The sequence below is a fragment of the Poromitra crassiceps genome, assembly GCF_964638095.1.
Source record: "Poromitra crassiceps genome assembly, chromosome: 30".
NCBI classification, from domain to species: domain Eukaryota; kingdom Metazoa; phylum Chordata; class Actinopteri; order Beryciformes; family Melamphaidae; genus Poromitra; species Poromitra crassiceps.
Window position 1 is genome coordinate 6745066 of NC_139652.1, and position 128995 is coordinate 6874060.

The window sequence follows — 128995 nt, forward strand, 5'->3', positions numbered from 1 at the left end:
GATGAGCCCGAGGGCGTGCGTGACCTTTGCCTGAACCCACAGGTGCAGAGTGTTTTTTAACAGTCCACCCGTGCTGCGTTCCATAAAACACAAGCAGAGCTCTGAGACGAGTTCAGAGTGAGAATGAGCTGCTTTGCTTCAGGGGGCCTTTTTCATCATGTCTCGACACCACAGGTTTGATCCTCTGTCGCGTACGTTCCTCCGCCGTCAATTTGAAATCATCACGCTGATTCCTTTGAAAAACGTCACGTCAGTTCATTTTAAAATGTTGCTGCGTTGGTTAAGTTGAGGCAACTAAAACAACTTAGTTGGTTTTAGGCAACTCATTTATAACAACTTGGTGAATGTTAGGCTTATGGTTTGGGTTGGGCTTACATAACAAACACGTGAAATGTGACTTTGAACACGCTGGGACGCAACCCGGTGTCCGGCGTGAAAGACGAGTGTTTCACTCCTCCACCTTCCCCGACCGTTACACGCCATGCCCGCCTTCTCTGAATGTCGCACTGCAGTGGTGTCGATTTCAGACACGAGTTCTTTTTTATTGAACACATGACAGATACAAACAAACAAGGCACTTATTTGATACATCTCAATGTTCAGTTCCAGGTTGAGCCTCAGTATAGTGACACAGAGGGACTTGACAACATAGGACACTTTGGCAATGACAACAGCTGTTCATAAGTGCTGTGATGGGCCCAACCTCACCAACTTTACCAGACAGAGGAGAGAGAGAGAGAGAGAGAGAGAGATACAAGGAGAGAGGAGAGAAGGAAACGTCTGCTGGATAAGACTGTTAGCTGAATGCTGAACACATCTAACACTCATTTGTATATTGCTTTATTTTGTTCTTATTAATTTTATTACTTATTACTTACTATCTACTTACTTATCATGTTATACACTGTAAACATCTTATGTAACTTCAACTTTATATTTTCACGTTGGAGATTTTGCTTGAATGAAAAGTTTGCATGGTCTGATCTTGATGAGCTCAGACCGCCAACTTTTCGACTTTCTACTGCTGAAAAATGAGCTTTTAAAGAAAACAGTGTTAGGGGGTGTGTCCACAGAAAATCCCCATCCCCCCCATAGTGGAGCACTTTGGATATCAAAATATGAATGCCCATAGGCACTTCTAAAGTGCCTGGAGCTGACTCTGACAGTTAGTAGCTAACATTAGCTAGCAAAAGAAGCTGACATCAACCCAACAAGATAATAGAATTGATAATTCTCACCCGGCCGGAACCCCCCCCAAAAAGCGGATATCACTCATCCACCATGTTTGAAAAAGCAGATATCACTCCTCCACCATGTTTCTGGTTGGTCGGAAAAACTGACATTAGAAGCTGAATTGCAGAAAGGCACTGGCAGCTCAAAAAATGCTTTCTGTGGACACGGCCCCTTAGGCAGCTGATTGTATATTTTCTCTGTTTTGATTTTAATTCTTTGTAAACCCCCCAAAACACTGAATAAAGAGAAAAAGTGTTTGAGGCAAAAGAAGTGTCCATCCTTCTGAGTGTGTCCCAGCCTTTCTGCAGCAGAGGAAGTCAGTCTGTGTGTCTGTACAGCTCTGCCTTCTGATTCACATTGATTTAACTTGAGCACAGCAACCATGTTTTTACAGTGTGGTGATTCACATTGGTTTCAATTCAGCACGACAGCCATGTTTTTACAGTGTGGTGATTCTCATTGGTTTCAATTCAGCACGACAGCCATGTTTTTACAGTGTGGTGATTCTCATTGGTTTCAATGCAGCACGACAGCCATGTTTTTACAGTGTGGTGATTCTCATTGGTTTAAATTCAGCACAGCAGCCATGTTTTTACAGTGTGGTGATTCTCATTGGTTTAAATTCAGCACAGCAGCCATGTTTTTACAGTGTGGTGATTCTCATTGGTTTAAATTCAGCACAGCAACCATGTTTCTACAGTGTGGTGATTCTCATTGGTTTAAATTCAGCACAGCAACCATGTTTTTACAGTGTGGTGATTCTCATTGGTTTCAATGCAGCACGACAGCCATGTTTTTACAGTGTGGTGATTCTCATTGCTTTAAATTCAGCACAGCAACCATGTTTTTACAGTGTGGTGATTCTCATTGGTTTCAATTCAGCACGACAACCATGTTTTTACAGTGTGGTGATTCTCATTGGTTTCAATGCAGCACGACAGCCATGTTTTTACAGTGTGGTGATTCTCATTGGTTTCAATGCAGCACGGCAGCCATGTTTTTACAGTGTGGTGATTCTCATTGGTTTCAATGCAGCACGACAGCCATGTTTTTACAGTGTGGTGATTCTCATTGGTTTAAATTCAGCACAGCAGCCATGTTTTTACAGTGTGGTGATTCTCATTGGTTTCAATGCAGCACGACAGCCATGTTTTTACAGTGTGGTGATTCTCATTGGTTTAAATTCAGCACAGCAGCCATGTTTTTACAGTGTGGTGATTCTCATTGGTTTCAGTGCAGCACAGCAGCCATTTTTACAGTTTGGTGAGCCACACTCTGAAAGTTAAAGATAGAACTTTATCAAAAGAGCTCATCTGCACTTCGAACAGGCCGTCAGCAATCTTCTACAAACAGCAGGAGGCGCTATGCTTATAACAGCATCTGTTGAGACCTAATGCTCTTTCTATTCTATTATTATTCTATTGACCTGCCGAATGCTGCTATGAAAATGGAGGGAACGTAGCAGTCAAACTTCATGTTTTATAGTCAAACTGACAGAAATGTTTTTGCCATAATTTCACCAAAGACTTATGTTATCTTCACCATAGTGTTTACCCTGCCATCACTGCTGACAGCCAGGTAACCATAGTGTTTACCCTGCCATCACTGCTGACAGCCAGGTAACCATAGTGTTTACCCTGCCTTCACTGCTGACAGCCAGGTAACCATAGTGTTTACCCTGCTGTCACTGCTGACAGCCAGCCAGGTAACCATAGTGTTTACCCTGCTGTCACTGCTGACAGCCAGGTAACCATAGTGTTTACCCTGCCTTCACTGCTGACAGCCAGGTAACCATAGTGTTTACCCTGCTGTCACTGCTGACAGCCAGGTAACCATAGTGTTTACCCTGCCTTCACTGCTGACAGCCAGGTAACCATAGTGTTTACCCTGCCATCACTGCTGACAGCCAGGTAACCATAGTGTTTACCCTGCCGTCACTGCTGACAGCCAGGTAACCATAGTGTTTACCCTGCCGTCACTGCTGACAGCCAGGTAACCATAGTGTTTACCCTGCCTTCACTGCTGACAGCCAGGTAACCATAGTGTTTACCCTGCTGTCACTGCTGACAGCCAGGTAACCATAGTGTTTACCCTGCCATCACTGCTGACAGCCAGGTAACCATAGTGTTTACCCTGCCGTCACTGCTGACAGCCAGGTAACCATAGTGTTTACCCTGCCGTCACTGCTGACAGCCAGGTAACCATAGTGTTTACCCTGCCATCACTGCTGACAGCCAGGTAACCATAGTGTTTACCCTGCTGTCACTGCTGACAGCCAGGTAACCATAGTGTTTACCCTGCCTTCACTGCTGACAGCCAGGTAACCATAGTGTTTACCCTGCCATCACTGCTGACAGCCAGGTAACCATAGTGTTTACCCTGCCGTCACTGCTGACAGCCAGGTAACCATAGTGTTTACCCTGCCATCACTGCTGACAGCCAGGTAACCATAGTGTTTACCCTGCCATCACTGCTGACAGCCAGGTAACCATAGTGTTTACCCTGCCTTCACTGCTGACAGCCAGGTAACCATAGTGTTTACCCTGCCATCACTGCTGACAGCCAGGTAACCATAGTGTTTACCCTGCCGTCACTGCTGACAGCCAGGTAACCATAGTGTTTACCCTGCCATCACTGCTGACAGCCAGGTAACCATAGTGTTTACCCTGCTGTCACTGCTGACAGCCAGGTAACCATAGTGTTTACCCTGCCATCACTGCTGACAGCCAGGTAACCATAGTGTTTACGCTGCTGTCACTGCTGACAGCCAGGTAACCATAGTGTTTATGTCGCGAGTGGAACTGTGGCTTATGACTTTGAGATTGGGCTCCTGCAGCCAGAAACATTTTTTGGTGTGTGGTGTATATTATTGTCCAGGGGGGCACTGTATTCTCTCACTGACTTGGTTCTCAGGTGATCCGCCCTTTGCCCCGGGAAGCGAGTGATCAGCCTGCCCTTATAAGGAGGACGCCGACCGTCCACGGGGCAAGACAAAACCCAGGAAGAAGGAGACGACGGGGAGAGCAGACTGGAGGAGCTGGCCATATCGAGATGAAACCCACACACAACGCTCGCTAAGCCCGCCACAAAGGGACGGTCTGACCTATTCTCACTCAGTGAGTGTGTGGCGTGTCTTGGACGCGACTATGTCATTGAGTATTCCTGCTTCTGTGTCTCTTAAGTGAACGTGAGGAGCCGGCCGGACCAGATCGACGCCGATCTACTGCTGTGCTGAGACTGCTGGGCTGTTCTGCAGGATGACCAGACACCCATACACAACGCTCGCTAATCCCGCCACAAAGGGACGGTCTGACCTATACCTCAGTGAGTGTGTGGCGTGTCATGGGCGCAACTTGTTGCTGAGTGTTCCTGCTCTGTGTTTTTAAAGTGACTCCAATCTACGCTGGTGTTGCCGACGGTCCCCCGCCAGAGTGCCGGATCCCTGCCTGCTTGCTGTCCTCCGTCTGCCCGCTGCCTGTGGCCGTGTGGACGTCCTCCGCCTCGACCCTCGCCGCCATCGCGCCCGGGCCTGCTCGTCTGCCCGCTGCCTGCTTGATGTTCTCCGCCCGCCTGTTACCTGTGGCCGTGTGGACGTTCTCTGCCTCGACCCCCGCCGCCATCGCGCCCGGGCCTGCTCGTCTGCCCGCCGTTGCTCCAGCCTGCTGAGCTGAGATCCATTGTTGGGGGCTATACCCAGCCTGCCTACTATGCTCTGATAAGTACTCTTACCACTTATATTATCCCAACTCACCGAAGGAACTGGGCGAATGTCTAATGTGAGTTGGGACGGACATTTTAAACTCTTTTCTCTTTTTGTTGTTCGTTTTATTTTCTCCTTCTGCTTAACGCTGCTAATGTAGCTCGCGCTTATTATAGGTCACGTGACACTGCAACTCAACATCTATGGGATTGCCCGTCCTAAGATCGCCCCCCTGTTAACGTTGTGTCCCGTTTGCTGTGCTGTTTGAAGTGGTCTTTTGCAGTTGCCTGCCATAATATAACAGGGTGAAATAATATTCTTATGCAGTGTGTCTGCCGTAATATATTGGTGTGCAGTGGTATTCAGATGAAATGTCTGTCTTTGCAGTGGAGTGTGCAATGTTAATTCCGGTTGCTGGGAATCTGTGTGCTGTGCTGTGTTAGATCTGTTCATGACGCACGTCCTCAGAGGGCCTAAATCGACCAGGAAAGCAAACCTAGATATTTGAAACTGCAAGTGTCCATGTGATTTGATAAATGGCTGCGATATATTATTTTTGTATTTTAACTGTTGAATAAAACATTGTATATTTTTGTACCTTAACTACAGTTTTACTTCGTTTCGAACTCAAGCTCTCACTAGTGCCTTAAACGCTGCAACGCAGCCCTATGGAAGACTGTTATTTTGCTCCAAAATTACTTTTCATTAAAACCTGACCACCCACCCCTAGGTGGCGTGGTACCCCCTGGGACTGACACGGATCCACGTGACTACGTCACGTCCTACCAGTCCAGGGAATAATCACTTTCGCTTTCTTCCACCCGCTGCGAAGACGTGTTTTGTGAAAGCTCCGAACGGTTAACAAGGAGTTATATTATATAGCTTTAGATAACTAGGCTCGTTCCGGCTGACTGGCCCACCTCAAGAGGGTCGCGTGGACGGGATAAAGCAGGCTTCGGAGACCGACCCTGTACCCTTCACCCTGCGGCGTCGGAACAAGTCATCTAAAGCTAAGAGTATCTTCCTTAGTTAACTGTTGTTACTGTAGCTGCCGCCGTGTAGCTCTACTGCTATCGCCGTATAGTGGTTATTGCTGCCGCTGTGTAGCTTTGCTTCGCTTCCCTGGCTGGGGCAGCGTTTTCGTTTGAGGGGGGGTTACTTCGGTACAACAGCGCGTCAGTAGGCGGAGCTTGCGTAAGAAGTTCTCCCCCAGCATGCACAGCTTCTACGGAACTGTCCATGCGGCGGGGGGGCGTAGCCTCTCACGTCCCGCCCCCCCATCAGGGCACCGGATCGAAAGGTCCCGGGGCCCAGCAATATGCTCATGACTATATTTCAGGGATCATTTCTATAGTTTCTAAACTTGAGAAATGTGTTTCTAAAAATGTTCAGTCTCGCTATCCACGATGATGAGACGGTGATACTTTTTTCTGAGCGCGAAGCGGGCAGAGAGACTTGATTCAGTTCATATGCTCTCTGCTTTTGATGACCGTTCACTGTCTCCTATGGGGACATTGAGGGAGAGAGTATGATCCGAGTGGTGGAACGGGTTCCGCTCCGTTGGCCACAAGAGACCATCTTGTCCAACAGGCTCGATGCCTGGGAGCATCTATGTTCCCCCGTCCCCATTACGGCGCACCCTCCAGAGGGGATACGCGCTACAGTTTGCCCACCCACGTTCGACGGGACCCCCGATCTGGCCGTGGAGGAGGAGGCCATGGACGGCTCCAGGAAGGTGCGGTCTTCCATGTCCACATGGTCAGGAGACACAGGAAATACCTGAGGTTCTCCTTCCTGGCGAAGGCTTACGAGTTCTGTGGCTTGCCATTCGGCATGTCTTTGAGCCCGCGAACCCTCACGGTGTGCGTGGAGGCAGCCGTGGCTCCCCTCCGCGCGAGGGGGATCCGCGTCTTCCTATATCTCAACGTCGTTCTCTTAGCGGCCGACTCGAGGGTCGGTGCCGCGAAACATACCAAGGTGGTGACCGATCACCGGCAAACCTTAGGGTTTTTTGGTGAACCGGCAGAAGAGTTGCCTCGTCCCAGCGCAGGCGGCGACCTTCCTGGGGCTCGAGCTATACTTCCTGCGAGCCTTTCGCCAGAGCGACAGGCTCGCACGGTTCGGACAGCAAGCCAAGGACGTTAGGTCTGTGCCCTCGGTGTCAGTGCATCAGTGCACAGTGATGTTGGGCCTGATGGCCTCAGCACTGCATGTGCTCCCGCTAGGGAGGCTACACATGCCCTCGTGGTCCAAATATGGTTCTCAGGCTTCGCCTGGACTCGGCCGGGGACCGTCATCGCAGGGTTCCTCTGACAGGTCAGGCCTGGCGGGCGATGGCTATATGGGCGGACCCCCGTTACCTCTCGAGAGGTACTTGGTGGGGCCCTGTCCCGCTCAGGATGGTGATTCGCACAGACGCCTCCCTCTGGGGAGGGGGTGCGATTTGCGGGCATTTTCCGGCGAACGGCCGGTGGGAGGCTCAGGAGCTTCGCCACATAAACGTGCTAGAGCTGAAGGCGATTCGCCGGGCTCTGCCTCAGGACAAGCCCACCATCAATGGCGCCATGGCCCCATCGTTGGTTGGGAGCTCTCTTGGGGACCGCACTGCCGGACAAGTCCGCGTGCGGCCAGACTCGAAAGAGAACGTTGCCTCCGCAGTCCCCCCGGCATGCGGAGGTAACACTTCCAGCGGCTCACACATGGGCACCATGTGCTGATTCGCTCGGACAATAGGGCAGCGATCACCCACCTGAACAAACAGGGCGGTGTGCGGTCGGGGGCGCTGAACCATAGCGGGGATTCACCTGTGGGTGTATCCCCGTCTCCTTTCAGTGTCAGCGGTCTATCTGCCGGGACGGCGGAGTTACGACCGGCCTGCTGTCTCGAGGCAATCCCCGTTATACGGAGTGGTGCCTCCACCCTCGGGTGATGGAACAGGTTTGGGCCAGGGTTGGTCGCGCCTGCGTCGATCTCTCGCATCGCGGCGCGCGACACACTGCCCACTGTGGTTCTCGATCCAGGAGGACAGCCCCAGGGAGGGGCTCTATGCGTTTCCCCCGACCCCCCCTGATCCGTCAGGTGTTGGACAGGGTGAGGGAACAGCGCCTCCGGCTCGTTTTAGTCTGTTTGGCACAGGCAGACATGGTTTGCGGACCTGGTCTCCCTGGCGCAAGATCCGCCCTGGGCATTGCCGGTACGGGCCGATCTCCTATCCCAGGCGGAGGGGGAGGTGTTCCACCCCTCCCCAGGCAGGTGGAAGCTAGCGGTCTGGCTCCTGAACCGGACCAGTTGCTAGCCCATGGCTTGCCTGATAATGTGGGATGCACTATGCAGCAAGTAAGGGCGTGGATCCAGTGAACTGCAGTGTGCGACCAGTTCTCAGTTTCCTTCAGAGCCTGCTTGACGCGGGTCAGTCCCCGCAGTCGTTTAAGGTGTACGTAGCCGCGATTCTGCTTGCCATAGGGGAATTGAAGGGAGCCCCGTGGGGGCGTACCCTTTGGTCTTGCACCTCATGAAGGGGGCGCGTAAACTGCGCCCGCCGTCGCGGTGCGTTTTTCCCCCCAAACCGGACCTGGTTTACGGTGCTGGACGGGCTAACGGGTCATCCGTTTGAGCCCTTGGACTCCGCCGATTTAAGGGTTCTGTCTTTAAAGACCGCGCTGCTGCTGGCCTTGTCGTCAAAGAGAGTTGGTGACCTGATTGCCCTCTCGGTGCAGCAGGCCTGTGTGGTAATGATGGGCGCAGGGTTACGTTGCGACCTAACCCGGCTTACCAACCTAAGATTATTGATGTCAGCTTTAGGTCTATGGTCATAGACTTATCAGCATTCTGTCCCCCGCCGTTCAGTTAGAGACGGGCGAGGAGAGACGTTTGCTCATGCTGTGCCCCGTAAGGGCGCTCTCGGCCTATGTGGCCAGGACGCGTTCTTTACGCATTACAGTTCAGCTGTTGGTTTGCTTTGGGCAAAGGGCCCAGGGCGGGCCCCTTTCCAAGGATCGCTTATCACACTGGATAGTGGAGGCGATCGCGTTGGCATACTCTGCCGTGGGCAAGGTTCCCCAGGAGGGTATCAAGGCGCTTTCTACGCGAGGTGTTGCGACATCCTCTGCGTTGTTGCGCGGTGTGTCGGTGGAGGACATGTGTGCCGCGGCCTCATGGTCCTCTCATCACACTTTTGTCAGGTACTACAGTCTCGACGTGTCCGGTGCGCAGTTCGCGCACGCGGTGCTGTCGGTGGCAAGAAAGTAGTATTGTTGCCACTCTAATATGTCAGACGGTTAGGCATAAACGTTGCCATATGGCCGTGGTTCACCGGTGCCTTTCGGGTCGCCCTGTGGGGTGCTCCCGGCAGCAGGTCGGTTGAATGGAGGCACTAGTGAGAGCTTGAGTTCGAAACGAAGTAAAACGTTAGGGTTGTGCTACAACCCAGGTTTTACGAGTGAGAACGAGAGCTCTCACTACCCAGCCTTGCTGTGTCGATGCGTCACGGGGTGCGTCGGATCTCAGCGGGCTGGAAGAAATTAGAGTGATTATTCCCTGGACTGGCAGGACGTGACGTAGTCACGTGGATCCGTGTCAGTCCCAGGGGGTACCACGCCACCTAGGGGTGGGTGGTCAGGTTTGAATGAAAAGTAATTTTGGAGCAAAATAACAGTCTTCCATAGGGCTGCGTTGCAGCGTTTAAGGCACTAGTGAGAGCTCTCGTTCTCACTCGTAAAACCTGGGTTGTAGCACAACCCTAACGTTTTATAGTTGCAATTGGTGACATTTACCCTGCTGTCACTGCTGACAGCCAGGTAACCATAGTGTTTACCCTGCCATCACTGCTGACAGCCAGGTAACCATAGTGTTTACCCTGCTGTCACTGCTGACAGCCAGGTTACCATAGTGTTTACCCTGCCTTCACTGCTGACAGCCAGGTAACCATAGTGTTTACCCTGCCTTCACTGCTGACAGCCAGGTAACCATAGTGTTTACCCTGCTGTCACTGCTGACAGCCAGGTAACCATAGTGTTTACCCTGCTGTCACTGCTGACAGCCAGGTAACCATAGTGTTTACCCTGCCTTCACTGCTGACAGCCAGGTAACCATAGTGTTTACCCTGCCTTCACTGCTGACAGCCAGGTAACCATAGTGTTTACCCTGCCTTCACTGCTGACAGCCAGGTAACCATAGTGTTTACAATAATTAGTAATAATTAGTATTCAATAATACTTTTTTTGTGTGTGCTGGCGTTTCCTACTGTGACTTGATATTGTTTGTGCCCTGCACCGAAGTTATATATATATTTTTTGGAGTGTGCTCACTGTTCACTTTTTCACCAATTAGTGCACTCTATTTTCAATTTTCTTTACTTGTACCTCGTCCAGCACAGAGAATTTATCATTTTTTATGTGCGTAGCTACTTTTGTCTACTTTCTTGTAGGCTATTATCTGGACTGGTGAACATTCACACCTCACACAACACGACTAAACACGAGCAATGCCAAGCCAGCATCTAAAAGCTGGTTTTGAATTTTGGAACTGAAATATCGGTAGCCTATCTCAGCTTTCAAAAGGTCCCTCAATGAATTTCCCTAAACATACTTTCAAACAAGGAAATATAATTCTAACTATAATCCTCTTCTTTTCACGGCATATTGCCCATCTCAAATCCCTGGGCCTTTCTAGTGTTCAGATGAATTTTGAATTCATTGAAAACTTCCACATACTGAAAATCCCCCAGGCTATTTAAGTTCAAGTGTTTGCTGATGAGCCAAACTTACCAGATAGGTGTCTGTTTCCATAGCATCACCACCGCAACCCTACTTTTATCAGAGTAATTTGACTGTTGCCAGGTAATCTCTGATCTTCACACTGTACTATCATCACACGATCATCACAGGAAAGCACCGTTCAGTTTTCCCAACTCTGCATTCGATCTTATCGTTTTTCTATTTAATCTTGTAGTTCGTGTGTGTGTGTGTGGGTGGGGGGGGGGGGGGGACGTATTTTCCATTTTCTTGATGACTGGGCTGAGGTATAATTTGACCAGAGAAAATATGCAGCATACCAGTTGGTGTTGATGACACACTCTGCACCCCCTACTTAAAAACAGTTCCAGCGTCCCTGGTGGTGGTGACTGGTCAGCCATTCATTTTTCAATAGACCATCCCATTTATTTTTTTAACCTGGTTTTCCCCCTTCTTGTGTCCGAGTGTAAAGTTCGGAAGGAAGGGGGTTGGGGGAAGGTAGGTGTGGCTGCTATTTAAGAACCATCTTAGTTTCGTTTATTTTTTTCAATGATGTACTGTTACTGTAGTGTTCGTACACAGCTCTGGGAATGTCTGGAAAATGAATTAAAACCTATGACAAGAATGCAAAGTCTCTGTGGAATTGTGTTGGGCCACAGCTATGCTATTTGATGTGTGATGGCGCTGAATCTTTCAGGAAGTGTAAAGACACACTTGCTGCTGACCGAACAGAGCAGGATTTTTTAATGAGGTAATAGAGTACCGCAGGGATGACGTATTTTTGTAGTTGGAAGGCGAAAGTCCCGGACATGTTGGATCTTCAGGGGAAAAGTGAATGGGGTTTTAGAATGGGGATTTGGCTTAAATGCATAAAATAAGGTCTGTGGTTAACACAAGTTTATGGGAGTGGTCATTTGTGTTCAGCAGGATAATCTTCACAAACGTGAATCACTGACAAATCTAGAGTCTCACCTTTTTTGAAGCGGTAACTCCATCCACCCTTGCATGGTGGGGCAGTGTTAGCGCTGTTGCCTCACAGCAAGGTCCTGGATTCGATTCCCACCTGGGACGCTGGGGGTATATCTCCCCATGCCTTCGTTACTGGTACCCAGGTGGGCTATCTCGTGAAAAGGGCCTTTCTGTGTGGAGTTTCCACACTGTTGTGTCCTAAAGTCCTTCTTGCCAAATATTGGAACCTTTTGTTGTGGAATACGACCATTGTAAAACATGTTTGTATGTAACTAGTTTGAAGATAAAGTGATACAAAAGAAGTATGAAACAAAGTTTTTATTATGCCCCCCCCCCCTTCCTCTGTATAATAGGAAAATATTGTTTTGCTGACACATAACCTGTCCCCATCTGACCTCGCTGTTCTTTGCTGATGTCGCAATACCTTTTCCCTGAAGTGATATGGACGTTCATCTCAGGCAGGTGTGGTCAAGGTGTTGCGTCTTCTTTCTTCAGTGAAGACGGTGCGGTTTTAGGTGTTGCGTCTGTGGTTCCAGTAAAGAGACGCGAGTTTAACTTCAACAGCGAGTCACACCCTGACTTTGTTTTTGTCTGTGGTCACGGGTATAGCACTTGGCTAGAACAGTTATTTTCCACTAGACACTTCCTCTTAATGTAATGATGCCCCCCACCTTTATGTTTTACTATAAAGATACATGTCCTATGCACATTATGTTAGTTCTTCATAAGAGCACACTGTTACGTGACTTGTGAATTACTCAATCAGCTGATTTATTAAAAGCTCACTTTCAAAAGACATTCACGTGTTTCTACGCTTCCATCTTGTCTGGCACATTCAACAGGGTTTTTCCACTACACCTCCCCCCAAAAAGTGTGTTTCTTTCTACTTTCTCGTCTATTCTAGGGTCCTCTGTTCCTTACTGATAATGCAAGCTTTTTATTATTATGCTTTGGGCGTATTAATGCAAGTACAGTATTGAGCTTCTCTCTAATGGGAAATACCATTGCCTTAGCCTTGACTTTACTACCACCTGCTGGTCAAGAACAGTTCATGCAGGGCAGCGGTTCGAAGGTCTGGAGCCAGGCTAGGCTTTTACTATACCCCTATCATGTTTGTCAGTCAAAACCTTTATTGTAATGGTCTCACTCACATTAATATCCACTTGTCTCTTCTCTGGTGCTATTCTTATGTATTAAGTAAGTATTCATAAACTACTGAGTATGATGCACCACTTTACAATAGGGTACACAAAAAGTAACTAATGGACAGGTAATTAAGTAATGAGTAACTAACAATTAACTATATACTCACAAACTGACCATTGACTAATCATTAACTAATGAGTAATTAATCTACTAAGGAACTAACAACTAATCATGAACTAATGATTAACTACTATACTCACAATGTGACCTGAACTAATGATTAACTAATGTATTCACGCACTGACATTTATTAATCATTAACGAACGATTAACTACTCTACTCATGGAACTGACCGACTAATCAGTAACTAATGATTAACTACTATATTCACGAGCTGACATTTAGTAATCATTAAGTATTGATTAACTACTCTACTCAGGAACTTAGATACTAATCATTAACTAATGACTACCTACTCATTAACTATGATTAACTAGTGATTGACTAATGACAAATTATTCCTTAGCTACTCATTAACTAACTATTAGTTAATGATTAGTTTACTAGTAACTACTACAGTATTTGTGTACGTTATTGTAAAGTGTTACCGCATAGCCTATGTATGGAATTATAGTGAAAATAAATAATAGCTCTTTTTCCTGGAGACCCCCTGGTACCCCCTCAAAGAGGGTCCCCGAACCCCACTTTTGGAACCATTTGCTGATATAATCTGTTCCACAACAGTGACAGAGATATGACAGGTGAGCGTCCAGTATTATGGTCAAAAAGGGTATTCATTACTCTATTACTTTCTGATTGGTGTGTGATGCTCATCTCCGTGTTGCCATCACTGCCAAGGGGTTAATTCTCTGCCTGAAGCCACGACCCTGCATGGCTGTGGGTCTATCAGGAAGACATTAGACTGATGGAATTATGCTCATGTTTAGTTTATTTGTAAAGCGGTTAGTCATTTTTCTATCACAGGTTCAGAACAAAGCTGCAAATATGTGAACTCAAGTTGAGTTTTTAAAACTCAGAGGAAGCTTTCAGGAGATCGTCAACTATGCAACCTCTTCCCAACTGCAACATGCTACTTCAGATTTACACTGTTGTGGAACGGCTTCACAGAGTCATGTGGTAAATACCTCCTTGGACAACAATTCATTTCTTAAAAATTCTATGCAACTGAAACTGAACTTTCAGTTCTACCTCCAGACAGGAAGGGGGCACTGCTTAACAAAAATTAGGAATCAAAATAACAAAAGTTAGGCTATGTAGTTTACTTTACGATTTTAGCACACCTAGTGTTTTGACACAAACATTAGGCCTATATATATATTTTTTTTTTACAATATTATGCGCTGGACGTGATTTGTGCCAGAGCAGGACAGACATTCCTCTGTGTTGATTTTAAGCAAAGGGGAGTGTTTAATGTTCAGGCACAGCAGAGCCCCTAAACTAACACAGAGGACAGGAGGACTGGACAGACAGCAGAAAGATTATGTAGAAGAAGGGAGATGGGACAGGACGTAAAGAGAGAGAGAGCGAGTGAGAGAGAGAGAGAGAGAGAGAGAGAGCAAGCGAGAGAGAGAGAGAGAGAGAGAGAGAGCAAGCGAGAGAGAGAGAGAGAGAGAGAGAGAGAGAGAGAGAGAGAGCGAGCGAGCGAGAGAGAGAGGCCAACCAACAATGTGTAGAGGAAGTGCCCTCTCTGACAGGCCGGTCAGACCAACATGCCTCTGGAAGAGAGATGCTGGCAAAGCAGAAAAACACCAAGGCACTGAAGACCCTTAACACAACATATTTCAGCAATCACTCCTTTACTTTCATTTTCATGTGAAGTAAACTGCTTGTATTATTGGCTCATTAATAACAATGCCAGGCAGAAGGATCATCGTGCATTATAGTATTTCTTTTAAACAATGTTTATTTCAACCTCAATCTGCAAAAGGAAAATCTACTCGTCTTGCTTCCTGGAAATCCCCAAACTTTTGTTTTTTTAATACAAAGTTGAATGCTGAACATGTTGAACTTGGCAGGTTTCCGTGACATTATTAGCAAACAAGAGAGTTTTCAGGGAAGGGAAGCATGCTGTTGAGGTGTGTGTTCTCTGATAGAGGGGCAACACGCAGATTTGACCTCTGCTTCCTGCTTCCTGTCCACATCACATGCGTTGTTGCACGAGTCACCATGTACATTTGCTTTATTTTCTTCTTCACTCCTGACCACTTCGCTCATCATTTTAGGCTAGCAAGAAAAACCATGGCGAGGGTTTGGCTCTTGGCTCACGTTCTGTTTGTGTCTTTTGCAGGCTTTGCCCTGGCCTTTGACTCCAGTCAAATTAAAGGTATGTTGTTTGTCATTTGTCATTGAGAACGTCTCTAAAAAAAAATATGATTTTGAATTCTTAGTTTTGATTTGTATTATATTTGACTTTGATCGTTTTGTTCATGTTGCTTAATGTTAATGTCATAGTATACATCTATGCATTTATGCATAAACCAATCCCTTATGCCTCTCTCCTTATGTCTTTTTTATTTGTAGATCTCTCTTACATGATATCTCTTATTGGTTAAAAGCTTCAGGCCTCTCAGGCTATAACTTTGACTTTTGATTGGTTGTAATATTTCATGGTATGTTTTAAGCTCATTGTATAAGTCACCCTGAACAAGAGCGTCAGCTAGAGATACCTCAAATGTAGCCTAAGATGTAAAGTTAAACGTGTCAAATATTATGATGCGGTAGCTAAATGTGGAAAATGGATTACATTTCTGGGCAAAAGTATAGTCGACCTGTGTAAAGCTATAACCAAGTGCTATTCACATTTACAATGGACTTTGTGGCTGTGCACATTAGCTGTGCCTGTGTGTGTGTGTGTGTGTGTGTGTGTGTGTGTGTGCGTGCGTGCGTGCGTGCGTGCGTGCGTGCGTGGCTGTGCACATTAGCTGTGCCTGAAGAGTTTTGATTGTAAAAAAAAAATCCCTCCGCCATTCCAGAAATATTACACCTACCCTACAAAATGATAGGTGCCCAAAACTCAAACAAATCATGATGCTTTTTAAAGCACAGCAGGGAAGCTAAGTCCTGTGTTGACAAAATGACACTTTTATTAGACATACAACATTATAGACTAAGAATCTTGCACGCTATGTGCGCTCGATTCCTAGGGTGGAGACTGGAGATGATGCACCATGGTTGCAGTTATGGAAATCTACATGACAAGTGTTCAAGTGACATCACTGATGACATCACTGATGACATCACAATCACGACTGACACACCGCCGCCAATCACACCACCCACTTAGCCAATTTGAACTAAAGAGATACTGAACAATAAGCTAAACGTATTATTCCAAAATGTATTATAGCAGTTTAGAGCAGATTTAGTTTGTGTATGATGTAACTGTTCTCTGTCATGTCCTTGAATGTGTGTGTGGTATATATTTTTGTAATTTGCAGCAGTCCCTAAAAGTGGCAGAATCGCTGGGGTCTTCATTATTCCTGAGGACAACGTTAACATCTTCAGCTTGTCTGAAGCCAGAGCTGCCTGCTTGTTTCTGAACGTCACCATAGCAACCAAAGCCCAGATGGAGAAAGCTCTAGAGCACGGACTGCAGACATGCAGGTAGGCGGATGGCTGATCATAGCGGGTTTATGGCATCAAGGCCCCCTGGGCCTGGACGCATAAGCACCCCCCCCCCCCCTTCCCCACACAGCGCATAATACACACAATTAAGGCCAGAATATTAACTAATAATAATAATAATAACTAACTTCCAACGCTGAGGAAGGCCTTTGTCTGAAAGGTTCGTTGCTGCTGCCCGGTTTGAGGAACTATTAAAACTTGTGAAAGGACAAGGAGTGCTGGTTGCTACCGTTTCTATCAGAATAATAACTAAGACACACATTCACCTGCGTCACCCGAACACTCAAAGCCAACAAACAGCACAATAAAAAATCAATTCAACTGTATCTAAATAACAGGATTTACAGACTCAATTAGCCAGAAGCACTCTAATTGTCCATAAACGTATGGAACATTTTGTCAAAAATAAAGGCTTGTCCCGGTCGGCCCAGTCAGTAATACACTGAGGCTGACGAGCGTGTGGCGTCTGTTTAGGCCCAGTCAGTAATACTGAGGCTGACCAGCGTGTGGCGTCTGTTTAGGCCTGAAAGCCTCTGTTGAACTTCCACAAGGTCCTAGTTTAGAGTCCAACTGATGTTTGGAAGATGCTGATAGCTGATCATTTGTAGTTGCAGTGATGTTCAATATCATGACATTTGACCTCTTTCATGTCAAAATAAAAATTAAATAAATAAATATTCCCCTGAATTATTAGTTAATTATTAGTATTCTTGGCAATGTGGAAAAGCCTCAGAAAAACTGAGAGGAAACCAGGACCACGTGCGTCATGTAGCAACCGGGGCGACCTCGTGCAACTCAAGCCCATTCGAGGAAACTACATCTTTCAACAGCCCAGGTTTGGCAGGTATAAAGATGTTTTCCATATCTTCAGTCTCTGGCAGATGACTGGAACAGAACCATCACACACACACACACACACACACACACACACACACACACACACACACACACACACACACACACACACACACACACAACTGCCCGACTCACATCACTTCCATCACAAATTGTGACTAAGATAAGATCACAGTTGCTAGAGTGACATCACAGTTGGGCAATTGCAAATGCATTCAACATTTGCTCGAGTGACATCACTGATGACATCACAACCGCCTGATGACATCACACTCGAGCAATTGCGTGACATCACTTCCAGTTGAGTGACATCACTCGCACGAGATGGATTCGCCCAGGTCAACTGCCTAACCCCTTCTAGATGACTACATCTCAGGTGAACTCTCATGCTCATACTGACAAAGTCACGCATAGAAGCAGTTGCACCGCTTAAAAATAGTGTCCTGTGTATACGGAGGAAAAGCAGTTAGGGCATCTTATTCTGCCAATGGAAAATATTCCTAATTTGAAAAATGTCTTGAAATTTGATGCTTCAAACTTACCATCCATCACTACACAAATCATACAGTATAATAGCCACCAAGCAGTATTTTAATTCATTGCTCTTGTTTGACCATTCTAACAGATACGGCTGGATAGATGAACGTATCGCGGTCATCCCTCGCCTTACAGCCCACCCAAGATGTGGACAAAACAAAACTGCCTTGGTGTCCTGGAATGCAAATGTAGACAAAAGATTTGGTGCGTTCTGCTTCAATGCAGCAGGTACATCTTCATATTAATTTCTCCCTCTCTTACCTGCTCATTAGTAGTAGTTTATTTGACACAATGTAAAATCCAGATAAAAAAGCTTCAGTTGAAGACAGTTGACATGCATTACATACGTACATTACATACACAAATGCAAAATTCATTCTACAGTCATAAGAATATTGTCTGGGCATTTTAGCTGTAGGGGTCAATTAATGAATGAACGCATCAATTAAGAGGAATTTGAATTTGAAAAGCAAAAACAAAAAACAGAATTGGAATCTGATTACTGAATGTCAAAATGTTGAAGTGACCCTTCAGCTGGTATTTGCTGCATGACATGTAATTATCCATACATTATGAGCGAGTGTATTTGATTTGTCTTTTATTTGATGAATAATGATTGCTTTATTATGTTATATAAACTATAGATTTGCAATTTCATCTAATGTTATGGAACTTAATCCTGTTTATGTCATTCCAATTCAATTCCAATTCTGTCTCCTTAAAGCTGGGTGCAAATCCAACTCCTCAAACTCCAGGAACCCAATTGGAATTGACCATGCATTCTCAATTCAATTCAATTGATTGGATGAAAAACCTGTGCCCAAAGTTGCTCTGGATATGAGCATCAGGCAGCTAAATGTGAATGCAAACCTTTTCCTCTCCTCTCCGGCAGATTTAGAGAAAACTCCCAAAACAGCAGCAGGCGATCCGGGAACGTCAACGTATTCCACTGCACCGACACAAGCTCCGCCCACTGTCTCCTCCCCAGTCAGAAGAGATCCGCCCACTGTCTCCTCCCCGGTCAGAAGAGATCCGCCCACTGTCTCCTCCTCGGTAAGAAGAGATCCGCCCACCTCCTCGGTCAGAAGAGATCCGCCCACTGTCTCCTCCTCGGTCAGATCAAAAGCAAACGCTTCAAGAAAGTTAACAACAAAAGACCCGAAGCCGCCGGCTCCTCGCACATCAACTTTTACTCTCCTGGTCAAGCCGACACGTTCAATTAGGCTTTCCTCCACCTCTCCTCCCCTGACATCCACCACCTCCTCTCCTGCTCCTCCCTCTCACTCTGTCACCTGGTGGACCTCCGCTGCCCGCTTCACCTCCTCGCCCTCTGTCCACACCTCCACCTCGCTCGACACCACCAACACAGCAGGCTCTGTGCTCCTGCAGTCTGTGGGCTCTGCCAGCCCATCTCTAGGAGGTAGGCTACTGGACCTCCTTGTGTTCTTTGTTTTCAGTTGTTATCTTATCATCTCATCTAAATCAGGGGTCTTCAACCTTTTTCAGCCTAACGACCCCTTGGTTGATAGAGAAACCGATCAGGGACCCCCTACAATAAAAAAGGTGTTGCACTTTAATAATAACCTGATCCCCTTGAAATATGGTGGCCTATAATGAATTGATACTAATATGTTCACAATATAGAGAAATGAACATTTGAAAGTGTAAAAGTACAGGCTGGGAATTTAGTTTGTTAGTTTTATCCAGCGCCCACCAGGATATCAGGATTGACCCTTCTCTTTATTAATAGATTAGGCTACATCAAAAAGCAAGAAGGAGCGAACAACGTGTTTTGCATATTGCTTCGTCAGATTAGCTTTGTAAATCATTTTTGTCAAAAGTAGCTTATACTTGGAGTTTACTCAATATTATTTTTTTTATTTTTTTTCCCACCAACCACTTTGACCAAAATTGGCAGACCCCCTGCAGTACCTCTGCAGACCCCCTTGAAGGGGGTTGAAGACACCTGTTGAAGACCACTGATCTAAATGGTTTTCTGGCCAAGCTACAAATCTGGAATTGTCCCAAGAAAAGGCAGTTATCAACCATAGCCAAGGGACAATAACAAAGATTTTTTTTTATTGCACCATAATGCCATGAAATGTCCATAATAAAATATTTAAAGCAGCTATGAGCAAGATTTTCGATTGTTATTAAACAGTCTAAATTTAATATTGATGCCTCACATCTTACCTCTAATAGTAGAGGAGACCAACGTCGAGTAGTCTCGCTTGAAAGCCGAGTGAATCGGCGAGTGCTGTCTTGATGATTAGTCTGTCTGCGGGCCGACGACACCGGGGCGGATCAGGAAGTGAAATGAAACGGTTTGCGGCAGCCACTTCGGCCATAACCACAAAATTACTAAATTACTTTCAAACAAACTGTTAGAATATAACGAGAGATGTTCGCGAGAGTAGAAAGCCCTTTTATGTAGCAAGGAAAGCCGTCCTTCTAGTTTTGGGTCTGTTGCTAGGCAGAGCGAAACAGTTTACGGCAGCTGTAAACAGTTGCTAGACAGAGCGAAACGGTTTACAGCCGTAGCAACAGACCCAAAACAGCTGTCCTCGCTACTTTCTGCTCTTACACAAATGTTCATTTCTCTATATTGTGAACATATGACCCCATGGTTAGTATCAGTTCATTATAGGCCACCATATTTCAAGGGGATCAGGGGGGATGGAACCAACAGAGGTTTATAGAAACCATATATCAGGGTGTTCTCATATAGCCTGGGTAAACCCAGCCCCCAGTGACCTGCTCTCAGGCTTACCCTGCTTGTGACTCAGAGCAGGTCTGAGAGCAGGTCACGTGGCGGCTGGGTTTACCCAGGCTAGTTCTCATATAGTTTTCAGTGGAGGTTTTTCTTATTTAACCATGACCAAAACCTTAAACAAAGGTTTTAGCTACCTTAACCTCAGTGTTATGGCTACTCACTGAGCATGTGTAAGTATAATAGTAGGCTAGGTATCAATAGTCCATAACTTGTTGTAAGATATTATATGAATGTTGTATGAGAACACATGCTTAGAGCAGTGATTCAATCTTTTTCATATCAAGGGCCCCTGATTCAGTCCACATTAGGACCATACAGTCTACAGACCCACATTTTTGATTTGATGTCACCCCCAAATCGGAGAATAGTTGCATTGTTAGATAGGATTTTGTCCAGAATTCCATGAATGAGTGATGCAACAGCATGTTTCCAGAGGAGAATCCATCATTTGGTGTATGCTAATGCCAAACTTCTTATCTGGAGCAACTCTGGAATTTCCAATAAGTGCTCTGCTGGGCTGAGACCTGGTGACAAATATTGAATAGAATGTGTGCTAATCATGAATCCATGTTTTGCTTGTTCTCCTCAGCTGGACCAACAGCGCTCATCGTTCTTGGCATCCTCCTCCTGGTCTTAACAGCAGCAGGTGTTGTGTGGTACTACAGACTGTGAGTCACATTTACACACGTCGTATATCGCTTAAAACAGTGTTTCTCAACTGGTCGGTCGGGACCCAAAAGTGGGTCGTATATATATATATATATATATATATATATATATATATATATATATCATATCTAACCTCATCAAGGTAGTTCAAACTTTTTTAAGTCGGTTGGTTCTCAGGGATCTGAGTCTCTCCATCCTTATAACAGAGATCATGTCCATCAACCACAATTGGAAAGAAGGTGGAGAGGGGGACTTCCATTCTTTCAGAATGATTTTTTTTTTTGCAAAAGTTGTCCCCAGTGCACAGCTGTAGGGAAGCCCAGAGAGGTCTCCGAGCAGCCGAAGATGGCGAGTTCTGCCTCTGGCTGAAGGGTTATTTTCTAGGCCTTAAGAGTACCAGCAAAAAAAAAATTGGCACAGAATTCCGTCAGTGAAGGGCAGAACCAGAAGGCATGAGATAGAGTGCCCTACCACAAAATACATAATTTCCTCCCACGATGGCCACGGGTTTTGATTTGCAGGAGGACACAGTTCAAGAAAGTGACAGGAGAAGCAAAAAAAACAACAACAACTTCCAACTGCAGTGATTTAGATTTTTAATGTGTGTCTAACATGGTGTGTTTTTCCTCCCCTTTGTTTTTGAAAAGGAGTATTTTCCCACTATGGTCCCGGCAGCAGAAAGACGACATTGAGACGGAGATGTGGAAACACAGCGACAGTGAGCTGGACCTGCACAGCCGGCATGAAGGAGAAGAAGCAGCAGACAGGAGGTCCTCCAGTGATATCACCCTTTATGTGAACCCAGACATCAAAACAAACTCTTCCGAGTAGCTTCATGTTATTCCACAGTAGCCTAGGTAAACCCAGCCACCACGTGACCTGCTCTCTCAGTTCCCAGTCACTATCGTACATAGTGACTGAGAACAGGTCTGAGAGCAGGTCACGTGGGGGATGGGTTTACCCAGGCTAATTCCACAGGACTGGGATGTATCGACACCACATAGTGTTACCTACTATCAAATGACTGTCGGAAAATACATCTATTGCAGATGGTTTACTGTAGAAATGCTTTGACCTGCTTTTTCTGTCTGTCAGAGTGATTGTAATTATGGACATACAGCAGCCATATGTGTTCTGTCTGTCAGAGTGATTGAAATTATGGACAGACAGCAGCCATATTGTCTGAACCCATTTTGTCAACTATTGCACTTCAAATGCTACATTAATCAGTTGGTGCGTGTGCATGTGTGTGTGTGTGTGTGTGTGTGTGTGTGTGTGTGTGTGTGCACGCGTGCATGTCTGTGTTTGAAAATATTTTTTATACACTTTGAATTCATTGTAGGCTACTAAATTCTCAATTAAAATATCAAGGTAATTTTTTATTCTTGGTTAGTCAAAGATGTATTTGTTAAAGTAGGAGTGACAATGTTTGTTTAACAAGATCCTGAAAGGGAGAATTTAAAGTTTCAGATTTAACATTTTTAAACTTTAAAGTAAAAATCAGTGACTTGTTCATATGCTACTATCCATTGAGTGATGTAACACAATAATGATTCCATAAAGCTTTTACATTTGCCCCACCAACAGAAACTCAAGCTCTGGATTTTTTTCTCCAAAACCTTATTGTCACTCATTCATATACAGGAGGACAATACAATACAAAACACGACAATTATACAAGATTTCTTCAGTTTCTCCCTAATAAAAATCTGTTTTATGTTGAACTTCACTCATTTTATGAATCTATTTGTAAAGTCTTTAGGAACAAAAAAAAAAGCGTTACAGACATCCCTTCTCATGAGAAAAGTCATTGAATGATTACATTGCCAGTTAAGGTGTCTTAATTTTATTTCTTTGCACCTTTATGTTATAAAGTGTTTGTTTTGTATATCTGCTCCAACACTCCCTGTAGGCCTACTGTTTTTATAGATACATGATGAACACTGTAAATAGATTGCACACTCCCTGTAGCCTACTGTTTTTATGGATACATGATGAACCAGTGGCGTGCCGTCCATTAGGCGAACTAGGCAAATGCTAGGGGCGCTTGAGCCGTTAGGGGCGCCAGAGAGGGTAAAAAAAAAAAAAAAAAAAAAAAAAATTACAAATACTTTTTCATGATAATAAGGCCTACTATTATTTTACAATAGTAGACAAAAAATAAGCACAACAACGTCTTAAGTCTTTAAATAATAGTGAAATATTTTTTCTAATTCTGGCTGCCTGGGCTGCAGCACTTTCACCATGGTCCCTAATCCATACCACCCCACCCCCTGCGCGGCCGCGCCCCCTTCTACCTGCTTGGAGCTTTTTCCCAGAGTGGGGGAAGGGCAAGGGAGCTGGAAGGTGGGTGCTGAGGGTGCTGCAGCACCCCCTGGTGGGATTTTCGAAATTGTTGGATTTGGCTGTCTTGTGTTTATACCACCAACAAAATGCATTAAAAAACAGTTTGTGCTTCCCAGCTCTAATCTTATTTCATATGCTCTCTCTTCAAAAGTGTTTGATTTTCATCATCTGGTTTTCCATAATAATAATAACAAGTTCAGTGTTTATGCCTGTGTTGCTGTCTGTTGTAGTGTAAAACGACTAAAGGGAGAGCAGGACATGAAAGTGAGTGAGAAAAGGAGAAGATACTGAATAATGACATCACAACAGTATAATCCTAATGTTAATTTAAAATTAAATATTCTTCTAAATATGGATGAAAGTCCAAAAAATGTCAAATTTTCTTCGGCGCTGCCCTTGCGGGCACCACCGAGAATCCCTTCCTTACAGCACCCCCTACCTAAAAGTACTTCCAGCACCACTGGGGAAGAGCGATTCTGAGCCTGCACTGCAGTGGTGGAATTAGCTGCGATATCATTTTTATTATATTTTCTTTGGGGGGGGGGGGGGTGGGGGCACCAGCAAAAATCTTGCCTAGGGCACCAACTTGGTCAGGCACGCCACTGTGATGAACACTGTAAATAGATTGCACCATGAAGAAGACATAAACTCCAGTAGGTGGCTGTAATGCACAAAAATATATTTGCCAACCGCCATAAAACTCAAAAGCAGAGTGAACGCAGTCCTTGAATGCATCGCCACCACAGGATACTGTGGAATTATAAACACCATAAACAGTAATATTTCCGACCAGTGAGAGGCAGCAATACCAATTGTCAGGCATGTAGTCTGCCGGAAAGCTATCAGAAGAAGAAGAAGACTCAAAAGAAGAAGTTGCGTGGCCTCGTTTGTTTACAGCATAGATCTTCCATTACTGTCTATACTAGATGAAATCCCATCGTCTTTGTTTAACAGTCAGGCCAGGGCAAAGAACTTTTATGGACCCGCGCTACCGGGGCCCGCGCTACCGCAGCTGACCACTGCGAGGCGCATTCTGTTTCCAAAAATGGCCGGAGTGTCCTCTCTTTCCTTCCATGCTCTTTGCTACTAGAGAGCCTTCTTCTTCTTCTTCTGATAGCTTTCCGGCAGACTAGATGCCTTACGGCACATTGCTGCCTCTCACTGGTCAGAAATATTACTGTTTATGGTGTTTCTAATTCCACAGGAGTACTCCTGTAGCGGCGATGAATTCAAGGACTGCTTTCACAGTCCTTGCCTGATTCTCAGTGGGATTCAGCAGGCTCTTCATGGATACAGTCTTTGTGCCCAGGCTTAATACAGCAGCATACATCCTTTCTCTTTCTTGTGTGTAACAGTTACATTCCATGAGTACATGTTTCACAGTTTGTTGTTTTTTACATGTCGCACACAATCCATCTTCATGTTTTCCCATCTTTGCCAAGTCCCATGCCAGTCCACAGTGCCCCAGTCTCAATCTAGTCATCACAACTGTGTGTCTTCTCTCACTCCCTAAATAACACTGCTCTTTTCTTACACTATTTTGTATATTGAAGTAGTGCCGCCCCTTCTTTTCATTTTCCCACTCTTTCTGCCACACAGCTGTTATCCTTCTTTTGATAATGGATCTACACTCATACGTCCCAATGGGCACTCTCAGATCGACAGCTCTCTTCAGGGACTTTTTAGCTGCCATGTCAGCTACCTCATTCCCTTCCACTCCCACATGGGCTGGCACCCACAGAAACCCCACTGAACCTCCAGCATGCTCAATCCTATACAACAGAACCAACAGCTCCACTACAAGATCTGAGCGGGCTCCCAGGCTTCCTCCCCTCAAAGTCATCAGAACTGAGACCGAATCCGAGCATATGACTGCCTGGCTCGGCCTCACCTCCTCCACCCACTGCAATGCCCATATTATAGCAATTAGCTCTGTTGTATACACTGAAACCCCCTCAGACAGTCGTCTAGATTTCACAATTTCTAAATCTGGAACGTAAAATGCAAATCCAGATTTTCCAGTTTTGGGATCTTGGGATCTGTATAAATTTGGAGATGATGTTCCCAGTTGTTTTTTAGCCTTCCCCCCACTGCTTTACTATAATCTGTATTCTCATGTTCTCTTATTGTTTCTAAAACAGTGAAATCTATTTCTGGTGTAGGCAAAAGCCATGGTGGTACAACTGGCCAGTGAATTATAGGGGCCACCCCTACCTGTCCCAACTCCAGCTCTTCCATCTCTTTATTAACTTTGAATATGAAACACTCCTTCGCTCCTACTCTGCCCCATTCCCATGCATCTTCCAAAACTAATTTTACTGGGTTCTCCCCTTGGTGTCCCCTTAGTTTACTTATATATTGCATTGCTAGTTTTGTTCTTCGTATTCCCAATGGAGTTTCCTCCATTTCTACAAGTAGAGCTGGAATTGGAGAGGTACGGAAGGCCCCACAGCAAACTCTCAGTGCCTTTGGCTGCACTACCTCCAACTTCTTGAGAGATGATTTGGCTGCTGTTCCATAACATAAACATCCATAGTCTATTCTTGATCTTATCATTGCTCTGTAAATCATTAATTGTGTGTCCTGACCTGCATCCCATGTACTTCCTGAGAGGGACCGCATTACATTGACTACCTTTTCACACTTTGTGACAAAAATGCTACATCTATTCCCAACATCTGAATTCAAAAGAAATTTCAAACAAAGGATCTTCCATGATTGAGTCCTTAAACTTCAAAGTAGGCCAACTGCTGCAGAGTCGATATACAGCATCACCCTGTCTGCTCTCACTTCTTCTTCCACCCACTGAAGACCAATAATCACTGCCATCATCTCAGCTGTAACTGATCATTTCTCTGAAAGTATCTGAAATTGTGGGATGTATCTTGTTCCTATATGGTCATGACTCATTTTGATCTTTTGATGCGTCCATAAATATCTGTGAATAATTGTACACATGACTGCTTATAGACTACTGGTTTGCACAGTGTCTTATTTCGCTTTCCTCCCAGTCTTTCTTTAGTTCCATTATACTGAGATCAACTTTAGCCTTAGTAGGAAATATCCATGGAGGAACATTATCAGAGTGGGGGAATTAAACCTACATTTTCTTTAATGTCATATTCTTCTGATGTATCTTTTATCATCCATCAAAAACGATGACCCAAACAACTACAGTATATTCCCCACGTCCTCTAAGATGAATCCAGTAGGCCAGAGGTTTTCAAACTGGGAGGCGGGCCTCTCCAGGGGGGCTCCAAGCAGTTTCAGGGGAGGCTCAGTGAATGGAAGTGAAAACATTAGTTATCAAAAGCAGATAACATAGAATAGCCTAAATGTTGTGTGATTTGGTTAAAGAGTTCAGAAATACAGTCGATTTGGGGGTTTTCCCACTTTCCCAGAGTCAGAAGCAAATAAAGGCCTTTAGAAAGACCTTTTTCATGCATTTGGTGTAGAAGGATGTCAAACAGCGATATCAGACTATCTTGGCTCAATTGATGAGTGTCTTATCTATGCCATATAGGAACAAATAACATCAAGATCCCATCCAGGAATTGAGCGAGGGGGGGCACCTTTTCCCAAGCTTTGTCTGGGGGGAGGCCCACAGTCTCAGACTTTGAAAACCCCTGTCTGCAGTTTGTCCCTTCTGAGCTCTAATGGTATTTCTCCTGCTTCTACCAACACAGCATTGATGGAGTTACTTAGTTACTTGTACATACTTAGTTACTTATTACTTGGAGTTGTTCTCACAACACAATGCTAATCCTCAAGGCTTTATTCTGCATTCTGTCAATTTTGGACAAGTGAGATTTTGGCTGCTGCCTCATAAACAAAACATCTATAATCAATGACTGATCTAATCAAAGCCTTATATAAATCTATTAATGCCTGCTTATCTGCTCCCCAGATGTACCCCGATATAGCTCTTATTAGATTAATTACTATTTTTACATTTTGTTTCTACTTTTTTCAACATGGATCTTCCATGTAGGCTACATAATTTTAATCAAGCCAAATTCCCAAGTATTTAAATTCCTTCACTCTTTCCATTGGTTGACCATATAAATGTATCTATTCGTCTATCTCTTTTTAGTGCAATACATATAACAAGACTTACTGATTGAGATTTTAAACCCCCAATTATATGACCTCTACGTTCATCACACTTGCATCATCTCTCCCCCTGATCCATATCCATCATCTGCGTAGAATGATGAATATATCCTTCTGTCTGGATTCATACAAATATCATTAATCATAACATTAAATAATACTGGACTCGTGACACTTCCGGTAGCTGATAAATCTGGCCCCATTTTATCTCTAAACTTTGGTTCAGATATAGTACCCAGTTATAAAAACCTTCTACCAATACCCAATCTACTAATTTGAATGAACAGACTCCATAGAATCATATGTTTTGTTTTGTTTTTTATTATTTTTGGGGCATTTGCCTTTATTAGAGAGGACAGTAGGCAGACAGGAAAGGTGGGGGGAGAGAGAGAGAGGATGACATGTGGCAAAGGACCTCGGGTCAGATTCGAACCTGCGTCGGCCACGCAAAGGACCGAGCCTCCGTGGTATGCGTGCTACCAGGCGAGCCACCAGGCGAGCCACCAGGAGGACGCACAGAATCATATGCTTTTTTAATATCAAAGAAAACAATCACCATCAATTATTTATTTTCTTCTACGCTTTCTCTATGACATGTCAACAGCATCCATTGTAGACATTACAGCGCACCTTTTCTGAATCCGTTCTGGTAAGATACTATCAGTCCTCTGTTCTAAAAAAAAAAGTCTTCGGTCCAAAACCTTTTGCATCCATTTACACAGATGAGAAGTTACTGCTATGGGTCTATAATTCCGTGCATTACTTGGGTCTTTCCTGGGTTTACTAAAAGGTAGAATGAGTGCACTCTTCCAACTTCTTCACATCTGTCCTTCTCTCCAAATCTTATTCAATAGCTCCAGAATGATAACCAGTACTTGTTCAGGTAACAGAACATAGCATAACTTTAGTTGATCCTGGCCAGTTGCTGTGTTTCCAGTGCCATGTAACACTATTTCTAACTCACTCAAATTCAGCTCAGCATCCAGAGTTGTGTGTCTACATGATCTTTTTTCTTATACATCCAGATTTTCACTTAACACTTCCTCTTTTTATGCAACTCGTCTCAATGATTTCCACTATGAACACTGGCAAAGTTTCTCTTACCCAATATATTATTTCTCCATCCTCTTTAACACTGGATTTTACAATACTTCCTTTTCCCACTCATTTCCTTTAGCATTTGCCATACATCCGCTAATTGCACTTCTCTACTATAGAAAAACAATATTCCCTCCATGCATTCTTTTTACTGAATTTGATAACGAGTCAGAGCTTTTTTCCTTTGGTAATCAATCACATTGTCTTGATTAAAGTTACTCCATAATATACATAATGCTTTATTTCGTTCACTAACAGTTTTAGTACATTCTTCATTCCACCATGGCACCACTTTCCTTTTTCCATATTGTACTCGCTCTTTGAAGCAAACGCTTGTTTTCCACCAGCCTGAAAATATAATGCACAACCCAAATATTTAAATATTGTGTAATAATAATTTACAGTGTGTGATTAATTGATGTCATAATTAAATGTAGTAATCTATACCAGGGGTGGTGGAGCGTGATGTGGCTGCTATGTTTCACTCAAGTGCATAATTGCCCTCTCTATCCTGAATTTCAATTTGAATGGGGTTGGAGAACAGAGCAATGCATTCAACAAACATTTTTAACAAACTATCTCCATTTGGGTCATAAGAATACAATATACCAGATCATATTCATTTGCAAAGAGGGATTTATTTATAGTATACAAAATACATACATAAAGTGGTGATGGTGATCAAATCTGCAATGAACACCTGGTCAATCTCATTCAGATAATCACATAATGAACTTTATAACAGCACAGTCAGCAAAAGTGCATTTCCAGTAGAAAATATATAACGCATCAGGAAATGTTTGCTTCAGCATGTTCTCATGTTGACCACCAGATCCACTCTTTGCTCGTTCAAAAAATCAATAACTATTAAAGATCTTAAAAAGTATAAAGAAATCTGTTAAACAGTGTCACAAGATTCAATACTTTCACATATCTTCTGAAATCTCTAGCTGAAAGTGTGTTCATCCACCAACTAGTACTGATATTTACTACATTGCCAATGCAGACTAAACAGCCTGTTAAATCAGTTGCAACTGGGGGTGAAATCTGAAAGGGGACATGTCATGGAATGTCATTGGCAGCATAACAACATACAGATTAAAGATAATAGAAAAAGATACATCTATATATGAAAAGATGTAACAGGACATCTGACTACTTTATGTTGATATTGACATATTCACAATGATATATTATAATGGATCCACAGAGTTATAATGATCCTTGCGATTTTTTTCCAGTTCCAGGACAATCTCCCCAACTACTACATTAACATACATTAGCCTTTTTTTCCTCAAGTCTTGCACAACTGAGACAGAAAGGCTCAATTGTGGGAGCAGATTGGCTAGACACTTAATATTTCTGGTGAGTGTTGAGCTAAATCACTGTGTGTGTTGTTAGCTAATGTTAGCTGTCAGCTATCAAGCTAGCTACCGCACTGAGATAAAGTTACTTTCAGACTGCTTCTTTGCATATTGTGCGCTGCATGAACCAGCTCTTCTCAGTGTACTTCGTCAAAGGAAAAAATAAACTCATATAAGTTGGGGCTTAGACAGAAGAGTCTGTCTAGCATCCATGAACACTCATCCTCCCCCTTTGTCATTACTATGAAGACGACCGTACTTGCCTTGTCTTCTGTACTTTGCATGTCTAACAGTTTCAGTTTCACCACCATGTCGTACATTTCCGCCTCCCACATACCTGGGACTGCTCTCTGATAAAGCTCTGTAACCAGATTGTCGAGCACGTCGTCTGATACCCTTTCTGGGAATTTGACCCTTATGATGGACAGCATGTCGACTGAAGTGACAACCTGCATAAAGAAAAAATCAATGTGGCCTTGCCATACACACTGGGAATCCTCACTGTGTTTTAGATGCAGTGTAATACATCTCATCTCTGGATTTAAAAACACTTGAAATGTGGGACACTGGTCATCGTAGGATTCACCGGTGAAATATACCTCATGTGGTTCTATTCGTATTGAGTCATCTTCAGGAGAACAGTGTGTGGACAGTGTGTACTTCTGCTTTGGATGTAGTGGACAGTTTGTTGTGGGTATGCTCTCTGTGATGTAGTACCGCGGTTCGTCGTTTTCTGTATGTATATATATAGGGTCCGCATTTATATTTTTTTCCTTCCTATTGCGGTATCACGTCTTGGACCTGAATGTTTGGAACCACCACCACATCGAGCACAGTGGTGGTACCACCAGCCCTAACTGAGCGGTTGTAAAAGAGTAACACGGATGCCGGGATCGGGGTCAGTGCTTGATGTATTTGGGCTTGTTTGAAGGACATCAGCTGTGGCTTGTGGTGACATTTCCTCTGGAGCATTCTGGTTGCCTGCTGGCCCCATTTCTGACTTAGCCTTCTTGCATCCTGGGCTTTCTTCAGTGGTGGTGGAGGAGTCCTGGAGCACACCTCCAACTCTGGTTACTTCACTTTGATCAGTGCTGGAAAGCTTCTCTAATTCTTCCCTACTCCTCTTACTGGTTCCTGGCCTTTCCTTAGCATTTGATGCAGGGTTATGTGTCACATCAGTGGTGATGTCTTCTTTGTTGGACATTTTTGTCAACCATTCTGAATGCCAGGATGGTTTTTTGTTTTTGGCATACTTGTAAACACATATAAAGAGATCAGGAAATTTCGCCATCAGATCCTTTGTGAGCACATCCTTAGCACTGCAAACAGAGAAATAAAATATTATTCCCAAATTATGAAAGGTCCCATATCGTGCTATTTTTTAACAGTATAAAACAGGTCTCATGCGTCTTTAAAACAAGGTTATGAATTCTGTTGCACACAAAAAACACTCAAAGCCTCTGTGGGACTTCTCTATGTGCTCTGTCTCTCCTCATTAACTATGTGATCCCATTCTACACAGCAATGTGACAGAGCACAAGGTTTGGTCTTCAACATGTTCTACACAGCAATGTGACAGAGCACAAGGTTTGGTCTTCAACATGCATGTTGTGACAGAGCACAAGGTTTGGTCTTCAACATGCATGTTGTGGCGGCGGGGGGGAAGGGGGCAAAATAAATAGAAGTCAAAATGTCAAATTTGGAGGCACTTTTTCCTTACATGGCTGCTGTGACTTTATCTGAGAACCTTGTGTTTTGAGACTTCCATTATGTTTATATAGCACACCCAAGTTTTTTTTATAATCAAAGAAGTAAGGAAATCTTGTTTACACAAGTTGGGACCTTTAACATTCAATTCACTAATCTCTGACAGTGGTCTACTTTGTGGATGTGATGGTTACCTTGTGTCTTGTCTCTGTTCTGACTCATGTTTGTGCTGTAATTTATCTGTCAACTATTGCCAAACCAATGGATGATGATAATAACAACAACAACAACAACAACAACAATATGCTACATTTCCTAACGGACATTTTATTGTGCTTGCTGTCCTCGCCTTGCCCCATCCCCTTGCAACGCGGCAACGCCCCTGCCCATGCAGCCCCAATCGGCAATGTGTAGCTAGGACGTCTCTAGGCGGTTGCAAGGGTGTAGTAACTGGTTGCTAGGGTGTTTCCGGCTAGTCGCTATGGCATTTGTCAATGGTTGCTAGGGTGGACTAATACCGCATTCAAGACAATTCGGACCGCCAGAAAAAATGGGTTCCGATCTGTGTAAAAAGTGAATTGAACGGTCGTCCAGGCCGGAGTTACAGCTTGGAAATTCGGGTATCATTCAGAGCTCCGCTTTGTCCGAGTTGACGTCACAGCCACATCAAAATGGCGACTTGTATCGTTATTGGTAATCACAGAATTATTATAAAGACGTTTGTTGACTTAATTATGTAATGTTAACATTTAATATGTGTTTGTGTCATCTGTGTTTCGCTCTGTGTGAAATTCAGCATTCAGCATGTTCGGTTAGCATTGTGTAGGCTTCAGAAATGGCACGGCTCCACTACCGCTCGAGCTGGCCCTTTAGCTCGAGCAGTTATGGTGTTGAGCAGTGCATGATCTGTCTGCCAGAGGTCCCGAGTTCGTAGCCGGCCTGACGCTACAATTGTTAGCTAGTAGGAAGCTACAATGCTAACACAGGTTGCTATAGCAACTGTTTGGTCGGGAGGTGCAGCGTGAATGCAAATCTGCCCGGGGCGGAGGTTCTGTGTTGAAGCTTACGAGTTGTCTTGAATGCGGTATACGTAGTTATGGGCGGGCCTATGTAAGTAGAAGCGGGAGGAGCCAGCCAAGAAATCCAGGGGCGATTTCTTGACTGCAGACGGTACAGTTAAAAAGTTATGGACCAAAACGTACAGAGGGCTGTTAGCGCCACCGTTTTAAACCGATGGGTTCCCAGATTGGGTTTGAACAAGTAAAACTATTTCTATAAGCATTTTACAAAATGTCTATGGGAAAATAAATGGCGGATGAAAATCTCTGTTAGTGCTGAAGCAGGAAGTGACGTTCACTTTGACTCTCTATTCCACCAGATGTGCCGCAGCGTGTTTCAGAAGTCTGCTTATTTTTCTAAGCACACCGTAGTTTTGACGATAACAACTTTACCTCGAATTATGTAACTCTAGCAGCTGAGAGATGATCATAAGTCATTTTTTGCAAGTCCAAGTCAAGTTTCAAGTCTTTGAGGACGAGTCTAACGGTGGGTTCACACCGACGACCCAAGCCTTGCCTATGCCTTGCCTTTACCCACGCTTTTTAATAGGCGTCCGTTTTAGTCAACGAGGCTGTGTACACCGTGCGCCTGAGCGTGAACCCTGCGTGTACCCACGCCTTGCCTGTGCCTTGCCGATTTTATCGAATAGGTGTGAGTTCTATTTTGAAGCCGACAAGGCGCGTGCAGGCAGGCTTTTCTGTCAAGCCATGAAAGAAAAACGCGACAATATCCGTGGGAAATGGCAAAGTCAACTGAATTTCAAAATAAAATGGAGTTACTACAACAGTGTTGAGCAGAGAGAGAGAGAGATTGACGGGTGGCTATCACGTGGGGCTTTCTCCCTGTCTGCAAACAAATCTTCATGAGAGAGAATAGCGACCGAAGAAGCAAGATGGACAATGTTGTTGTGCCAGCACATATTCTTGCAAGATCACCTCTCTAAAATGTCTGACTATAGTCAGACCTGGTTATACATATCCAGCATCAATAGAACATTAAATATATCAGATTTATTTTACCTAGAGGCTACCCATGACAATTCTGGACAACACGTGAAAAAATACAGTCGGGAGAGAGGAGAGGCGCTTGTGACTCGGCTCCAGGTTCGGCGTCCAAAAGGCGTGCGGTGTGATCGCAAAAGCGTGTAACAGGTTCACGCCCAGCTCGGCGTAGGCGTGGGTTGAGGCAAGGCAAGGCGTAGCTTGTCTGTGTGAACTAAGCGTTAGTCAAGTCTCAAGTCACTGTGAGTGAGACTTAAGTGCGACTCAAGTCCAAGTCCCAAGTCCAAGTCCCCATCTCTGAGCTGAGCACAGTCAGTGCCGGTTAATTTTGGCAGGTTAAAAAAGGCAAAGCATTTAGGTCATTTTGCTAACAAGGGCGTTGACATCCCCCTAGAAATCACCTACTTGTCCATGGGAATGAACTTAGGAGCATACAAACTGCAGAGCAGAAGCACAGGTGGAGGCTGGGGTGGAGGAGGCTCTTGCAAATAGCAGCAGCCATAACAGTGGGTGCAGGGAAATACTGCTATTTCTTCAAAAAAGGAAAAAAGTAGCCTATAACTTACCGGTGCTCACGGAGGTTGCGTATGAAGCGCAGTAATGCCAGTATGTTGTTAGTGTACTTCCTGTGTTTTTCCATCTCCGTAACCAACTCTTCTGGGAACTGGGAAACCAACAAAATTACTGATCAGGTTGTTTCCAGGGAAATGGAAGTGCAGCAACAGTTACAGTATGTTGCACTTACCTTGCGTTTCCACTGCGTGAAGACTCTCTTTGGGTCCAGTTCATAGAGTAGTTTCTGGTCAGCTTCATGTGGCTGATTACCAAAGTGTTTCAAGTATTCTACTTTCCTGCAACAGAGTTGTACTTTAGGCTACATGATTTACAGAAAGTATACAGCTTAAAATAAACTTTTAGTCAAATCATATTGATAAAAAAAATAAGTAATGGAAATAAGTAGATAACAATGTCAGTGTATGAAGACAGAACAGCCAAAAACATGATTTTCATTGACATGTCTCATTACAGAGCAAACAATCAATCTTTTCCTCATTTGATATCATTTGAGAAGCCATGTTTTGGGTAGTGTTGGAGTTAAAGGAACACTCCGCCAATTTTCAACCAGCTTTGTAGAACTACAAAATCAGGCGAAAACTGTAAACAGGCATTCATTTAATTTGACAGTTAAAGATTGATTGATTTTGATTTGAGTTGTGGACTAGTGATGTGGATAATGCCTCCCCCAGACCTGACCAGAATTTGCCTGATTGTGGCCAAGATTCCCCCCTCCTGACTATCTCGGGGGTGCTCGCGATTTGAGCCTCGTCGGGACTGATAATCTGCGTAAATGATTCAAGATTCAAGATCCTGTAGTGTGTGGGGTTCAAAGACTGCTGTTGACGTGTCGGGCTCTTCCCGTTATGAAACATGTTTGATATTTACAACTCGACAGGCGATTGAGCAGAGAGCCCCTCCTCTATCATGTTGGTTGTTCTGTCATTCAGTGTGCCAAAACTCATAATGACCCAGAAGAAAAGTTTTGTACACACGGGTTGAGCTTCAATTAGCCTAATGCAATTAACTCTTCTATACTAAAGAATCTAGTGTGTTAACATGGCCATGCTGAGCAGAACGACATTGTGCGCATAACGCATTGATAGCCTACTGCAATGTGCATACCGCTCCATTTAGCCTACAAATACAGCATACAAATTGCATCATAAAAGTGGGACATCACCCTCACAGTCTATAGAGACAGTCCGCATGTCTGGGAACGCCCAAACAGGCTCTAGGAACGCCCACAATAGACGCTGGTTAGCTGGCTCAGCCTGGCTGGGGGCGTGGTCAGGGTGGGGTAAAAACCCCCGTTCTATCCATTCAGCAAAGTTAGAATTTAGCTGATAGCCCAGCCCAGGCAGACACGATCGGGGATTTAACCACCGCAGTAAACGCACATCTGAGCAGACGTCTGCTCTAGAACCCCCAAACCTGTAGTTTTGGTGAGTCAGCCCATGAGATATATCGGCGGTTTTACCCCGCTCGCGCGCCATATTTCCTTGCAAGGAACCCAAATATAACACTGAGTCGACTACGGCTATTGTTGCCCACTGACAGTTAAAGCTGTTTAAGAAAGGGGGGGTACGGTGGTGCAGTGGTAAGCGCTGTCGCCTCACAGCTCGAAGGTCCTGGGTTCGATTCCCACCTGGGACGCTGTGAACGCTGAAGGAATGCGTGCCCGTCCGCATGTCCTCGAGTGCCCACCGCCCGGGTGGGGTCGTCAAAAGGGCCTTTCTGTGTGGAGTTTGCATGTTCTCCCCGTGCCTCCCGGGGGCTTCCTTCATATAGGAACCCCCTTCACCAAAACATGCAATATCCTGGTTGCTAGGGGGGGGGAAGCTGTTTAAGAAGAGCGAGGTGAAGCTTTTGATGAAACGTGTCTTGCTGCAGGTTCAAGGAAGTTTGGAGACGGGCAGAGGAGAGGAAAACAGGAGGAAAGCCTGCATGATTGAAGGGATCTCTGGGCTCTCAGATCAAAGGGTTGTTCGGTTAGGTTACTCATTGTCTTTTACTCTCTCTCTTTTGAGAAAGGTTAGTTGTTTTGCTCTGAAGTCACGTTTAATCACACGAGTTTCTGCGAGATCCCAAGTCCTCGAGGTGACAATCTTCAGCGTAATCGTCAAGTGTGTGGGGTTGCGTCTAAACGGTAGCGATTGTGTGTGCGTTCCAAGATTGAAATGTTAAATCGGTTATCTGCCGTGAGGTGTGTGGACTCGATAATCTTCAAGGATTTGATCATCTTTAGGTGTGGGGGAGACATAAGATCGCAGCATACAAAAAAATATCAGTCACAGTAAAATGTAGACGAGGATAGAATAGAGAAGCAATTGACAGGATTTTGGTCAATCAGGTTGTGTGATGGAGAAGATGCCTCACCCGTCATTGGTCCAGAAGAAGGGATGAGCCAAACATTCCTGGACTGTAGGTCTCTTCTCTGGGTCTTCATTGATCATGTCCTGAATGAGATCCTTTGCAACCTCATCTTCAACATGTTCCAGATTGTACTTCCCTTTGAAAATGTTGAGCTCACATTCATAGCCGTCACCAAATGGATGGTGGCGTCCAGAGAGGATGTAATAGATCAACATCCCTGCCACCTTAATAAGAATTGGCACAACAATTTAGTAACTACAGAATGACTTTTCACAGTCATTAAATAAATGGCTATAACAGAAAAAAAACTCACCTGTATATCACTGCTCTTCTTGTACCGTATCTTAACAGCATCATTCCAAGTCTCTTTGGCCATCAAATCATATTTGGCCTTCAAAATCTCTGTGGCCATCCAGCATTTCAGGCTTGTGTGGCAAGTTGATTGTGCTTCAGGTATCTGTCTGCTTATGCCAAAATCAGATAATCTTATCTTCTTGAGAAGATCTGGAGGACAAAAGTGTGTAGACCAAATCAAAAAACACTGTTATATATTCATCAAAATAGATTTCAAATTTTATTTTATGTATAACTTTTTACATTTTAGAATGTTAATTCCATGTTTCCTCATTTCTTACTTGTCTTACCTATCAAGACATTCTCGGGTTTGAGATCCCGGTGGAGAATATTATGACCATGAAGCACACTCAAACTATGGAGAAGCTGACGCACAAGTTCTCTCCTCTCTTCCTCTGATAATGATTCCTTTTCGAGATGTTCTGTCAGGGTGGATTCACATAGCTGAAGAACAAGGTAACCAAAGTTGTCATCCTCTGCAAAGTAAATGTATCGTACAATGGACGGATGATCAAGCTCTGGAAGCCGTAAAAATCCTTCCTCATTCTTCAGCAGCTTATAGTTGTCATCAGACACTCTCTTAACTGCGACTTCAGTGCCGTCATCGCTCAGCCCCAAGAAGACTTGAGTTCCGTCACTTCCCTTTGCTATGCGGAATTCTTTCGCATATATGATGTGCTTTCCAACTGGGATTACTTTACTTTTATCTAAATTAAAAAGCTTGTCCAAATCTTTCCTCCATTTCACGCTGTATTGCCATTCCCGTTGCTTTGATGATGCACCCGTTTTGGGGAGTACTGGCTCAACATTTGAACTTTGAACAGAATCTGAATCACAAACTGCTGCTGTTGGTACAAATGTAGCAGAAGAAACTTCATCATCTGGCTCCTCAGGCTTTTGCAAATCCATTTCGTCACTTCAGAAGAACTGTGGGGTGACAAAAGTATGAAGTTAGTGTAACATTTGGTGCATTTTGAAACTTAGCCCAGTTGCATCTACAGTACTGACAGAAATAGTTTTGCCACTGTGATCTCTATTGATAGATTATTTTTCTTCTTAATATTCATTTGCTTATCACTGTTCAGTATATGGTGCAATATCATTTGGTGAATGTGCATAATTAGTAGTTGTACAGCAGGTCACCCAAAAAACTATTCAGAGTGAATAATGGTCCTAAATATATCCTTTCCTGGTGTAATTTTTCTTTTTTAACATGGCTTCCAAATAAATTCTAGCAATTTCAACTTGCTTTTTGCTCGATATTGTAATTTAAAAAACTAGAAGGTCAAATTTGGATACAACTGAAGTAAGGAACTAAGATAGAAGATAAGATCTACGTTATTGTGGGAGGAGGGAAAATTTGTGTGTGCAAGTGCCACACCTTATTGTCCCTCACCTCAGACCGGAGGAAGTTTGATGGTATTCGACCAATCACGACAAATGTAAACAAAACCGATGCAGGTGATTAGAGACATTAGCGGATGTCCCGCCTTATTTCCGTTTTGACCAACTTTCTCGTCTATGAAGTACAGATGGGTAGGCGGTATTCTCGCAGATGATATCTACTGTATGTCTGGAACACAACTCTCAAAAGTGGTTAACGCCCGCCCCCCCATCGCTGGAAGCTTGCTGCCGCCGATGGTGGGTCTGACCACATGATACTATGTAGGTGGAAGTATTTTCAAATTGTGGGAGCCAACACCTCTGTTGTAAGACTTTTAACTTCCTCATTCACTTGAAAGAAGAGCCGATGCACACCCTCACAAACTTATGGATAGGTGCGTCGGAGGATAGAGTCCATAAGCAGAAGAAAGAATTCCCGCACACCATCCAGTTACTGGCTAACTTTATTACTTATTAAAGTAATAAAGTTTGCCAGTAACTGGCTTAACTTCCTCATTCAGACTCTCAACACAAATTCAACTTTCAATCATAGTCATGAAATAATATTATTTGATCTACAATGATAATAATAATATTGTGGGGGATATCTTATAGCCTATTCATAAAGTGGTTTTGAAGATATCCCTAAGGCCAAATTGTTAGGATAATTATGTTATTTTCAACCTAGGTCTGATTTTCCAAATTTTTGCCACAGTTCAAAACTTTCTCAGTGACATGTAGTACAGAAGCCGGTTGCAGCCTTCCAACAATTATTGCTGTTTGATCATGATAACCACTTATTATATCATTATCTCGATTTAACAAAGTCTGTTGTCTTCAGCACCATTTGGAGCATTGTTATTTAGACTACTTTGATGAGGGCAATAGAGTTCAATAGTCACATGACGTTCCATGGCGTCAATGTTTCTCATTGATATTCTCATTGATATTTTGATTATTAGCCATAATGTCGCAACCACTCAATGTAGAAAGTCCACGGGACTTCCAGTGGTGAATGGTATATCTAACTGTAGAGACACCACAAAGCTGTAGAATATCATCATTGTTTATTAAAAATATATATATATTCAAAGTCATGGAGAAGTACCGTACTACAATACCCCCAATTCAACAATGTAAAATCGACGATTGGTGGAACTCACTGTACGGCCGTCTGTGATTGGTGGCCTGCATTCATTTCTTTATGTGGCTGTTCTCCCTCTGGCTAGGCTACTACCAATGTAAGTCATAACTTGCTGAGTAAAGGGCTAAAACCGCCACTGAGTGACTGAAACTATTAACCACTACAAGTCACGCCGATCAGCATTTTGGTAAACAAACTGTGTCACTGGAACGGCAATGGGAACCTATGGAGCCAGCCTTGAGTGTTTCACTCTAGCGCCGGCTGTGCTGTTTAAATTTATAAAAATTGCGACAGTTCACACAACTTTAACACGACATGCATATATTATACATCAAACTCTTGAGCTACTTCTGCTCTCACTCAGAATGTCAAAATATAAGCAATGTGATGTATAGTTTTTGAGATATTCACTTTTGTTTGGCACAACTCATACTAGTTAACACATTGACTGCCAGCCGTTTTTTTCTTGCTGTAGGTAGCTTCTGCCAAGCCGTTTTTTGAGGATTGTGGCTCATTTTACAAGCGCCGAGGATTATTTTCTGCTTGGAGTTTGTGAACATACAATATCTCAAAAGTACTAATAGAATGTGTACTTTCTCTGTCTAAAAGAGTTAGTTTGTAGAGTTAGTAGTTATGTAAGCATTATCAGTTGAATACAGCATGGTTTTAGCATGAGAAAAAATATTCAGAGATAAACGGCTTTTTGTGAAATTCGATAGAGCTGTCACTTTAACCATTCATTTTTGGCTCTCTCTCTCTCTCCCTCCCCCTCTCGCTCTCTCTCTCTCTCTCTCTCTCTCCCTTCCCCTCGCTCTCCCTCCCTCTCTCTCTCTCTCTCTCTCTCTCTCCCTCCCTCTCGCTCTCCCTCCCTCTCTCTCTCTCTCCCTCCCTCTCGGGAGGGAGACGCACTAGGTTTAATCCTAGTGAGAGGGGGAGAGGGAGAGAGAGAGAGAGAGAGAGAGAGAGAGGGAGGGAGGGAGAGAGAGAGAGCGAGAGAGAGAGAGAGAGAGGGAGAGAGCGAGAGGCAGGTTGCTTCAACTCCTCCCTCTTCTTGGCTGCCGCGGCCGTCACAGTCTCAGTGCTTTTGCTGCTCTCCTGTGCCTGTCTGCAGGCTGCTGTTTGAGGAAGTCGGCATGGACTCGCTCGCTTCTTGGGAGTTTTGGTTGAGAGAAGCTTTTGCGATTCTGGTCATATTTATGCTGCGTGTTTCAAAGTGTGTTCCACCTGTAATGTATTATGTAAATTTGCAATCCCGCATCGCCAGCAATCAGTGCGAAAACGAGAGCGTTTTCCCCCAACCATTTTCATGAGAATGTAATACTGTAAAATCGCCTTGCCATTTCCTTGAATGGCTTGCTCCCTTTTTCTTTGATTTCGCTCGTCTGGGGGAGCACTGTCAACACTTAGTGGGTCGGTAAAATAGATTATACACATTCAATACCTCCAATAATTGTACAGGAGACGTAAAAGGGATTGATCAACGCCCCACCGTCAAAAAAAAAAAAAACGTTTTTTTTTTACGTATCCATACGTCGCTGGCAGTCAAGCGCTGGATTTTTTTTGACGTATGCATACGTCGCTGGCAGTTAACGTGTTAACTGCTGCGGAGTTCCGCATTTCTGGGAGGCTCTGACGTCACGCTGATTCATCCTATGTATCGGCCTGAGATCGGTTTCGTTCACATTAATGCATAGGAATGCGTCTACCTACGATAGCGTTAGCCATGGAGCTAATACCTGTAATGGTCCCGCCCACTGCCGCTCAGAGTGTTCTCCCATTGGCTTAAACGCTCCGTCGCTCAATCATCTGCTAATTTGATTGGCCAGAAATGCCGGGATGGATTATGGGAGGAATAGATTTGTCACTCTTAAGAGCAGTTTATCCCAGAATATGTACACACTTGTACTTTTTCCTGTTTTTTGATGTTCTTTCAACTCTGAATCAAATGTTCTATGGTCACGATTCTCTCGAAGACCAGTTGGCTTGGTTCCAGGCTTAAAACTTTTTAGATAAGGATTTTTCTAAATGTGATTGAGAAAAATGAATGAGAAATACTCTGGAACACAAGGTGACGTCACAATGTCACGAGACTGTTGAGCTCTATAACAGATGTTGGTTGGTCACCAACTACTAGTGTTAATATGAGTGTTCTTCAGGACTCTTAAGCTCTAACACGCACTGATTGTTTTTTTTATCTAAAACCATATAGGCTAATTAATTCATAATTTCTTATTCATTATTCTCATTCCCCCAACATGCAGTACACCTCGTAGTGTAGGTGGCAGCAGTGAGCACAAGATAGTGGCTCAAATTTGTGGACAGATGCTTTGAACTGCAAAAAAGTGGATTTTATACAAATGTGTGTCTACCCCCCCCCCCCCCCCAAAAGTGGATTTTATACAAATGTGTGTCTACCCCCCCCCCCCCCAAAAGCGGATTTTATACAAATGTGTGTCCCCCCCCTCCCCTCAGTGTTCAAACTTTTTCACATCAAGGGCCCCTTTTATGCATTAAAGTTTACATTTTCTTAGTATAAGTTGGCTCTTTATCTAAACTATAACCCTGTTGTCTGTTCAGTCTCATGAATAATACAGTGATTGATAAGGTTATAAGGTTACAATGTACATAGTATTCTGATTACCACAACAAATATTACCCCAATTATAAAAAATAAATAAAAGAAAGGGCATTATATCTGACCATGAGCCCGGTTCTAGCTGCCATGGTGCTACGTGGGTGCTCCCCCTCCATTATCCACACAAGACGGTAACGTTATTAGTGGGGCTGGTGGTAATTTCTATAAATGTAAATTAATATTAGTTAGCAGCGATTAGCATCAAGCTAACGTTACTAGTATGTGCAGTCCCACTGCAGCCAACTGCAGTCAGAGCCTGCTGGCTGCGGGAAGTGGATACTCATGTTAGCACAAGCCAGGAAATAGCCTGCTCCCCCTGTATGTACAGTCAAACAATGTACCGTAAACATAACAGACAGTAGGCTAACGTTAGCCATATTTCCGACTGTTAGATTCATTATCAACACAAGACAGTAACGTTATTAGTGGGGCTGGTGGTTAGCCGCGTATAGCATCAAGCTAACGTTACTATGGTTCTAATAGGCAGACTCACAACCGCAGCTAACTACAGTCAAACAATAATGTTCCATGACCATAAGCATAACGGTAGTAACGTTAGGGTTGCATTACTTCACACAAGACGGTAATGTTAGCAGAGTTTCTGACCAGGTGGTCAGATACTTGTACCAAAGAGCATGGAAGGAAAGAGACGAAACTCCGGCCATTTTTGGAAACAGAATGCGCCTCGCAGTGGTCAGCTGCGGTAGCGCGGGCCCCTATAATCAGCCTCTCTAAACAGTAACTCAACGGGAGAACACTCTAAATTTCGTGGATTCACATCTTTTCTGGGCGTACTGCAAATCTTGATTGAAGTGGTGTAGTGCAGGGATGTAAAACAACAACCATATTGTGGAAACTAAGCAAAATTTTTCGTTTTTTTCTTTTAGTTTTTTCAAGATAAATAGTAAATGCAAAGGACCCGAGGTTAAAACCACGGCAACACACTTCTGACGGAGTGGACGACAGCCGCATTAGCTATTTATCTTGAAAAAACTAAACAAAGAAAACGAAACATTTTGCTTAGTTTCCACAATATGGTTGTTGTTTTACATCCCTGCACTACACCACTTCAGTCAAGATTTGCAGTACGCCCAGAAAAGATGTGAATCCACGAAATTTAGAGTGTTCTCCCGTTGAGTTACTGTTTAGAGAGGCTGATTATAGGGGCCCGCGCTACCGCAGCTGACCACTGCGAGCCTGTGCGAGGTTCTTTTGGCGCTGTCACGCTTCCAAAAATAAAAAATGGCGGAGGCTGCTGGGCGCTGATGTTGCAATGGGGCAATATGGAGCTTTCAGTTCTTTCCATAAAAGTTCTTTGCTTGTACTACGGAGTGACAGTAAAAATCTTGAATCTTGAAAATCCATTAGCAAGCAGCTAACGTTATCTGGTGAAAACCACATTACAGTAGTTAGCTACAAGCAGCAAGTTTCCTTCATGAACCGAAAACACAGTCCTGACTCTAGTTTCCCCCCGATGTCGGTCACATTGCTGCTGTCTGGCCAGACGGGCTTCATTAGATAAATATTTATTTAGTCTGGACTTTTTCTGGAGTCTGTGTTGTTGTTTCCTTTAGCTAGCAGCTAGCGACGACCGTAATGTTAAAAGCTACTTCAGCCATTCTTCTTCTTCTTCTTCTTCTTCTTCTTCTTTTTGATTTCCGGCAGTGTAGACGCTACTCGGCGTATTACTGCCCTCCACAGTTCAAATGGAATTTGATGTCTTCTTTATAGTTCTTCTTCCCAAAATGCTCCCATTCATAAATATTGTCCATACTAACACTCAGACGTTAATTGTCTGAGTTTGCGCAAATGCGTCCCTCAGTATTTTATCGATATCTGTTCCCGATACGTCCACCACATCCAGGAACCTCTTTGCAGCATCCACCACCATTTCAGTCCTCTCAGTCTTCCCAGTTATACTTGCAGCACAGTTCAACACCATAGCAATAAAGGCCAAGAATCGCTTCTTATCCATGCAGATAACATTACTCTGAATCGATCTGTCCATTTCCTTTCTCGGTTCCTTTTGTACACCCACGCTATCCTCATTTCTTTCCACCCTCTCACGTTTCCTCTCCACACTTTTGACAGCCTCAGCATATGACAACCCTTTCTTTTCTCTGACTTTACTCACTATTCCTTCTCGGATTCTTTTTGGGCACTGTGCTGATCCTGTATAGTGTTTTCCCTCACAATGCAGGCATTTCACCTGCTGTTCACACTCATTGCCATACCTCATATCACAATCTTCCTTCCCACACCGACCACACCTTTTATCTCCTCTACACACCGCAGCTACATGCCCATACTCTTGACAACTGAAACATCTGAGCGGCGCCCTTTCATAGGGCCTCACCCTGTAGCTCACACTGTCCAGGAACACTCTTTCCGGAATCCCTTCACTAAAAGACAGACACACAGATAAACTATCCTCTTTCCTACCTTCTACAAACCTAGACATCCTTCTGGCCTCATACACACTCTCTACCTGTTCCTCAAATAACTCCACCTCCACCTCAAGCGGCACACCACTGACTACTCCTTTCTTCATCGGCTCTTTGCTTAGTTTAAAGCACTCAACCATACACTGCTTATACTTACCTATCTCAATTACTTTCATTCCCTGATCCTGTGACACACACTCTATTACTACCAACCCACTTCTAGTTACCCTTATCGCTTTTACTACACCAACTTTCCTTTCCATAAACTTTCCCAACTCATGCAGGTTACTGAAAATTCCATCCACTTTTGACTTCGCTCTCATTCCTACACTATACGAACCCTCACTCCCTTGCCTCACCTTCTTCACTTCCTGATAGCCACCGTCACTTGAGTTACTACTTGATACACGATTACGTTTATTTTCAAGATCCCTTGTATCCTCATCACTTTCTGATTCATTCTCACTCGCAAACGCCATTGCCGCCATTCTTTTTTGCCACGCCGTCTTCCCATACAGCTCCATCGGTTGCTCCGCCATCTCAACTCCTACTTCAGCCATTTCCTGTTAGCGTCTAGGACAAGAGACAAGCTCGACGTGAACGCGCGAGACGTCACATCCTCAAGCTGTGGCGGGAGATGCTATCCACTTCGAAACTGCGGTTTTTCAATGTATCTTCTGAACGGCTGGTCTGAGAGAAACGCCCCTGGTCGCCATTTTTAAGTTACGTCAAGGCGCATTCACTCAGTGCCAATAATAAACACTTTGTGCACATTTATTTCTCGCCAAAACCAACGGAATGGGCCTTTAAATATCCTGGACTAGTACTTGTACTTGAGTTAATTTTCACTAAAGTAACAATACTTGTAGGCCTACTTGAGTAGGATTTGTCATTACCCCGCTAGCTGGGCGCTTCTGGCTCATTCGAGCGCATTAGCGCCCGGCGAACGTCACGCATTTTCCCATTTTACACTGTGACATTTTCACGTCTAGGTCTAAATGCCGGCTCCTACCTGAGTCTTCACGTGAAGTGAAGCTAATGCGCTCGTATGAGCCAGAAGCGCCCGGCTAGCGGGGTAAAATTTGTCAGTACAAACCGAGGCACTTCCTCTTTTTTTAACAAACAGTTAAAACTCGACAGTAACATCACCAACAACACTTAAAAGTTACTCTCTTGTGATGACAACATACACAAAGAGTCTCTGACTTTTTTTAAACATAATTAGAACCAACACATACCTTAGAAACACGGAGAAATGAGTGTGACTCGATACAGTACGGTCTTCGTCACAGGCTGCACAGTAGGAGAGGCAGTGTTGCCAGATGGCAAATGTTGAATTATCGTACCAGAGGGTCAAAATTATCGTTTTTGGAGTGAAATTATCGTACGCCCCCTCCCCAGCGCGGCATGTCGGGGGGGCTGCGGCTGATCACAAGCTACTTTTTGGACTCGGCATGATTTTTCAACACTGTGATCTCAGCCTGCGTTGCAACAACAACAAAACACCCTGCACGTATTGGCTGCAAATATGTTGTTTGAAGAGATGATTGTATAAACAGATAGAGTGATAAACGTAGGATTCTTCTAAGTGTCACAAAATGATGAAATTATCGTACATTTCGGGGATTTTGGGATTATCGATCGTACACCATCGATCGCCACCTTCTCCACGCTCCTCAACCCTCCCTCCCCTCCCCCTCCCTCCTCCCTCTCTGCTGATGATTTTGTAACCTTCTTTACAAAAAAGGTGGACGACATCAGCTCCTCCTTCCATCCTCCAGCCACCCTCACTAACACTCCCGACCCCAATCCTGCTCCTCAGCCCCCTGCCCCTGGATTTGCTTCCTTCTCTCCTCTCTCTCCTGATGAAGTGCTTAAACTCATCAGCTCAAACCAAGCCACTTATGGCCCAATTCCACAGCAGCTAGTAGCGCGGTCCCGCTCCGCTCGACTCGACTTTTGGTCTCATCCCACCGTCAAAAACCGGCCCAGCTCGGTTAGATTTGAGGCCGAGTCGTGCTACTTTTGGTCCCTGCCTCGTCGGGGTACTTCGGGCTGGCGAGTAGGTCCCAAATGGTGACGTAAAACTCTGATGGCTACTGATTGGTCAGAGAGAATCGTGTTTACTCTGTCTACTGACTGTCAATGCAATGCTGGCGGCTGCATACCAGTTTAGTGGTCTTACCTTATCTTCTGTTATGTATATTTCCATCAGTATTTTGTGTCGCTGCCTTCACCTCCGGTGAAATAAAATCGTGGCGGGTGTTCAATTGTCTGAGAAAAAAGTCCGCTGCTCGCTCAGGGAGCTCTGTAGCTGAGTGGAGGCTGCAGCGCTCCGCTAGGCCGCAGCGGGTGTTTGGAAGCCCCGGTCTTGCCTGGTGAGAGGCTGCGGGGTAGAGGCTTCACTCTGTTGCGCCTCTCCCGTCCCCGCACAGCGCAAGGCATGCCTGTGATATCATTCTCTTGGCCGATTGTCACATTTGCCCATGTACACTGTAGGTCATTTAGAGGCACCAGTATTTCATAAACAGTTTAAAAGTTCTGTGGATGGATTTAATTGTAACGTTATGTTATAGCCGAAGGACAGATATGCGGTCGCTATTTTTAGACGACCAGCTGTGGGCGGGGGTGGGTGGGGGCAGATCGAGCGCTGGTCGAAGCAAAACATCCATCGAGTAGAGACGAGTGGAGCCGAGTGGGGACGAGCTGTGCAGGGCTGTTAAGTGTGGTGGGATTGAGCCATTACTGCCCCCTCGATCCTATCCCTTCCTCTCTCCTCCAAACCATCTCACCTAACATATCTCCCTTCCTCACTACCTTCATTAACTCCTCTCTGTCCTCTGGTCTTGTCCCCCCTGCTCTAAAGACTGCAAGAGTCAAGCCTCTGCTTAAGAAACCCTCCCTTGACCCTACTGCTATTCACAACTACAGACCTGTCTCTCTTCTCTCATTCCTTTCCAAAACCCTCGAACGAGCAGCGTCCGAACAACTTTCTCTCTATCTCTCCCAAAATGACCTCCTGGACCCTCTGCAGTCCGGTTTCAAGGCCTCTCACTCCACTGAGACAGCTCTTCTTGCTGTCACAGAGGCCCTTCACACTGCTAAGGCCTCATCCCTCTCTTCTGTTCTTGTCCTCCTTGACCTGTCTGCTGCCTTCGATACAGTCAACCACCAAATCCTTCTTTCCACTCTGTCTGACCTCGGCATTTCAGGCTCTGCACTCTCCTGGTTTGCTTCTTACCTCTCTAACCGCTCTTACCAGGTCTCATGGAGAGGGTCCCTCTCCAGATCCTGTCCTCTTACCACCGGTGTCCCCCAGGGCTCAGTCCTGGGCCCCTTACTTTTCCTTCTCTATGTCAGATCTCTTGCCTATGTGATCTCTTCTCATGGCTTTTCTTATCACTGCTATGCTGATGACACCCAGCTTTTCCTTTCTTTCCCCCCCTCTGACACTCAAATCGAGGCTCGCATCTCTGCATGCCTCAAAGACATTGGCGACTGGATGTCTGCCCACCACCTCAAGCTCAACCTTGGTAAGACCGAGCTACTCTTCCTCCCAGGAAAAGACTGCCCTCTTGCAGATCTCTCCATCTCCATTGACAACACCACTGTACTCCCCTCCCAAACAGCCAAGAACCTCGGGGTGATCCTTGACAACCAGCTGTCTTGCTCTGCCAACATAGCTGCTACAGCTCGCTCCTGTAGGTTCTCTCTCTACAACATCCGCAAAATCCGTCCCTTTCTCACAAGAGAAGCGACTCAACTCCTGGTCCAGTCTCTTGTCTCCTCCCGCCTGGACTACTGCAACGTGCTTCTGGCCGGCCTACCTGCCACCGACATCCGACCGCTTCAGCTCATTCAGAACGCTGCAGCCCGTCTGATATTCAACCAACCCAAATTCTCTCACGTCACTCCCCTCTTCCAGGAGCTCCACTGGCTTCCCATCTCGGCCCGCATCAAATTCAAGACACTGGTACTGGCCTACAGGGCAGTACACCAGACAGCTCCCCGGTACCTGCAATCCATGGTCAGGTTTCAAACCTCTCACCGCTCCCTTCGCTCCTCCACCAGTGCAGGTCGCCTCGCCCCTCCTTCGCTACGGGGGCTCAAAAGTCGCTCATCCCGATCTCGACTCTTCTCGTCCCTGGCACCTCAATGGTGGAACGAGCTTCCACCTTCGGTCAGGACTGCTGAATCACTGCCGATCTTTCGGAAAAGACTAAAGACACACCTTTTCAGGCTCCATCTGGGCCCTTCTTGATCTAACTTCGTCTCTCTCTTTCCTTATATATAAAAAAAAAAAAAAAAAAAAAAAAACTAACCAACCTTGTACCACTAACCTAAACTTGTACCACTGTTCCTTCAGAAGCTGTAGTTGTCATAGACTGTGCTCCATAGTTGATTGTTCTATTGCAGACAAAAATGTGTTATTGTAAGTCGCTTTGGATAAAAGCGTCTGCCAAATGACGTAATGTAATGTAATGTAATGTACAGAGGTCGAAATTATCGTACAAATACGATAATTATCGTACGTCTGGCAACGCTGAGGAGAGGGCAGTGCTCTGACGTCAAAGTGTAGGAGGAGCTCTACTAGCAAAGAACTTTTATGGAAAGAAATGACAGCTCCATATTGCCCCATTGCAACATCAGCGCCCAGCAGCCTCCGCCATTTTTTATTTTTGGAAGCGTGACAGCGCCAAAAGAACCTCGCACAGGCCTTCCATGCTCTTTGCTACTAGCAAAGAACTTTTATGGAAAGAACTGACAGCTCCATATTGCCCCATTGCAACATCAGCGCCCAGCAGCCTCCGCCAATTTTTTATTTTTGGAAGCGTGACAGCGCCAAAAGAACCTCGCACAGGCTCGCAGTGGTCAGCTGCGGTAGCGCGGGCCCCTATAATCAGCCTCTCTAAACAGTAACTCAACGGGAGAACACTCTAAATTTCGTGGATTCACATCTTTTCTGGGCGTACTGCAAATCTTGATTGAAGTGGTGTAGTGCAGGGATGTAAAACAACAACCATATTGTGGAAACTAAGCAAAATTTTTCGTTTTCTTTGTTTAGTTTGTTCAAGATAAATAGCTAATGCGGCTGTCGTCCACTCCGTCAGAAGTGCGTTGCCGTGGTTTTAACCTCGGGTCCTTTGCATTTACTATTTATCTTGAAAAAACTAAAAGAAAAAAACGAAAAATTTTGCTTAGTTTCCACAATATGGTTGTTGTTTTACATCCCTGCACTACACCACTTCAATCAAGATTTACAGTACGCCCAGAAAAGATGTGAATCCACGAAATTTAGAGTGTTCTCCCGTTGAGTTACTGTTTAGAGAGGCTGATTATAGGGGCCCGCGCTACCGCAGCTGACCACTGCGAGGCGCATTCTGTTTCCAAAAATGGCCGGAGTGTCCTCTCTTTCCTTCCATGCTCTTTGGCCAGGGTCAGGACAGGAGTGAATTTGAGACTTGCTTTGCACCAAAAGTTGTTTGCCAACCGCCATAAAACACTAGAAGAAGAAGATACTTGCTTTAAAGGGACGGACGGTAGTTCGCTGGGAAACATTAGCGAGTGCGTTTGACAGCTAGCGTTAGCTAACTTAGCTGATGCTACCTAGCTTTAGCACTGTAACACTACAGTGCTCAAGTGCTAAGGTTACTCGTGACTCTGAGTTTCCTCCGCTACAGTGTAGTCTGGTCGTCATGCCACTGTCATTTAGGCTGTTTTTGGAGGTCGTTTGAAGACGTTGAGGTGTATCGTCATCTCGCTCACATCCGTGTTGGGAGACGCTAACGGAAGCTAACCGCTAACGGGCACCATGGGAGCCGAACAAAGTGGCGATTCGGAACACAAACACTCCGATTACAGCTCATCAGGTGAAATTAGCTACATCCCTTGACATTCATTATAGCTTTTTTCTCCTTGTCGTTCTTTGTTTTCCTACCAGATTAACACAGACAACTGATTGTTGGTCACAAAGCAGGCGTTTCATTTGAGCACTGTGTTTTGCTAAAGGTAAAGTGAAACATTCTCAAACGTATGACTCACGAGTGATCCCGCAACCTGTGTGACTGTGCAAGGCCACACTGTGGCGTCTTAACGTCAAGTCCTCTATGATATATGATAACGGGGGTGTTGTCATTGCAGTGGTGCCCTCCCCAGCCAAGCAGAAGGCGAAGATGGATGATATTGTGGTTGTGGCTCAAGGGACGCAGTCACTGCGTAATATCCACAACGACCCAGATGTCATCAAGCTTCAGGAGATCCCCACCTTTCAGCCGCTTTTGAAAGGTAACCTGAAGTCTCCCAAATGCTGATGATGATGATATGGATGTTTTCTGTGACCCCAGCATGCAGACAGAGCCAATATCTAAAGACAGCCAAAACATTGACTTTTAGGAAACACACTGGTCAACAAGCTCTCCCTCAACTAGGACTATGTAACTCCTAGCCCCATAACGTGACGCCACTTACTGTACAGCAGTCGGCGCCACACAGCGTTAGAATCCTCAATAGGTGGGCAAGGCTGTTCAAAAAGCTCTCCTACCCGTATCCGATCTCCGATTGCAGATCCGAAGATATGATCGTCCGCCTAGTGAAGCCAGTAAGTTCGCCGGGGCGGTTAAATGATACTGTGCTGCGTGAAACAACCGTTTAGAAGCAGTCTTTGCCCAGCCTGTGCCGTATTGAGGACAGGAGAAGCTTCCTAGTGCCGACAGGAACCTTGGGAGTTTGAGTATTTCATCACATGTTTTGCTTCCCAGGTGCGCTGGATTTGCGTTGATCACTGACAGTCGCATGTGTTGTTTGCTCGCCGCGTGCAAGCGGTGCACCATGATAGTGAGATCAAACACACCCTGCTGTAAATTCAGTGCAGGCTGTGCAAAGACTGCTTCTAAACGGTTGTTTCACGCAGCAGTATCATTTAACCGCCCCGGCGAACTTACTGGCGTCACTAGGCGGACGATCATATCTTCGGATCTGCAATCGGAGATCGGATACGGGTAGGAGAGCTTTTTAGAACAGCCTTGCCCACCTATTGAGGATTCTAACGCTGCGTGGCGCCGACTGCTGTACAGTAAGTACCGTAAGCGGCGTCACGTTATGGGGCTATGTTACTCCCAGTGCCAAACAATGTGCAATTAGCTTCATATCCGAGTTAAAATGATCTTTATATCAAAATTAAAAACAATTATACAGGTTTATGAAGCCCATAAATATTATAGGAAAAATCAAAATGCCTTAATTTTTGTTGTCGGTGTTGGTGTGATTTGGAGCACCAGTTTTGGCAACCGTTTCAGTTTCTTGATGCTGATCATTAAAGTTTCACCTCATGTAATCTCCCTTCTCCCAACAATTCCCATCAACTCATTTTTAAATTTGTCTAGTGAAGCTAATTGTAGCAGAAAACCACCAAGGTTTAGATGGGTTAGATGGCAGAAGGGGTTTCTATGTAGACATACTCCTTAAAATATAGCACAAGGGATGCTGTGTGTATTGCTATTGGCAGTAATTGCCCAGTGTTTTTTTGCATTGTTCCAATATGCACATGAAAAGACTTTGGTGTTCACTCTCCACAGGGGTGCTGAGCGGCCAGACGTCCCCCAGCAGTGTGTGTCTGGAGAGGCTGGACTCGGCCCATGTTCTGCAGCTCTGCACCCGCTACCAGGACCACCTGCACCAGTGTGCCGAGGCCGTGGCCTTCGACCAGAACGCCCTGGTCAAGAGGATCAAAGAGGTAAAGCCACCACGACACTGCATTGGACAGTTGGCGTGCAGCCAGGGGATTTCTCATTGCTCATTTCTCAATGCCCCAAAAATGGAGCATTACATTTGCAGTGCTGCTGCTGCTGCTGCTACTAAGATAGCGATGAAAACTCTTCATGCCATACAGTTTGAGACCACGGCACTAACATGTAGGGGTGGGGGGAAAAATCGATTCACCTAAGTATCGCGATTTTTAATGTCACGATTTTTTGAATCGATCTTTTATTCCAGAATCGATAATCGCAAAAAAAAAAATATATATATATATATATATATATATATATTTTTTTTGGGTGCTTACAGTCAGGCCACTCACTGAACAGCAGGCCAGACGTCGCCTACTGGTTTACTAGTGGTTTTATTACTTTATTAGTTAGTCTGAAGTAATAATTACACTTCAGGGTTAAAGTGGGTGCATCTCATTGTAAAATTGGACTTCAAACGGCCTAAATCTGGCTTCAAACGGCCCAAATTGGGATGCAAACGGCCCAAATTTCACGAGCGTCGGCCCATATCGGCCTGGCCTGCTTGGTATCGACTGAATTATGATCCCAGTCCGCCCCTGTTTTTAACTATATCGCCCAGCCCCACTCATGATATATAATATACAGTCTCTAGTGTATGATTCAACTTTTCCCATGTTCTAATCTAGTGTAAAAAAGCAAACAAACTGAAAAAAGAAAAGAAAAAAATAAACAAAAATCGCAATAAATCGTAATATCGAATCGCAATAATCGTAGAATCGCAATACTTAAGAATCGCAATATAAATCGAATCGGCACCCAAGAATCGTGATAGTATCGAATCGGGAGATAAGTGAATCGCCACAGCCCTACTAACATGAGCATCTTTTTGTTTCCTCAAAAATTGTCAGAGAGATCTTTGTATTTTATTTCCAAACATACAAATGGATGTGAAATATGTAAGACCTCATACAGTCTGAGATGGATTGACATATTTTTGTATATTTGACAAATGTGCTCCAGCTCGCTCTCTCTCTCACTCTCTCTCTAAAACTGGTTTTATGCTTACGCGAAATCGCCAGCGCCGACTGCACCGAGGGGTCGCCACAGCTGGCCGTCTTATCGGCGCAGCTCCGCGGAGGGGGCCGTGCAGCTCCTCGAAAATGTGACTCCGCGGCGTCAACGCTGACGTGATCAGTACGAGAGCTGTGATTGGCCGTTCCCTTGGGCCGCGCACATATCCGCTGACGTAGTTGTGAGGAATGAGGAAATGCCATTTCCTCATTTAACAGTGCTTGTCCCTCATTTAGCAAAGCCTTCTGCAGGCTCACCGGAATGAGTTTTGAAATGGAGGGACATGATTGCAAGTTCTTGGTAAACAACATGATAACGTCCTATGTAATGCCTGGACATAAGTGTACCACAAGCCACCTAGTGTTTTGGACGTGTACCGCAGCCAACACGCCGAGTTACGTTTGAGTATGCACAGTCTCGCTGTCGCCGCTAGTAGGCGGCAAGGCTCCAAGTCGAGGCTGCGCAGAACCCTGTCGGCGCCTTAAGTGTCAATTGGATTTGTGTGCTGCTTTTACTGCTGTTGGTCGGTTGCTGTTGGCGGTGCTGTATTTGTGTGTGTGTTCGTGGTTGTGTGAGTGTAGTTGATGACTCCTTTTATGTGTCTTAGTTACTTTTTCTTGTTTTGTTTTGAGAGGATTCATTACAGCATCAAAAGTCAAGTCTCTCTCTCTCTATCTTTTCCTTATCTCTCTCCGTCTCCTTCCAGATGGACCTATCGGTGGAGACCTTGTTCGGCATCATGCAGGAGCGGCAGAAGCGCTACGCCAAATACGCCGAGCAGATCCAGAAGGTCAACGAGATGTCCATGATCCTGCGGCGCGTTCAGATGGGCATCGACCAGACGGTGCCGCTGATGGAGCGCCTCAACAACCTGCTGCCTGAGAGCGAGCGCCTGGAGCCCTTCAGCATGAGGCCAGACGGAGACTCTGCCACCAAGTAGCCTCCTCCAAGACACTGCTGCTTCCCACCCAAGTCTGCAGGTACAGCCAGTCCTCCCAGCAGAGGGAGGTCCAGGTTTGTCCAGCTGTACAGATTCACACCACCCTTCAAACCCAAAGCTTTACATTTGGAAGCCATTTTTAGTTCCATAGTGAAGGAGGAGCTCAGCTGTAAAGGCTTGAGGCCAGTAAAACCGAGACCCTCTGCTGATGGCCACGGCAGCAGCTGGCCATTTTTGAAGTGCTTTTCTCAAGGGTACGCCAACAGTCGCCGAGGGTGGGGAGATTGATTGCTCCTCCACTCTCGCTGCCTAGAGCCCAGCTGGTCCAGGCAATCAAATTGACGACCTTCCGGCCACAACCCCAGCTTCTCTGATCTTAAGGCAGGAGAGAAACGTCCACACTCGATTGACAAGAGTTGGACTGAACTTGAAGCGGTCCAAGAAGGTGTCCTGCTGAAATATTGCAGGTATAAGAGATTTAGATGGGTGTGAGCAACACGGAAGATTCTCACCACTGCCTCTGAGAGAACTGCTCTAACTGCTGCTTACACCTGTCCAAACCTCAAAGGTGTTTGAGAACTTTGTGTGTTGATTGTGGATCTGACGCCCCACATTGTGTTCAATCTCACTTGTTCCAGAATCCAGATATTGATATTTCTATATACTTTGCTCACCCTTTGAAGACCCCCTTCCATGAACTGCTGACATGCAGATCAACCACTTTTTTTTTTTTTTTTTTTTTGTGCCATATCATTGTATCCTTTAGGGGGCAGTACAAACCACTCCATTATGACACACTGGACAGAAACGAGGGATTATTGCCAATGGATCGCACTCGGAGAGTGTGGAGGTACAGTGGGGATTCAATGAGAAACTGGTTCAAGCCTACATGGACAGAAGATAGTATGACATATTGTCAACTTATGAACTAATGCTTTCCTGTTAGCTGCTTTAATGTATTGAGATAATTGTGTCCAATTAGCTGTGTCAAGCCTGTATGTGAAACAATGAAGGAAGAGAACAACTCGTATGAGAGCTTTTTTTTTTTTATACGGGGATGCACTGTCAGTAAACATTCTAGTAAGTTACACCCTGATCATTATACCTTTCTTGTCGAGCTCCATTCAAACCACTTTTTTTTTTTTTTAGATAATCCACAAATCAAATTTCAACAATGGCCCTGTATTTCTGTTGACTGTTGTTAGCCCAACATCATACATACCAAAGATGAAACACTTCTGAAGGCTGTTGTCAAAGAAAGTGACACTTTGGAATAGAAACGGTTGATCATATTTTTGGTCTCCTTGAGGAAATGAATAACTGATCAAGTAAACTTCACTGCTTAATCTGTTGATTTATTTGTTTCTGATGTGTCGCATCATGTTATGCTGCCTAGGTTTAACTATCTAATCACAGGTTGATATTGCAGCATTACAGTAAAAAAAAGAGGCTAAATTACATAATTATCATCATTTCCTTTATTTTACCAGGTAGCTTATTGAGAACACGTTCTCTTTTGCAATAATGACCTGGAAATTATGCAGTGGGGACAGTGTGTGTTCATTTAAATTACATTTAACTGACACCAGTGAATGACGCCACATCAATGTGATGTCATTGATGATGCCACCATGTCATCAGTGAGCGACAGACATTATCCTACCTACCTATCCTACCCCCCTGGCCCCCAGCATATGTAAGTAGGACTTTCTAATTTATGATGTTGCACTTTATCATTTGTGATTGTTTTTCTGGATTGCTTGTCTTCTTCTGATGTGCTGTGCTGTGTACTTGCACTAAATCAAATTCTGTAGTTCTGTAGTTCTGTACAGTAATCCTGATTACTTACTGTTGCTATTAAAGTTCATCTAAAAAACAACAACACAGAAATTATCTTATTTTCTCTCACTCCACTGTCTTTAGTTTACGTCACCTCACATGTGATGCTTTTCACTTCAGTATGCTATGTGCCTATAGGCAGTGTTTGGGAGTAGTGAACAACATGTAGTTGAACTACGTAGTTTAACTACATTTTTCAGTAGCTTGCTGGTTCAACTACATTCAAATTTGCGTAGTGAATCAAATAGTTAAACTACTTTTTGTCATTTTTGTGTAGTTTACTCAAACTACAATTTTGGGCAATAAAATGAAAGGAATATATATATATATATATATATATATATATATATATATATATATATATATATATATATATATATATATATATATATATATATATATATATATATTTATATAAATGTTACCATTACTGTTGAACCAGAACCCCCTTTGACAGGACTGCCCCTTCTCTTTTGTCCTGATCGCTTTGAAGGCAGCATAGACCGTGAAGGCAGCCAGAATCCCACTGACATTACTGTACTTCTTGATTGATGCCTGTGATTGGCTTGCCCTGATATAAATGCTGCCTCTGACTCCCTTGCCCTGAGATTCTTACATTTATTTGTCTGATAAAACAAAACCCAGAAGAACCCAGATTTCTTTACAACAAAAATATAACATTGAATGTATTGGGTGACAACTATTATTAAACTCAATTGAGAGGCTATTATATTTTATTTTATATAGCCTATCACACGGTTAATGTAGTTAATGTTTTTTTTTTTTTTTTTTTACAAAGTATTTTAAACTACTTTTTCTGTGTAGCTTGTAGTTTAGCTACTAAAGTACATTTCTCCCAGGGTAGCTTTGCTTTAGTTTCAACGACTTCCATGGTGAAGTAGTTGGTAGCTTCCTAAGCTATGAACTTTGGGTGTTGTAAACTGCAGTGCAGTCCTTATGGGCAGAGCCAAATATGATTTCAAGACAAATGTCGCCATCACGTGGCAAAATCTTGCCAATGCACAACAATATGTACTCAGAACGGAGCCATTGTGAACCAACCAACCTTTACACTGAAGTCGCCTATTGGTCATTGGAAGGAGTTATTCCATAGAACTCGTTTCTGATTGGTTCGCAGAAAACACTGACAACCAGCATGTTCTTCTGAGTTGTAGCTAGCTTCAACAACTGCCTGGTTCGGATCATCAACAGGTTTGTGTCTCGGTTTATTGAGCAAAGTTGTCTTTTCTGGATGCTCACATGACGTGAACTCGTGAAGAGGCGCACACACCCTTCATGTTGTAAACGCTTACCGAAAGAATTGCTATAGTACCTCCGCTGTCCAGTATGTAACGTTTCTAATTAGCTTTGAGTAGCTCTGCGTTTAGTTTGCCTGAGCTAACGAGGTTAGCTACGACTAAAGTCACAGTATATTCCCGTTGCTGAAAGTCTTGCATACAAGACTACATAATGCCATTTCAACATGAGAGCGAAACAGCTGCTCTGTTACAAATCACATTCAAATATGGCGGTTTGCATCGTTTGTGAAGTGACGACGTGGGTGGCGCAGCACGGAGCCATCGCTTATGCCATTGAAATCAGCTAGGTAATGTTGCTAGGCAACAAATGATCAACTACAATAACGTTATGCAGTTTTTTTTTTGCATTGACCACCATGTTTACTTTTTCCTGGACAAGATAATAGGCTACCAGAAACTGTTGTGTGCATCAATCATGTGTAATGATAACGCAGAGGGGAAACATGTGACATGTCAACATAAACATAACGTCAGATGGGTACGGTAGCCAACCATTTGTGCAGTCAGTTGCCATGGTAACAAGGCACAAGATATACCTGTATGTACGCTCACTAGCTTGGGTTATGTTTAATTGTTGGGCTATTTTGTAAACTAGACGCTGTAGTAGTAATGCAACATCAACACAGTACATTGAGTCGTAGGTACTAACGTTATAGAGTAACGTCATGCCCCGGTTTCCAGCAAAGGTATGGTCAAGGGGTGAACGTTGCTTATCTACCGTTAGCTTGATCGCTAATCGGCATCAGTGTTTAGTCGGCTAACAGTTAAATTAATAATAAGATGGAAATTGTGAGTGCCTCCATAACGGTTGACATGCCAGGCACTGGTTTACTTTTTATCGAACGTGTTTGAATGATCGTGTCGCCTATTTATCTCGAATAAATATCATCTAGCCAGCCTGCAATGCTCTCAGCGCGGTTTTACCGAGTGGCTAATCCGCTTTAACACGTCTTATTTTTAGGGATGGGAGAGACGCCTGTGGTGGTGATCCTCCAGCAGCAGCTGAGAAGCAGGTGACGTGCAAAAGCAATGAGGTCGCGTCGTCGTCTGCTGTGCTGCTTTTTTATACAATGAAGAAGATATTCAACTTTACTAAGAAAAAGAAATTGCCCTCCGGCACGCCCGATAGTGGGAGTGTGCTCTCTGTTGGCTATGAACTGAAAGAGAAGGACCTCGGGAAGGTGCACAAGTCGGCCTCAGTGGGCGATGTGTCAAAGTTGAAACAGCTTGCCAAGAAGAATGATATCAATCAGCTTGACAAGGAGAACAGGTGAGTTGGATAGTTGGAACAGTGCTTTTTGTTAGTCCTTGGTGGATTCATTGCCCTCTGTGATGTTATTCATTATTGCAGTCCACAAATTGTTTTATATTTTGCCAGCATTACATCATCTCTCAAATGCTGTTATCTTTATCTCTCTGAACACTTGTCTGTAGAACACCTCCACTATTTCATCAATGTGTATAATTTTAGCTTTTTTCACATGATGCCTAAAGCCCAAAATTGCAGATCAAGAGTTATGATAATAACTATATCCAGTTATTTCAGACTACCAACAACCCGTGTTATAAATGCCAAGTAGAATGGATGCGACACCTCTCATTATTTCTTTTCTACTTGTGTTTCAAGGTAGGATCTAGTTACCTTTTACCAGTAGTATGTGGCAGAAGTAATTGAGTGGTGTTAGTGGAGTCCTTGAGCCAATTTACAGAGTGGCTTGTTATAGTGAAACGCTAGTGAGGCATCTGTCAAAACTACAGTAGGACTTCACTCATCCAAAACCTCCAAGAGTGGAAATTGTCAGAATTAGTAAAACCATTCATTGACCTTATTAAAAAATATGTTGTAATATGATATACCGGTATGTAATATATAATGTAATGTATGTAATATTACTATATATATATATTTTTTTGCTTTTTGCTATTGATTGATTGATTGAAGTGTTTATTTCGAATATGAAAGCAAAATAATAAAATAAAAGCCATTTCAGAAACAAAGAAAAATAGAATATATACATATTCGAAAAGGAGTGGGAAGAAGTAAAACTTATTAACTCCCACCCCTTCTCCATAAATAATAAATAATAACAAGCTTCCTGGTCTAACCCTGTCTATATACTACTGTGTAATATTTACTAGTAATTCTGTTTCAGATTATATAATAATATGAAAATATAAATATAATATATACACATCATACAATAACATGTATACATATATACATATTAATATACACACACATTCATATATTTATCTAAATATATGACTACAATACTCATTATATACGCATATTTACACACTCACACACATGGAAAAGCAACAAGAAAATAACCCCCAAAAAATAAAAATAAAATAAAATAACCAGTACCCTTATAACACCTAGTGATACCCAACACCTCCCTCATCCCTATAACTTGTGAAGATTGTGTCTTTATACCTACTTTTAAACTGTTTTATGTTTGGACATTGTTTTAATTCCACAGTGCACCTGTTCCATAGTCTCACCCCGCTGACTGAAACACAAAAACTTTTCCTGGTTGTTCTAATAAGTTGAATATTAAAATTAAATTTCCCTCTCAAATTATAATCCCCCTTGTGCATGCTGAATAATGACTGTATATTTACTGGTAATAGATTATTTTTAGCTTTGAACATGATTTGAGCTGTTTGGTGTTTGACAATGTCTGTAAATTTCAGTAGTTTTGACAGTAGAAATAATGCGTTTGTGTGTTCCTGGTAACCAACGCTGTGAATGGTTCGTATTGCTCTTTTTTGTAAGATGATTAGTGGCTGTAGTGAAGTTGTGAAGTTGTTGCCCCAAACCTCAGCACAGTACTGTAAATAAGGTAAAACTAGTGCACAGTATAGCATGTGGAGTGATTTGTAATCCAAAACCTTCTTTGCTCTGTATAATATTGCAATGCTTCTTGAGACTTTAGTTTGTACATGTTTGATATGTGGTTTCCAGCTGATTCTGTCATCTATCTTTACCCCCAGAAATTGTATTTCATCAACTCTTTCTATTTCAATTCCATCTATTTTGATATTTACCTGTGTTTTCCTTTTACAATTACCAAAAACCATTAACTTTGTCTTGCTCAGATTTAATGAAAGCCTGTTTCTGTCAAACCACATTTTCAGTTTGTTCATCTCTGCAGTGATGTCCTCCTGTAATTGTTGCAAGTTATCCCCAGAGCAAAAGATATTCGTGTCATCAGCAAACAGCACCAAATGCAGTAACTTTGAAACTTTACATATATCATTAATGTACAGAATGAAGAACTGTAGAACAGGTAACAGGTAACAGGTAACAGGCTATAAGTTGCATTCCTATCTCTATTCCTTGCATATTTTACTAGAAGAAAAACCACAGATTTTGGCCACAGTAAATGCCATTCATGGTATTATTGTTTGTTTTAAAAGTAGTATTCTAATGTAATTATTAATTCGATTTGTATAAAAAAAAAAATTGTGCGAGCATTGAATTGGCTCATTATCTCTGGTCAGTACAATAAGTGTGAATACGAATCCTTGCATGTGAGAAAATTATCATATATATTGTTTTCCTGTTACAGGACCGCGCTTCATATTGCGTGTGCCAGTGGACATGTGGAGGTGGTCCAGTTCCTCGTTGAGAGCAAAGCCAAGCTCAACCTATGTGACAATCAAAATAGATCCGCCTTGATGAAGGTAATCCTGGAAGATGAGAGTCCTGGAGCAGCACCCTTAAAGTCAAATGTATTCAGTGTTTCCCCTAGAAAAATGTTCAAGCCTGGAGGGATTTCGCAACGTACCCCACGACCGCAACGGCGGGGGCCCTCGCTGGTGACGCTAAACTTTTAGCCAACCTGTTGGCAATGGCATCCCAAGTATCATCATACTATTATGGGATGCGATGCGAACAGTTGTATTATGGGATGTGCGTTTCCCAGGCAACGGCACACGTTGACACGTTTTGGAACAGCGCCGGCCGCACGCTGGCACGATGCTCCAAAAAGCAAAATGCTTATTGTTTTGAATGATTTGGCACTTTCGATTACTGTCAACACCAGTATTGTTGTATTGTAATAATATGCCATAAAGATTTATTGACATTTTGGGGAGAGCAGAGAAAAAAAAAAAAAAAATTGCCTGGCGGGGACGTCGTTGGCCTGGCGGGCCCGCCAGGCCTGTAGAATGGTAGGGGAAACACTGGTATTGGTAGTGACTCGAGCATGGTTGGCCGATTTCCTTAATGCATGTCTTGTTTGGAGCCTTGTGCCCACACTCTTGTGAATTCTCCACAATGGCAGGCGGTGCAGGGCCAGTATGAACGCTGTGTGAGCATACTGCTGGAGAGTCATGCCGAGCCAAACCTGGTGGACATCAATGGCAACACAGCCCTGCATTTGGCCGCAAACATCCCCGCCATCTCCACTGCCATGCTGCTCCTCGAGCATGAGGCTGACGTCAACGCCCAGAACAAGGTGACCCCTAGCCGCCCTCAGGCCACCTACTGGGACCGTGCAGTAGTGCAGCTAATACACGCCGAAAGAAAGGTTTACAATAGAGAGAGCATTGGGCACCCGGGTAGTATACAGCGGTAGATCGCCTGCCTGCCAACACGAGGGTCGCAGGTTCGAGACCCCGTGTTACCTCCGGCTTTGGGCGGGGGCGTCCATACAGGCACAATTGGCCGTGTTTGTGGGTGGGAAGTTGGATGACGGGTATGTGTCCTGGTTGCTGCACTAGCGCCTCTTCTGGTCAGTCGTGGGCGCCTGTTCAGTGGGGAGGGGAACTGGGGGGGGGGTACCGTGATCCTCCTGTGTGTTACCTGCTGCCGGTGAAACCCCTCGCTGTCAGGTGAAAAGAAGCGGTTGGTGACTGCACATGTATCGGAGGAGGTATGTGCTAGTCTAAAACTCTCCCCAGATCGGCAGAGGGGGTGGAGCAGCGACCAGGGACAGCTTGGCAGGGGGAATTGGCGAAGTACAGTTGCGGAGAAAACGCATGAAGCTAAAAGGCACGAGCACAGTTAGATGATAACTATTACACACGATTTTATTTTCATTTTTTACATGTTACAAATGCTACGGTGTTGTTTGATATCGGCCATTGGATCATATTTGAACACTGTTGCTATAGAGAGGCAAAGTGACCGCCTACTTCCTGCTTCAGCACTGTACCAGAGATTTTCACCCGCCATTTATTTTCCCATGGACATTTCGTAAAATGCTTATAAAAATAGTTCTACTTCGTCAAACCAAACGGTTCAGCTATATTCAGAATCGGGAGAGACCATAGAACATTTCACTCCGACCAAAACGAAAAAAAACAACACGGAAATAATATTTTCTTTAAATCCGCGATTTCTTGACGTTTTGGTCCGAGTGAATATTTGGTCTCTCCTGTTTTCAAATATATCTGAACCATTTGGTTTGACGAAGTAAAGCTATTTTTATAAGCATTTTACGAAATGTCTATGGGAAAATAAATGGCGGATGAAAATCTCTGGTACAGCGCTGAAGCAGGAAGTGACGTTCCACTTTGGCTCTCTATTCTGATGAAGGCTGTGGCACTGTAAGAGGACATTGATTTTCATCTGATTTTTAGGAGGGTTTCACCCCGTTGACCGTGGCAGTCCGTGAGAACCATGCGGAGATGGCCGAGTTTCTCCTTAAGGAGGGTGCTGACGTGAATTTTAAGGACCAGGGGCAAAGGTCACTGCAAAACAACGGCACATTTGTGACACACGTAGAATGACCTTCATTTAGCCGATGTCAGTTTTACACTAGGTCATGCCACTGTCATCTATTTCCCCTCTAGGTCCCCGTTGATGCTAGCTGCTGGCAATGGACAAATCAATATGTTGAAGCTGCTCTTACAGTTTGACGCAGACGTCACACTCAAGGACACCAAAGGATGGTCATCGGACGACCATGCGGTGATGAACGGGCATCATGCGTAAGCTGTTTCTCTTCCCCGCTCGTATCTTCACCTGGAGCGGGGCTGTCGAACCGTGTGCCGCAGAGGGCCGAGAGTATGCAGGTTTTGTTCCAACCAAACACAATAGAGGGGCAAAGTGAAACGTCACTTCCTGCTTCAGCACTGTACCAGAGATTTTCATCCGCCATCTATTTTCCCATAGACATTTCGTAAAATGCTTGTAAAAATAGTTTTACTTCAAACCGTTCAAACCAAACGGTTCAGATATATTTCGAAACAGGAGAGACCGCATAACATTTCACTCGGACCAAAACGTTAAAAAAAAAAGCGGGTTTAAAGAAAATATTTTTTCGATGCTGTTTTTTTTCTTCGTTTTGGCCCAAGTGAAATGTTCTATGGTCTCTCCCGATTCTAAATATAGCTGAACCGTTTGGTTTGACCAAGTAAAACTATTTTTATAAGCATTTTACGAAATGTCTATGGGGAAATCGATTGCGGAAGAAAATCTCTGGTACAGTGCTGAAGCAGGAGGTGATGTTCACTTTGCCTCTCTATAGAGCTCAACAATGAGCGCCCGCTTTTTTCACGGCTCCTGTTCCAGAAGAGAATTCCCCGTTAATTTTCTCCATAGACGCTTCGGAAAATCCTTTTGTAAAGAGCTTTAAGCCTGGAACCCAGTCAACCAGCTAGCAGATCGTGAGTGAGTGAGTGACCATAAAACATTTAACCCCCTCCCCCCTCCTCCACTGGTTAGCACAATTTCAACCAGAGAGTTCGAGCTGACCGGTGAAATCACCCAGTGGGGTCTTGAGTTGGAACACTGCCGTACTCTCGGCCCCCCATCATCACAGATGGGTTGACACCCCCGACCTAGAGGATTGCTGTGTACATCATATCTGATTGATTGATTGATTGATTGATTGAAGTGTTTATTTCAAAATGAAAGCAAAATAATAAAATAAAAGCCACTTCAGAAACAAAGAAAAATAGAATATATACATATTCGAAAAGGAGTGAGAAGAAGTAAAACTTATTAACTCCCACCCCTTCTCCATAAATAATAAATAATAACAAGCTTCCTGGTCTAACCCTGTCTATACACTACTGTGTAATATTTACTAGTAATTCTGTTTCAGATTTTATAATAATATGAAAATATAAATATAATATATACACACCATACAATAACATGTATACATATATACATATTAATATACACACACATTAATATATTTATCTAAATATATGACTACAATACTCATTATATACGCATATTTACACACACACACACACACACACACACACACACACACACACACACACTGAAAAGCAACAAGAAAATAACCCCCCAAAAATAAAAAATAAAATAACCAGTACCCTTATAACACCTAGTGATACCCAACACCTCCCTCATCCCTATAACTTGTGAAGATTGTGTCTTTGTACCTACTTTTAAACTGTTTTATGTTTGGACATTGTTTTAATTCCACAGTGCACCTGTTCCATAGTCTCACCCCGCTGACTGAAACACAAAAACTTTTCCTGGTTGTTCGAATAAGTTGAATATTATAATTAAATTTCCCTCTATCCCTTAATATCTCCTTTGGCTTTTGGCATATCACAATCACAATCACTACAAGTACATGAAATGTACAGGAATTTGTCTTGGTGACGAATGGGAAATGAATCATTCTGACATTTGTCGCTCTCTCATGACTCCCTTTTAGGGATGTTCATTTTGAAAATTTTCCAAAATCGATAATCGGTGAAAATTAACGATCAATTATCGATTATCGATCATATTAATACTTAGAAAATTTTCAATATATATATTTTTTTTTAACAAAATGAATGCCTATGGCAGAAAATACGAAAGACAACGTGTTCTCCTCAATGAACTCTTTATTTCAATGTGTCTCCTCTCCAACACTCTGCTGTCCCCGGCGCATGCCGGTGTGAATTTCCCATGTTTAAAACAGTTTTGTTGGCACAAAGGCCCGTGCCCAGCCAGAAAACTAGAGACTATATGAAGCTCCACCTCACGTTAGTCGGCTGTGCAATGGAGTGGGGCGAGGAGGAACGAATTCCACCCAAACCTAGTCCCAATTTTTTTTTTTTTTTCTTTTTTTATACCGGTAATTAAAAAATCGATCCAAATGCCACAGGATCGATTCCAATCCTTAACGATCAATTATCGATTTTCGATAATTGATGAACATCCCTACTCCCTTTGGACTCTTCTAGTTGTTCCCACCTGATCATTGAGCATGGTACCAAGCGCCACGCCGTGGCCTCCCTCTCACATCAAGTCTCCAGCAAGAAGAAGAAGAAGACGGTGTTGGGCGGCAGTCCTCCTCAGGATGGTGAAGCGGGCTTCTCTCTGGGAGGACCAGCCACCGACAAAGATGGTAGGAACACGAATAGTCATCTGATCATATTAAACCAGTGGTACGAGGATATAATCAGTGTAACCTTGTACTGTATCATTATTGTGTGTGTTCATAATTGACCTTGATTATTTCATGTGTCCCTCACGCAACACCACTTGACTGGATGTAGAGCATGGAGCAAATGAAGCAGGGAGAGGTATTATTACTATGCATAGATATAGATCTAGCTTTGACAGCAACATCAGACACAATCAGGTTGTCTCTTAATGTACATAAATATGCTGCGCTTCTTGTGTCATTCAAAGGGAATTATTATGCATTCAATGTTTTTTCTCCAGTAAAGATGACTAACCGTAACCAAGGCTGCATACTATCTGATTTATATATATATATATATATATATACATTTTACCATTACTGTTGAACCAGAACCCCCTTTGAGAGGACTGCCCCTTCTCTTTTGTCCTGATCGCTTTGAAGGCAGCATAGACCGTGAAGGCAGCCGTGTGTGTGTGTGTGTGTGTATATACTCTGTGTATATATATGTGTGTGTATATATGTGTGTGTATATATGTGTGTGTGTGTGTGTGTGTGTGTGTATATATATATTTTGTATGTATATATGAAGAGTTAATTTGCAAAAACAGGTAAACGCCATTCTTAAAATGAACAAACATCTGTTTGATACTCCCTGGAGTGCACATAGAAAACATTATTGAGGTGATTTATGTGGAAATTATCAGATGAATATGTTTTAGTTATGATTGATAATAAAAATTTCCCAAAAATAAATAAATTACAGTATAAACATCAATATATACATCATACATACATCAATATATAAAAATAAAATGATAAAAAATCCAAACGGAGATACCTGTTTTTGCAAATGAACTCTTCATATATATATATATATATATATATATATATATATATATATATATATATAATACTGATTTGATAGTGTTTTGTGGATTGCACTTTTTAACTCATTGAGTGCCAAGGACGAGTATAGTCGTCAATTCGAATAGTAACGTAGAGTGCCAAAGACGACTAAAGTCGTCAATTGCGTTTTTTGACGGTGGGACGTGGATCAAAGCCTCGTGCATCTCCTGTAAAAAATATTGTAGCTATTGAAGGTGTATAACCTATTTTACGGACCCATTAGGTGGCGACAGTGCTCTCCAGATTAGAGAAAGTTGAGGAAAAAAAGCAGAAAAAGCCCCGTGATGAAAGAGAAACCGATGCATGAGCCAGAGCGGCACAGATTGCTCTGGCTGCCTGGAGCCAACGTTAGCTGCGAACAGCAGTCAATCCGCTCCCACAAATGAGCCCCTCTGTCTCTGCTGCATAGTTTCTCCACACGATTAGCCGCCAGAAAATAAAACCAAAGCCAAACCATTCTCATGAGAATGGTTTGGCTTTTCAGTGTCGCGCTGGGAGCCGGCGCACAAGGCTGAGCGCTCCGAAAATAGACTGGGTGCAGTGCACTTTGAAACGCGCAGCAGAAAGCCTATAATCGGACGCAGCTTCATCCCAGCTCACAACCGAAACCCCAGAAACGCAGACGAACGCGAGCCCAATCCAGACTCCCCCGACGAGCGGCCGCCATCCGAACGTGGATCCGTAAGGCAGCAGAGACTCGCCTGACACACGCAGCAGCCAGCAGAGCGAGCAGAGCCACCAGAGACACTCCCACGGAGGAGGAGTTTGGAGTTGAGGGGGGTGTGGGTGCTGTTTATTGAAGGAAATTACTGTTCAGATGTTTCAGGTCAGAAAATATTAGCTTCAGAGTCAGTGAATGTGCTTGAAATGCTTCATTTGCTTCTAATTTGAAACGCCTGTTTTTGCTGAAAACAACCTATCTTCTCCGGGTCATAACTAAAGCACGGAAAATGGTATCAATAAACTTTTTTTTGCTGATGATACAATAGAGTCTCCTCGTTCTTTGTGCGTGTTCGGTGTTTACATAGTAATATCACACAATATTCTGTGGGCCTCGAGAAATCACTGAAAACGCTCTGAAACTCTGGCACTGGGAGCGTCCGTTCTCCAAAAGTGGCTGGCACTCAATGAGTTAAGATGCTAACCTATGTTTAAAGCGGCTACGGGGAACTTTTAACTATATGAAACAGTGTAAAAGTCTACTAATGCCTCACATTACATGACATGACATCATTTAGCAGATGCTTTTATCCAAAGCCACTTAAGTTTACAATAGTACATTTTGTACATCACAGCTGGAAGATGGGCAGTGAAACGGCCATTCTGACAGAAGAGGGGAGCTCGTTCCACCATTGTGGCACCAAGGATGAGAAGAGGGTGGAGGGGAATGAGGCGAGGTTTGGAACCTGATCATGGATTTCAGATATGGATCGGCAGGATGGTTTACTGCCCTGTAGGCGAGTACCAGTCAGATATGGATCGGCAGGATGGTTTACTGCCCTGTAGGCGAGTACCAGTCAGATATGGAGGGGCAGGATGGTTTACTGCCCTGTAGGGGGCAGGATGGTTTACTGCCCTGTAGGGGGCAGGATGGTTTACTGCCCTGTAGGGGGCAGGATGGTTTACTGCCCTCTAGGGGGCAGGATGGTTCACTGCCCTGTAGGCGAGTACCAGTGTCTTGAATTTGATGCGTGCCGAGATGGGAAGCCAGTGAAGGGACTGGAATTGGATTTAGGTTGGTTGAACCCCCAGACGGGCTGCAGCGTTCTGGATGAGCTGCAAAGGTCTGATGGCAGAGGCAGGTAGCCCAGCCAGGAGAACGTTACAGTAGTCCAGGCGCTCACGTCGTACCTACATCAGCAAATGACACCAGGTGATTTCTATCTATGTAGTGTTTCTAAGTCACGTGTTATATCCATGTGAAATGGGTTGTACTTGTCATTTTTGTTCTGGCCGGTCTTTATCTTTATTTCTTTATCTGTATTGTTTATTTGAGCAGGGACAGTACACAATAAACATATTGCACCAGAGATAGCTAAGAGCTAATTTGCATCTGTAGTCCCTGGGCGCACAGAGTCCTGTGCGCGGTCAACCTTATGCAGTAAAGAAAAGAGCGGGGGAGACTTGTCTGACCTGCTGCGGCTCAGACAGCCCAGTGGAAACTGCAGGGAGGAGCCTCTGTGTTCAGGAAATTCAGTTTTCCTTCTGGGTGAACAGTACCACTTTTGTCCACAGGCGCCACTGAGTCAACACAAAATGAAAGTTCCCTGTGGCTGCTTTAAGACTCAACATTTGATAGCATAAATATAATTGTGCAACATGAACCTTTCTGAAATGTGTTCCAATGTGGGCAAGTGTTGAATAAATTGGATTGACTTCCTCTGTTGTGTTGCAGATACCGAGGACATTTCTCAATCAGAGTCACTAAGCCGGTGAGCACATTTCTTTCCAAATATCTCAAATGTAACAGTCGACAACTACCGTATGTGACTTCCCAGTTCATATCATTCTTCTTCCCTGCTCAGGGCTTCAAAAAGTGCTGCTGATTGGCCATCATCAGAAGATGATGATGAATCAGATTTAATCCCAAAGGTGATTGTTATACACCTTTATTCCTACTACAATATCGTTTTGTTTTTTTCTGAAGGCAATTCTGACCCTAATTTTGTTCTGTTGTTTCTTTCAGAAACCACAGAAGGTCAACCTAAGGAAACTGATTGCCTCTAAGAATGGAGAGGATGCTGGTAAAAAAAAAAGATTTTTTAAAAATGTTTTACCCTTGTTCACTTGTTGGCGCCCTTCCATAGTTTGTGGTTGTTGGTACTTGGTAGTAATCTTTGACCCATGCCTGTGCTGTAGCTCCTGCACAGGCTGACAGATCCTTGAGTGGCACAGAGTCTGAGCCTGAGAGTGAAGATAGAGTCCTGAGAATCCCATCCCTCCCCAAGGCTTCACCGTCCAGCAAAGCTGCACAGCACCTAGTAGACCCCTCCCCTGCTTCCTCTTCCAAAGCTCCCCAGATGACCTCTGTCCCTCTCCCAAACTACAAAAAGGTAAAATAACGATGTTGAAACTGTGCCCGTTTGTATTTCCTTGACATCTTCTGTCTTCTCCTTTTCTTCCATTGTTGTCCTTGATGCTTAAAACAAGCAGACCGTGGAGCTGAGCTGAGGAACAGTGAGCCCTCGGAGCAGCCTTCGAGTAGTAAAGCAAGATCAGACTCTCCAGAGGGAAGCACTGACGAGGAAGACTCTGAGGAAGATGATGATGAGGAAGAGGAGGAGGAGGAAGATGATGGAGAGGAGGAGGAGGATGATGATGATGATGATGAAGAAGAAGAAGATGAGGAGGAAGAGGAAGATGAGGGAGAAGATGAAGAAGATCAAGAATGTGAGGAGGAAGAGGATGGCGATAATGCTGTGGCCTCAGTCCCGGACAACACCGCTGGAATAGAAAATATACAAAAACTGTCTGCCGCTGGTGACCTTCAGATTATCGGCAGTGGTAATACTCAAAATGTACCTGGTGCTGACAAGGTAACTGGTCCTAGTCTTGCAGGCATAGCTGAGAAGGTAGAAGCTCCAGAGAGTGCGACCAATAAACAGACTCAAAATAATGAGAACATCAGCTCAGCTGGGATATCAAACTATGGTATGCTGGTGACGCTAGGTATAGAGGATGACTGTGTTGTGTCAGCCATTCGGGTAGAATCTAAGTTATCTGACGAAGATGAAAGCTGTGGGAAGGAATGGCTATCAGATCAGAACATAATTTCAGAACTAGGTTCTACTGCATGCCTCCTGACTTCCAGGCATAGCACCCAAACTCATTCACCTAGCAAGGTTGAGGACGATTTGAAGAAAAAGGATCACGACGACCTAGATCCAGACTCCTGGAGTGGTAAACCAGACAATGTTGATACAATATGGAATGACACTGATGATGATGATGATGATGAGGGTAATCAAAAGGTGGGATTTGGTCGTGTCACAGTACTTGCCAACCGAAGCAATAAGGTACCTGAGGATGAAGGAGAGGAACATCCAGCCAGATCTTTAGGTGGTGAATCACACGAAAATACTTCTAAAGTAGGACAATGCAGGATCTCATTGGGCTCCCCATTAGAGGAAAATGACAACTGTGCTTCACCCAGAGGAAAGCATCAGGTCATCACAGATACCCCTCAGGAAGGTGATGCAAGCGTGATCCAAGCATCACATTTGTTGCCAGGAGCAAAAAGCATCACACCTAAGCCAAAGGTAGGTGAACCAAAGTCCTCTTTGGAATTCTCTCCGCCAAGCGCTCCTCACTCAAAAAACAGATCAGCTAAATCAAAGGTAGATCAGTCAAAATCAGAGTGGGATTCTTCCTCAGATAATCACGATCAAAAAGTCGTCGCCTCCTCCACCAAAGGTGAAGTGTTAGAGCTTATTGGTTCAGGAGAAGTGTCATCACCGTTTACTAGTATGGATATTGTGTCGTCAACAAACCAGGCTGGAGAGCAGCAGTGTTCTGATGACTCTTGGGAAGATGAAGAAAATGGCAAGGAAGAGTCAAATGTTGATGCCTCCCCTGCTGTGTCACCAGAAGTTGAGGACGAAAACACAACCAATATCCAGATACTAGACAATGATGGTCTTGAACCCAGCTCTCTATCTCCAGAAATGGGAGGAAAATTAGATCATCAGAAAGATGATGATGATGGTAGTTGGGATGATGAAGGTGAAAGTGATGAGCCAGAAAAACCTATATCTCCCATTCAAAACAAAGCAGAGAATTCACCACACATGTATACACCCACTGCAGCTTCCCCTGTACGTAAGACAAAGAATGTTGACTATGGTGACGTCTTGAAGAGCAGGGCTTCTACACCAACACATTTGTCATCACTAGTGTCTAGACCCACAGCTGCAATGGACAAGAAGTTAGACGAAGAGCCTGATGTAGATATCGCTCAAAAGGTTGACATAGAGGGAGATGAAGATGACGAGAAGGTTCCCGTATCAATGATTGAATGGGATGATGAGTCTGCGGAATATTACGGACCGGAGGAAGACAAGCTGCTTGATGATCAGAAAGAGAATCCCATCAAAGATGTGGCGAAAAGTCAGGAGTCTGACAGCCAGGACCAGATGCTCGACCTCGATGCAGTGAAAATCAAACCCATCAAAGATGACGTTGCCGGCGCCGCTGGTCAGTGCCAGGAGTCCAACAGTGGTGGATATTATGACGAGGAGTTACCTCAAACTGACATTGATGATGTCGATGTAGATTCACACGCTGAGCTAGAGAGCCTGGGCAAGGAAGGTCCAGAGCTCAGAAACATTGAAGAGCTTGTGACCGAGGTAAAACCGGCGTTGTGTGGTGGAATACAACAGCTAGTTTTTTTTAGGTATATAGTGTAGCAGTTTCTGTGATGTAGTCTAGTTATTCTTAGTAAGGCCTCTGTAAACACTCACAGTTCAGCCAACATTGTAATTTGGACCGCTTCTATAACTAGAAATGTGTTTTTCTGTTTTGTTTTTATTATGAATAAAACACATTTCTTCTTTACACAGAGAAAAGAAGATTCCAAGGAGGATGAGGAGGAGGATGACGAGAAAGAGGAAAGAGATGAAGAAGAGGAGGAGGAGGAAGATGAAGAAGGCCACACAGATGAAAGTGATCAGGCAGAAGTAGATGAAGGAGACCTCCCCATTGCTGCCACGCCTGTTCCAGAGACAGAACTCTCAAAAGATAAGCAAAGAGGTAAGAAGCAAATCCCGTAGAATAGACATTTCTACTCATAATGGATGCTCTAAACATAAAACACATGTGCACCAGATATTGTAAATACATTTCAATAGAATTGTCAGGATCTCAATATATAGATCATTCTAGTCATTACAGAAACGTGCCCTGGTGCTGGCTAGGGCTGGGTATTGGCAAGGACCTCACGATACAATACGTATCACGATACATGGGTCACGATACAATTGCATCACGATACATTGCGATACAATACATACAGTATTGCGATATATTGCAATACGCTACATAATTTACTGAAAATTGAAAAATAGAGCTGAAAATACAACTCGCTGTGTAGTGTGTGGTAGAGTAATAATATGTACATCACTTTATATTGATAACTTAGTGGACAAATTGAGTCAATACTACTGAGTGATGAGTGTCTTACTGAACGCACTGAAATAAAAAGTATTCTTATCGTGTCACTGACCACACGGCTGTGCAAAAAAGTAGATATGGGAAATATCGATACAGTATCGCAGAAAGAATTATCCCGATATATTGCCGTATCGATTTTATTGCACAGTCCTAGTGCTGGCACTATAAACAGTGCGTTGTAGTCAGAGCCAGATTAACACCCCCAGGGGCCCCGGGGCACTGAAGCTCCCAGGGGCCCCCCTACCCATCGTCCGGATGTTTGGATGTTTTTTCGCCATATTTAGAGGAATATCTCATTTGAAATTAATATTAGTATTATACTGTTATGTTATTATTCCGTTTCTGAGATTCAGTTTCTCACTCACTCATAGGCGATTCTAGGCTTTGCAAAGAGGTAGATATTAGTCTGACTGGGGGGTTTCTAGGCGAGGCTGTGCCCCCCCTGGACAAAGAAATTTTGTACATTTTAAAGTAAAATGCATGAATCTGATGCACTCTGAGAGCAAAAGGAAGAGGCTAATCTTCACATTAATATCCTCTTTACTGTGCTGTGGCTTTACAATGATGAAAAAATAATTGACATTACATTTCCAATACAAACCAGCAGAGGGTGCCGCAGCACCACAAGCACCCCCACTTCCCGCGCCCCTGGTCACCACTTGCCCACAGGCATCCAATGAGACTAAATCATCAGACTTAATCTTCTTGGAAACACATTTTATTTTGTCCTGATTGATCTTAGATTTGTGTCATAGTTCTGTGGAGCCCAACATGAGCCCGACCAAAAAAAAAAAATTTTTTTTTTTTTTTTTTTTTTTTTTTGGAGGGCCCCTTCACCCCGAGGGCCCCGGGGCACCTGCCCCGGTTGCCCTATGGTTAATCCGGCCTTGGTTGTAGTACACAGACTCCATCATTTATCGTATAGATACACTCGGTCTGTGTGGGAACGCCCACAAAATGTTATACGGCTGGTGCGCGAGTTTAGATGGTGGGGTAAAACCCCCCCATATATCTCAATGGGCTGACTCACCAAAGGACGGTGCTGCGCCCCTACACGACAGGATTGGGGATTCAAAAGCAGGTACATAGACGTCTGTTCAGATGTTACGTTTACTGCGGGGGGTGGGGTTTGAATCCCTGATCCTGTCTGCCCGGGCTGGGCTAGCAGCTAAATGCTAACTCTGCTGCATTGGAAGAACGGGAGGATTTACCCCACGTTGATCGATTGAACACTATGACGAGACACTGACTGTATCTATTGTACCCAATGGTTGCACCTAGGTGTGCAGAGCATGTGCTGTATTTGTTTAGTCTCTTTTAACACGTTAACTGCCAACAATGTATTGATACGTCAAGCAGAATCCAACCGTTGACTGCCAGCGACGTATTGATACGTCAAAAAAATCGTTTTTTTTTTTTTGACGGTGGGGCGTTGATCAATCCCTTTTACGTCTCCTATACAATTATTGGAGGTATTGAATGTGTATAATCTATTTTACCGACCCACTAAGTGTTGACAGTGCTCCCCCAGACGAGCGAAATCAAAGAAAAAACTGCCGCGGGAGCCATTCAAGGAAATGGCGAGGCGATTTTACAGTAATCCACACTTGTCTTGCCCGAGAGCGACCGCGCAGGCAGCAGCACACAGAGAGCGGAGAGCGATTTGCAAAATAGATTATAGGTGAAACACACTTTGAAACACCTCAGAAAGGCCAGAATCAACATCTGCCCATCGCCCACGCATTCCCCGGCCCATCTTGACTCGCACAAGGAGCGTCCGCACGCAGGCAAGCAGGCAGGCAGGCACGCAGGCAGGCAGGCAGGCAGCAGCAACGCGCTTCTGACACGCCCGCTGTAGAGCCAGGAGGAAGGAGGAGAAGACACACGGAGGGAGGATGTCCATGCCGACTTCCTCAAACAGCGGCCGTGCAGACAGGCACAGGACAGCAGCAAAGCACTGAGACTGTGACGGCCGCTGCAGCCAAGAAGAGGGAGGAGTTGAAGCAACTCTCCCTCTCGCTCTCTCCCTCTCTCTCTCTCTCTCTCTCGCTCTCTCTCTCTCCCTCCCTCCCTCTCTCTCTCTCTCTCTCTCTCTCCCTCTCCCCCTCTCACTAGGATTAAACCTAGTGCGTCTCCCTCCCGAGAGGGAGGGAGAGAGAGAGAGAGGGAGGGAGAGCGAGAGGGAGGGAGAGAGAGAGAGAGAGAGAGAGAGAGGAAGGGAGAGAGAGAGAGAGAGAGAGAGCGAGAGGGGGAGGGAGAGAGAGAGAGAGAGAGAGCCAAAAATGAATGGTTAAAGTGACAGTTCTATCGAATTTCACAAAAAGCCGTTTATCTCTGAATATTTTTTCTGACGCTAAAACCATGCTGTATTCAACTGCTAATGCTTACATAACTACTAACTCTACAAACTAACTCTTTTAGACAGAGAAAGTACACATTCTATTAGTACTTTTGAGATATTGTATGTTCACAAACTCCAAGCAGAAAATAATCCTCGGCTCTTGTAAAATGAGCCACAATCCTCAAAAAACGGCTTGGCAGAAGCTACCTACAGCAAGAAAAAAACGGCTGGCAGTCAATGTGTTAAGGGCCTGCAATTTTTTTTTTTTTTTTTGTGCCCGCAGTCAGGCCACTCACTGAACAGCAGGCCAGGCGCCGCCTACTGGTTTACTAGTGGTTTTATTACTTTATTCAGGGTTAAAGTAGGTGCATCTCATTGTAAAATTGGACTCTGCCCAAATCTGGCTTCAACTGGCCCAAATCTGGCTTCAAACGACCCAAATCTGGCTTCAAACGACCCAAATCGGGCTTCAAACGGCCCAAATTGGGCTTCAAACGGCCCAAATTTTTCGCCGCCGCCCTTCGGACGCCGGCACGCGCGCCGGCCCGTATCGGCCTGGCCTGCTTGGTATCTAATCCCCGGCCTGAATTATGATCCCAGTAAATATAGTAAATACGGTATACTGTATGAATAATTATTCGGTTTTAAGATTGCAGTTGTGTATTTTGCGGAGGGGGGGGGGGGGATGCACCACAAAACAATTACGCTTAGGGCACCCAAATGGCCAGCAGCGGCCCTGTCTGCCAAGCCTCATTGTGTGCAACAGACACACGTCGTTGTGACTGTGAGGACCATTCAATTAATGTCAACAAATTCAGCGTAAACCCGCGTCGACCAGATACACTCCAGCACAACAGCTTAATGAATCAACACCTGTTGACATCTTCATCCATAGATTTCCTTTCTGAGTTGGGTCTGGAGAAGGGAGAGGATGAGCAGGATTCATGGGACTCTGAGGTACAGTAAGGTGTTTTCTGGAATACCTTGAAGGATCAGATACCTCTGATAGCTCTCCCCATCCACCGTTTTCTTCTCTTTCAGTCCCACTCTGAAAACCCCAACAAGTCTCACGATAGAGAACGAAGCTCTCAGGCTCAACTTCAAGAACGCATGTCCGTTGTTGAAGAGCAGAATAAAGAAGGTAATTCACAGATTATTGGTCACATCCTTTTCAAAGCAACTAGTACTGATAACAGCCATGATAGCTTTGCTTTCAATAAAATCATTCCAGGCACCATTCCATGCTGCAGAAACGAGCGTCACATGAAATCTGAATCATAGAATAATGTGCATTCATGTATTAACGCATGCATGATTCAATCTTTGTGAGTGATGGTTCATGTCTGTTGTGCTCTCAATTCAAATAAGCACTGTGATTTCCATCAGTCAAACAGAGTTTCCAACAGTATGTTACATTTCTTTTGTAGACTTGCTTTATATTCCCTCCTTTTTACGAGGGGAAGGAGGCAATGCGATGGCAGTTCTAGAGCCTCGGAGGAGTGTAGGCAGGCCAAGAGGCAGCCAGGGAGGAGTGGGTATGAGTGTTTTGTCTTGCCTCACAGGCCTGAAGAACAGCATGCTAACCATCCTGACCGTCACCTCATGATCACTATAAGAGAATGCATGAAAGATGATCCTCACCGACTGCTATCCCTCAATCCCATATAGAGAGCCAAAGTGCACGTCACTTCCTGCTTCAGCACTGTACCAGAGATTTTCATCCGCCATTTATTTTCCCATAGACATTTCGTAAAATGCTTATAAAAATAGTTTTACTTGGTCAAACCAAATGGTCCAGCTATATAGGGGGCACGGTGGCTCAGTGGTAGAGCTGTCGCCTCGCAGTCAGAAGGTCCTGAGTTCGATTCTCGCCTGGGACACTGTGAGCGCTGTGGTTGTGTTCCCCCCCATATCTTCAGTGCCTACTGCCCAGGTGGGGTATCTCGTCGTAAGGGCCTTTCTGTCTGTGTGGAGTTTGCATGTTCTCCCCGTGCTCCCCCAGGGGGGTTCCTCCGTATATAACCCCCCCCCCCCCCCCCCCCCCATTAAAAACATGCAGAAGATCAGATCGTCATCGTCATCCGACCAGTGACGACAACATCCGAAGTTGGTCCCCGGGCGCTGTACGAGAAAAGCGACCACTGCTCCTGGCCTGCCCCCCGGAGGAAAGGACAAGCCAGGATGGGTTAAATGCAGAGGACAAATTTCACCGGCCACCATCAGCATGTGTGTGTTTGTGGCCGTCCGTGCATGTGTTGATGTGTAATCGTGTGACAATAAAGACGGGCTTGTCCGTCTGAAATCGTGTTAATCGTGTCGTGTTATTTAGAATCGGGAGAGACCATAGAACATTTCACTCAAAAAAACATCGATTTATTTTATTTTATTTTTTTACATTTTGGTCTGAGTGAAATGTTATGCGGCCTCTTCTGTTTCTAAATATATCTGAACCGTTTGGTTTGAACAAGTAAAACTATTTTTTATACGCATTATACGAAATGTCTATGGGAAAATAAATGGCGGATGAAGATCTCTGGTACACTGCTGAAGCAGGAAGTGACGTTCACTTTGGCTCTCTATACCCAATTTCAGGTCACAAGTTCTGCTTGGCTTTCTTGTGTCCCACTGAAACCAGAACAGGGGGAAACTAAATGCGTGTCCTTTGCCTAATCATGCATCTTCATGCTAATTAACCATGAGCTCAGTTGCATGGGGAAGCTATTCACAGACTACAGTGCTCTCTCTGGCTTCATACAGCAAACTACCATCCAAACTCATTCAATTGCATCAGATCATTGTTCTGTCTTGTCCAGCAGATGTCTCCTGTTGCGTCTCGGCCAAACATATGAGAAACCGTATGTCTCATCTTGCAGGTGTAAAGAACGGTAATGCTGCTCATGGAGGTTGCAACGGCAGTGATTGCAAAGATGTGGATAATGATGCCGCTGCACAGAAAGAGGTATGTTTTCAACAGTTTAGCGCTGTAGAAATTAAATATATTATATATATTAGAGCTGCAACGATTACCGGTAATTGATTAGTCGATCGACAGAAAATTAATCAACAACTATTTTGATAATCGTTTGAGTACAGTTTTAAGAGAAAAGGTTTTTTCTTCTGCTTCTTAAATGTGAATATTTTCTGATTTCTTTACTCCTGTATGACAGTAAACTGATATTATCTTTGAGTTGTGGACAAAACAAGACATTTGAGGGCGTCATCTTGGGCTTTGGGAAACGCCGATCGTCATTTGCTACCATTTTCTGACATTTCATAGACCAAACAACTAATGGATTAATCGAGAAAATAATCGACAGATTAATCGATTATGAAAATAATCTTTAGTTGTAGCCCTAATATATATATTATATTAAATATATGAAGTGGTGGTCCATTTCTCTAACATTGTCGTCCCCCCCACCCCTCTGGCAGACTGAGAAGGCAAAATGGGAACCTCTGTCTGTGTTGAGCAAGCTTGAAGGAGATACTGATCGAAAGACAGGTAAACTGGATCGTTCCTCAGCCTCATGATTCCAAATGTTACAAAAATGATTTCTTTGATGTAGTTATATATATATATATATATATATATATATATATATATACCGGTATATATAACTATATATATATATATATATATATATATATTAGTTATATAGTTTTATATATATAGTTTTATATATTACGGTAGGTCTGTTTCTCTTTAACCGTGGAAATTCATTTCTGTTCAACAGATGTAATGGAAGAGCTTGGTCTGGGTGATGTTGACGATCTTGAAGGTAAGCAAAACTATTTAAATCTCCACATGCACATTTTGGTCAGATTGTATTAATATTAATTCAACATAAAGTGAATGCTCCCAAACCTACACCCGCAATTTAGTGTCCCATGTCCGGGGTAAGACTTACAAGTTTTTGAAGATTGTATACAAACTGGTTCGGTTTTGAAGCACTAAATGAAGTAGTTGACTTACTACAGTACTGTGCTTGTTTCTTCACACTTTTTTGAAGCTCAAAAAGCAGGTCAGTGGCGCACATGGATTTACAATGGATTAGATGATTAGAACCTTTTCTGGGCCTTGCCAGCTATAGGCTGGTTCTTCCTTAAGGGGGTCTCACACCAGACGCGTCGGCCGACACGACATACAGCATACAGCAAAAATTCAAAACCCGTGTTTACAATGAAGGCAGACGGAGGTGCCGGCCTCTTGGAGCGCTGCTCACCGCCACTCTTGTCCACGTTATTGCTACTAGACCCAGAAGAAGACCCACAAATCAAGATTAGATATTGCAATGCATCATTGTGAGCAGAAGTAGCATGCCATAGAGAGAGACATTTTAAAAATAATAACTTGTTTTTATTTTGTCAGCTCACTTTTGTTTTCCATCAAAAAGAAATCATCATCTAGTAAATCAAATAAATGTAGCCTATCCAGTATAACCATTTATCCTCTCTATGAATTGCACTATTGCACAGGTTAATCAATGAAGTAGGTAATTATCCAGAATAGGGATGTCAACGGTTAACCGTTAATCGATTAACCGTCGCTAACGTCGTTGTTCGGTTATTGCTGTCGGTCTATCAGTTAATATTTAAAAAAAAAAAAAAAAAATTTTTTTTTTTTTTTTTTTTTTTTTTTTTTTGTCTATTTACTCAATGAGCTCATGCCCAAACAAGGCGTGTCTATTTAGATGCTGAAATGTTAATGCTTTTTGTGTTAGAAATTCTAACACAAAAAGAATTTGTGTTGAAATGTTGATGCTTTTTGTTAATGCTTGTTAATGCTTTTTGTGTTAGAAATTCTAACACAAAAAGCATTAACATTTCAGCATCTAAATAGACACGTCTTGTTTGGGCATGAGCTCATTGAGTAAATAGACAAAAAAAATTTTTTTTTTTTTTTTTTTAATATTAAAAAATTATGAATTAACCGATAGGTTAATCGATTATTAGCGTCGGTTAATCGAAAGTGAAATTAACCGAAAATTGACATCCCTAATCCAGAATTATACGCCATAAATCACAGATAATTTAATTGCGGGAGTAACTGGATGTACCGGGAAGTTATAACGTTAATCTATTAAAAATATTAACATCTGCTAGCGCCCTCTGTGGGATGTTTCTCGTCTTGTGTGCGACCCCCTTTTAGACACCATTACACACTGCAGTCAGTGCTGAAATCGCTTTACTCCGATCTTCTCCATGACATGATTTAAGCACCTTACCACGTATGCAATGATACATTTTAGGTTGTTGTCCCAGTTGTAATTGAACCCACAACCTTGGTACTGTAGAATGAATACCATGTTTTACTTAAAGGGACACTTTATTGTTTATTGTTTGTTTATTGTTTATTGTGGACACTTCACCGAAAAAAAACAATGCTGATTTATTTCGCACATGATCTCACACATATCGAAAAACTGCCAACAGTTTTGTAGGCATCCATTTAGTTTGACAGTTATTGGGAGTTGATTTGAGTAAAGTTGTGGACCAGTGATGTCGTTCATGCGCAAATGACATCACTGGTCCACGACTGAACTCAAATCAACTCCCAATAACTGTCAAACTAAACAAATTCCTACAAACAGTTTTCGGTTTTTGGATATGTGTGAGAGCAAAATAAATCCGCATTGTTTTTGGGTGAAGTGCTCCTTTAACGCTCATGCGGGTTTTCATTGTGTGTCGCCCCCTCGATAGAGGCCTTCAAACCAAACCTAAAAACCCATTTTTACCTGCTAGCATTTCCCGATTCTAGCTGATTCATGCCTTGGTTTCCCTATGTGTCCCGATGATTGCTGACCAGATGTTGCCTGATGTTTTTTTTGTGTATCTCTAGTCTCTACCCTATGTACAGCACTTTGGTTGACATGTGTCATGTTTAAATGTGCTCTATAAATAAATTTGATTGATTGATTGATTGATTGATTGATTGTTTGTGGCGCAGATGCTTCGGACTGGGATTCAGCCAGTACCGCCAGTAGGAGGACCCTCCCTGGCCGCAGAATGGCCTCCCCTGGATTCGAGGAGGTCCCAGAATGCTCCACTGCATCGATTCAGGAGCAGGAGCAAGAAACCCCCGCAGCAACGCCCCCTACTACACCCCAGAGGAGCGTCAGCTCTGACAAGAGAACGTCAACACTGCCCATCCCACATGGCCTGACCTCTCATTCCCCTCCTCAAACCGTGCCCCATCCCCAACCCCGTGCACGGATGACCGTGCCTCAGAAACCAGAGACCGAAGAAGGTAAGAAAACAACATAAGACTTGACTTCCATGTCTTCTTATTCAGCTCAGTAATTCACACAGTCATTCTCCTCGTCTCACTTTGACTTTCTGTCTCTCTCACTCAGAATCGGATTGGGATTCAGATCATGTGACCTCTTCTTCCAGTCCAGTTAAAACAGACCAGCTGCCAAATCTAGCTGAGCAGCATGCAGTGGTGACACCAGGTAAGATCTAGCTGAGCAGCAGGCAGTGGTGACACCAGGTAAGATCTAGCTGAGCAGCAGGCAGTGGTGACACCAGAGCTGTTTTCCCACATGCGCTTTTTACCGCTAAATGACCGGAACGCGGTCTAATGCCTTCATGTGTGAAAGTTGTTTTTCCGGTATAAGCGCGACCCCGTCGTCGCGGACATTTCACCAGTTTCGAGCCAGTCAGAAGAGCGGTATGCGCGATCAGGGACACAAGTGTAGAACGGGTCCAGTCATTTGCCGGTCCTTCTCTCATGGGCGAGGTGTACACACGTTGCTTAACGTTCACTTCCAGCGTGCATCATCTAATCATTCGCGCACATCAAAGCAAACTACTTCCACATTTCGCTTCATGCATTTGCTTTCTCTACATACATAGGCTACAAGCGTTGGGCGGCTTGCAAGCCACTGCCATTCTCGCTGTGTCTGTCCTGTGTCAGGCTGCTGCGAAGTGCGGAGGACTGAAGGACTGGCCTCTCTCGAGCAGAGAGGGGAGGGGGGAAATCGGCTGTGTTTATTACGCTGGCTTGACGCTGCTCTTAAGTCAAACGAGTGTGATTTATTGTGTGACAAGCGAACTTATTTCACCATCGGAGTTTTGCCGACCCCCAAAATAAGCTCCCCCCCTCCCCCCGCCCCCCAACATACAGGCAATTTCGCTGCTATATTCCCACATGCGAGCGCCCAGGTGTGAAGGGAAATGTCCGATATTGACTTACAGGTAATTTTCCGGTACGCATGTGGGAAAACGGCTCAGGTAAGATCTAGCTGAGCAGCAGGCAGTGGTGACACCAGGTAAGGGAGCTGAGCAGCAGGCAGTCGTGACACCAGGTAAGGGAGCCCATGACGTAAAGCAGGCTTACTTGTCCACACATTCCTTCTTCTGCTCGAGGTGACGCCTGGCTGTCTCCTGTGTAGATTCTCCTGTGCACAAACCTGCACCAGTGGCAAGAAACAGTGCGAGTAATGAAGAGCCGGAACAGCAGCAACAAAACGTGAGTCGTCAGAAAAAATACCCTGCCCCTCCTCTTTCTCACCAGAAAATACCCTGCCCCTCCTCCTCTTTCTCACCAGAAGATACCCTGCCCCTCCTCCTCTTTCTCACCAGAAAATACCCTGCCCCTCCTCTTTCTCACCAGAAAATACCCTGCCCCTCCTCTTTCTCACCAGAAAATACCCTGCCCCTCCTCCTCTTTCTCACCAGAAGATACCCTGCCCCTCCTCCTCTTTCTCACCAGAAAATACCCTGCCCCTCCTCTTTCTCACCAGAAAATACCCTGCCCCTCCTCTTTCTCACCAGAAAATACCCTGCCCCTCCTCCTCTTTCTCACCAGAAGATACCCTGCCCCTCCTCCTCTTTCTCACCAGAAAATACCCTGCCCCTCCTCTTTCTCACCAGAAAATACCCTGCCCCTCCTCTTTCTCACCAGAAAATACCCTGCCCCTCCTCCTCTTTCTCACCAGAAGATACCCTGCCCCTCCTCTTTCTTACCAGAAAATACCCTGCCCCTCCTCTTTCTCACCACATGTGCCTTTTGGCCCAAAACTGTCTGCTCAGCACTCCTGTGCTTTTCCGCTCAGGAGAAATCAGCCCAAATAATAAATCGGTATATTTGGAAGTGTGCCAAGTTACACTGACAAACAATGACCCAAATTGGATCAAATGATCTAGTCTCTGACATGATGAATTTGTGTCTTTTATATTTGTTTGACATTGTGTGAGTCTCTTCCCTTGAGGGTCTTCAAATCCTGAGATGTTCTTTTGACTCGTGTTGTGATCCACCACAGGAGTCAACTTCCACAACTTGTGAAAATGCATGACTTTGAAAACACTACGCAACATCAATCCACATTTATAACATCTGTGGATTTTTATTTCTATACCTGGTGCTCATACTAGAAATTGCTGCAATATACGCATGTGCAACATTGTGATATTCTCCAATACACAAAACATGGTGATATATTAAAACAATTTGGGCTTGGTCTTCCCTGTAGTACTACAGTGGTTATTATTTCCTTGTATTTAAATTGGTGATGTCATAATTAGGAAATCATAGAATCAGATATCACAGTGCTTCCACACTCATTTCAATATATTTGTCTGTATTTTGAAAAGTTAAACCTCTGTATTGCAAAGTCAAACCTTGGTTTGTGCATTTTTTTTGTCTTGTTTCTTTGTGTATTTCTTTGTCTGCTCATGCCATCAAAGGAGAAAGATGATCCTTTAGATACATCAGAGTTAGACCTAAATAACCCGCACCACTCTGGCCTTGTGGGCCCTGAGAGTGGAGAAAACGATGAGTTGAGAGATGAAGTGGCTGATGACATCCCGTGGGAGAGACGTTACGAGAAGCTCTGGGTAGAGGTGGAGAAAAGGGATGTAAAATCCACCTTCAAGAACGTAGCGTGTGAGCTGAAGGAAAAGTTTGGCGAGCTATCTCGCGCAAGCAGGTGCACTGCAGACGACATCGCAGAGGAGGAGCGGGCCACGGCCGAATCTCCCTCTGCAGAAGAGGCGTCAAGCGACGAGGAGGATGGGGAACTCTTTGTGCGCCCCACAGCCAGAGCGAGGAGTGCAGTTCTCCTCCCCATACCCGAGCAGCGGGAGTCAGGACTGGAAGACTCCGTGACGGAGTCGGCGGAGAACTCCCAGTGTGAGGACCCGAGCCAGGCCTGCGAGCCCCCGTGTAGTGAGGGCGGCAAGGCCCATCTCCTAAGTGGTGACGTTCTGGAGGACTGCAGCAGGTCTCCTTCACCGCAGCGCTCTGCGGGAAGCGATGCCACACAGAGAGACCGCAACATGAATCACGCTACGGAGGTTTTCACCGATGGCCGCGTCGAGTCTGTGTCTGCCGATTTCAAATTGAACTCCGACACCAAACCTGAGCCGATCCAGCAACCGCAACCGGAGCTCCCCTCGGGCGGCAGCACTACCGATCGAGATGAAGCGGAGAGGAACTGCGCGAGCTCAGACGAGGATCCCGAAGAGTTCGCTCGATCTCGGCCTCCCTCGCTAAGTACACACATGCTGCACGACGAAGAGTTGGAAGAGGACATGCAAAGGTTTAAGCACGAGGTAGGGATGCTGAGGTTTGTGTTCCTGGACTTGGAGAAAGAGAAGGTCCAACTCCAGAAAGAGGTAGAGGATGGCCGCCCCTTACTCCCATAGTCCCTTCTAGATTGTCTCCGTTTCTCTTCACCCCCCCCACTTCCCCATTTCATAACCTTTGGTGAGTGTGAGGAAAAAGCCCAAACCATGGCCATCAATTGTCACGTCGCTTATTATGTATTGGACGTCAATTTTCCATGTCACAATACACCCAAGTGTAATTTATTTTCGTGTAGAACAGTTTTGCATGTTCCTCCTTCCTCCCTTTGCTACATCACTATTCCTGAATTGTCATACAACCCATCACTTTATAGTCTGTTTGTCTTTAACAATCTGAAAGACCTTACAGAATAAAATGTAACAATTAAGGTTGTCGGCACAACGCTCAGTCCACACTACTGTGTTTGGCATTCCGGGTTGTCCTCCAAAAACACACACAGAAAGTGCAATCTTTGCTCTTCTTTAGTAGTGACTTCTTCTTTAGGAATAGTGATGACTTGTCTTCTTTCTTCCTGCATGGACTCTGCATTAGGGATGTTCATCAGTTATCGAAAATCGATAATTGATCGTTAAGGATTGGAATCGATCATGTGGAATTGTTATCGATTTTGTTATTATTAAAAAATAATAATAATAATTGCGGACTAGGTTTGGGTGGAATTCGTTCCTCCTCGCCCCACTCCATTGCACAGCCGACTAACGTGAGGTGGAGCTTCATATAGTCTCTAGTTTTCTGGCTGGGCACGGGCCTTTGTGCCAACAAAACTGTTTTAAACATGGGGAATTCACACGGGCATGCGCCGGGGACAGCAGAGTGTTGGAGAGGAGACACATTGAAATAAAGAGTTCATTGAGGAGAACACGTCAAAAAAAATATATATATATATTAAAAACATATTATTAATATGATCGATAATCGATAATTGATCGTTAATTTTCCCCGATTTTTGATTATGGAAATTTTTCAAAATGAACATCCCTACTCTGCATTTAGCTTTACTTTACATTCAACAATTCAGTTGCACAAACTCTCCAGCTGATGATGTGGTGTGAAGTTGGTGTGGTAAATGCTACTCTTCTTTACCCTCAAAAGAAGAAGTGCTATTGGACTTTTTGGAACCGTGTGGCAGTTGCTGTATTAGGTTTTGTCTCATGCATGCTGATTTGACATTAGTCTTCATACATGGAGTTGTTGTAATATGACGTTTGTAAAACAATTTGACGTCCATGGAATGAATGGATTTATGTAAAATTAACTTTTGGCCAGCCTTTTGAATGTTTTCTGGGATCAATCGTATCCTGAAACAATTTCAATGGAAAGTATGTTGAATTTCAGCTTTGAAGTCGTTCTTCCTATAGGCCACCATATAGAGTGATCCTTACTAGCAAACCTTAACTAGTTTCTTATAGTCAACAAGATGGACTTTAGAATAGGTGATTTGATACTGTATACAGTAAGAGAACGTCTTACTGGCAATGAACTGATAATACTCTATAATACTCAAAAATGCTTTTTCAAATTAAAATATGAATCCACAAAATCAAAGCCAGAAACTCAGCTTTGCGCAGGACAGCAAGTGTTGCGTTTGCATCTTGTGGTTGAAATCATGTGTTTTGGCATATCTAGATGAAAATGCATTTTGTGTGATTCACAGAATCCTCACAGAATATGTAGTGACTGCTAACACCAGTTTCATTCAATGCTATTTTTGCGAATGTTGGTTATAGTGTGCATAAAAATGCAATGTGGTATGGTGCGTCCTTGCAATCAACGTCAAATAGCATGTCACGTCCAGTAGCCACACTAAGGTGTTAGGTCTCCCGAGGGAGGGGTGGCACACTGAATTATATATGACAAAAGAATACAGGTGCGTGTTCCAAAATGCATTTTGAAAGGCTGGCCCCGACCTGTTTCACTCTGCCTCCATCCCTGAACTTTGATGATGAAACATAATTGGACCCTGGTCTTCTCAGGTGGGCAAAGACAGGACGACGATGACGGCAAAGGAGGTGCAGATGTCCAGCACTTCCTGGGATGCTGGTGGAGCAGAAGTGGACGGAGCAGGAGCGGAGAAACCCGAGACCAGTTTGGGAGGATGGCGAGGAGAGCTGCCGAGTGGAAATGGAGCAACTCAAAGGCAACCGCCGCTCGCAGCCACTGACAGTATCGCCCAAAGACTGGAGTCTACAAGTCCAAAGAGGTACGTCTTGTTTAGTACGGTAGTTGTTTTTCTGTGCCTTTTTAGTTACCTGATATTCTGTTGGTATGTACTAGGGATGCACGATATATCCGCAATCATATCGGTATCGGCCGATGTTAGTCATTTTTTAACATATCGGTATCGGTCCAATGTTGCAATGTTAATATCGGTTATCGGTATCAGCCAAATCCTTCACATTGAGATGAAATAATGCAGTAAATCTATGATTTATGGGCTTTTACAAATGTTTTTGAAATAAAGAAATGTATAACTTTTTGAAATTCAGTGTTTGCATGTGTTTTTCAGTATGTACAAAATTGTATTATCATAGAAATGTGTTTTTATACAGATCATATCGACATCGGTAAATATCGGTTATCGGCCATAACAGCAATCTTAATATCGGTTATCGGCATCGGCCAAAATTTTCATATCGGTGCATCCCTAGTATGTACACCACGTCTTACAGATTGCTTTCAAAAGCTTGACACATCCATGTTGAATACCCTCTGCAATGAGAAACCAGATAATAAACACTTGTTCAGCCACAGGTACTGCTACACCTTGTTTTTAATGCATTGCTTTTTTTTTTTTTTTTTGCCCTATAAACCATTTTGTAACATGCTCTGTAAATAAAGGTTGTTATTCTTGCAGGACACATTTAACAGAGACCAGTCGCACATTATGATTTCTCCCATCCTTATTCTGGGGCCCTGCTTAAATTCCATCTCCCAGGGTAGCCAGGTGTAGGTGTAAACATGTCGTCGGGCTTGTCATTCACCACTAAGTCTATTGCTTTCCGTAGCACCGACACGGTTCCGATGCAGTTACACCTCCCACTCCGGCAGACCTACAATAACGGCAAGCAGGAGAGGCAGGCTGCAGCTGTAGAGGGGACCTCACAGGAGAGGCAGGCTGCAGCTGTAGAGCGGACCCCACAGCTGGAGCTGCTCAGAGGGGCCCGGCGCTGCGGTAGAGCCCCTCAGAACAGCCGCGTTAACGGAGACCCTCTCTCTGTGTTTGACGATAGCACTTTAAGTGAAGTGTCGGACGATGAAGGAAGGTATATTATGCAGTATGCCACTGTTCACTGATCAGCGTCACCTCTCTTACTAACACCGGGTCGTCATCAAGGATTCCCTTTCCCCTTGGTTTTGACTCATTTCTCTCAGCGTAGTTGCATGACTAACCTTTGTGACAAATGGACTAGTATACTGCATTATACCATCACACTTCAGTTGACTTTCCTCCTCCCGCTTAAAGGATCACTCTGCCCATTTTCAGACAACTTTGTATCAATTCAAGGCAGAAACTCCGGTGACGTGTTTTGCGTCATCCGGCAGAGTTTCTACTGGCAAATGAAAGGGGGGGTTCTTAGTCCAGGCAACATGAAGGGAAGTATTGTTCATGTCCAAAAGTGTTTTTTTCAGTCAGAACGCTATGGAAATCATGTTGAGAGCGCTTCCATTGTGCACAAAACACAGCGCACGGAGCCTTTTCTTTGCGCTCCGTTTGTTTTCCCCTGTAGTCGCGTGCAGTACAGATCAGAACACAACGACCACAAGGACCGGTAGCCAGCTGGTTTTGTCTGTTTGATGTTGTTCACTGTCAACATGAAAGCCAGATTATTGCCCATTCTGGCAGCAGCAGAGGTTGAGGATCCCTCTGGGAGGGGAAAAGGTAGGAAGAGTGAAAAAGACGATCAGGGCGCTTTTCCTCTAATGTTCAACTTTTTTCAGCTTTAAAACGCCCACAGCGCTCCTCCAAAAACAACAACGCTTAAACGCCAGTTGCGTTCATTAAAAGAGGAGCACGTCTAGCGTGTCCTTACATAGAGAATTAATTGCAGAAAGACGCTGGCAGCTCCAAAAACGCTTTTGGTCTGAATGTCCCCTAACACTGCATAACACTGACATTGTAAGGCGGCGTTCACACCCAAAGCGCTTTTTTTCAGTAAAACGCTATGGAAATCATGTTGGGAGCGCTTCCATTGTGCACAAAACACAGCGCACGGAGCGTTTTTTGTTTTTCCCCTGTAGTCGCGTGCAGTACAGATCAGAACACAACGACCACAAGGACGGTAGCCAGCTGGTTTTGTCTGTTTGATGTTGTTCACTGTCAACATGAAAGCCAGATTATTGCCCATTCTGGCAGCAGCGGAGGTTGAAGAGGAGAAAATGTAGGAGGAGTAAAAACACGAGCAGCGCGCTTTTCCTCCAAATGTTCAACTTTTCTCAGCTTAAAAACGCCCAGAGCGCTCCGCCAAAAAAACGAGACGCCACCAGTGCTAAACGCCAGGTGCGTTTAGCACGTTTAGTGCGTCCTTACATAGAGAATGAATTTCAGAAAGACGCTGGCAGCTCCAAAAACACTTTTGGTCTGAATCTCCCCTAATTAGACAAATCTGGTTGAAAAATGGCAAACTGACCCTTTAAAAATACAGAGCTTGACAACAAAGCATGTGACATGAGTTTCCTAAATAAGCCCTGTTCTTCTTCTGTGTTTTTTGTGGCCTCCTGCAGCGTACCATCTAAAGCTCAGCAGAGAGACCAGGTAAAACTCTGCCAGGGTCACTTTCTCAATTAACTTCCTCGGTTGAGTTATAGTCAATTGTAATTTTCACTTACTGCCTGAGTTTAAATGTACATCCAACAGTTTTCTAGGCTTATGTCTTAATACGATATACCGTGTGTGAGCAACAAAATGATTTTGATGCATGAATTGATTTGTGTCCAGATTCAGACCCCTGCGGAAATGGAAATGGAAATGGCAGAAGACTTTGATGAGCTTACTCAGTCTTCAGACACGCCCACAGATGACATAGACTCTCCCACCGCAGGGTATCGCCACGCCTCCGTGCTCATCCAGAACCTGGACTCTGCCACCTTAGGTACTGATACAACACAATCACACTCAAACTGCAGTTCGCTGACGAGGGATGGTCCAGAATCGTCAATGAATCCAGCTTAGACTGATTAGATTCACCCCAGTCTCTTATTGCTAATGGAAAATCATACCATTCATGTTCTTTTTCATAGGACAAAGCAAAGACAGAGGTTACCCTTAATATGTTTTATTTGAGCCATTTTGGCAGTCACACTTTAAGCATATAAGATAAAAAATGGGTTTACTCCATTTTAAAATGCTAAAAAAATAAATAAATAAAAGTCCAGGCCTGATCTCACAGGCGTATTCAGAGGCTAATGTGAATGTCTGTGTGCCCAGAGGCCACCCTTGCTGACTCTCCCATATGATCTCCGTCAGACTCCAGAAGCATGGTGAAGCTGCAGAACATCTTCCACGAGTACGAGCGCTCCATCCAGAAGGCGAGGAGCCGCCACGGCCACCTGGCAGACAAGGTGAGCCAGCTGGACATGGAACGCACGGAGTTGAAGAGCTCTCTGGAGGAAGTGAAAGACGTCAAGTCTGCCCTGGAGCGCCACCAGCTGGAACTGCAGACTGAAGTCACTAACCTCAAGTGAGAAACATTTCTCAATCTGACCAACAGCAACAACAACAAAATGATCCACAGCTGTTGTCCTTTTCCTTTTGCTCTTGGCGGCTCTCTCTCACCTGGACTTGGCCTCTCTGCCTCAGGCTTTTCTCTCCTTATTTAATAGTTAGTTTTGTCTTTTCTTTTTGCAATTCTCTATCCTTGTCTTGTTGATATTGGTACAAAGAGGGATGATATGATTTATAGCCGGGTACAACCATTCTGATCACATGATATGACCTCACATTCTGATTGGCTATACGTACAGTATCAGTATCAGTCAGGGCTTCCAGCCGCCAGCATTGATTTCCTGAAATGACTAATCCTATAATAAGAATGAGAAGTGTGTGTGTGTGTGTGTGTGTGTGTGTGTGCGCGTGCGTGTGTGTGTGCACGTGCGCGTGTTTGTGTGTGTGTGTGTGCGTTTGTGTGCGTGCGCGCACACGTGCGCGTGTGTTTGTGTGTGCGCACGCGCGCGCGCGCGCGCGTGTGTGTGTGTGTGTGTGTGTGTGTGTGTGTGTGTGCGTGTTTGTGTGCGTGCGTGTGCTTGTGTGTGTGTGCGCACGTGTTTGTGTGTGTGTGTGTGTGCGCGTGCGTATGTGTGTGTGTGTGTGTGAGTGAGCGTTTTAGGTGCGATCGGGCTGAAACTTTCAGGGGGTGTAATGAGCACCCGTGCGGGTGACCTGACGGAGCCGGATTTTTTAATTAGGGGATTTCCCTAATTACCTAATGATGTGATGTCATCAGTGATGTCATCCTTCTTGGCTGAGGGCGATACCCTAGTTGAACTAATAGCCCTAACCGGGCCAATCAGGGGCTGCATTGTAGTTGATGATGTACCCGGGCCAATCGGCATGCTGGCAAAACATAAGTGGCATCTCCCGAAGCAACAAAGCGGTAACGTTAATGTTAGTAGAGTAAACGCAGCCATAAGTGCAGTTATTGCAGAAATAGACTCAAAAACAACAATTAAACAAGAACAAGAGCATGCACTTGCGGACTTCGCCGTTCTTCCTACTGGATTTGGATTTGGATTTGACTGGATCCCAATGAATGGCTGAAGGAGTTGGTCTGTCAGGGCAAAAGTACTGCCCACAGAGATCCATGTGGGCGGCTGGAAGTCCAGACTGATCCATGGAGCTAAACAGGAAGTGAGGTCACATGAGCAGGATGGTTTTACCAGGCGAGGTGATTTATTGGTTTGAAAATGCTGTCCTTCACTTGATATTAGATTTCATCTGAAACAAGAGCAAGAGAACCGTCGCAATGCCACCATGATGTACAACACCACCAGGGAGAAGCTGAAGAGGACGGAGGAGCAGCAGCAGCTGGAGGTGGAGGAGAGACAGAGGGTGGAGCTCACCCTCAGGAACTTGGAGTTGGAGATGCGAACACTGGTCAACAACATGAAACAGGTAATGCAATAGTTTTGGACATCGCATCACAGTTGCAAAGAAACTTTTTATACGGGTAGAAGAATCATTTTATGAAATCTGATTGGAATTCATGCCCAAGCGATGAGGGATGCAACACTGTGTGAGTAGGTGGCCGGCTGTCGGCTGGCGCATTGATCAATGTTCTGAATGTCAACCGCCCAGCTGGAGGACGACCACAGTGAGACCCAGAGGCTGCTGGCTCAGGAGCGCAGTGCACGAACCCTGCAGGAGAACCTGCTCAACAACCACCTCCGCAAGCAGCAGGAGATCGAGGAGGAGAACAGGAGGAACATCAGCAAGAGCAACGAGGTAATCCTCACAGAGTTTGAGCCGTCATTCTTCACCATATTGTTAAACTTTATGAGTTGGCTATTTTGGTCATATTTTACACCTGCTGAAACCGTGATTCTATACAGGTCTGGAGTGTCTGGAAATGTGCAAAAAAAAAAAACTAGTTAGTTAATTATAGGTCATGACAAGTTTGGAAGAGAAATATTATGGTCTCAATCTTATTCTATAATAATAATATTATAGAATAATAATATTATAGAATTATATAATATAATATTTTATAATAATCTATAATAGAGCAGGGGTTCTCAAAAGTTGAATGACTGAGGACCAATTTAGGGACCCAAAATTGGATTGAGGCGGCCCAAGAAAAAAACGGAACACAGAATAATTCTAAAACAAATCTTTTCTTTAATAATCTATTCTAAACTAAAGGTCATGCCAAATGTGAATCATATGAGAAATGTATATTGTGTTTTCTAGAGGGGGAGGTTCCCATTTGTCCATTTGTAGATGTTTTAACATACACAACACAGACACACAACACACACAACACACACACACACACATACACACACACACACACAACACACACCTTACCTTCCAACATGAGGCTTTGAAATAGAGGACCCCTTTGAAAAACATTTTCCCCTCTGTTGGAGCGTTATTTAGCCACCTTCCTGACAAGCTAGCTTGACATGGAAGGACAACAATGGATGCTTTAGGTCTTGTAGTTTCATATGATAGCAGAAGCTTCACTCTGGCGTTAAAACTGAGCCTCTGAAATAAAGTCAAGCTATCGAGAATCAAAAAACAAGTACCATCATGTCACCTAACTCACCGTGGGCCACCAGAAACGTTCCAGAGGGCCGCAATTGGCCCGCAGGCCGCACTTTGAGAACCCCTGTTATAGAGGCTGGTGTAAATTATACTGAACACCAAGCCAGAAAAATAAATGAAGCTGTGGAAGGGGGGGGGGATTAATTTTGAAATCTAAATGGCCCAATAACCCTGTGGCCATGAGCCAAATCATTGATCAGCTGAATGTGTCTTGTCTCCACACAGGCCTTGTCTCAGCTCACTGAGGCCAGTGACCGGGAGAAGGAGCTGCTCCAGCAGGTCGTGACCTTCCAGGAGGAGCTGAGCATCCTGAGGACTGAGCTCGAGCACTCGCGCGCCAACGGCCACCTGAAGGAGAGCCACCTCGCCGAGGAGAGCGAGGCCCTCAGGGAGCAGCTGGAAGACGCCCGTCGAGACCTCAAACTCAACACTGAGCTCCTGACGCAAACCGTCTTCCAGTACAACGGCCAGCTGGCCGCCCTGAAGTCCGAGGCGAACGCGACCGCCAGCCGCCTGGAGAGCGAGCGGCAGGCCCGCGACGCGCTGGAGGCGGAGGTGGAGTCCACCCGTAACCGCCTGGCCGGGGCTCTGCAGGAGGCCGAGCGCTGCCAGGCGGCCCTCGCGGGCACGGAGAAAGCGCTGCTGCGGGAGAAAGAGGAGTACCAGCGTCTTAAAGACAAACACACAGGTGAACGGCGGTGGGAATATTTCACCATACGCAGTCCCAATATCCAGTATCATTGTGTTTGCGCGGTAATTTTGTGATACAATTAGTGTGGTAAACTGACACTGTAAATCTAAAAAAAAAAAGAAAAGAAAAAAGTAACACTTTATTTGGATAGTCCGCCTACAGAGTATTTGTAACATTTCAACCGCTTATTAGTTGACGTTCAACAATTCAACTGTTTAACAGATGTTCAACAGTTTATCTATAGAGTCTATGTGACAATTCATGAACATACCTACATGTTACACTAGGTGCAGGTGTGTGAAACGGGAGGAAGCAAACAGAATCTCTTAATTCAATCTCAACTATAAGCTGTTAAAACAACATCAACAGACAAAGCAAAACAGTTCAATTCGTTAAAGGGATAGTTCTGATTTTTTGATTTTTTTTTTTTAAATGGAGAGTCTCCATTTCTCCAAACTGGGACGGCGCCAGCGACATTCTACTGCATGTAGTACACTGACTATGCCAGTGCCTCATCACATCTGTCTTACTGCTTGACTAGCTGGGCTCAGGCCTCCTGTACAGCACTCAAACCTTCACAGTCGGTATACCACCAGGCTCTTAAAGTGCTTGACAGGAGGCCAAACACCCATCATCACTGTCATTGCCTAAGAAATCAAAATGTACTGAGGTGGGATTATTTCATTAAAATCACAAACGCCAGTCTTGTTGATAAGATTCTGCATGGCTTGGCCCCTCCCCCCCTTAGTTCTTTTGTTAAGCAAAAAACAATGGATAACAGACGCACCAGGTCTGTGGCAAGAGGCGATTGTTTAATTCCTATGAGGAGCTCTGCCTTCGGACAGGCAGCCTTTTCAGTGAGAGCAGCTCACACATGGAACAGCCTTTTCAGTGAGAGCAGCTCACACATGGAACAGTCTTTTCAGTGAGAGCAGCTCACACATGGAACAGTCTTTTCAGTGAGAGCAGCTCACACATGGAACAGCCTTTTCAGTGAGAGCAGCTCACACATGGAACAGCCTTTTCAGTGAGAGCAGCTCACACATGGAACAGCCTTTTCAGTGAGAGCAGCTCACACATGGAACAGCCTTTTCAGTGAGAGCAGCTCACACATGGAACAGCCTTTTCAGTGAGAGCAGCTCACACATGGAACAGCCTTTTCAGTGAGAGCAGCTCACACATGGAACAGCCTTTTCAGTGAGAGCAGCTCACACATGGAACAGTCTTTTCAGTGAGAGCAGCTCACACATGGAACAGCCTTTTCAGTGAGAGCAGCTCACACATGGAACAGCCTTTTCAGTGAGAGCAGCTCACACATGGAACAGCCTTTTCAGTGAGAGCAGCTCACACATGGAACAGTCTCCCACTACAGGTTAGAGACTGTGACACTTACCGCTCCTTTAAAGTCAACCTCAAATCTTGGTTGAGAGACAATCAAGTGTGTGACCATACCGTGTAACATGACGTGTTTTGATTTATGTTTTTATGTATTATTCCTTATTGTATATGTATTTTATGTTATTGTATGTGATGTGGCACTATAGGTACAGTATTGCTGTTCCCGTTTGAATGTACTTTTTGTTTGAGCAGTTTTTACCATCTCACTGCCCAGGGACTACGGTTGAAAATTAGCCAAGCTGGCTAAACTGGCGCATTTACAGAAATGTTTATTAATGTGCACTGTCCCTGTAATTTTAAACTCAATAAATGAAAATGAAATGAAACCCCACATCAAAAAAATCCGAACTATCCCGTTAAATGTCAACTAATAAGCTGTTGAAACATTACAAGTACTCTGGTGTAGAGACTCTGTAGGCGGACTATCCAAATAAAGTGTTAGAAAATAATCATAATAATAATAATGTATTTGTCGAAGTCAAACCTATTAGACTTTAGAGCAGTGATACTCAACCCGAGGCTCTAGAGCCACATGCGGCTCCTTTATGGGTAGTTGTGGCTCTTTGTTTTAAGTCCTACTTAAAATAAATGAATAAAAATCGAATAAAATATTGGGAGGATTGTTTGGATTGTGGCTCTTTCAAAGCTTTAGTAACTAAAGCACAAACTAAAGTTTAGTTTGTGTCAGTGTGGCTCCTGAGTAGGACAAGGTTGAGTCCCACTGCTTTAGAGCATTTCTCCTGACCTCTACAGGTGATGGGGCCAGTCAGCGTGAGGCGGTCAGCGGCCTGTCCCAGAAGCTGTCCAAAGCAGAGGCACGATCAAACAGCATGGAGAACGAGCTCCACCGCGCCACGCTGCAGCTGACCGAGAGAGGCCTCCTGCTGGAGGTCCTGCAGCGGGAGAAGGACCAGGCGGCCGCACGCGCCAAGGAGCTGGACGCCACGCTGCAGACCCAGAGGGAGCAGGGCAGTCGGGCCGGAGCCCGCCAGGAGGCCACCCAGGAGCGGCTGGCCCAGGCTCAGAGCGAGGCCATGCTACTGCGGCAGCAGCTGGAGGAGTCGCAGAACAAAGGCGTGGCGAAGGAGCGCGCCGTGACAGACGCCCAGGAGCGCTTCAGCGACATCCTGTCCAAGCTGCGCTCCGACTGCGAGGAGAGGGTGCTCCTGGTGGAGGAAAGGAGCAAGGAGCTCGCCAGCAAGGCGGCCGATCTCAGAGAGCAGGTCTACAAGTTAGAAGAGGAGAAGAACGAACGAGAGGTAAGAGGACGACACGACCTCTCCCTCCAGCCCCACCTGTAGGCTTTCTTCCATAGGACACCTCCCAGAGTTCAGGATCTCTCTCATTTCTTTTTTTGTTCAAAGTTTTTTTATTCGTTTTCAGTATATCATACAAAATACAAAATACAGATTTAAATACACTTGACACTTTTAAACAAAAACCCATCCCACGAGAACCCCTAGCCTATTACACCACATACATCATGTCATACATCACAGTATATCAATACACAAAGACACAGAAGAAAAAGAAAGAAAAGAAAAAACACACAACAACAACAACAAAAACAGATTAATGAAAATAAATATGAGAGAGGGGGGGGGGGTAAATCTATACATTTGAAATGCTTGAAGCGTCCATTTTCTCTACCTGGTCCAGGACTGGCTGCCAGATGGTATAAAAGACGAGAGCACAACCCCTTGTAGCGTATCAGATTTTTTCTAGGGTCAGATGATACATAAGATCTCTGACCCAGTGATTGAAGGTTGGAGGAAACTTGTCTTTCCATTTAAGGAGTACAAGTCTTCTAGCCAGAAGTGTACCAAACGCTATCATCTTTTTACTGCATTGGTTGAGGGAGAGATCATGCGGGACCACACCAAAGATTGCAATTATGGCAAGAGGTTCAATGGATATTTCCAGTATATCAGAAAAAAATTGAAATATGGAATGCCAAAAATCTACTAATTTTGGGCAAAGCCAAAACATATGTGATAAAGTGGCTGGGGTTGTTTAGGATCTCTCTCATTTCTAACCTCCACACGCTCTCTCTGAATTGTGTGTGATCACAGAGCGGTCTGAGGCAGCTGCAGCAGGAGCTCGCCGACTCACTGAAGAAGCTGTCGATGAGCGAGGCCTCCCTGGAGGTCAACACACGCTACCGCAGTGACCTGGAGGAGGAGAAGGCTCGGCTCCTCAAGGACATGGATAGACTTCGAGGGAAGGTAAAGAAAGGGGACAGTGCCACCTTGTGGCTGTGTGCTCTTTACCCCGGTCTGATGTTTCGAAAATGAGTTTCAATCAAGCACCTTAACGCTGTGCTGTGCACAGCGTGATACAGGCACGATTGGCTGTGTCTGCGGGTGGGACGCCGGATCGTGGGGTACGAGTCCCGGTCGCTGCACTAGCGCCTCCTCTGGTCGGTCGGGGGCGCCTGTTCTGGGCGGAAGGGAACTGGTGGGAATAGCGTGATCCGCCCACGTGCTACGACGTCCTGCCAGTCGAGCTCCCCTCTGCGAAGCGGCTGGCAACTGCGCATGTGTCGGAGGAAGCATGGTGCTAGTCTACGGCTCTCCCCAGATCGGCAGAGGGGGTGGAGCAGCGACCGGGGCAGCAGGGGGGAAATTGGGCAAGTGCAATTGGGGAGAAAATGGGGGGGGGGGGGGGGTGCTGAAATGAGATGGCTCATTATAGAATCTCTTACTGAAAAAGACAAGAGCTCTCTCGCTCACAATCACAAACGGCAATAACTCACTCACCCCCCCCCGTGCTCTTCTCTCTCTCGAGTTGACAGTCGAGATCCGCTGTTAACCTCTGTGATCTGGTGGATGCTCTGTCTCTGTCATGTAGCTGGAGGAAAGCGAGGACCAGTACGTTCAGGCCGAGAGACGTATTAATAGTGTGAAGAGCAGTCTGGATGAGAGGGAGAGGGAGCTCGCCTCTGCTTCTCAGAAACTCCAGGAGGTGCTGTCAGCCTCGGCAGCCTCAGACACCACCATCAGACAGCTGGAGGAAGCTGTGCAGAGGTCCATACGCACACACACACACACACACACACACACACACACCAGAGTACATACACACACACACACACACACACACACACACACACACACTACATCCACACACACATACACACACACACACACACACACACACACACACCCCCACACACACACACACACACACACACACACACTACATCCACACACACACATACATCCACACACACACACACCAGAGTACATACACACATACACACACACACACACACACACACACACACACACACACACACACACACCAGAGTACATTGTCTTCACTGTTCACATTGGGGATTCGCTGAGGTGACACTGTCATTTGTGGGGGAGTGGAAGCATATTCCAAATGTATATGTAAATGTATATCTCCTCCTTGAACTCTACATAGAGAGATGATTGCCTGTGATAGCGAGTGTCAATGTGATGTCATGTTAGGCTGGAGATAGAGAACGCCAGGCTGGAGGCGGCCGCGAAGCAGCAGTCCAACAAAATTGACGCACTACAGAAAGGGGCCCAGGAAGCTGCCATGGTGAGTGATGCCAACCAAAAAGCAACTCTAACCCAATCATCTGCCCCCACACATAAAGTTTACCCAATCATCTGTCCCCACACATAAAGTTATTTTACACAGGAAATCCGTGGCTGGCATCGAATCCACTGTCATGAACATCTAAAAAACAAAAGAGCAAAATATCTCAATATGGTGATGTTCAGCACCATCTCATTTGTTGTGGCTGATGTTTCATTATGGAATGGTTGTTGATATATTATAAGGTGTTCAATCTTTTTCAGCCATCTGACTCTTCACCTGGAGGAGGGGTTGGTATTGTGGGTGTTGGCTTAGTCTCTCTGTGTGGGTTGACCTAAGTTCTCCCCCCCCCCCCCCCCCCCAAAATAAATAAATGAACTTAGATGAATTCATTCAAATACATGAAACAATATACATCCTCTGATCTGGTTTGGGTCCTTTTTCCCCTTTCTTGTTCTGGTGATGGGGCCGTGTGCTTTCTCCCCCCCAAGCATGATCTTGGTATTAGAGCTGCAACGATTATTAATCGATTAGTCGATCGACAGAAAATTAATTGACAACTATTTTGATAATCGATGAATCGTTTTGAGTACAATTTTAATCTGATTCCACCTTCTTAAATGTGAATATTTTCTGGTTTCTTTACTCCTGTATGACGGTAAACTGATATTATCTTCTGAGTTGTGGACAAAACGAGACATTTGAGGGCGTCATCTTGGGCTTTGGGAAACACCGATCGTCATTTGCTACCATTTTCTGACATTTTATAGACCAAAACAACTAATCGATGAATCGAGAAAATAATCGACAGATTAATCGATTATGAAAATAATCGTTAGTTGCATGTGGGGTCTTTTGCTCCTTGGTATCATGGTGCATGTTACTTCCTCTTGTCTAGATTGAAGCACCCTCCTGACTTTCCGAAGTGGTGAAAATGTCAAAAGAAAAGCAACCAAACCAAACCAAGTTTCTCACACATTTCACACTTTCTCTGACTCCCTCAGGTCAGAAACCGTTTGGAGGACTTGGTGACAAACCTCCAAGGCAGTAAGATGACTTTGGAAGACCAACTCAATCGAGAGGTTTGGTGGCATATTTGGTTTCTTTCTTAATCAAACTTTCAGCTCTAGTGATTTCTTAATTCATCCTTAGCCAGTCTTTACACAAATTCTCTCCCATTTTAGGAGTCCTATTTGACCCATGTTATTTTACCATGCTGCTGTTAGCTTAGCTACCATTAGAGTGCCGCAGGGATGACGTCTCTTTTTGTAGGCTTACCCAGAAATCGCCGCTATGTTGGTCGTAAGGGGAAAAGGTTATGGGATTTTAGTATGGGGATTTGTGGTTTAACACAAGCTTATGGGAGTGGAAGTTTGTGTTCAGCAGCATAATCATCACAAACGAGGACCACTTTTAGGAGTTTTGAAGTGTTTTCTAAAAATCGCGTTCAAAAAATGCATTCACGCCTCAAAAATCATAAACGTGGTCCTTGTTTGTGAAGATTATCCTGGCTGAACACAAATTTCCATTCCTATAAGCTTGCGTTAACCACAGGCCTTGTTTCACGCATTTCACCGAAATCCCCATTCTAAAATCCCACAGCTTTTCCCCCTTACCAGCCAAAATGGCGGCGATTTGCTACTTCCCACTCGTTCCTGCCGTACTCTATATATTATTATATTCTTCGTGTTTTATAATTCGATGTTCAGCATCTGTCCCCCTGTCCTCCTCAGGTACAGAAGCAAAGCATGTTGTCCCACACGGCCCAGGACTCTCAGGCCTTGTGGGAGGAGGAGCTGAAGAGCCGCTCTAAACTGGGTCTGCGCCTGGCAGAGCTGGAGAAGGAGAAGGGAGAGCTCAACACGCAGGTGACACTGGTTTTGTTTTCAAGAAAGGATAAGAGACGATAAGCGATATATAACATAACGGTACATAGGTATTGTAATAGCAATCTATGTATTGTGAGGAGCATCGCACAATTCTGAGTATTGTGGGTTAAGGGTTGATTAAGATAAGGGGAATCTTTCATGTTCATGTGGGAAATTCAGTCATCGTCGTAACAGCAGTAAATAGTAATAAGATTCAGCAAAGGGAAAAAAAGACGTACATGAGAAAATGGCAAAGTCATAAATGTAGTATACATACAGACATAAATGTCCAGAGGTACTGACTCATATGCAGAGAATGTACAGAAATATTTACAGATCAAAAACATTGCAAACTAATGTGGTATGGGTTAAATTTACGACACAAGTTCCTCGTGACAATATAGCTGGTCTGGTGTGGCTTTGAGGACTCATCAGCATGTGGCCTGTCTTCCAGATTGAGATAGAAAAGAAGAAAGCCAAGAAGATAGCGGAGCAGAAGAAGGCGATGGACAGCCGGCTGGACCAGGAGATGAACAGGAACACGGAGCTTCAGAAAGAAATGTACAGGTGACACCTAACGTCCTCCTCCTCACCTACGGCAGAACCTCCTCCCGCTGTGTAGACCCTCCCAGGACCCAGTAGAGTGCAATCGTTCCTGGCTTCTGGATACGCCTTTCTGTTTCCTGGTGCAAGGATGTGATTCATTTATATTTTTTACAGGGGGGCTTTGTCAGGGGTTCAAGGTTTGTGGACAGACAACACCCATACATTTGGTTTGTTTGTTTGTTGTTTTTTCCGATTTTGTCCCCAATTGTACTTGCCCCATTTTCCCTCTGCTGCCCTGGTCGCTGCTCCGCCCTCTGCTGATCTGGGGAGAGCCGAGACTAGCGCCACGCTTCCTCCGACGCACGTGCAGTAGCCAGCCGCTTCTTTTCACCTGGAAAAAGCAGGAGCTTCACCGGTAGGACGTAGCACGTGGGAGGATCACGCTATTCCCCCCTTCCGCACCGAAACGGTCCCCCCGACTGACCAGAGGAGGCGCTCGTGCACACCCATTCATTCCTAATGAGACTTTCCCCCCGCTTGGGGTTTTTGATCACATCCGTGCTCATGACAGCTTGTGTCATGTCAAGTGGCTCTTTGTGTTCCCCTAGTATATGTAGGTGTATATATATATATATATATATATATATATATATATATATATATATATATATATATATATATACAGTGTTGGGCAAGTTACTTTCAAAATGTAATATACTACATATTACTAGTTACTTTCATTTGAAAGTAATAAGTTACTTTACAATATTACTTTCTGTGTAGAGTAACTCATTACTTATCACACTACTTTTGCATTACTTTCACCAAAATAACAGCAGCAGCAGAATGACATTGCTGCCCCGGAACCATCCCGAAAAATAATTTCAACCACCTTGAAATCAGTGTAAACAATCCAAAATTCTAAATGTTATCCTTTTCCTTTCTTATTGTCATCTATAGTGGTTATTTGCATAAAAACACACAGTTTGATTAGGAAATGATTGTATCTTTTTTAAATATGTGCTTTGATTTAATCAAATGTAACTCAATTTGTAACTTGAGTTACTTGACAAAGTAACTGGTATAATATTACTGAAATCCTATAAGTAATAAGTTATATTACTGAGTTACTGCTAAAAGTAATATATTACATGTAATTTGTTACTTTTGTAATGAGTTACCCCCAACACTATATATATATATATATATATATATATATATATATACACCTTGTTTTGTTGAGGAATGCTTAGTAATGTAGATTGCTGCCTGAGATTGTTTATGTTGACAGTGTATGTTGGTGGGCATAGAGGTAATGTAAATGTTCCTTGTGGCTTGTTTGATGTGTTTTGTGTCTGAATCTGTCTGTTGTCGTCACAACTAGAAGCATGTTTGAAGCGCATTTTATACTTTGATGAAAATGCCATCTCGGCTTGTAAACTGATGTTTGATGCATATTTGGGGTTTACCCCGCTAGCCGGGCGCTTCTCACTCATACTGAGCACATTAGCGCCCGGCAAACGTCACGCATTTCCCATTTTACACTGTGCCATTTTCACGTCTAGGTCTAAATGCCGGCTCCTACCTGAGTCTTCACGTGAAGTGAAGACGCTATCCGATGCAAAACATCCTCTTCTTTTAATGACACCTAGTTGTTGCATCCAAATTGTTGCATAAAATCCACTTTTCTGTCTTTCAAAAACCGAAAAGCATTTATCTGGAGCAGGAACAACGACTTCCGGGCTGCTCGAGGTGCTCCAGATAAATGCTTTTCGGTTTTTGAAATGTGCTCAGTATGAGCGAGAAGCGTCCAGCTAGCGGGGTAAATTTGGGGTTGAAAAGTGGCTGTGCCTAAATGTTGTACATCTGCCCAAAAATCTCCGTTTCATGTCGAGTCTTTGCCATCGCGCACTCAATTGATTGTTGATCATCATAGGGGTGATCATGACGTGTGTCGTAGGGATGTTTGTTTTCACCGGATTTTCGTCTGCTTCCTGTTCTTCTACGTTTGGTTTTAGTGCAATATGACGTTTTTTGAACACTGCCACCCTGTGTACGGGGTTTCAACCACATGTTACACCACGGAAGTATACAAACTTAAGTGTAAACGCCGGTGTGTTTTTTTACATTCATGCTTGACATTATGTTTACTTTGGACTATAAAATCTGCTTTAAATGTACCGAGTCTGTAGGATATCTCTAATGAGTCAGGACAAATAATAAATTCAAGTTGAGCTTAATGTACCGTTATAGTTGATACTAATAATGATACAATTGGGAATAATTGATCAAGTTAATCCAGCCAGTTATTTCTGAGCAGTTAGTTAATTATAGGTCATGACAAGTTTGGAAGAGAAATATTATGGTCTCAATCTTATTCTATAATAATAATATTATAGAATAATAATAATATTATAGAATTATATAATATAATATTTTATAATATGTAGGTTTTGTGTCGTGTGCCTCATAGTCACATTGTGTGTGTCTCTGTGATCAAGGCTGCGTACTTTGTTGAAAACGGCTAAGAAGAAGCTGCGGGAGCAGGGCGGAGGTGGTGGAGCAGAGTTTGGATCTCCGATGAGCAGTCTGAGGATGGAGATGGGCAGACACAGCCAGGCCGAGGGCGCCATCGGGCGGATGAAGGATCAGGTCGGTCACGGAATATTTTTTGTGTTTTTGTTTTTCCCTGCAGTCGCGTGCAGTACAGTTCAGGACCAGGGCCCGAAATTAACTTTTTGACCCACCGGCCAGTGGCGGGTAGATGGAAAAAATCTACCCGCCAAGCATATTTCTTACCGGCCAAAAAGAAAATATCCATATATATACATTTTTTTCAGCACATTTCAAGTAGATAAGGTATTACGTTGAAGAATACACACTTAAACAAGAGGCCAGAGTAAAATTTGAAGCAAATTATTTTAATATATTGATTGACGATTGATTAATCAATACATGTCAAGTCAATCTTATCAATACATGTCATGTCAATCTTGAGCTTAAATTGTAACCTAATGTTAAACATCATCAGACTCCTCACTCTCTACCCTCTTTGCAGGATTTAACAGAACAGAAGTAAATTTGAAGGTTGTGTAAACATAACTCCTCACCCTCTCTCTACTTCTCCTCTTTGCAGCCAATGTGACACTGGCTCTGTTCATGGTCACGAACGGCTTCCAGCTTCATTGATTTACTACCGATGACAAACGTGTTGTTTCTATTTTTCTTTTTGGCATACTTGCGGCCAGGGCCCGAAATTAACTTTTTGACCCACCGGCCAGTGGCGGGTAGATGGAAAACATCTACCCGCCAAGCATATTTCTTACCGGCCAAAAAAAAAAACGCATTTTTGTGTCACATATATCCATATATATAAAAAAAAATCAGTACATTTCAAGTAGATAAGGTATTACGTTGAAGAATACACACTTAAATAAGAGGCCAGAGTAAAATTTGAAGCAAATTATTTTAATATATTGATTGATGATTGATTAATCAATACATGTCAAGTCAATCTTATCAATACATGTCAAGTCAATCTTGAGCTTAAATTGTTGTAAAAAAAAAAAAACGCAGCTAAAAGTAATAACTGCGACAGTCTCAGTGCAGACAGACAGTGCACAACTTGGGCTACGCACCTTTCTCTCCCACTCACACCTGGCACCTGCATTAGCTCTCCTGCACTCGTTCTCTCGGCTCCGGCTTTATTGGTGGTAAGCATTTTGATTCATCTCCTCATCATACGAGCTCGGCAACAAGCGCGAGCGATTGATTCATTGATTGATTGATTCGCCCGACGTTCGGCTGTCAATTTACCTCCGCTAAATTGAGACTGCATTTCATTCCAGTCACGTTTGGTAGCCTATACCGGAGAGCCAGAATGGAACAGCCTCAGGAAGCACTCATGTTATACTACTGCATTGAACTAACGTTAATTTCAGACTGCTTCCTTGTATATTGTGGCTGGGATCAGTGCTCCGCAGCGCACTCCCAGCGTTTAACAGTCGGAAAAAGACGCTAGGTGGACACAGGCGGCTACACACAGTTTTAATATTACATGACGACTATTTTGCGACCCGCCACGTGGCGGAGAGACGCCAAACCTAACTCGCCAAAGCTAAAATATGCCCGCCATTGGCGGGTGGCGGGCTCTAATTTCGGGCCCTGCTTGCGGCACACGGAAACGTGGCGGACAGACGCCAAACCTAACTCGCCAAACCTCAAATCTGCCCGCCATTGGCGGGTGGCGGGCTCTAATTTCGGGCCCTGTTCAGGACGCAACTCACACGGACGGTAGCCAGCTAGTTTCGTCTGTTTGATGTTGTCGATTCACTGTGAACATGAAAGCCAGATTATTGGCAATTCTGGCAGCAGCGCAGGTTGAAGATCCCCCTGGCAGGAGAAGAGGTAGGAGGAGTGACCGACGAGCAGCGCGCTTCTCCTCCAAATGTTCAACTTTGTTCAGCTTGAGACGCCCAGAGCGCTCCGCCCAAAAACACTAGCTGCTAAGAGCGCTTAAACGCCAGGTGCGCTCCTTGAAAGAGGAGCGCTCCTAGCATGTCCACCATAGAGAAGGAATTGCAGAAAGGCGCTGGCTTCTCAAATACACACGTCCTGTGTGCACGGCACCTTACTGAACTATGCGAGTGACTCTGAACACATTCTTAATTACAGCAATATTTTGTTTGTTTGCTTACAGTATGTGTGACCTTTCATTACTCTGATGTTTTACTCGTGACTTCAAGATTCAAGATTTTTATTGTCACTCCGTAGTACAAGTATCACGTGTGAAACTCTTGTGCTGTAGGCTCCGTTACAACATAGTGCAAAAAATAAAAGATAAATAAATAAAAGCAAGAGGCAACAAGCAATAAAGCAGTAAGACACGCCACAGACAGTGGCGTATTCACTGCCCATATGTGCAAATGGCATGAACATACTTTAAACATAATTCAACATAATAACATTCTGTTAGGTGCAAATAGCATATACCTAATTAAACATACTATTGAACATTGACTTTGACCTAACCCCCAGTACTCTACTGCCCTCTACTGCCCTCGCTCCACATGCCACAAAGAATCCGCTATAGAGTTAAGTTAAAGTTACCGTAAGTTATCCTTTTTTTATCCCCGTGGGGGAAATTCCTCCTCTGCATTTGACCCATCCTCTACTAGGAACCTTCCTAGAACTAGGAGCAGTGGGCAGCCGCAGTGCAGCGCCCGGGGACCAACTCCAGTTCTTTTTTGCCATCGCCTTGCTCAGGGGCACTCGGGAGTATTAACATACCGCACATTAGGGCTGCACGATATGAGGAAAAGCTGCGATGTGCGATAACACTGTTCAATATTGCGATGACGATATGACCTGCGATAAATAAAAAAAAGCTATAAACAAAAATATTAATGGGTAGGGGTGCTCCGATCCGGCTAAGCCACGATCCGATCCGATTCCGATTCCTGGGGTCACGATCCGATTCCAGAATCGATTCTCGATTCCAACGATTCTCGATTCCAGAATCTAGAATCGATTCTCAATTATGTAGTTTTATATTGCAATAACACACAAAGGTAAATCTAAGACAAAAAATGACAAATTTATTAATGCTGAACTTCAAATTCAACTTCTGAAGTATTACAGTGAGGGCCTAAATTCATTTTGCAATATGAGTGTGTTAATTTAAGCATACGTATCAGTAAGTGGCACGGGATTCTCAAAGCCTGTGTTGATGGTCATACGAACAAAAATGCACTCTTGAAGCTAAAAAAAATCCAAAACCAACAAGTTAATTATTTACATTTTTACTTCAATGTAGAACAGTCATTTCTTACACGAGATTACTTTTAGCCTTTTAGTCATAACGATTATTGAAAGATATTCCATATTCCAGACTGAAATGTTATAACAGAAGTGGAGTATTGGCCAGAATGACATGAACATTTGGACACTTATTCAGCGGGTATCTTGCATGTTGCGTTCAGGTGCACTGTAAAAAAAAAAAAAAAAAAAAAAATTTTTTTTTTTGCGATAACACGTGACTTTTGCGATGTGTTCATCGCGCATTTTGATATCGCGATGACGATGAAAATACGATCAATCGTGCAGCCCTACCGCACATGTCTTTGAGCTCCAGTTAAAATCCCTCTTGTTCCTCGATATGGGAAACTGACCGTTGACATCCCCTGTCCCCTCCCGTCTGTCCCCAGGTGGACGATCTGCAGGTGCAGCTGGGGAAGGAGGCGTCTCGCTGCAAGCAGCTGGAGAGGGAGAACGAGGAGCTGAAGGAGCAGCTGAGCTCCCTGAAGGGTCCGAGTCGCAGCAGCAGCGAGCGGCTGGAGAGGAGCAAGAGGGAGCTGGAGGAGGAGGTGTCGGGCCTGAGGAGGCAGAGGGAGGCGGGCCTGATGGACCAGAGCCAGGCCGAGCAGTACCGCCGCGACACGGAGGAGAGGGCGCGCCAGGAGCTACGGCACAAGCTGGAGGAGGTCAACCTCTTCCTGCAGGTAGGCATCCTATTAGGGGATTGTGTTGATTATAGGAACGCAGCACACCCGTTAGAATGACTAAATACACAAACACACTCGTGCAGACGGTGGCTGGTGAAATACAGTCTGCGTTTTTCTCATTGAGGCGCGTCCTTCCTCCAGGGGGCAGCCAGGAGCATGGGCAGCTTCCTTTAGTGTACAGCGCAGCCATGTAGTCGTCGCTGGTCAGGTGACCATCTTCTGCGTGTTTCTCGTGCGGGTCCATACCAATGTTGTACGGAGGAAACCAACTGGGAGCACGGGGGGAGAACATGCAAACTCCACACACACACACACGAGAGGCACTGAAGACATGGGGGGGGGGGGCGGACACCACCTAAGTGCCCGCCACGGCGTCCCAGGCGGGAAACGAACCCAGGACCTTCTCGATGTGAGGCGACAAATCTACCACTGTGCAGTGTCCTGGTCTTGATCGCTGCACTAGCGCCTCCTGTGGTCGTTCGGGGGAATAGCTGCCGGTGAAACTCCTCTGTGTCAGGTGAAAAAAGAAAGGGCTGCTGACTCCACATGTATCGGAGGAAGCATGACATGCGCTAGTCTGAGGCCATGTTCACATTACAGGCAAATCCGATTTGCTGATAAAGTCATGAATCATCATTATCTTGATTGGTTTGCCAAATCTGATTTGGGAGTGTGTCCGCACTGCCACAAATCTGATTTTCAAGTCGGATCTCTGTGTCCAGACCTAAACAGCCTATCTCTTCATGGGTTGCTATGGTAACGACGTGGGCGGCAGTAAATACGTATGTTGGTGTGACGTGGTTTTCCTGCGCAGAAGCATTTGATGACGAGTTGCGAGTGACGTTCAAATCAGATTTGGTGGATCTGCGCGTCCGCACTGAAGTCACATGATCAGTCAAAAGCACATTGGAAGCAGATTGGAAACACCTCCATATGTGGTTTGGGACAAGTGACACAAATCAGACTTGGAGCGTCCAGACTCATAAAACCAATCTGGATAAAGTCATTAATAGGTCACTAAAGTTCACAAATCAGATTTGGCCTCCTAGTCTGAACATGGCCTGAGAGACAGAGGGGGTGGAGCAACGACTCAGACAGCTTGACGGGAAGAAGAAGGGAGCCTATATATTTCTGTTGCGACACGCAGTATTAATAATTAGTAATTAATATTCTTCATACCTTTGCGCGCTACGCCTAGTAAAAATGTGACTGCATCTGGTTAATATGATCTGTCTTCGTCTCCCCAGTCCCAGGCAGCGTCCCAGGAAGCATTGGATCAGATTAAGTCAGTCAATGAGGCCAACCTGCGCACCCAGCTGGAGCAGAGGATCCGGGAGCTGGAGGGGGAGCTGGGCCGCGCGCGCACCACCCACCAGGACAGCCTGAGCCAGAGAGACTCCACCCGCACCGAGCTGGAGCGCTACCGCCAGCTCTACACAGAGGAGCTCCGACTCCGCAAATCCCTCGCTGCCAAACTGGAGAGGTGAGAGCAGCTCAGCGACAGCTTTTCATTGGGGGCACTAAGGTCTGTAGGGGGCGCTGTAGATAGCTGCTACCACACAATACACATTTTGTCATAGATATCGTAAAGTAACAGCATTCTTCCTTCTCGTCTGGCCCGCAGACTGCTTGTAAGCCGAGGAATTATTTGCTTAGTGTAGTCTGCATTGATGCTGTTGGAATTAGGTTTAGCAATCATGTATTTGTTATAATTGGCCATACACTGGCTATGACTGACAACTGTGTAGCACATAAAACAATTATAACAACGTATCTATATTACTTTGACCATACTCAATGATATTATCCATGTACTATCAACGTGCTACATGACAGATTCAGTGTACTGCATTCAAACCATACTGAAGCCTGTACACTGGACTGCATGTCTTGGCTGTGATGGGTGCACTCCATCAGAACCTAAAAAAAACTCTCTCTCGTAACGGACAAGCCCGTCTTTTATTGTCACACGAACACCACAATACATGCATGCGGCCACAACACACGCAAAGTGTCCTCTGCATTTAACCCATCCAGGCATGTCCTTTCCTCCGAGGGGCAGGCCAGGAGCAGTGGTCGCTTTCTCGTACAGCGCCCGGGGACCAACTTCGGATGTTGTCGTCACTGGTCGGATGACGATGACGATCTGATCTTCTGCATGTTTTTAGTGGGGGGGTTATATACGGAGGAACCCCCTGAAACCTGAAAACCATGTGACGACCTTGCGTTTCTGGTCCTGATGTTGGTGAAATATGTTTTCGTAAATTCATAAGTGATTAACCTGTGCTATGTTTTCACCCGCAGGGCAAACAACCGGCGGGCAGAAGCCAATGCCAAGCTGCTAAACGAGCACCATCGCAACAAGTCTTTTCTCACGGGCAGCGTGGTCAACGGTAGCCTCGGGGGGCCCTCGCTGGACGTGGGCTCCTTGGGCTCGCCGCCGACCTTCGGGGCCACGCTGGGGCCGCTCACCAGGAGCCTCAGCCTGGGTCTCCCCCTCCTCAACAGCACCATGACAGACGGACAGAGCAGCAGTGTGGAGGACTACCTGGCCAAGGTCTGCACAGTCAGCAACTCTGACACACACACACTACACACACACACATACCTGGAGGAATATTGTCCTTTATGTTGACAAGTTTCTTTGGGCCATTTCATTCCCATAGTATCACTGTTGTCAGCATTGTTACTGTGTAAAAGCTAATTTATACTAACTGCGGTGTGTCCGGTGTTTGCGGAGCGGAGGCTCTGTGCGGCAAGCGTGGCGCTCCGCACAGGCTCTGCGGAGGGACTGCACGGAGCTCCGCGCTCCTCTCAAAAAATGTAACTCCACGGAGCCCACCGCGAGCTCGTGCAGTCAATTCCGAGGCTATGATTGGCTAATGTTTGCTATGGTTTGTATAGGGAAGAAGCCTCCACAAACTGACCAAGTGACCGGCGAAATCAGTGCAAAATGAACGGGTTTGAGCATCGCCACATGAGTGAGGGAGCAACATGATCCTTTTCTCACAGTCATGAGGGAGCCCATTTTAGAGTGAATAGCCTACAATTTACTACATCAATAAAAACGATTTGAGATCGAAATTTTTTTATGCAAAGCACAAAAACAAGAAGACAACAAACTTACTTGCTAAAAACAAACTGAAAATAGCCTACAATTGCACTAGGATTGATTATTCGCCGATATAAATCAGGATCACACACGGAAGAACTGATGTGACATTTGCATTCTCGCTAAAAACACAACGAGAGCCTGGAGGGGGATTCTCCGCTCTCTGCAGACGCTGCACTCCTACCGTATTTACCATAAAAGGATGTGCCTCTGCGGAGAGATCGGTCTTGCCGTGAACACCGCGGACACCGGACACTCCGCAGTCAGTATAAATTTGCTTTAACTGGTGGCTCTTTATTGAAAGAGATTGCGTTTCCTGTGTCATGACTGCAGTATCCAGGTTAATACTCATTTTAATCTGCGTCATGAAGTTTAATGAAGTGTCTGCTACAGGATAACAGTCCTCTCTACACCAGACTCAACACACCAAAGTTACAGTTGTATAAAATCACAAAGTTCCATAGAAATCACACTCATTCACACACACACACACACACACACACACACACACAACCCAGACGCACACACCGAAATCTCACATATCCACATCTCCCATAAACATCTATTAATGTCTTATCTCCTTGTCGTGACTGCAGGTAGGACAGTATCCAGGGTAATACTCATTTTAATCTGGGGGTTTTGAAGCTTCTATCTAATCTAGGGATGCACGATATATCGGCAATCATATCGGTGTCGGCAGATGTTAGTCATTTTTTAACATATCCGCATCGGTCCGATGTTGCAATGTTAATATCGGTTATCGGTATCAGCCAAAATGTTCACATTGAGAGGAAACAATGCGGTGAATCTATGATGTATGGGCTTTTCCAAGGTTTTGTAAATAAAGAAATGCATTACTTTTTCAATATGTACAAAATTCGATGATCATATAACGTGTTTTTATACAGATCATATCGGCATCGGCAAATATCGGTTATCGGTATCGGCCAAACTTTTCATATCGGTGCATCCCTAATCTAATCTAATATTTTAGATTGTAAAGGCGGCTTTATTCAAATGAAGCTGAGTGGTGAAACTGATCTAACGACACATCCTCTGAATGGCTGTCTTCCTTCTCCAACTGCACCTTAGAAACTAAGAAGTTCTTCCTTCTTCATATCCCCCCTTCTTCTTCAGTCTAGTCTGTCTCTGCTGTGCCTCTAGTCTGTCTCTAGTATGTCTCTGCTGTGCCTCTAGTCTGTCTCTAGTCTGTCTCTGCTGTGCCTCTAGTCTGTCTCTGGTCTGTCTCTAGTCTGTCTCTGGTCTGTCTCTAGTCTGTCTCTGCTGTGCCTCTAGTCTGTCTCTGGTCTGTCTCTAGTCTGTCTCTGCTGTGCCTCTAGTCTGTCTCTGGTCTGTCTCTAGTCTGTCTCTAGTCTTTGTGGTAGCAGGATTTGACGCTTAACCTCTCTTCTATTTCTCACTCCTTCAGCTTCTAGCTCAAAAGTCTGTCTGTCATCTGTCCTCTCTTCAGCCACACTCATGACCAGGTGTGTAGTTGTGCTTAGCTCAGTGTCTGATTGGCTGCTGCTCTCGGGCTATTTCCCCCACATACAGTGGAGTACCGCGGGGGTGACGCTTTTTGTAGGCTTACCCAAAGGTTGCCGCCATGCTGGTTCGTAAGGGGAAAAGGGGATGGGATTTTAGTGTGGGGATTTCGGTTAAATGCCTGAAATAAGGTCTGTGGTTAACAAAGGTTTATGAAACAGCGAAGTTTGTGTTCATCAGGAGGATCATCTTCACAAACGAGGAGCACTTTTATGACTTTTGAAGTGTTTTCTGAAAATCGCATAAAAAAAGCATTTACGCTTCAAAAGTCATAAAAGTTCATGGATTTAACCGAAATCCCCAGACTAAAACCCCCAGACCAAAATCCCCAGACTAAAATCCCCAGACTAAAACCCCCAGACCAAAATCCCCAGACTAAAATCCCCAGACTAAAACCCCCAGACTAAAATCCTCTTCACTTTCCCCCCTACTTCCAGACTCATTCCTGCGGTACTCTCTTCACAGCTCTGTTCACGTGCAACCATGAGTTTCATGGTTCCTACAGTCAAACGACTGCCTGGAAAAGTCATAGAATTTAAACATCTTTGACTGGGAAAGTTATGAAAAACCATGTGTCTCCGCAAAGCTTTCCAAGTATCCGGGACATTCATTTATTCATTGGACCCCCTTGAAAACGAGATGGTTCATCTCAAGGGGCTATCCGTTGAATACAATTTCAAATTCAGATTTAGTTTGTTATTGTTTGGTGAAGTGCTTGGCTGCTGACAGATCTACGTACTTTTTTCCCTCTTTTTCTTTTTTAATAATCACATAGGAATTTGAAAATGGAAGATTATGCTGTATGTCTGAAATAGTCCAGAAAACAAAATAATGTAACCTTGGCTTTTTGCATTGCACGTTTCTACCAGTCACATTGTGTGTCTAGTTCAGTTTGGAGGGCAATGGTAACGCAGCAAACTGATGAGAGTCCCACCGTCGAAAACCATGTTGATTATATACACTTCCTCCTTGATTTCTCTGCTTTTACTAGGTTTTCTCCATCCTACAAGGTTGTTTGATAGGGTAGAAACTATTTATTTATGTATTTATTTATGTATTTATTTATTTATTTTTTATTTATTTATTTTTTATTTATTTATTTTTTATTTATTTATTTATTTATTTTTAACTCAATTTGACAGTTTTGACACAAACGAGAATTGGAGTACAGCACCTTGATTGCGCCAGAGTTTATGTCTTTAATTTGAAGATGTGAAATGTATGAAATCATTGAGCAGGATTCTTTTGTTCAGGTACTCCAAATACATTTAGATGAATGAGACTAATAGTAAGAGTGAAGCCTTAAAGGAATAGTTCACCCAGAAGTTATTTACACTGTACACACCCTCATCATGTCAAGTAGTAGTCAAAGTATTTCTACCATTCAAGAATGTATATATGGTACACACACAAAATACCTAAAAAATGCTGGAATCATTCCATTTTCCAAGTAAATGTTCCATTGGGTCTTGTTTTTAATGGATTGAATTGAACACGGGTTCTTGAGCGTTTCACACATTTTTACTTGACTCAACCAGAAAAATTATCCGACATTTTTGTATGACTTGTATGACACATTTCATTGAACTTGAATTTCAGAAAGAACATTTTGTGTTCATTTGGTTGGGAATAATATGATATTCAGCTGACCTCATTGACTTTGCTTGTGGTCAGATTTTAAACGTTAACAGCCTGTAGAAACTCCACACGGAGAGCAGAGCTTGCATGCCTGCATGTCCTGCTGTGTTTGAAACAATAGTCCTGATTTTCTTGCGGCCTTTTTTTTGCAGTAGGCTACTAATTTGAATGCTTGTCATAAAATGTCTTTCCATTGATCTCATGGTGGCAGGGGTGCTCCAAAAAATCGATTCTGAAAGGATCGCGATTCTTAATGCCACGATTCCTGGATCGATTCCAAACTCCCAAGAATCGATTCTTAAAATCGTAAAAAAAAAAAAAAAAAAAAAAAAAAAAAAAATTACAGTGCACCTGAACGCAACATGCAAGATACCGGCTGAATAAGTGTCCAAATGTTCATGTCATTTGTGTACTGTACTGCCACGGTGCCACCACCTCTTGCATTTAAGAACTCTGGTTAATGTATTCCCCCCAAAATCTATAAATCCTTCTCAAAGTCTACAGATCCCCCCCAGCCTATAAATCCATTTTATCTGAAGAACATAAGGGGGGAATTCCCCCCTAGTTTGCTAAATGAATTTAGGCCCTGACTGTAATACAGAAGTTGAATTTGAAGTTCAGCATTAATACATTTGTCATTTTTTGTCTTATTTACCTTTGTGTGTTATTGCAATATAAAACTACATAATTGAGAATCGATTCTAGATTCTGGAATCGAGAATCATTGGAATCGAGAATCGATTCTGGAATCGGATCGTGACCCCAGGAATCGGAATCGGATCGGATCGTGGCTTAGCCGGATCGGAGCACCCCTAGGTGCTAGTGTCATGACTTGTGTCTGTGGCAAGTTCTCATCTCTATAATGTCTCCTTCTCTGAGAGATGATATACAGTAGATGGAGTTCCACCAAAGCGTTCAAACTCAAGTCTTAACTTCATCTCTCTCTTTCCCCTTTTCTTCAGATGCAGAGTGAATTGGATAGAAACATATCAAAGGAATTAGTCCGTGGTGAGTTCAGCACTGAGGCCGGAAACATTAGCTGTCTAGCATTAGCAATCAGCAATCTTAGCTGCCTTGTGGAATCTTTGAATGAAACGGATGGTGTACGTGCATGTGAATTTTAGCTGTCGCCTTATAATCTCTTACGCGCCCCGGTCTCTCTCTGGTCCTCAGCCACAGCAGAGCTGGATGGCGGTTCGGCCCGGATGTCCCCGGTGGGCTCGGCCTCGGGAGCGGAGCTGGACCCGGTCAGCAGGGCCACACAGCAGTATCTGGAGGTCCTGAAGAAGAACTATAAGATCTGACCACACGGTCAAACTTCATATTTCACCCGATTATAAACGTTCAGAAACGCACGTTAACGGTTGACTGACTGCAGCGACACTAAGGCCAAAGCCACTCCCACTAATCTAGCACCAACACTCCAGCTCCTTATACATTATAATACACTTTCTGTCGTTTCAGAAAGGAAGCAAACATAATGCACATTGCACTTATCCACTCAGGAGCAATTAGCAAATGGCATCCCCCCCCCCCCCCCCCGAATGCGTATGTTAAGCCATATTTTTCAACACCTGCATTATTGGTTGGTACAATTGGAGAGCATGAGTTTTTGTTCCTCCTGAATATTGAATCTGTAATCGTTATGTATCTTTAGCACAGTATGTGTATATACAATATATAGGATTGTGGTTTGGATTTTCATTTGTGAATATTGGTATTGATAAATTTGAATTTATAAGTATTGGATGTATGCGTCATGAATAATATTGCCAAGATGTTATATTTGGTACGTGCCATCTGATGGTGCAAAATCTGTCTTGGTCTTATTTTATTAGACTCATTGGAGTCTCGCGTTTATTATGATGATGATGACGCTGTTGTTGTTTTTTTAAGAGAACATGATATACTTGAATAAGACGAACTAGAACATTCTCTGGTTATTTAAGCAGGGCATTTGTCATTTGTAGGTTAAAAACGGTTCATTTCAGTTTTGGTTGGTTTGCATTCAAGGCTACCAAAGGTGGAACATTTCAGTATTTGTTTTCTGTTTCTTTGTGAAAGTCGTCATTTTTGTAGTGGAAAATATATGGGAAGATTTCCAACGCCTGTACATTACAGAAGATTCTAACGTTGCAAATAAAGATTCAGAAAATCCTGACTTGGCCTCCCACTATTCATGTATGAACACCGCATGGACACAAGAGGAATGGCAATGCAAGGTTTAAAGGGAGTTATGAGGATTTTTTTAATAATCAAGTTTTGAAAGTGCAACACAAAATCAGAATCAGAATCAGAAAGACTTTAATGATCCCCGGGGGGAAATTGGGACAAGTTACAGTAGCTCGCTCACAGAACACACATAGCATAAATAAAATAAAAATAAACCGTAGTAAATGCAATATTAGCAATAAGCAGAAAAACACAACATAGCATAGAATAACTAGTAAATGCGATAGAAGCAAAAGCACAAAATAAGTAGAATGTCTAAGTAGCAAAATACCAATACGAAGAGTAAGTATAGTATACATTCCGTGTCAATTATCATTATTGCCTGTGACATATTGCACATAGTGCACGTGATTTATATTAAGTCGGCTTGCCCTATACGTTACACGTGGCTCAGCCAGGCACAGTTAACCTATCGGCTGGCTCAGTCTCAGGGAGACTGAGCGTCTCCGAGGTGCTCTTTTAAGAGAGGCATTAAATAGACCAATGGCCACAGGCAGGAATGATTTCCTGTGCCTCTCCGTATTGCATCTAGGTGGAATCAGTCTCTCACTGAACGTACTCCTGTGTTTGACTAGCACGTCGTGGAGTGGGTGCGAGTCATTGTTCATGATGGAGCGTAGCCTGGACAACGTTCTCTTCTCTGACACCGCAGTCAGAGAGCCCAGATCCAGCCCCACAATGTCCCTGGCCTTACGGATCAGTTTGTTGAGTCTGTTGGCATCCGCTGCCTTCAGCCTGCTGCCCCAGCACACAATAGCATACAGGAAGGCACTAGCCACTACCGACTCATAGAACATCCTCAGCATGGTCCGGCAGATGTTGAAGGACCTCAGCCGTCTCAGGAAGTAGAGACGGCTTTGCCCCTTCTTGTAGAGTGCATCAGAGTTCTTAGCCCAGTCTAGTTTATTGTCAATGTACACTCCAAGGTACTTGTAATCCTCCACTATGTCAACACTGACCCCGTGGATTGAGACAGGGGTCACCGGAGCCTTGACCCTCCTCAGGTCCACCACCAGCTCCTTTGTCTTTGACACGTTGAGCTGCAGGTGGTTCAGCTCACACCATGTGACAAACAAAAGTGACTAATACACTGTAGAGATAGTATCATATCAAACACAAATAGATTGTGAGATTATGAGAAATGCAATAACACAAGACCTTGAACAATATGAGAGGTTAAGTCTAGTCATGAGGTTGGATGGTTGAAAGGCGGGGAGGGGTGAATGTATTAATACTACTAGATAATGATGCATAACTAGGTAATAGCTTGGTATTAACAATGGGTATATCTGGGTAATTAGACTGAAATTTGATTAATACCAAGCTATTACCTTGATATTACTTTGGTAATTACATTGGTATTACCTAGTTATTACTTTATTATCACACTATTTAACCCCTATTACCATGTTGTTACTGAGCTGTAATGTAAAGTGCTGCCAAAAATCAGTTGGACTGAACTGCACACAAAAAATAAATATATTTTGCGAAAAAGAAAAAGCTTAAAAGCAATACTTAACCAGATGACAGATTGTGTTCAGCCGTACTTTAACTGGGTTCTTCATACCGCTGTGCCGGTTAACTTGAGTAAAGGTGGAGAATTTGAACAGTTATGAAAACTTGGTTCATGTAGTTAAAGGAGCTAAAGATTCTGTCATTATTTAGTGTTGACCTCTGCTTCTAGTCCAGGATTACTCCTCACACACATGTCCTCCTGCAGTCATTCTGTGCATAACTTACTCTGGATTTGCAGGTATCTCATTCCAAGATCAAAATGAAGCTTGCCATCAATATTTCATGCACATCCATTTGTAACCCAACCCTCATTAGCCAAGTTTTGATGCGTTTCACTTTACCCCCCCCACACACACACACACACACACACACACACTCTCTCTCTCTCTCTCACACACACACACACGGACACACACTCCAAAACACATGAAACTTGCTGGCGTGCCATTCCCCCCCCACTTATTAAAATGAGACAATGTGTTTATGATTGCCCCCCTCCGCTGTGTCTCTCCTCCCTTTGATCCATCCTCTCTCCGTCAGCCTCAAATGTTAGATATTCAAATCTGGTTACATTTATTTTTGTTGCCTTTACAGCAGATGGGCACATCTGACAGACTGACTATTAACGTTTTTATTATTTCCTCTCTTTTTTTTCTTCTTCTCAATAGACACTACACATACAGCTTGTTTTGATTGAGGAGGTTACAAACACTGTCGGCGAGCTTTAGAGCAGGGGGAGAATACAAATAGACAGGTTGTGAATACAGTGTGTTTGAAAGGGGATGTTTTTGAAAAGCAACGTAGGTTTAAAACAAAGCGCTCCTCAGTGGGTCGTCCTGTATCATCTGTGATGCCCACTCGTGTTATCAGGCTGCCAGTCCGACAAATCACGGCTGTGTTGTTTAAGAAGAATAAGGCGTCGGTTTTCAACCCCGAGGCTCCACTGCGTTATGAATAGAAAGGATCATTTTGTCATCGCTCAAATGTTCAAGTGCAGACAGTGTCACAGATTTGGAAAAAGCATTGATCCACTCCCAAATGAAACAAAAATGGAATAAATGCATAAAACAAATTATTGGGAAATATGAAACATAATTTTACAAGTCATACTGAATCAATGTTTGAGTAAGTATGTTGTTTGGAGGTGTGCTTGGATATGAATCATGGGTTATATATAATTTGCATGAGATTAAAATGTTTAAGAAGCATAATGTGATCTATCCCAAACAGAGAATCAGCAGCGGATTTACTACAACTTATTAATGCAAGTCGGGGTCGGGAGGGGGGGGGGTCATCGTCATCCTTTCTCGTGATAAGCTGATAGTTACAAGTTAAAATCTCCTCAGTATCATGTTACCAACTGCTGTTAGGTCTATTAAATGTTCTATTTTATGACTTGATGAATGATTAAATTGTCAGAAAATGAAGTTGATGGTACTGTGAGGAACCTTCCTGACACACATTCACATCATTGATTTTCTTTGTGCTGGCAGAAACACTTTTCACAACAAATAACTTATGCATACATCTAGTCTAAAAACAATTTATAGCTGCCTGCCTGCCTGTCTGTCTGCCTGCCTGTATACCTGTCTGTCTGTCTGTCTGCCTGCCTGCATGTCTGTTTGTCTGCCTGCCTGCCGGTCTGGGCGCAAAAACTGTAGGAATCAGAATTTACTCCAATAACCTAACCTGTCTGTGAAAATGTGTGATGGGTGATTCTTCGACAAGTGTAACAAACCCGAGTGTTTATTTGCTGGCGTACGGTCACCACCGTCACCCCGCTCTTAAATTAGGTGTCACCACTGTCATTTGTCACTAGCGGAATCCAAATGTGTTGGAAAAGAGACTCTTTGATTTGATTGTCTCGCTCTAACGTGATTTAAAAGAGCCTTATGAATGGCCGGGACAGATTGACAGTGTTGTCTTTATTGGTGCTTTGTTTTATTCTTGGCTGTTTACTCTGCCTGCCGGCTGTCATCCTGCACAAAGAGCTCAGAGGAGCCGCCTTCCACATTCAAGATCTTGCGAGAAGAAGCAGAGCGTCCTTTCATGTTCTAAGTGCTTTATTATGACAAATAGGAAAAAGGATTCAAGAAAGAGCTGACAAGTTTAGTGTCGCCCCGTTCTTTAGCTGCAAAGTGGCGTGCGGCGAGAAGTCAAACCTGGAGTCATAACATGAGAGCCCATAGTGAACCTGGAGTCATGAGACCCCATAGTGAACCTGGAGTCATAGCATGAGAGCCCATAGTGAACCTGGAGTCATAGCATGAGAGCCCATAGTGAACCTGGAGTCATAGCATGAGAGCCCATAGTGAACCTGGAGTCATAACATGAGAGCCCATAGTGAACCTGGAGTCATAACATGAGAGCCCATAGTGAACCTGGAGTCATAACATGAGAGCCCATAGTGAACCTGGAGTCATAACATGAGAGTCCATAGTGAACCTGGAGTCATAACATGAGACCCCATAGTGAACCTGGAGTCATAACATGAGAGCCCATAGTGAACCTGGAGTCATAACATGAGAGCCCATAGTGAACCTGGAGTCATAACATGAGAGCCCATAGTGAAACTGGAGTCATAACATGAGAGCCCATAGTGAACCTGGAGTCATAACATGAGAGTCCATAGTGAACCTGGAGTCATAACATGAGAGCCCATAGTGAACCTGGAGTCATAACATGAGAGCCCATAGTGAACCTGGAGTCATAACATGAGAGTCCATAGTGAAACTGGAGTCATAACATGAGAGCCCATAGTGAACCTGGAGTCATAGCATGAGAGTCCATAGTGAACCTGGAGTCATAACATGAGAGCCCATAGTGAACCTGGAGTCATAACATGAGAGCCCATAGTGAACCTGGAGTCATAACATGAGAGCCCATAGTGAACCTGGAGTCATGAGAGCCCATAGTGAACCTGGAGTCATAACATGAGACCCCATAGTGAACCTGGAGTCATAGCATGAGAGTCCATAGTGAACCTGGAGTCATAACATGAGAGCCCATAGTGAACCTGGAGTCATGAGAGCCCATAGTGAACCTGGAGTCATAACATGAGACCCCATAGTGAACCTGGAGTCATAACATGAGAGCCCATAGTGAACCTGGAGTCATAACATGAGAGCCCATAGTGAACCTGGAGTCATGAGAGCCCATAGTGAACCTGGAGTCATAACATGAGACCCCATAGTGAACCTGGAGTCATAACATGAGACCCCATAGTGAACCTGGAGTCATAACATGAGAGCCCATAGTGAACCTGGAGTCATAACATGAGAGCCCATAGTGAACCTGGAGTCATAACATGAGAGTCCATAGTGAAACTGGAGTCATAACATGAGAGCCCATAGTGAACCTGGAGTCATAGCATGAGAGTCCATAGTGAACCTGGAGTCATAACATGAGAGCCCATAGTGAACCTGGAGTCATAACATGAGAGCCCATAGTGAACCTGGAGTCATAACATGAGAGCCCATAGTGAACCTGGAGTCATGAGAGCCCATAGTGAACCTGGAGTCATAACATGAGACCCCATAGTGAACCTGGAGTCATAGCATGAGAGTCCATAGTGAACCTGGAGTCATAACATGAGAGCCCATAGTGAACCTGGAGTCATGAGAGCCCATAGTGAACCTGGAGTCATAACATGAGACCCCATAGTGAACCTGGAGTCATAACATGAGAGCCCATAGTGAACCTGGAGTCATAACATGAGAGCCCATAGTGAACCTGGAGTCATGAGAGCCCATAGTGAACCTGGAGTCATAACATGAGACCCCATAGTGAACCTGGAGTCATAGCATGAGAGTCCATAGTGAACCTGGAGTCATAACATGAGAGCCCATAGTGAACCCGGAGTCATAACATGAGAGCCCATAGTGAACCTGGAGTCATAACATGAGAGCCCATAGTGAACCTGGAGTCATAACATGAGAGCCCATAGTGAACCTGGAGTCATAACATGAGAGCCCATAGTGAACCTGGAGTCATAACATGAGAGCCCATAGTGAACCTGCAGTCATGAGAGCCCATAGTGAACCTGGAGTCATAACATGAGAGTCCATAGTGAAACTGGAGTCATAACATGAGAGTCCATAGTGAACCTGGAGTCATAGCATGAGAGCCCATAGTGAACCTGGAGTCATAACATGAGAGCCCATAGTGAACCTGGAGTCATAACATGAGAGCCCATAGTGAACCTGGAGTCATAACATGAGAGCCCATAGTGAACCTGCAGTCATGAGAGCCCATAGTGAACCTGGAGTCATAACATGAGAGTCCATAGTGAAACTGGAGTCATAACATGAGAGTCCATAGTGAACCTGGAGTCATAGCATGAGACCCCATAGTGAACCTGGAGTCATAACATGAGAGCCCATAGTGAACCTGGAGTCATAACATGAGAGCCCATAGTGAACCTGGAGTCATAACATGAGAGCCCATAGTGAACCTGGAGTCATAACATGAGAGCCCATAGTGAACCTGGAGTCATAACATGAGAGCCCATAGTGAACCTGCAGTCATGAGAGCCCATAGTGAACCTGGAGTCATAACATGAGAGTCCATAGTGAAACTGGAGTCATAACATGAGAGTCCATAGTGAACCTGGAGTCATAGCATGAGACCCCATAGTGAACCTGGAGTCATAACATGAGAGTCCATAGTGAACCTGGAGTCATAACATGAGAGCCCATAGTGAACCTGGAGTCATAACATGAGAACATGAGAGCCCATAGTGAACCTGCAGTCATAACATGAGACCCCATAGTGAACCTGGAGTCATAACATGAGAGCCCATAGTGAACCTGCAGTCATAACATGAGAGTCCATAGTGAACCTGGAGTCATAGCATGAGAGTCCATAGTGAACCTGGAGTCATAACATGAGAGTCCATAGTGAACCTGGAGTCATGAGAGCCCATAGTGAACCTGGAGTCATAACATGAGAGTCCATAGTGAACCTGGAGTCATAGCATGAGAGTCCATAGTGAACCTGGAGTCATAGCATGAGAGTCCATAGTGAACCTGGAGTCATAGCATGAGAGTCCATAGTGAACCTGGAGTCATAACATGAGAGTCCATAGTGAACCTGGAGTCATAGCATGAGAGTCCATAGTGAACCTGGAGTCATAACATGAGAGTCCATAGTGAACCTGGAGTCATAACATGAGAGTCCATAGTGAACCTGGAGTCATAACATGAGAGTCCATAGTGAACCTGGAGTCATAGCATGAGAGTCCATAGTGAACCTGGAGTCATGAGAGCCCATAGTGAACCTGGAGTCATAGCATGAGAGTCCATAGTGAACCTGGAGTCATAGCATGAGAGTCCATAGTGAACCTGGAGTCATAACATGAGAGCCCATAGTGAACCTGGAGTCATAACATGAGAGCCCATAGTGAACCTGGAGTCATAGCATGAGAGCCCATAGTGAACCTGGAGTCATAACATGAGAGCCCATAGTGAACCTGGAGTCATAACATGAGAGCCCATAGTGAACCTGGAGTCATAGCATGAGTTATTACTGTGTGTTAATTCACTGTGAATTACTGTTGTTCTCCTGTTAGTTGACATAAAGACTTCACCTAGACTAGCTGAAGTGTGAACAGAGAGGTTGCTACATGTTGAATGTGCAACTAGCAACCTCTCTGTTGTATTAATTAGTCCCACATTGCCTTGAATGTTATTTACCTTGGCTACCCAAAGAGATTTGAGAGACCGGAAAACCTTGACAACTTTCTGTTAATATTTCAAACAGTCATTGATTATTTTGAATCCATTTCCCAAAAATCACACAGGAGATAAATATTGCATTTACTCCTGTTGGAATGAGCTGTGCATCTTCTCATGTTGTAAGTGCTTTATATCTGCCACATAAGGGAAATGATGTATAGCTCAGTAACCTGCCCTCTTACTGTACGAATAGATACATGTGGTATTTCATCATTGGTGATAACAAAGATGGAATATTTCTCAGGTGAAAGTTCAACTTTATTGCCATATCAACACATGGGTTGCTGGGAATATTTCTTAGTGCATCGGCAGGACATTGAGACATAAAAACACACTATACATTCATACACAACACACACTTTATGATCCAAAAGGTGTAACTGACAGAGTAAGGTCATAGAAGCGGTTTGGTCACTAGCGAGATTATGATATGGTAGCACTATTCAATCCCACATTGGTTTTAATTTAGGTTGTTTAAACAGAGACATTTGAGATATTTGGCAAAGCATGACCTTGACGATTTCCTGCTCATGTTTAATAAATAAAGAAGTCAGTGTTTTAATGTTAATCACTTAAATTATTGCTGATATATATATTAATATGTGCTTTTAAAATATTTGATACCTCACTTTTTCTTACACAAAGGCAAAGTTCATTGTGAACAGGGTTCCTACACAGGTCTGGAGATGTATAATTGGGTGATTTCCAGGTATCCATAATAGCAAACTGCACAAAATGTTTGGAAACGTATGGAAAAAATATTGGACGGTTCCCACATGGATACATTGTGTGATTTTAGACCAGCATTATCTCGGATGCTTTGATAGTTGTTGCTATTTGAGTTTGATGTGGCAGGAGTTGGTAGGTGTGAAAAGACTGTCAGACTGAACACAAACCAAAATCTTCATATCAACAAATTAAGGCCTGGAAAAAGTCTGGGGCCGGTTGCACAAACCACCTTAAGTTAAGATTTTCCTTAGAGTCCGAGTTAAGGTGTCCATAAAATAAGATTGGTTGCACAAAACACCCTTAAATCTTCTCCTTAAAGGGATACACCACTTTTTGGGAAGTTTAGCTCAGATACAGATACACCATGCCTTACCGGCACTGTCCGCTCAGTTGACAGTGAGCTACAGTCGTGAAGTTAGTAATTATCGCCATAGAATGGAGGCTAATGGTACAGCTGTTAAAAATCTGCCAAAACACACAAATCACGGCGCCAAAATACATGTTGTGCTTCGGGTACTCGCCACACGATGAAATATTAATCCAAAATGCACATAATCTGTATTTTTGGAAAAAAGACCAGTTATGTGCATTTTGGATTAATATTAATATTCGATTCTATTTTATGGACGCCTTAACTCGGACTCTAAGGAAAATCTTAACTTAAGGTGCTTTGTGCAACTGGCCCCTGGGATTTTAGAAGTGAAATGTGCAGGAGCCCTGTGCAAACCTTACAATGACCACTATTATACTGACAAATAATGTTGCCTTTATTGACATGTCCTCTTCCAAGAGACCCGGCAGGTCCTGAAAGCTAGACCCCAGTGGGGCTTGCTGCTAGCTGTGATGGCAGATGTTGCAGCACTCCAGACACAACTCCAGACACTCGGTGGGCTCGCAGCAGGACTCGAACATGACGGCGTGGCAGTGGGCGTGGCAGTTGAGCTCGTCCAGCGGCGCCCTCCGCAGGGCCGAGCAGCAGCGCGCGCAGCCGTGGCAGCAGCCGGAGCAGAGGGTGTGCAGGCACGAGGAGCACGCCTCCAACAGGCCCAGGATCAGCAGAGAGCACTGGCACGACAAGCAGGCCAGCACCAGCCCAAGACAGCCATCTGGGAGCCACAGTGAGGAGGGGCAAGGAGGGAAGAGATGGAGGTTAAAGGAGAATTTCGGGTTTGTTTTTACAGGTAGTTGGCCAGCCGGCAGGAAAGTATCGCGGGACTTGACGAGACTTGGTGACCGAGATCATGAATGAGGTAATTTAATCCCTGGGAGACTCCAGGAAACAGCCCCCGGGGGAAATATCAGTCTGGTGGTTGTTGAGGGATGAGATTATGACGATATGTGGCGAAAACGGGAATAAAACTGGCTATTTAGATGCAGGAAAGACAGGCTGCCACTTGGCCCCCACGGAGCTCTATTTTACGACTGGATTGGAGAGTATTGATCTCAAAACAACGCGTAGGACGGCCAGAAACGCTGCGGAGATCACTGGGTGAGTCGTCAGATCATAATTAATGTGAGGAGAGGGGTCCAGGTTAAAAAAAAAAGAAATTCTCCTTAAGGTTCAATCGGATTTCTTTTTCTTTTTGGTCAAAACAGAGTTAGTCACATGATGAACCCACTGGTTCCCAACCTTGTCTGACTCACTTTAAAATCTCAAAAATGTTCGCGACCAGAACACCTGGCAGAAAGCCACACAAACAGGCAGAACATGCAAACTATACACAGAATGGGTGGACCGGGGGGTTCGAACCCAGGACCGTCTTGCTGTGAGGCAACAGTACTAACCACTGAGCCACTGTGCCATCCTATTGGTGGGCAACAAATGAAGTATCTAAGGATCCAGCATTGGTTACAGACATTGAGACATCAGGCGTCGAGAGAGACTGGGATTAACAATTCTATTAACCCGAAATTAGTCTCATGCGTGTTTATTTGTTGTGTCATCTAGAACTTAAAAGAGACACTATGATCAAGTGTGATTGTGTTTACTTAATCACAGAGCCTGGCTCAGCCCTCGGGGGGGGGGGGGGAGAATCAAAAGGAAGCCACCCAGTGATGAACAACCACACGAGGAAGAAGCTGTCCCTAGATAATTGCTCTCCTATCCAAATTAGGCACACATAAAATTGCATGCGTTAACCCTGGCCGTGCGTTCTAGTGCATCTCTCAGGGTCCAAACTGTTGTATTATTACTCTGCTGCTGTTTTCATCCCCGGCAGAGAGCAGCTAGCGACTGAGCTCATGCAAATCAAGCTGTTTTATCCTGTTTACTCGAGGAAGTCAACGAGAAGAGGATGGCACAATTCCCTGGGGAGTGGGGTTCAATGTTTTCCTACTTAGCGGCGCGAGTTCCCCCCCAGTCCCCCCCCCCCCCCCCCCCCACCACACACACACACACACACACACACACACACACACACACACACACACACACATGCGCGCGTTAGCTACTGTAGCTTATGCTAATGCTCGAGTGTGGAGATGAAAAGGCATTATGTGTGTAGCCACTGTATTGGTTTAATGCATCACTTTTTAGAGATAACAACACGAACACAATGATAAACAAGAAGTGGCCTAGCACAGGCTTTGATCGTTCTGGAAGAAAGCGTAGCCGTCTGAAAGTGTTCAGGTGAAAGAGATAGATAGATAGATAGATAGATAGATAGATAGATAGTGCAGTATAGTATGTGGCATATAGTATGGTCTCCAGCCTTTGATATTAATGAGAAAGTTTTTAATGTACATATTTGATTACTGCACTTTTTTTTTTAACAAAACCTAAATTCATGACTATTTTTTTTACAGTTTGAAAGTCTTCAGGTGAAAGGTTTTTCTTTAGATCTCCATTATATAATTTAGTATATCATGTGGCATAGGAATAGGACAATATATCGAAATACAAATACAAAATGTGATAATAAGTCGTCAAATTAATTGTGATATTGGTTCCATTTTATTCTGTCATAGTAATCACAAACGAGCCTGCTTGCTATCACAATTTCATAAGCTCTCCATCCAAATGATATTATTTGCACTTTGCAATGAGCCAATTGTGGCTCTGAAATAAACAGAATTCTGCAGTCACACATTTTATCATTGGACTCATTCATTTCATATTATGGTTGTTTTGAACCTCAAATCCGATATTGCGTATCGAATCATGGCATGAGATATCTATTTAATTGACAGTGTGCTTGTGGACGTGAGCCACATGCCAGGGGCACGGTGGCACAGTGGAGCGAGCCACATGCCAGTGGGCATGGTGGCACAGTGGAGCAGGGGCGGACTGGGATCATAATTCGGGCATTAGATACCAAACAGGCCAGGCCGATACGGGCCGACGCGCGTGCAAAAAATTGGGGCTGTTTGAAGCCCAATTTGGGCCGTTTGAAGCCCAATTTGGGTCCTTTGAAGCCAGATTTGGGCCGTTTGAAGCCCAATTTGGGTCGGTTGAAGCCCAATTTGGGCCATTTGAAGCCCAATTTGGGCCGAGTCCAATTTTACAATGAGATGCACCCACTTTAACCCTGAAGTGTAATTATTACTTCAGACTAACTAATAAAGTAATAAAGCCACTAGTAAACCAGTAGGCGGCGCCTGGCCTGCTGTTCAGTGAGTGGCCTGACTGCAGGCCAGGCCAGGCCAGGCCACCGGGCATTTGCCCGACGTGCCCGATTATGCAGTCCGCGCCTGCAGTGGTGCGAGCCACATGCCAGTGGGCACGGTGGCACAGTGGTACTGTAGTGATCTCGCCGCGCACACACGTCTCACAGCAAGAAGGTCCTGAGTTTGATTCCTACCTGGGATGCTGTGGACACTGCTACCCATATGCCTTCGGTACCTGGTGCCCAGGTGGGTTATCTCGTGAGAGAGGGCCCTTCTGTGTGGAGTTTGCATGTGCTCCCATGGGGTTTCCTCCTTATCTATACCCCCCCCCCCCACACACTAAAACATGCAGAAGATCATCATCTGACCAGTGACGATTGGAAGAAGTTGACCTGACCAACACCATGGACTAATAAAGACCAGTATTGTGTTGTTGTCCCTACCTCCCGTTGCAGCAGCGTGCTGGTGTGAGCTGGCCAGGCTGTCCCTGCTCTTACTCCTCTTGCTGCTGCTGTGGCTCTGCACCGACAGGCTGGAGCCCTGCAGTCTGCCGAGGGCCGGTGGGAGGCGCGGGGCTCCGGGCGAGGGGCAGCTGGCGGAGAGGTGCGCTGGGGGCCGCCGGCCTCCGGGCGAGGGGCAGCTGGTGGAGAGGTGCGCTGGGGGCCGCGGAGCTCCGGGCGAGGGACGGCGGCCGCATCGCGGGCAGGGCTGCCGGAGCTCAACCCTGGGCTCCTCCAACCCCGAGGCCTCTACAGCGGAGGCCTCCACAGCGGAGGCAGGGGGAGGCTGAGCTGGGCAGGACAGAAATAGAGACAGAAATTCATTTTTTTAAATCACCGCAGAGCAGCAGGGATTGGCAGCCGTGTGCCGTGGAGGGCTGAGAAGTCGGCAGGTTTCCCTTCCAAACAGCCACTACAGCCGCAGGTCAGGTGGTTTGGTCAGGTGGCGCTCTCT

At 44.3% G+C, this 128995-nt stretch overlaps 3 protein-coding genes across 3 annotated transcripts; all 3 read left to right on the forward strand.

The window, feature by feature from the left end:
* Positions 1-15040: 15040 nt before the first annotated feature.
* Positions 15041-22486, forward strand: LOC310800689 (uncharacterized protein; the record flags this gene model as incomplete). The annotated part of the gene is made up of 6 exons (XM_083663304.1): positions 15041-15125; positions 16240-16405; positions 17907-18046; positions 18711-19238; positions 21181-21259; positions 21908-22486. 6 exons carry the CDS (start codon positions 15041-15043, stop codon positions 22089-22091), a joined length of 1182 nt encoding a protein of 393 aa, XP_083519430.1. The 3' UTR covers positions 22092-22486.
* A 27798-nt stretch (positions 22487-50284) lies between these two features.
* On the forward strand, positions 50285-56392 carry borcs5 (BLOC-1 related complex subunit 5). The gene is made up of 4 exons (XM_083663101.1): positions 50285-50709; positions 50981-51124; positions 52414-52571; positions 54344-56392. Exons 1-4 carry the CDS (start codon positions 50652-50654, stop codon positions 54575-54577), a joined length of 594 nt encoding a protein of 197 aa, XP_083519227.1. The 5' UTR covers positions 50285-50651; the 3' UTR covers positions 54578-56392.
* A 2413-nt stretch (positions 56393-58805) lies between these two features.
* ankrd26 (ankyrin repeat domain containing 26) lies at positions 58806-116356 on the forward strand (the record flags this gene model as incomplete). The annotated part of the gene is made up of 40 exons (XM_083663305.1): positions 58806-59005; positions 61311-61425; positions 62028-62201; positions 63328-63434; positions 63541-63678; positions 65905-66105; positions 69521-69587; positions 69682-69739; positions 69855-70048; positions 72554-72743; positions 76400-76461; positions 76546-76645; positions 78378-78463; positions 78937-79006; positions 79239-79283; positions 81452-81751; positions 81858-81956; positions 82899-82975; positions 87067-87293; positions 88099-88356; positions 89816-89846; positions 90030-90183; positions 90558-90771; positions 92018-92201; positions 92385-92531; positions 93579-94041; positions 96196-96701; positions 97515-97667; positions 98293-98468; positions 98919-99012; positions 99276-99302; positions 100017-100094; positions 100746-100880; positions 101335-101447; positions 103928-104078; positions 107633-107926; positions 109177-109412; positions 110234-110486; positions 115187-115232; positions 115398-116356. 40 exons carry the CDS (start codon positions 58806-58808, stop codon positions 115526-115528), a joined length of 6354 nt encoding a protein of 2117 aa, XP_083519431.1. The 3' UTR covers positions 115529-116356.
* Between the last annotated feature and the right edge of the window lie 12639 nt (positions 116357-128995).

Bases quoted from the DNA above. Each gene is read 5' to 3' on its own strand.
- borcs5 (XM_083663101.1), top strand. From the start codon at position 50,652: ATGGGAGCCGAACAAAGTGGCGATTCGGAACACAAACACTCCGATTAC. The intron at 50,710-50,980 runs GTGAAATTAGCT...TTGTCATTGCAG, and splicing joins CTCCGATTACAGCTCATCAG to TGGTGCCCTCCCCAGCCAAG. The intron at 52,572-54,343 runs GTAAAGCCACCA...GTCTCCTTCCAG, and splicing joins TGGTCAAGAGGATCAAAGAG to ATGGACCTATCGGTGGAGAC.